The 144179-nt window shown below is 40.9% G+C and overlaps 3 protein-coding genes and 1 non-coding gene across 5 annotated transcripts; 2 read left to right on the plus strand and 2 right to left on the minus strand.

Annotated features, from left to right (window-relative positions):
- Positions 1–1203: 1203 nt before the first annotated feature.
- Positions 1204–10981, plus strand: TYMS (thymidylate synthetase). Its single transcript, NM_001252174.1, is given in 7 exon segments — positions 1204–1523; positions 3409–3482; positions 5907–6081; positions 7532–7633; positions 8426–8601; positions 9178–9249; positions 10387–10981. Coding segments are annotated over 7 exon segments (945 nt in total). The 5' UTR covers positions 1204–1315; the 3' UTR covers positions 10525–10981.
- Positions 10982–11659: 678 nt separating this feature from the next.
- Positions 11660–40959, minus strand: ENOSF1 (enolase superfamily member 1). 2 transcript variants are annotated; one of them, XM_038543701.1, is made up of 16 exons: positions 40820–40959; positions 35843–35951; positions 31043–31158; positions 29026–29112; positions 28647–28673; positions 26695–26767; positions 26540–26578; positions 26083–26165; positions 25033–25067; positions 21724–21811; positions 20109–20243; positions 16896–16937; positions 15745–15874; positions 15410–15509; positions 12617–12698; positions 11660–12051 (listed from the first exon to the last, which is right to left on the minus strand). In XM_038543701.1, the coding sequence occupies exons 1-16, from the start codon at positions 40901–40903 to the stop codon at positions 11950–11952; spliced, it is 1332 nt and encodes a 443-aa protein (XP_038399629.1). In that variant the 5' UTR covers positions 40904–40959; the 3' UTR covers positions 11660–11949. The 2 variants fall into 2 exon arrangements, with proteins under 2 accessions (XP_038399629.1, XP_038399630.1); XM_038543702.1 differs by lacking the exons at positions 31043–31158; positions 40820–40959 and having other exon boundaries at positions 35843–35905.
- Positions 40960–46237: 5278 nt separating this feature from the next.
- YES1 (YES proto-oncogene 1, Src family tyrosine kinase) lies at positions 46238–111972 on the minus strand. The gene is given in 12 exon segments (NM_001003239.2): positions 46238–49753; positions 50642–50773; positions 54296–54449; positions 55740–55816; positions 61691–61870; positions 62030–62185; positions 63621–63770; positions 63856–63959; positions 65233–65331; positions 68670–68769; positions 72048–72320; positions 111774–111972. Coding segments are annotated over 11 exon segments (1626 nt in total). The 5' UTR covers positions 72313–72320; positions 111774–111972; the 3' UTR covers positions 46238–49544.
- On the plus strand, positions 100234–100337 carry LOC119872722. Its single transcript, XR_005362753.1, has one exon. It is a non-coding gene; the product is annotated as a U6 spliceosomal RNA (small nuclear RNA).
- Positions 111973–144179: the final 32207 nt, after the last annotated feature.

Consider the following 144179-nt stretch of genomic DNA (forward strand, 5'->3'; position numbering starts at 1 on the left):
ACACCCCTGGGCCGGAGAGGGTGCTAAACCACTGAGCCACCTGGGCTGCCCTATATATACATTTTAAAAGGGGGTGTGGGAGGACTGGACAGAGGGAGAGCAGACAGAGAATCTCAAGCAGGCACCACACTCAGCTCTGAGCCTATGCAGGCAGGGAGATCATGACCTGAGCTGAGACCAAGAGTTAGAGGCTTAGCCAACCGAGCCACCCAGCCACCCCCCACCCCCTACCCTTAACTTTGTCTTTAAGTCATCTCTACACCCAACATAGGGCTGGAACCTGCAACTCCTACATCAAGAGTCCCATGGTCTACTGACTGAGGGAGCCAAGAACCCCTAGCACATTTTAAACTCATTATCAAATAGCTCTGATCAGTGTTTCCGCTATAAACATCTCACAGTAAGTGCATATCTTAGTATTAAAAACTTGAAACTGGCTGGGTGTCATCAATCCAATAAAAAAGCTGCCTATTGGGCAGCCCGGGTGGGTCGGCGGTTTAGCGCCGCCTGCAGACCAGGGCCTGATCCTGGAGACCCGGGATCGAGTCCCACGTCGGGCTCCCTGCATGGAGCCTGCTTCTCCCTCTGCCTGTCTCTGCCTCTCTCTGTGTCTCTCATGAATAAAAATCTTAAAAAAAAAAAAAAAAAAAAAAGCTGCCCATTTCACTTGCTCCAGCTACTGGCCTTCGGTGAAGATGGCGAAAACAAATGCACATTGCTTGGCAGCATGACCCCCTTAGTTGCAGGGAACGTACCTCAAAGAACAGAGTTTTGTTTTTAGGTTAATTAATTAATAATTATTTACTCAGACACAGAGAGAGGCAGACACAGGCAGAGGGAGCCCGGTGCGGGACTCGATCCCAGGACCCCGGCATCACCACCTGAGTGCGAGGCTGACCCTCAACCATCCAGCCACCCAGGTGCCCCTGTTTTTAGATTTTCCGAGCACGTGGGGGCGTCGCAGCTTCCGCTTAGTGCTGAAAGGCGCGGCGGACCCGGACGCTCCCTAACCAGCGCAGCCTTTTTCAGCCAAGGCACCGAGACCCAGGCTCCGGGCGGCAGCTTTCAAGTCCCGCGAACGGCCGCCGCGCGGGAGCTCGGAGCAGGAGCGCGCGCCCGGCCCACCTGGGGCTCCGCCTCCGCCCGGGTCGCGGGGGGCGGCGCGGGGCCGACGTCACCAGGCCGGAAGGGGCGGAGTCGCCGCCACGGCGGCGGGAAAAGAGGCGCGCAGGAAGGCACGGCCCCGCGGCAGCCCGCCGCCCGCCGCCCGCCCGCCGCCCGCTCTGCCGCCCGCTCTGCCGCCGCCGCCCGCGCCATGCCCGCCCCCGGCTCCGAGCTGCAGCGCCCGCCGTCGCCGCCCGCCGCGCAGAAGCCGCGCGCCCGGCCGCAGCCGCCTCCCCACGGGGAGCTGCAGTACCTGGGGCAGGTGGAGCACATCCTGAGCTGCGGGGCCCGGAAGCACGACCGCACGGGCACGGGCACGCTGTCGGTGTTCGGCATGCAGGCGCGCTACAGCCTGAGAGGTGACCGCGCGCGCGGCGGCGGGCCTCGGGGCGGGGGCGGGGGCGGGCCGGGCCGGGCCGGGCCGGGCTGGACCCCGGGACCTCCGTAGCCCCGCTTTGCGGACGCCAAACCCGAGGCTCGCGCCAGGGAGCCGAGCAGTGGGAGCTGAAACCGGGTCCTTTGGCTCCGAGGCCTGCGCCCCAGATCATGCGTGGACACAGCGGACCGCTCTGGCCCACGAGCGGACACGGTCTGGGGTTGTCTGCCTCCCAGTAGACACCGGGACGGGACCTGCCTGGGCTGGGCCACGGGCTTCGCTGCAGAGCCCCCTTCTTTTTTTTATTGCTCCTCCTCCTGTCTCCCCGACCTGGCCCCTCGGTTTTGCAACGTATTTAAAAATTGGAGCGAACGAATACGGTCGGGTCAGCGGCGCGCGGGAAGAGGGCGCGAACCCAGAGGGGCTGGGCCGGAACTTGCGGTTCCGTCAGTTTTTCCGTCTGGGCCTCGCGAACCAGCTCTCCTCTTAAACCCTGAAACAGGAACGCCAGAGTCCGAGAAGTTCTTCTTCGCCCTTTCCATGCATACAGATGGCTCCTGGAAGCTTCTCGAGGGTTGACACAGAGTGGGGGTGGGGCACAGGACAGGTACCCTTGACACAGGTGCGGGGGTGGTGTTGAGGGGGGAAACTTTACTAATATTATCTTTTAAAGATTTTATTTGTTTATTTGTTCATGAGAGGCACAGAGAAATAGAGCACCAGAGACACAGGCTCCACGCAGGAGGCCCGACGCGGGACTTGATCCCGGGACTCGGCCACCGGAGTGGGACGAAGGCCCTGGGACTAAGGCGGCGCTAAACCGCCGAGCCACCCGGGCTGCCCAGACTTTACTATTAGTAAAGCTGATTCCCTCCACCCCAGGCCCATCCTGCAGACCAGAAGCTGCCCAGGCCGCAGTGGCTGGTCGGCCTTAGATAGGGATCCACCTTCCTGCAGCTCCACACAGCCGCCTGGGAGGAGCCACAGAGCTCGTTTTTTCCTCCAGCCCATCTGCCTAGACCGTGGGCAGGTTACCTCTCCGGTCTTCAGCTTCCTCTTGTGCTTAAAATAGAGGAAATCCAGCTCCGTAGGCAGTACTGATAAAAGTAGGTGCTTGAAAAGCACCTGTTACACAGATATCAGCCATAAAACTGATGAGGTGAACTGAATAGGTGCCGAATTTAGAGAAAAGCTTTTACATTTTGATCTCTCTGTTGCTTGATGCAAATGTGTATCTTCCCCCCTGGTGCCTGGAAGATGGAGATCTTAAGGATGTCTCAAGGAAGCTGGTTTTCAGGATTCAGTAGGGTCATGCATACCAAGTATTTAAGCAGTTACTATTTTACACTTAAATAGTAGAGGTTAATTTGCCTTGCAAATAATGAAAACTGTTCTCTTTGGCTTTGGTTGGTGTGATATCTACGCTTCCCTGGACTTGAGCCAGTTTTCCTTGGCAGGATAATCATGGAATAGCCCTGGGAGCCTTCAGCCTTTGTCCTAGGGCACATTTTGTGTGTTGTCTAAACACCTCCACGAAGGAATCACAGGAACTGGGAAGTGGACGGTAGCTGTTTTCCTGTCCACATGGGCATGCCTGCCTGGCCAGCGCCCCATCTCACCGTGTGGAATTCTGTGGTGGTCAAGGATTGAGGAGGGCAGTCTCAGTCTGAATTGTGTCACTGACTTGCGCTGTAGCCTGGGAGCTCTACCCCATTCTGGGGCACCCATGTGATTGCAATCACACTTTTCTAGTTGGTCCTGTGGCAGCTCAACAGCCTTAGGTCCCAGGACAGTCTTCCTCCACAGAGAAAGTTGGATGATATGTTCTCTTTTCCCGTCTTGAAATTATCTTGCAAACTGTTTTTCAGATGAATTTCCTCTGCTGACAACCAAACGTGTATTTTGGAAGGGTGTTTTGGAGGAGTTGCTGTGGTTTATCAAGGTAAGGAAGCTGCTGCTATTGGAATCAGCAGTCTGTTCTCAACCCAGCTCCAGTGAAATCCTTCTACAAGCCCAACTATGTCACTCCTCACCTGTCGCCCTTAGTGGTTCCCATTTCACTCACTAAGAGCTGGGGCCCTCACCTGGGGCCTTTGGCCTAGCTCTGGCTTCAGCAAAGTGGCGCTCACTGTCCTCCACCCATCTGGCCTCCTTGCTAATCTTTGAGTATGTCAGGACATTCCCACCTAGGTTCTGATGCTTGCCAGTCTTGCTCCCTAGAACCTTCTTCCCCTAGATGTAGCATGACTCACTCCCCTACCTTCAAGTCCCCACTGAATGAGCCTTCCCTCACCTCCCAATCTAAGACTGTGATTACCCTACACACACACACACACACACCCTACTCTTTGTTTTCTCCATGGAGAAACATCATCAGCTGATCTATAATGTCTACCCTCTCCCTTTCCCCATACAAGGGAGAAGGTAGACAACAAATAAACAAGTAAAATGTATTAGAAGCTTCATAAAGGCAGAAAATTTTGTTTTTTTTCTTCATGTTTATATCCCCTGAGCCTAGAACACAGCCTACCATATAGTAGGTACTCAACATAGATTGATCACTGAGTATAGATCCCAGCTATGTTCTCATATTTGTATAAGCTAGAAGGATCTAGAGTTACAAGCTGTACTTCTTCCAAAGGGCCACGTGGGTACCTCAAGCAAAGGCTGGAGTGCTGTGACGATGGACAGCTTCCTCTCGCTCGGTCTCCTGGTCCAGATCAGTGATGTTCTGGCCAGTGCTGGTCAGAGGGTGCCTGAGGAAATGGGCTCAGTTGTGGGCCGTGTAGAAGCTGGGATCCCTCCTGCAGAGCATCAGTGTGGCTTGTATGGCCTTTGGCCAAACCAGACCCAAGACTTCTTACTGCATTTTAGAAAGGGTTTATTTAGGTTTGGATCTAGTGTTCCTTACTTCCATGTCCTTGAGGTATTTTCTTCTGTGTTATCTTACCTCAGCTGGCAGTGAGCATCTAGTTCAGGTGTGTCATCAGAAACCTCAGAAGAGGCCATTTGTAAACCAGCTAGAGCTCAGTCTAAATGGATGAAAGGGGAGGCATTAGAAGCAACATGGGAGGGGAGCACTTAGATGGCTCAGTCAGTTAAGCATCCGACTCATGATTTCAGCTCAGGTCTTGATCTCAGGGTTGTGAATTCAAGTCTTACATTGGGCTCCACACTGGCCATGGAGCCTACTTTAGAAATAAATAAATAAAAAGGAAGAAGGAGCAATATGAGAGAGATTGAAAAATTACTTATTGGAGGTGAAAAAAATAGTACAAACTCAGAAGGGTGGAAATGAGATGCTCAGAAATAAAATGCATTCACTGATTTTATCTTAATTTAGCTTGAATTCAGGATTCTAAGTACTCTTTACTCAGACTCACCTCTGGTAGAGTTGCTACCTGGGTAACTGGATGAAACACTGGGGTCAAGATGACCCCACACTGCATCTGGCATCTGTGGGCAAGATGGCAACGTGGGGCCTGTGCCGAGGTTCGGATCTGTTGAGCACTGAGCACTTTGCTTGTGTTCTCTAACCCTCACAGTAAGATGTGTGGGGATAAGGCTGTGCTCTTCCACGGGTGGGGTAGCGAGGCTAGGGGGTCAGGGAGCTGTCAGGGGAGAGGGATGATGGAGGGCAGGCACAGTGTGTGTGCTTGCTTGCTTGCTTATCACCATTACAGCACATCATACCCAGAGGCTGCTGTGAGTTCTGTCTTTGACCTGGATGCATGATCAGGACACAGGTTAGGATGATATCAACCGAATCTAAGGAGATGACATATAAGAAATAAACACAGGCTTATACTTGGGGAAAAACAAAAGCCCACCTTAACTGCAAATACAGGTTGGAGTAAACATAACTTCACAGTGGTACACGTGAGATAATATGACTGATAGATTTGTAAGAAAAGCCGATGCTGATTGGGCCAATTAAACATCCTATGTACCAGATCTAAGATACATTGAGCAGATTGTAGGTGAGGCATTAAATGCATTTTGGGGGAATCACGCTTAGACACAAAACACATTTGGTTGAAAAACAGCTGTTAGGTGAGGTGGGAATAATGAAAGGACTTGGAGGTGTTTGATCTAGAATGTTTGGTTGAGAGGAGGAGAAAGACGAATTGAAAGGGTATTTCCAAGAATCACCTGTCCTGGAAGTGATTCTGGGAGACTGTCCTAGCAGCCCTCAAAAAGTTGGGGCCTTGACTGGCCCTTAAAGATAGGACACGCTGTTCAGGACACATTGCCTGTCTCTGGTATGTTAGCACAAGCCTGAGGGTAAATTGGTGGAGGCTCTTAGGGTGTCAACTCCTTATGGCTCAGTTCACTTGGATATCTCCTCTGCTCTCCTGTCTTCCAGGGATCCACAAACGCTAAGGAACTGTCTTCCAGGGGAGTGAAAATCTGGGATGCCAATGGGTCTCGAGACTTTTTGGACAGCCTGGGATTCGCCAACCGAGAAGAAGGGGATTTAGGCCCAATTTATGGCTTTCAGTGGAGGCATTTTGGGGCAGAATACAAAGATAAGGATTCAGGTGAGAAAACAAAAACGAAGCCTCAGATTTCCTGAGTACCCATCACAGCGTGAGTTTGCCCCATCATTTTGAGTGAAGTTGCGGGTGGTAAGAAGCCTGTGTCTGGGGAGTTGATGTATAACTTTGACCTCGTGAGAGGCCGTTTCGGATTCAGGTAGAAGTCAGATCACACACTTGGTTGTTAGCATTTATGGGGTGCTTGGTACTTTCTGTACTGTTTTATTAGCAGATAGCAACATAGTTGGATGGTTGGATGCCATGCTGGAGGATAAGGTAGGGGAAGTTCATCTAGGGAACATAAAGCCTCGGGATTTCCTTATGGTGGCTTGATCTCCCTTTTTAAGACTGTGCCACCCAAAAAAAAAAAAAAAGACTGTACCACCCAGCACATTTTAGCTGGTGTCTGTGTGATAACGGTTTTTGGATCACCCTCTGCTCCCTGCCCTCCTGGGTTGGAAGAAGATGAAACATCTTATTCCTGGACGTCTACCTTCCTCAGTCACTTTGCTCTGGTTCTTTTCTGTCCTGCCTATCCATAGGTCAGGGGTTGCAAAAGCTAATGCTTAGCTTCCTCAGGGGGGGTGTGTCTATGTGTGTGTACACACATGCATAGGAAGTACTAGCTTGCTGGTTGGATAGTAACCATTGCTAATTTTAGCATCTGTAGATTTATGTAAGCACCACAACCAAAAGCCAGAACTGTACTATCACAGTGCATCTTTTTCTTAATCTTTATTACTTTTTCTGAAGCTGTGATCGTGACAGGACTTTCTACCCCCCCAAAGTTAAGAACTACTGGACAGAACATAGTCTGACACCAGTAAGGGGAGGTTTAACCTTCACATAAAGCTTCACATGAAGCTCTGCACTTCGCAGATGTTGCAGCTTTCCAGTTCCATTTCAGAAGGAAGGCGAGGAATTAAAGTCCAGAGACCAGAAATGGGAGAAAAGTACAAGGTGGTGTGAGAGTTACAGAGGTTTCTTGATGTTTATAAATCAGGTGTTTTGCTGCTAGATTGTAATTTTAGGTAGAAGTGTTGGGAGAAGAGGATCTGGAGCATAGAAAGGAGTTCACAGTAAGATCCAGTACTTTCTGCGGCAGCAGAGTGTGACAAGAATGGTTGCTGGGCATAGAGATCGTCCAGTGGTAACCCCTGGAAGAAACTGATTGCTGGGATTAGAGAAAGTTAGCAATGGGGGAGGGGTGGCACGATGACAGATTAAATATTTAAGGGACTCTTTCACAGAAAAGAAAATAGACTTTGTTATGGCTCTAGAGGATAACAGCCTTACCCTACAAGATCTGAGGAATTTGTAGAGTACATTAAATATCCTGTAGCATGGCTACAAAGGGCTGTGGTAGGACAGTGATAGATGGCCTCTAAAGCCATCTCACAAGATGCTGTGATTGACATATAGGTGTGTCTTCTCTTTTTTGACAATTCTACAGACTATTCAGGTCAAGGAGTCGACCAGCTGCAAAAAGTGATTGACACAATCAAAACCAACCCTGACGACAGAAGAATTATTCTGTGTGGTTGGAATCCAAAAGGTTGAAACCATTCCAGTTATTCTCTTGTGTCCTAACTGTACCATTAGCACAAAGGGAAGCCATGTTGCCTTGCATGGAGGCCACTGCTGAGAGGCTGGACCCTGGGATCCACTCCCAGCCACATGGCTGGTGTGACCCTGGGCAAGTCCCACTTGGGCCCATTTTCAACTTCAGATGATGGAGCTGGGTGAAGATGATCTTAATGTGTGTATTTATACTTGTTTTACTTCGGGGGGGGGGGGGAGGGCTTTAAATTACCTATAAAAATATACCTAGGATTTTAAATACAGTTTAAACTGGGGCAGGTGAAGTTTCATATCTCCTCCATCTGGCTCTTATCCTTTTAACAGTTATATTGTAAAATTAAACTCTACCAAGGTGTAATAAGTATTGGCCAGAGTGGAAGGTTTGCTTTAGGTTTGAATAGAGGAGGGTGTGCCAGTTTCCTGTGGCCCCTGGAAATGAATTCATTTCTCCCATACTGTAGTTTGGTGCCATGAAGGTGGCACAAATAATTTGAGCTTGGATGATTGTTGCTTCAATTGTAAACATTATCTGCAGGAGTCTTCTGTTGATGGATGGGTCACTGTAGGCATTATGCCATCCTCAGGATTGGAATGGGTGCTCTTGACACAGAGAGGGAGGTGTGGGTCATGGGGCAGTGGCCCAGGGGCTATTTCTCATGATCTCCCCCGTATGACTTCCCTTCTGTTTCTCTCCTGTTTTAATTTGTGGGTAGCTGCATTCCTTAAAACCACGCATGCCTCATTTTCCTTTGTGCTGGTTCCTCAGATCTTCCTCTGATGGCCCTACCTCCGTGCCATGCTCTCTGCCAGTTCTATGTGGTGAACGGTGAGCTGTCCTGCCAGCTATACCAGAGGTCAGGAGACATGGGGCTGGGCGTGCCCTTCAACATCGCCAGCTACGCCCTGCTCACCTACATGATCGCACACATCACAGGCCTGAAGGTGGGCTGCTCTCAGGAAAGAACGGCTGCTGCCAGCCGAAAGCACTGAGCGCTTAGATTATTTAATGTGGAAAGACTGACTGCAGAGAAGTCAGTGTCTGATTAGTTTTAAAATGTGACGTTAGAAATCTAGTTGGTCACCTGGCAAGCTTCCAGGAAGCTATCCTGTCTTTGTCGTTTGTATAACAAACAGGTTTAGATAGGTTATTTATAACACAAGACAACTTTTGTGAATATCAGCTTTTCTCAAAAGCTACACTGGTGAAATTATTTTCTGAAAAGCCTTGGAATGTCTGCAAAGTCTATATAATGTGCTTTTTCTTTTACATTAAAAGATTTTATTTCTTTATTCATGAGAGACACAGAAAGAGGCAGAGACATAGGCAGAGGGAGAAGCAGGCTCCATGCAGGGAGCCTGATGCGGGATTCCATCCTAGGACCCCAGGATCATGACCTGAGCCAAAGGCAGACGCTCAACCGCTGAGCCACCCAGGCGCCCCCATAATGTGCTTTTAAATGATCTGTCTTAAATTGAAACTAAAACATTTACCATTTTGCTTGTTCTGGTGGGATCTAGCCAGGTGACTTCATACATACTTTGGGAGATGCGCATATTTACCTGAATCACATTGAGCCGCTGAAAATACAGGTAAGACTGTTATTTGTCACTATGGAGTTTGGTACCTTCTCTTGATAAAAGGCTCCCTTATAGAACATCCCTTGTGTAACAGACTGTCTGCTCTGTGCTGGGGAAGAAATAAGATGCCCTGCTCTGGCTGCAGGGCTTCAGCTTAGGGGTTTGTGGTGGGCAGGTGGGCAGGGACAAGGCAGACACATCTCAGCAACCACAGGCACTTAATGTGACCGTGCCCTGAGATACAAGAGACTACTGTGAGAGAGAGAGAGAGAGAGAAAGAGCCCGTATTTAGACCAATGGGTGTGGGACCTTCCCAAGGTAGCATCTCGACTTATTTTTACTTGGAGAATTTAAATGGTGATGTTTTCCCTTTATTACGTTAAATGCCATACACAGCTATTAACTTTCAAAAGTTTGTCCAAATCCCAAGTTAACAGCAGCCAACAAATGATTTGAAGTGGCAATTAAAATGTGTCTAATGCTTAATGAGTCCCCAGAAAAAAAAACTGAACTGAACCCTTTGAGCCCCTTCCAGATGAGATCCAGGTTTTGAAAGTTCCTCCTTTGTGTGGAGCTTGGCTGCTTTTGTGTAGAGGGTTACTTCAGGGTTTACCCAGTTGCTTCTCTGGCTGTCTGCTCCAGAGATGCTGGACGGAGTAATGTGAGGTTGGAACCCATGTCCACATCCTCATTGCTGCCATCTGTTCACGCCAGGAACCCTGGCTTGCATCCCTCTCTGTTGTCAACAGATGTCATCTTCCCTCACCCTCTTTGCCAGGGACAGTTGAGATAGGGATTATGGGACTCAAATAACCATACTTGAGTGCCTAATAGGAGTCACAGATATGAAAGTAAAGACTGTTGTCCCATCCTTAATACGTTTACCAAGAGCAGTCAATTATAAGATGAGCCACTAGGCTCCTCAGCTGGTGTGCTACCACCCAGACATCCTTCATTCTCTACATGTGGGAAAGAAATCAGTTGGTTACATTCCAGAAGTGTTCCATAAGCAGGGGCAGGTGTCTGCACTATTACACTCCAGTGGAATAATATTTTGTTGATAAAATACTATGTACCTGTTTCACAAGGAACAGAGTTAAAGCAGGTTGTATGGATAATGGCAAAATAATGGTCTCCTATTGTTTTTAGCTGCAGCGAGAACCAAGGCCTTTCCCAAAGCTCAGAATCCTTCGAAGAGTTGAGAAAATTGATGACTTCAAGGCTGAAGACTTTCAGATCGAGGGGTACAATCCTCACCCAACTATTAAAATGGAAATGGCTGTGTAAAGTGCTTTTAAAAGAGGTGATATTCAGTCTGTAGGGGTTGACTGAATGCCCAGGCTTTCACTCCGTTTGCCCTAGAGGGAGGAGGAGGAACTAGGTCAAAAATCTCTCGTGACCAGCAGCTATTATTCATTAACTTATAAGATGTTGCCACTGGCAAACATAATCTTGTGGCTTCTCTTAGTAACCAAAAGCTTTGAGTTTGGTTGACTCACTAAGGTGTGAAAGTGCCGAGTTTGGGAATAAAGTCAGGAAAGTGAACACTGAAATACACTTAAAATATGTACATGCATTTCAATCCGTTTTTATGAAGGTCTGCGAATTTCAAGAATTACACATCAGCTGTTAACCCCAAATTTGAGCAAGCTGAGGAACACCAGCATTCTTAATGTACAATTGTGGCTATGAACATTTAAAGTTATTTGCTTTATATATTGTTATAATAAAGGTGTGTATTGCATTTGTGTTCTGCATTCATCTTTTTAAATTTTTTATTCTATATTGCTATTCTGCTCACTTCCTGCCCTAAATAGATTTAACTGAACCCTCCTAAATAAACCTATGCTCTACTCTCATTTGGATACTGCTCAGAAGTTTAGTATTTTTTTTTTAATTTTTAAAGGTATTTTTTTTATTTATTCATGAGAGATGCAGAGACCAAGGCAGAGGGAGAAGCAGGGAGCCCCGAAGTGGGTCTCGATCCTGAGACACTGAGACGGTAGCCGCTCAACTGCTGAGCCACCCAGGTGTCCCAAGGTTTAGTATGTTTTTTAAATGGTAACTAAGTATTTTGCCCTATATTTTTTCTGTGGTTCATCTAATTCTGGCTGCATTTATCATTAGCACATGATGATTATTTAGGATAAAGGTTTATTTAAAGATAATGGGAAAATAATGGATGAAATGCCATTTTCCTGCCTATTCCCGCTGCCATGGTTTCAGTATGGTATGAATCCTCTACTAACACACTTAGCCCTGGAGTAGTTTAGCCTTTCTCTTGCTCAGTCTAATCCTGTGAAATCCTTTTACCTTTGTTACACACCAGCTACCCCATGGTGCTGCAGAACTATTTTTACTATGCTAATTTTTGACAAGTGTTAGAATAAGGCATTGTTCCAATAATTGTGCAAGCTGCTGCTTATTTTCAAAGTACAGTTTAATGTCTAGGTACCAGCACTTGATATAAATTTTGTTAACATCTTTCTAGACTTTGAATTCAATCTAAATTTGTTCAAGGATTAATTAGGAGAATATGTGTTTATTTGCTAAAAGAATCAAGGAATGGCAACTGAGCTGATTTTTGAGGTTACAAGGACTTTTAGCTGAACTTGTTTTGATTGCTAGGATGATCCTTTCCCTTGTTTTTACAAAAGCATACCCAAAAAGTTTTTTAAGTTTTCACTTAGAAAAGAGTGTTAGGCTGAACATTTAATTCTCTTGAGCAGCAAGGAGTTTCTTCCAGACTTCACCATCTGGATATTGGTGTTTCTTCACAGACTCCTCCTTCATTTCTGTTGAATAACCAGCATCCTATCAAACAAAAAGTTGAGTCGTGTCAATAACCACCTGGAACAAAACTCCTATATGTATCTCTGCTGCTCGTAGAAAGTTTTCAGATTGTTTGAAATGGAGAAGGATACACTTTACTGGCTACATCTCAGTATTAAATTAATCATATTTCCTTTGACAATTCAACCTCTGTCAGTGAAAATGACATCATGTCTTGGACATGATGAAGATAAATGGTCCAGATAACATCTGCAGTTAAGTGTTTCAGTTCAGTAACATGCTAGATGGTGTCAAGTTTTGTTTTTGTTGTTTGGGTTTTTTTGGGGGCGGGGGGCTTGCACAAGAAGTATACATTTTAATGCCTCAGCTGGTGTTGGGGAGAAAGGCTGGCATTAGAGAAGCCTTTTCAAGGCAATTTCACCCTCGACCCTGACCTTCAGGCCTTGGTTATTTGATATTGCTGTAATTTCTGATATTGCTGATATTCTGTAATTTCTAGATACTGAAAATTAGGGAGATAGCTTTGCACTCTAGTGTCCAACCTACAAGAACAAGTATACAGGGGCTGGCCCCTGGCCAAACTCACCTTAGGAGGCATGTAGGATGCCTTCTTGATTATCACAGGATACCTGAAATGTTCATGCAGGTGATCGACATACTCACACATCCTAGGAGGAAGGACTTGGGTTAGGGCAATAATGTCCTGTTAGATCATTCGTGTGGCACTGTTAAAGCAAAGGGACGAGCAACACTAAAGAAAGGGCAGACTTCATCAGGCATGTGTTTCTATGCAAATCTTTCAACCTCTGCAGGTTCTTCCCCTCTGTAAAATAAAGCACTGTGAGGGGTCCAACGAAGTCTCATGGGGGTAGGGGACCAAAAAGTTCTCTTATAACCTACAGATCGTGCCGGACTTACCATGTTTTGACTTAAGATGTTTCGACTTCACGATGAAGCAAAAGCCATATGCATTCAGTAGAACCGTACTTCAAATTTGGAATTTGGATCTTTTCCCAGCTCGTCGTGATAGGCAAGCCGATCCTCCCTCTGATACTGGGCTGTGGCAGCAGTCCCATCAACCCACCAGCGTGAGGGTCGGCAGCCGATGCACTCGAGCGACTGTCTGAGCCGCAGCACAGTTCTGTCTCACACTCTCAGTATCCAGCAAATTACATGAGCTGTTCAACATTTTATTTACGTCAGATGATTCTTCCCAGACACAGGCTAATACAGGTGTTCTTTTTCCTCTTTTTAAATATTTTATTTATTCATGAGAGAGAGGCAGAAACAGGCAGAGGGAGAAACAGGCTCCATGCAGGGTGCCCGATGTGGGACTCGATCCCAGGACTCCAGGACGCCCTGGGCTGAAGGCAGGCGCTAAACCGTCAAGCCACCCAAGGATCCCCTAGTAACAGGTGTTCTGAGTATGTTTAAGGTGGGCTAGGACAAGCTATGATGTTTAATAGGTTAGGTGCATTAAACACATTTTAAGGGATGCCTGGGTGGCTCAGGGATTGAGCCAAAATAAACACATTTTAAAATATTTTCTCAATAGATTAGTATTTATCGATGTTGGTATCAATATGTTACTATTTTAATATATTATGGTGGGTTTATTGGGATGTTAAGCTATCTTAAGCCAAGGGAGATCTGTAAAGGTTTTGTGACCCCAAAGGCATCAATTTAGACTCTCAATATCTGGGATTCTTTGGGTGCCTTTAGCCAAAACTTAGGTGAACAGATTAAAATCACTAAGTGAGATCCCATCCAGCTACACACATGATTTAGAAAAAGCACAGGTTTTACTATCAGTCCAATCTGTTCAAATTTGGTGTCAGCTACTTTCTAGTTTTGTGAATTGGGGCAAGTGACCTAACTCCGATACCTCACTTTGTCATTGGTTCATGAACAGCGAGGACAGGCCACCAACGTGCCCGGTGCTGGTAACTCACAAAAGGAACTGGCAAGACTGGGCCATGTGGTTTCAGTGGACACAGATACTAAGTTACTGACTAGGATATGCGTTATGTATAATCTATAAAGGACAGGCTACAGAAGAGCCAACCCCATGGGAGAGGACATTCTGGCCCTAAAGAATGTGCAGGGACTGGGTGCTCCAGGCACAGAGCAGAGGTGCTCTGCTCACACGGTAGCATTCCCGAGCAGAGCAGTGGCATGAGGCACCCTCGCCCACTTGAGGGTGGTCACAGCACACCATGCTCTGGGTTTGCCCCTTTCTCAGCCCTCAAGACTTACAGGACCTTGCAAGGTTGGACTGAACCTCCCCTTGGTCCCACCTTCAGGACTGAAGTGAGAAGGGGCAACAGCAGAATAACCCTGGAATGTTCACTTTTTATCATACATAATATTTCCGAAATAAAAGGCAGCATCTACGTACTCAGCCTCCAACTTCAGAGAGAAACCATTACCTTATCACCGAGGCCCCCTACCAACCCTCACAGGTCCCACTTCTCTCCCATGGTCCCATACTTGGTATTTACTATTCCCATGCATGTATTAGTGCCTGCACCATATAAAGATCACGGCCAGTGATCTTTCTGTGATACCACATTTAATTCTAGGAGGAAAGAAATGTATAATTAAGCTGCATATGGGGGTGTCCGGGTGGCTGAGTTGGTTAAGCAGCCAGCTCTTGATTTCAGCTCACCTCATGATCTCAGGGTCCTGGGGCCAAGCCCCACGTCCAGCTGGCTCTAGCTCACTCTCTCTCAATCTCTCCCCCTCTGCCCCTCCCCCTGCTCGCTCTCTGTCTCTGAAATAAGTCAATCCTTAAAATAACAAGATAAAAATAAAGCCGTATGTGTGCAGATAACTGGAAGACTGTCTTAGAGTTCACCTGAGACACGCTGAGAAACAAGGTGGAACTAGATGCGGGCAGATTATAGAAGACTCCAGCGCTGGCACCAGGACATTGAACAGAAGCAGAGAATATATGTATGATGAAAGCAAGGCTTTAAAAAGGAAAGAGTTCTGGGGGCTCAGTCGGTTAAGAGGCTGACTCTTGATGTCAGCTCAGGTCTTGATCTCAGGATCGTGAGTTCAAACCCTGCACTGGGCTCCATGCTGGGTGTGGAGTCTACTTAAAAAAAGGAGTTCTAGTTTCCAAGGGTTCCTCCATCCCACCCACCCACCATGTACTTAGAAGACAAAGGTGGCTCCCAAAAACCCGCCCCTCAAAGTTCTATTCACTGCTGGGGCACCAGTGTAACTGCCCCATATGAGAAAGGGGAAGCAAAACCAGCTCGGCCTCTGAGTTCCAGGACGTGGCAAAGGACAGAGCTCTCCTCGGGTCTCGAGAGCAGAGATGCAGAAGGTCTGGGTGGACTGCAGGACACTCCTGAAGTTAACTCCACATTACCTGTTCTGAAGGCTTGCAGAAACTGATATGAAGTCAAATATAATCAGGTGCTGAACCAGCTCACACAGGCCAACGCCACCAGCATGGGGGCAAACAGGAACTACAAGAAAGACAGATTTGTACTTAACGCCAAGCAGGGTGGGGGTGGGCGGATGAAAAGAAACCTGAGGGTTTTCTCATTGCCTGCAGGTGATTAGATCATTCTTTATTATTCAGGGATGAAATTCCAGGACCAAGATCATCAAAGTTTCCCTGATTAGGCTGAAAAGAGGGTCCCCCCCAGCAGGCGTGGGGCGGGAGGGACGTGGAGCTTTGGTTTGGTGAGCAGCCCTTACTTTCAAATTTTTTGGCCATCAGCAACACTGAGAGGTTTTCATTGACACTTCCCAGCCTGCAGCTGTCAATCTGGAGAAACTGCAGGGCTTTCGCTTGTAGGAGTTGCTTAAATATCACTCTATTGTGGCACTGGAAACAGAAGTAAAATAAAACCAACAGAAGAGTCAGCTTTGGCTTTCAGGGCCTGCAAACCTGGCAGTGCACCAACCTGCAGTGCACCAAGGTGCTCAGCACGGGCCTTCAGGAAGCCGGGCGTCTATCTATGCTTTGTTCTCACCTGGCACGAAGCAAGCCCTGACAGTACAGACCTTACTGCTCCCTGCTTCATCAATCTGCTAGTGGCAGAGCGTGAGTCACACCAAAGTCACGCCGGCCTGACATCTATTAAGGAATAACCGTCAGAGCGGCTGGCAAGTGGGAGGCGAAGCGGAGCATCAGGAAGAAATACGGCGACGGCGATGAGCAGGTGGCTCGGATGCCAGAAAGCCACGGCTAAACAGCATTGCTCCTTTTGCTGGGAGAACCGAGAATCTGTTCCTTCACACTGCTCTGCTCGTGGGTGGACTGCCGCAGGTTTTGGCAGGCGTTGGGGCTTCGTTTATAAGCACCAAGAGTGAACGCAGTAATGTTTATTCAATTTGGAAGCTGGCTTTCCTAAAACCATTCAGTGCATCTTATGCCCTTGCAGGAGCAACTTTATTTATTAAAGATTATTTATTTGAGAGAGAGAGAGAGAGAATGCAGGGGGAGAGGCAGAGGGAGAGAATCTTCAAGCAGACTCCCTGCTGAGCGCAAAGCCCAATGTGGGGCTTGATCCAGGGACCCTGAGATCATGACCTGAGCCGAAGTCAGACACTCAACCAGCCCAACCACCCAGGCGCCCCTGCAGAAGCAGCTTTAAATTGCTGCCTTGTAAATTTTAATTAGATACCTTGACAAAGATTAATGGCCTTACATCATATAAATCGTAGCAAAAAAATATAAACTTTTGACTGTATCTGACTCCAGGCTCTAATGATGTGCGGTAAAACATCCCAAGTTTGGAGATGAAAACTTCCCAACCCAAAGTAGCCCCAGTGACAGGGCTTAATGTACACTGGTGTCCTCAGTGGGTGGCCACGTGCACGGACCCCAAGGAGATGGCACTTACCTGTTCTCCTGTGGCAACACCAATTCCTAACGGGGCCAATGCCTATAAAATATAAGGCAACCTGGTGTTATTTTCCTAAGTCTTTGAACTGAAGCTCTCAATGTTTAAAAATATTTACAGTTGCTTAACTACTGAGAGCTGAAGAAGGAAACGTCCCTGCTGCGGGGCTGTGGGGCGTGTAAGGAATGACAGAAGGTCGGCAAGGGGCTGGGTGTGTCTGCCCGTGAGAAGGCCAGGGCCTGTCCAGGCGCTGCCATTAGCTCCTTCCTGGCCGTCCTTCTGCAGATTCTCCCCACCGCCCCCCTTCGGTGGTCCTTCTAGAACAATCTCCCTTCAAGCTCAGTGAGTGGCCTTAGATTCACTTTACAGATCCGGCTGAGTTCACTCCTACAGGTGAAATCCTCACCTGGAGAATGCTGGAGTCTACCTGACACAGCACAGTTCTCTCTGTTTTCCCACCTCACCCCCTCCACCCAGGCTGGGGCTCTTCCCTTCCCGGCCCCACTGGGGATGCCACAGGCCCCTTCCTCAAGCACCTTCGGTTTCTGCCCAGCTTATCTCCCCATGTTTAGGGAGTAATAACAATGGCACCAACAGCTAACACCATCTGAGCTCTTACTGCCTGTCTGCTGGGGTTTGAAACCCTGACTGAATGACTCCCCGTCACAGCCCATGGGGATAGGGGTCACCATCGTCCCCATTTCACAGGGCAAGTAAGCAGAGCTACAAAGGGTACAAAGCTACAAAGGTGTAGAACTGGGGATAGAACCCAGGCCAACGCCATCGCCAGGGGAAGCATCTGAACCACTAGATAGGAAAACTTCCCTCTAGAAAAACCTTTCATTTGGGAGCCAGGTGTCCCCGCCCCTGCTACCTGTCCTGCCTCTATGTGTGGACGGAGGTGAGTCATGGATCACCCAGAGCTTTGGCCTCCTTGTCCCCAGGTCAGGAGTTAAAGTGGATGGTCCCTGGGGCACCTTTTAGCTTCCTGGTATATGCTTCTTAGAAACCTCTAATTTAAGTGAGTTCTCTATCTCAAAAAACAGAGTGGGGAATACCAGCCATTTGCCTTACTCACTCTACCATTTTAGAGCATATGTTTCTGACACTAAATAGATATCAACTTTTATTTCTTCCTTTTAAATATTTCCTGAGGGCAGCCCTGGGTGGCCCAGCGGTTTAGCGCCGCCTTCAGCCCAGAGTGTGATCCTGGAGGCCCGGGATCGAGTCCCATGTCGGGCTCCCTGCATGGAGCCTGCTTCTCCCTCTGCCTGTGTCTCTGCCTCTCTCTCTGTGTGTGTCTCTCATGAATAAATAAATAAAATATTTAAAAGAAATAAAAAATAAATATTTCCTGAACCTTCTATCGTCGGGCTGCCCTCTCCCTCACTGCCCACTCTCCGAGATCACTGGGAAAGCCTAGCTCTGCTTTCTGCCCGTACCACACTCCCCTGTTCTCCATCGCAATCCATCCAGCATGTTTTTTCCAGTCAAATCTTTAATCACATCCTCTCCTTCCGAACAGTACAGTGGCTCACAGTGTTGGGCTGCGTCTTCTGCACAGATGGACTCATCGTCAGACCCAGGGACCCGTGCTTCCCACAACCCCCCACGTGTACCTCAACTGTGCTGGGTATCCCCACGGCCCCGCCTGTGCCTGCTGTCTCTGCAGCTTCCCCCTCCCCCGCCCACTTCATGCAATGAGTGGATGGCCGTCTCCACGGGCACAAAACCTCAGAGGGCTGAAGCCTGGACAAGCTTCCAAGGAGACTCGTCAGGTGGGGGTGGAGGGCAGGTGCAGGTCCTTGCTGTGTGGGCAAGCGGCAGCACTAGGGCATGGCGACCCAGAAGAACCCCAAGGTGAAAGTCTTCATCAAACTATGGCCTCTCACCAGATTCTCATTTCAGAATGACTCCTCAGAAGCTTTCAGGTCTGTTTAAGCCAACAGTCACCCCGACCTTGGTGCAACTCTGCTCAGGACCAGCTGTTGCCTTACCTCCCGAGGGCGCTCCACCGTCCTGGCCCACACCTGTGTCTCCCTTCAGTAACCTTCCTTCTACTCTCTCAGGACTCAGGGCCCCAGCCAGCAATGCCACCTATCTAGGATTCACGTGTCTTCCTTTCTTTGCAGGGAGGCTGTAAGTGGGAGGAACGGAGGGCATCCCTCGAACACAGGCTTCTGCGCAGGGCCCGACATCAGGAGCTCCTATGTTCATGGACTGAGAGGAATGGAGCAGGATGGCCCCAGTAGGACCCACAGCTTCACACAGGGCACACCAAGGTGTCCCTCCCAGAACTTGGAACTGACTGTCCTCAGAGTGATCATTTTCAGAGTAGGGGAGAATATAGCAATGCAGAGTCAGCTCAGGGGGATCGTCTGCTCCCAGGCAGGCAGGAGTGGACTATAAGGCCAGCAAAGCTACGTAGGGGTATGTGCTTCCCCGGGGAGGGGTGAGGCTTAAGACTCAGCACGCCCAGTGCCAGGGGCAGGCACATCCGCGCTCTGTGGATGGATGCTTGGGGCCTCCTTGGACAACACGGTCGCATATTCACATCAACAACCTGCCCTGATTTCTCGCTTATCCAAAAGCCTTTGGTTTAATGTGGCTCCTCAGGGATCTTGCTCTGGTCAGAGGATACAAAAATCTAGTGCTCCCAGAAGTTGGGAGTTCTCTTTATAAATGTATTACCTGGCATTCTGGCTTTATATACATCAGCGCCAGATACCTGGCTAAAGGGAGACGCTTCCTGAGAAAGGATGTTCCTCAGATATTCTGATGTATCCGGGGCTCCCTAAACCCGACAGGTAGGGAACCTGGGTGGATCTGTGATCTGTGCGGGAAGTGCCCCGGTGTGAGGGCTCTAGGCAGCCTTCTCTTGGGACAGCCTGACCTTGGCCTTAGCTAAGCAAATCTCGTCTTTTGGGTCAACCAGAGGAATCTACACTTTTCATTCTGGGTGAATAAAATATTTTAATATCAGTCCGATTTCTATAGTTACAAAGTATGGAGCCATGTCTATTAATCTTTGGATTGCTGGCAGCCTTTCAACTCTTAGCAATATACTATCTCTAAAATAAATAGAAATGTTAAAAGAAATAAGCAAAAGAATTTTAGGATCTGTCATGGCCACTTCAGAAAACCAACTACCAACAACAAAAATTATCTACCTATCTATCTCAGTAGTGTCAGGGGCAAGAGCAGTTTTTCTACCTTGGAAATGGTGGCATGTCCCAGAATGTCATCCGGGGAGGTGGGCTCCTCAATCCACAGTGGCTTGAACTCAGCCAGCTTTGACATCCACTTTACTGCCTCGGGCACATCCCAGCGCTGGTTGGCATCCATCATCTGCAAGAAGACCGAGAGAGACCCTTCACTGTGCGGTCTGCCTGGTGCTGACTTGTGACTATGGCTCTAAGCGAGGAAATGCCGTCACTTGGTGCCACTGACTACTGATAAGACTTCTGGAGGGAGCCTGACATTTCCTCCATGGAGGACCAGCATGCAGCGAGCACAAAGGTGGCCAAAGAGCAGCCACCAAGACTGGAACTGTGGCTCTTGGAGTAGGTGCAAGTCACTCACAGAGCTACTGTGATGTCCTAAAGAGCCCTGGGCTAGACCCAGAAGTGCTCAATGGCCCTGGAGCTCTGGCCCAATCTTCACTTAGGTGGCGCCCAATTACATTTGTCTTGCAGTATTCATTATTCTGGAAACTATTTTATCACATTCTGAATTATGCATCACCAATTCTGAATTTGATCACTGGTCATTTATCGACTACTGCTAACTATGAGTTTGGCACAATAATAAATAACCCAAACTCTACTATTAATGAAGCACCTACTTAACTGGCCATTTTATGGATTTTGCCCCCTTTAGTGTTTACAACAACTCTATGAAGCAGTTCATATTAACTCAGTTTACAGAAAAGAAAATTGACATGGAGAGCAGTTAAGGAATTGGTCAAGAACAGTAAGTCACGTAAATGACCTTTGAACTCCTAGGTCCCGGCTCCCTGGAAGCCAGGTGCTGGGTGTGTAGACGCTAAGAAAGGGCCTCTTCATCCCTGACATTATCATGCTTACAGAAGACAGATATGGAGATGGACATGGTGGTGTGAGGTCCCTCAGGGGACATTATGAGGACCAGAGGACAATATATCTAGAATCAATCTGTATCACAAATTATTTGGATAACGATGGCCCCATAAGACAAAAGTTGCAGTAACTCGTGTATAAATAGTAGCAGTTCTGATCCTAACTCAATGACTTAACTTTTATTTTTGTTAACTTATGAAATACACCTCCAAAAACTTCACAAAAACATTTCATTGTAACTTCATAAAAATATTTTGCATGGAATAAGAAACATCTTATAAAAATATGTACTCAGGAATGTGTGATCCTTACATTTATCTCAGCAAAAGTTTGGCATTTCTTCAACCTTGGCTCCCCGAGAGCAGCCTACGTGATGAACCAGGCAGGACATATTTGTTAAGGGAAATTAAATAATGACATACCAGGACACCAAGGGGGGTCCTGTTTGCTCAGGTGTATCTGTGCTAGCAAGAAGGAACAGACCCTAACCCAGATCTTACTTAAGTTCTGCAGAATGGAAAAATTTAAAACTATCAGCTCCCTCAGTTGCTTTTTGTTGTTGTTGTTTAAAGAGCTGGCCCACTGCAAGACCACAAAGATATGCTTCCTCTCACATTCAGCTTAAAATTCCCAATGTGCTTTACTCCTTGCTTGAAATAAGCTCTATTCTGGCCCAGGACACAGGCTTCATGTGAAGCTGCTCTTTCTCCATGGGAGGGGAGGACATTTACCAACGTCTTTTCAGGTCCAATCATGTTCCGGATGAGGCGGCACCTACGGACGTCATCCTGGAGATCAGCACCCACTTTTACCTTAAACCTAGAAAATAAATGTGGTTTGGTAGTACGGTCTGTCCCCTGATGTGGCAAAGACATGCGGGTTCTCTGCAGAAGCGGCTGCCTCTGCTGGTAACTCACAGGTCATGTCTTTTTTTTTTTTTTTTTTTTTAAAGATTTTATTATTTATTTATGAGAGACAGAGAGGGCGAGCGAGGGAGGCACAGACAGGGAGAAGCAGGCTCCATGCAGGGAGCTGGATATGGGACTCGATCCCAGGACCTCAGGATCACGCCCTGGGCCAAAGGCAGCACTAAACCACTGAGCCACCCGGGCTGCCCAAGGTCATGTCTTCTAATAACCTCTTGCCCTCTTCCCACTGGTCTCAGACAAGCCACTGGAAAATGACCCTGTTGCTGCACGGGGGTAACAAGGCTAAATCACCGCTGACCCGAAGTCGAGGGACCAGGAGAGCAGCCAGATCTCTACCCACACTGAGTTTTCGCTGCGGGCGGCCCAGCGGTGAGGAACAAGAAGCCACGTCCAGAGCTAAGGCGAAGAGGGAGGCCGGGCAGAGGAGCCGGCCCGTCACATCCTGAATGTCTGTTTTTCTCTTTTTTTTAAGATTTTATTTATTTATCCATGAGAGACACAGAGAGAGGCAGAGACACAGGCAGAGGGAGACGCAGGCCCCACGCGGGGAGCCGGATGTGGGCCCCGAGTCCGGGCCCCAGGATCACGCCCCGGGCTGAAGGCGGCCGCCGACCCTGAGCCCCGGGCGCCACCACCTGCTGAAGGTCAAGAGTCCGCTAAACCCCCTCCCTCCACCCGTGCAGCTCCCGGCGGGGCTCCCTCCTTCCTCCACCCAGCGAGAGGTGGGCCTCGGTGCGGCCAGGGCCGGAGGCTGGGCACTCGCGTGACCTGGTCCCAGAATGAGACGCCGCAGAGGCCTCCTGTGCCTCATCAGAGCTGGCCACTTACAGGGAGCCCCCTTCATCTGTTTTGATGCCCAAATACTCTCCAGAGCCGGGCCTCTGCTCCCTAGGACCTCAGGCCTCGGGTCTGTCGTCAGGAGAGAGCGTGGCTCCACCGCAGGGGAGGCCAGCCTCCTGTCCCTCACTCAGGGATTGCTTTGCTCGATGCCCACAGAAACCGTGCTCATTGCACACACTCTGGCATCTGCTGCTTCTCTCCCCCACTCAGCGCTAACGCACTAAACACGCCGCGTCCCTCCCACATGGGAGCTTCGGTTTCCAGATGCCCGGCTTCTGTGCCAGGAGGCCTCCACCCTCACTCCTCAGCCTTCTGTGACTCACCGGCAACAGCTGTTCCCACCTTTCCTGGGCACATGGAGAGCAGGAAGGGACAGACTCTGACTGAGCACCTGTTATAAATCCCAGATATCGCAACTTTGAGGAGAATCATGAGTTAGCGTTATTCCCATTTTATGGAGAAAGAAAACGAGGTTTGCAGAGGTTGAGCACGTTGCCCATGATCATACAGCAACTACTTGCAGGGGAAGAAGGGAAAAGCCAAGAGGCTGATTCCAAATCCATCACATCCCAAGCCTCTTTCCACTGCTTCATGTTGCCCTCTTCAAATTCTCGCTCCCCAGCTCTTTATTTAGTGGAGAAGTCAACAAGAATTCAGTGCCTCCCAAACTTGAACATCCACACAAAACACCCTTTAACATGGGATCTTGTTAAAAATGCAAATTCCTGAGCAGCAGGTCTGAGAAGAGGCTGCAGGGTGTGCATTTCTGATCAGCTCCCAGGAAATGCTGATGCTCCTGTTTCACAGGCCACACTTGAAGCGGCAGCAGGAGGTTGGAGGCCAGGCCGAGGGTCCTGCAGAGAGCCCGGTGAACTACCACAGGCAGGACATAGACTTTTTTGTTTTTTTAATTTATGCCACTGAGAGGGATTTATTCTTCCATGAAATAAAACTATAGCACTCTGAACTATTTAGAGCTGCAATTCCAACCAACATTTATGTTAAGATTTTTCTCTTTACTCAAAAACAAGACTCCAAGAAAAAAAAACTCAGGGGAAAATATTGAAAGCCCTCCAAAATAATTAATTTTGTTTACTTCTGGAAATAAAGGCAGATGTTACCACTTTACACTGACAGGTGCCACACCATGGGCTCATCCACACAGGCTTCTCCTTATACAACTCATACTGCACTTAAAATGATTTGACACCAAGAGGCTCATGGGGACCACCACATCACGAGATGATGGTCCCTCTGTGTCCTGCACTGTGGTAGGTTTGGGGGCCAATGACAATCACCATTTATCTAGAGGAAGACCCTTGGATGTCCAGGGGTCCATATTCACACAGGAGAGAGACAGGAGAGAAGAGCCAACAGTTGGTCTAGAGAGAACAGCATGGGGAGGACAGCCACTCGAGGAGAAGAGGAGGCACCTGGAGACTCCACAGAAAACTGGAACCAGTGACTGGAAGTTCTATGGAAGGGAAAGGTTTTAACACACTGTGTTTTTTCTTTCTTCTTTCTTTCTTTCTTTCTTTCTTTCTTTCTTTCTTTCTTTCTTTCTTTCTTTCTTTCTTTCTTCTTTCTTTCTTTCTTTTTCTTTCTCTTCTTTCTTTCTTTCTTTCTTTCTTTCTTTCTTTCTTTCTTTCTTTCTTCTTTCTTTCTTTCTTTCTTTCTTTCTTTCTTTCTTTCTTTCTTTCAAGATTTTTTTAAAATTTATTTATTCATGAGAGACACAGAGAGAGAGGCAGAGACACAGGCAGAGGGAGAAGCAGGCTCCACGCAGGTAGCCTGATGTGGGACTCAATCTGGGGTCTCTAGGACCAGGCCCTGGGCTGAAGGCGGCGCTAAACCGCTGAGCCACCCAGGCTGCCCCACTGTGCTCTTTCTAATGCACGGAGCCCTCAGATGATGCAAAAGCACCTTACAAGTTAGGCTTGCTGCCTCTGCAGATTTTCAAGTGGAAGCTGAACCAATGCTTATTACTGACAGTAAAGAATGGATTTCTATGCTAGACTGATGCTTGAAAGTGACAATCTTCAAGGTCTGTTTCAGATCTGATGTTCTAGGATTCTAAATAGGATTCACATCTCATCTTTGGAGAAAGAGACTGGCCTACGCTGAAACCTTTGCCATGTGTCCCTACGTGTCAGCCTGTTCCTGGATGAATCCCTGGCCTCCTTGCTGCCTTTTGTTCCTGGCTCCTCTCCACTGCTAGCCTGTCATGTGGTCGATGGGAGAGTGAAATGCATCATCACACAAACAAGTTACCTGGTCCAGCCGGCCTTCAGTGCCTCTGTGCAGAGCTGTGGGGAAAGGAGCAGAGCCACCATCACACACCAGAAAGCTCTCTTTGGTCTTGTTTTTTTTTTTTTTAATGATTTTATTTATTTATTCATGAGCAACACAGAGATAGGCAGAGACATAGGCAGAGGGAGAAGGAGGCTCCCTGCGGGGAGCCCGATGTGGGACTCCATCCCAGGACCCTGGGATCATGACCTGAGCCAAAGGCAGACACTCAGCCACTGAGCCACCTGGGTGCCCCAACTCTCTTGGGTCTAATGAGTACCCCACTTGTCTCTGATCTGGTTTCACGAACACTATGGCTGCAGCATGAACCAGATGAGCAACCAGGCATTGGTGAATTAAGAACCCAAATAGCTTAGCCAACGGAGCATAACTCTTTGTACTTGTAGGATGACATTCTTTCCTCATCTCTATGGGAACAATTTCTTTAATTGTTTAATTAAAATTAATTTCTTTAATTTAATTTAATAGAAGAGAAATGGAGCATTTATATCCCCTTCCTTAAAGCTAGGATATTCTGCAGCATCCATAGAACTTACTGGATGTAAGAGAAACAAACAGAAACCAGTCTTTCTCTCAGCTGTGAGTACAGCATGATGGGAAAGAGTCATAAATCAATCACACGCTGACCGCAGTGTGTGTGCCAGCCACTGGGCTGCGAGTATCACAAAACTCACAGCATTATTCTGAATCCCCCAAACCACCCACAAGATACGTATTATTTCCCCATTTCAGTGAGGAGACCGAGGCTCAGCATGGCTCAGTGAACACTGCCCAATGTTACACTGCTGCCTCTGCCTGGAAATCAAATCCCAGGCTGTCACCTTCCAGAACCCGAGGTGGGACCTACTAGGTCACAGAGTCCCATACCCGCAATGTGAATGGCTTTACTTTGCTCCAGTATAAGTACTTTTGGAATAAGGCCTTGGATCCATAATGATTTACAAAGGCTAACAAGAAAATTTCAGAAAGTCAGGAATATCTTTGTCTCCAAAACCAGGTTTGAATGCCCACCTGCTTCAGCGTGTCATCCGAGTACCCCAGCCAGGCACACGATGTGGTGTAGGCAGGGTAGCCGTGCATCAGCATTTGCCCTTCTGTGGGAACACAGTGCTTGTCAACATTGTGTGCTTTCCAGGGACCTTCAGAATCACAACTGCCTTTAGGTAAGCTGCTGCCCCCAGAGAATCCAGCCTCCTTCTGATCCCACCTTTCCAGGGTACCCAGCCCCAAGCCCAGCCTCTGGCCACATTCACGACCATGCAAATACCAAGGATGTCAAACTAGCCCAGGTCTTCCTATTTTGTCACATCTGGGAAGCTTCTTCATCCAGACGCAACCCTTTGTCAGAAGACCTGGCTGCTGGGCCCGGGGCATTGGGGAAGACAGTGTGAACGAACCCCAAGTGGACATAGACGCTCAAAAGGACAATGAGAGCAGAAACAATGAAGGAAATTTCCTCACCACCCACCTCTCTCTTTTTTGCCAACCTGACCTTTCTGTAGTATTTCTGGAAAAAAATAAGAAGTGTCATCACTTTTTTAGAAAACAAAGTGTGCTACTATGTTGTTTGTACATTGGCGCGTACCAGATAACTTTCAGTTCCATCATTTGAGTATGACTCACCATAGGCTTCCTCCTCGGTCAGGACATCTGTGATGTATCTGAAATCGATGCAGGATAACAGCGTCCTGGGGTCCTGGCAGCGCGATGGCAGAGGGGAAAAGCCCAGAACAATTCACAAGCAGCTTATGATTTAAGGATGGGTTTACCTTTTCTAGGAAAGGGCCTTCACAATTTGCATTAAATTGTTTGGTTCTGTCATTCCTTGGTGTAGAGCCCTTCAGAAGGTCAGTGCCACCTTTCCAAGACGTCCTCAGGCCCTCGTGCTGTAACCCCCCCCACCCCCGCTGCCCCGTCCCTTCCCTCTCCTGACACCTAGGCTCTGGTCACCCTAACTAAGCTGACTGCTGGAGGACGGACCCGGCAGGAGGCAGGCACCCATGGCCCTCCGTGCATCACTGCTCCACACTCCGGGGCTGACCATGATCCGGGAGCAGCTCAGCAGGAGAGGCAAGAAGGCTGGCTGGTCTCAGAGCCAGGCCCTCCAGGGTCAACCCCGTGCCCACCGCTTATTAGCAGCCTGACTGTGGGCCATTTCCTCTGTTACATTGGGACAATTCACCGACAGGAACAGAATGGATTCAACATGAGCAGCTCAGCACACGGCCTGGCCCCGGCCCATCAACGGCTGGCTGTTCTCACCCCACCTCTTCTTGCCCCTCGTCCATCGGTCTGGCCAGGCTGGCAGGGCTGACGTCCTCAGCTGGCCTCTGGCTGAGACCTCTCCTCATCCCAACCTAATGGTTGGGAAGCAACCGGTCGCTTCACTCCCACTCAGGTTTTACTGTCACCAGTAATACTCCACTGGTCTATTAAAAATTGTGAAAGCTTTTTCAGTGCTGAGATTCTAACTCTTTCAAGACAACTGGCCCCTACTGAAACAGGAAATAGGATCCAAAAGAATGAAGGCACAGGCATCTCTCTAGAGGCCCGCAAATCATTCAGTTTTGGAAGCTGCCTCTTACACACCTCTGAAAGGCTGACCTTGAGCCTAAAGATAACTCACGTCCTTCCCCTTTGGATGGGGCCCCCATGCCACCTGCATCCACGTCAGATGTTGTGACATCCTCCTGTTTTTACTTGCTCCGAGAAAAGAAGCGATGTTTGTCTACCTACAGTCTGCAAGACCATGGTGGCCTTTTGTGTTTCCTTAGTAGGATGCCAGATAATAACAGGGTCTTCATCTGTTGACTACCAGAATTTTAGCAACCACACAAGACATCACCCTGAGGCAGCTGATGCTCAAAGAAGTTAAGTGACATACCCAAGGTCAACCTGCCAGCAAGTGGTGGAGCCCAGATTCAAAGCCAGGTCTGCCTAGGTCTGAACTTGCCTAGACTTTTTTCCTCTTCAGATGCCAGGTGCTCCACCAGGCCAGAAACATGCCAAGAATAAAGGAAACATTGAGGTGCATATCTTTAGCATTTGGCTCCTTCCCTTCCGGAATCAGACAGTGGAGACTACAACAGTCTGATCTGTCACTTTCTTTTAAATTCAAAGTGACCAGATGATATCTTAATATAACAATTACATTATGTTATATTATTACATGTTAATAATAACCTCTTGCTTTTCAGGAAGCACTTTTATCAGTCGGTCTTCAAACAAATTCTTTAAGGTTCTCGGAGAAGTAAGTAATGACTATCCCCTTTTCATAGTCAGGAAACAGAGGCTCAGGGAATTTGCACTATGCGTGAAAACTCCACAGAGTAGGAGGCAGGACCTAAACTCTGCTTCCCTTGGACCACTGTGGTGAGCACAGTCAGCTGTTACTTCAAATATCAGAAAACAAATATTAGAATTTACTGGGTTTTTGCTTGATTATCATGACAGTGATCTAAAGACAATCCTGAATATATTTACTGATTATCAAAAGGCAAGTAATCCATGAAATCCATCTCCTTTACAACATTATTATAATTATTTAACATTATAATGTTAAAGAATTTACTTACCATGTCAACAAGCAACTTCCACAGAGGCTTGGAAAAAAAGAAAAAGAATTTTAAAATGTGTGTAAAGTACTCATTTTTTTCCCGAAAGTAAATACAACCTCCTATTTCAAACACCTGCCCCTGGCCCACCTGCATGCCAGGGTCTCCAATGCTGCCTCCTAACCCATTTCTTTCTTAGCCCTTTATATATAACCTACTCCTATAGTTTCCTAACTACTGCCAAGGAGAAAAAGAATCAAACACTTCTCTATATTTCTTTTGGAGGCCTGCTGTGTATGTCCTTTGTCTTCAGACGGCTGCTCACAGAGGAAGTGTTTATCCCTCTGCCACGTGTTGGATTATTCCACAGAGCCCCACAAGTGCTCCTTTGATGAGTTACCTTTCCCTCCTGCTTGGCCCACAGGTCCCACACAGCGTTGAGAATGGCTGCGGTAGCCAGATGCACAACACCTTTCTCAGGACCGATCTGGTTAGGAAGCAAAACACACCAGAACTTCTTAGAAATGAAAGAGGTATTTAGGTCTCCCAGCCAGGGACACATTTCAAGAATTAGAAGGCATCAATAAAACCTCATGTAGAGGTTAAGCTTTTTTTTTTTTTTTTTTTTTTTAATAGTTTCTAACCTATAGAAAAGTTGCAAGAACAGCACAAAAAGCTCTTGTGGGGATCCCTGGGTGGCGCAGCGGTTTGGCGCCTGCCTTTGGCCCAGGGCGCGATCCTGGAGACCCGGGATCGAATCCCACATCGGGCTCCCGGTGCATGGAGCCTGCTTCTGTCTCTGCCTCTCTCTCTCTCTCTCTCTCTGTGACTATCATAAATAAATAAATAAATAAATAAATAAAAAAAAAAAAAAAGCTCTTGTGTATTCCCCCCATATGTGCATATGTATATACACATATACATACATATACATACACACATATATAAATAGAATATATATAATATAAAATAAAATTTATTTTACTGAACCATTTAATTTGCAGATATACATGCCTTTTGGACCCTAAATACTTCTGGGTGTAGGTCCTAAAAACCAAAACATCCTCTCACATAACCATAATAGTACAATGATCAAATCTGGGGAAGATAACAATGATAGAATACTGTTGCTTAAAAGACAGTTCATAATCAAATTCTGCCAAATGTCTCAATAATGTACTTTATTAACATATTGTGTTCGGTTGTCCTCTTTAGTCTCTTTTTATGTGGAACAATTTTTATTTTTTAAAAAATGCTGTTGACATTTTTAAAGCACACAGGCTGGTTGACTTTTAACAGTGTCTCAATTTGGGTTGATCTGGGGTTCCTTCATGATTGGGATTCGGGTCATACTTTTTGGCACAAATTCTCAGTAGGCAATAATATTTTGTTTTTTAGGGCTGTTATCTTTCAGCACTAAAATAAGTCAGTGTCCACTGGGCTGCTCTATTGGAGATTACCATTTTCCCTTTCTATGTAAGGAGATTAATACTGTCCCCAAATGTGGGCATCCACTGGTGATTCTTGCCTTGATCAATTATGGCTACAATATTTGCAATACAGTGATTGTCTAACATTATCCTTCCTTTTATAGTAAGTTTGTATTCTAAGGACAAGCTTTTCCTGGTTGCTTAAGACCTAAATGAACTCATGGATTCTTATGTTATTCAATGAGTTACAAGCCATTACTAACGTATTTATGTTGATTCTTGAATTGTCCCAGATTTGGCCTGTGGGAGCTTCTTCAAGGGAATGCCTTTATAAGCAAGTTCAACTTGCTTTGCAGAAAGTTCAAAATTAAATCCAAGGCAATATGGCAAGTGTCTTCCCTTGTGCCTCTCTCCATGCATGGACAAGAGACTGAGCAAAGGTAGCAAAAGATAGAGCTGATGTCAGGGGACAAAGGCAAGGTCCCAGGTATTGGACTGAGCTTACTGTGATACAATCCTTTCCTCTAGAGCCTCACTTTTTTCATGCCTTAAACTTAGGGCTCAAAATATAGACCTATACATGTAAAAGTGCCCTGGTCTCCATCTTCTTAACTTTATTCTTATGTTTCTGGATTTAATAACTTCCTCCCCCAACTCCAGGACTATCCACATTATCTCTCCTCTAGAAAGGATGCCCGATCAGTACTTTATCTTCTAGAGGGTCTAGAACACTTCTTCCATTCAAGCAGTAGAGTGGAGAGGAGGTCCGTAAGGCTCTCAGGATCCAAATATGTCCAGATTCAAGTCTTACAGAAAGGAATCAATTAGCTCAAAACACTGTCTAAATGGTTGAAGCCCTAATTTATCTCAATACCATAGTTTACCTTAAAATTGTAAGCCTGTTTCTGTTTTTACATTTGGTGCAAAGGACATCTTAGATCTTAGTAACATTACTTATAGAAGCATTTGATAAAATAGGCCCCTTACCCATCTGAGCTGCCCATCACTTGTGAGCTGCCTGTAGAAGCCTCTGAAGTCGCCAACAATGTCGCTGAGGTCCTTGTTAAGCACATGGTGGGCGAGGGCATTCACAGCACAGACAACTATTAAATAAAGATTCGATTCTTGTGTATGTTTTGGTATGAAGTCAAATTAAGACATGAAAACACCACAAACTAATGTGGGCATTTTATGAAAGAAACTTTAAACACAAAAGGTACGTGTTTTTAGAAACTGCCCCAGGGCACCCCCGTGGTTTAGCGGTTTAGCACCACCTTCAGCCCAGGGTGTGATCCTGGAGTCCCGGGATTGAGTCCTGCGTTGGGCTCCTTGTATGGAGCCTGCTTCTCCTTCTGCCTGTGTCTCTGCCTCTCTCTCTCTCTCTGTGGGTGTGTCTCTCATGAATAAATAAATAAAATCTTTTAAAAACTAAAAATTAAAAAAATAAAAACTGCCCCAAATACATCTTCTGTGTTTGTCATAAGTAATATCACATGTAGAAGAGCTATTAATCCATGTGCTGAGCTTCATTTCTGAGTAGAGCTAACACATTTTGTATGTTTGCCAGGTGAAAAACAGAGCCATAGATACTAAGGTTTAAATCATATTCCCAATCTATTTTCTTGTTCACTTTGTGAAGTGTCTGTACAGTCAGTTTCAAAACCGAACCTTGCTAGTTCATTGTTCCTAAGGAATAAAAAGATTCTGACTTACCACCAAAAAAGGAAGTACCTTCTAATTATTGTCAAGTATAGAAAATATCTTGAATTCATAATATAATACGCTATTTTTTAAAAGATTTTATTTATTTATTCATGAGAGACACAGAGAGAGAGAGGCAGACACAGGCAGAGGGAGAAACAGGCTCCATGCAGGAAGCTTGACTTGGGACTCCATCCTGGGTGTCCAGGGTCAGGCCCTGGGCCGAAGGCGACACTAAACCGCTGAGCCACCCGGGCTGCCCTATAACACACTATTAAAGATGAATTTGCAATAAGCATAATACATGTAAAATGTTAAAGTACATAAAAATACTTTTCTTAAATATTACATTTCTTCTTATTGACATGATATACTATGTTTTTATGAAGTAATTTGAAGGTTACATTTAATTTGGTTCAGCATGACAACTGATTTTTTTTTTTTTTTTGGTATTTTACTTAAAAAGGATTTATTGTGTTATTTTAGATGAAGAATAAGTAGCAAATTGAATGGGAAACAGCCTTCTACCATTTAGTCATTCTAGAAAACACTTAGTCTATGCATAAATGGCCAAAATAATCGAATCAAGTCATCTACTTAGCCCCAAAGCATTTAATCTGTTATAAATTTTTTGAATAAACTTGTTGCTTGGTGTTGCCATTTCTGTAATATAACTCAGATCATTTCATAGGACAGATGTAGAGGTGCAATTTTAACTATCTGCTGGATCCTAGGGAAAAGACTTTCGAACTATTAGAAACACGCTCTCAGGACATGTCTTGCCTCTATGTGGAACAGCACTCAGATGATTGCACACTTGATCTCAAAAGTAGCATTAGGGCTGGACCAACTATTCTGTGTTCTCTAGGGCTTTTGTTTTTTTCTTTTTCTTTCTTTTTTTTAAGATTTATTTATTTATTTATTCATGATAGACATAGAGAGAGAGAGAGAGAGAGAGAGAGGCAGAGACAGGCAGAGGGAAAAGCAGGCTCCATGCTGGGAGCCAGAGGAGGATTTGATCCCGGGACTCCAGGATCACGCCCTGGGCCAAAGGCAGGTGCCAAACCACTGAGCCACCCAGGGATTCCCCTCTAGGGCTTTTGTTAATGGGATATAGAATCATTCCAGTTCAGACATGCATTCCCTAGAACTGTGAGAGGAGAGAATCCTCCTCATGCCCAAATGGCTGGTGCTCTTGGATTAAAGACCTCTGAAGAGTCTGTCAGCCACTCACAGAGAGCTACACCACTATCGAGATAAAACCTCCATCTCATTGATGAGATGGCTGCTAGAAATCACTGATGAAACACCCCTCCAGTTGGCCCCACAAATGCAAATGCATTTAACACAAATTGAGGATGATGTCCTCTTTTACAGCTTCTAAGAGATGCAGCACTAATATATTCATCTCTAGTATGCAGATGGTACTTGCTCAAAAGGAGGGTACTGCAAGAAGTTAACTAGAATTTGGTGCATTCGACAGAAATTTGGGTTGGTCGTGGTCATCCAATGGACGGGACAGTCTACTTCAGGTGTGCTTTGCTGCCATGGGTGGGAAATTCATCTGGAAAAAACTAGGCATTGAAGGCAGTATCTTGCTGACCAACTCCTTGGGACCCGCTGGCACAGGAGGAACGAGTCAGTAAAGCCTGTGGATGACCATGGTGGTCTGAGCCCAAGGGCTGCTGTGAACCCTTATAGCTGCCTTTTTTTTTTTTTTTTAATCTCTTTAGAAATTCTTCTTTCTTCATCTTTTTTCCCTCTGTTTTAGAAGAACAGGGCAAAAAAACCAAAAAAACAAAAAAACAGGGCAGCTTGGGTGGCTCAGCAGTCTAGCGCCGCCTTCAGCCCAGGGTCTGATCCTGGAGACCCAGGATCGAGTCTCACGTTGGGCTCCCTGCATGGAGCCTGCTTCTCCCTCTGTCTCTCTCTGTCTCTCTCTGTTTCTCATGAATAAATAAATAAAATCTTAAAAAAACTATATTGTTTTATTCTATACATTAAAAAAATAACTGTAACCCTCCCTCCCTCTCACTCACACATACTAGAACTGCCTTCACAGTAATGAGGAAACCAGTCTTTTTTACTTTTCTTTTTTTCGATCATAAAAGAATAAACAGGTAAGTAAGCTTGATGGAGGCACAGAACTGTGATGAGCTAAGGGAATTTTTTTTCAACTTGAGTGCAAATGCCGTGTAACACATGCAGATGGTGAGAGACTGTGGTAAATCACCTGAAATATGTAGCAAGGTCAAGGTCAAAATGGGTTCTATCAGTTTGTGGTCTGCAAAAGGGGGAGGCCAACGACATCACCGCAAAAGAGCTGTGTGTTAAAGGCCCAGAGAGCTGGATATGCACTAATTCCTGGCCACGATGTCCATCAGGACAGCTGGGAGGGGACGGGGTCGGAGGAGGGAGAGGTCAGCGAAGACCCCAAAGCGCAGAGCTCAGCCAGCAGGGAGAGGAGCCCAGTCTCCCGTCTCAGTGACAGGTATGCAGGGTCCCTCCACTGTGTGCCCGAGTCAGCAAAGTCCAAAGTCTCGGCTATGAACAGAGTGGTTCTGATGGCCAGTCCCATAACATATTTCGTAAGCTTGCTGAGTTTACGTGACCTTTGGGGGCCGCCCAATATGGTCTGCAATATGGAGAGGGCAGCTTCGTAAGGCACTCAGCTGACACCAGAGACCATTAAAGTTGCAGCAGAAGCTAACACACAAACCTATCCTGGTCAGCGGTCACTGCCTTAGGGAAAACATTAACAGCAAACGGTTGACTTAATGGAGAGGGGGACAGGGAATCATTGTTGAGTCTCGGCCTGCTGCCGGGCAAATTCCTAGCTACCCTTCAAGACTAATCTCAAAGGCTCACCTCCGTTCTGAAGCTGCCCAACACCCTCCCGGACAAGGAACTAACCCTCTCTCTGGGTAACTTGTACCAGCTTTTTAAAAACTGTCCTTCTCACACTGCATGATCGTTTCTTTTATGTCTGTGTCCCTGAGAAGTTTATTCATTTCTTCTCTGTATATGAGGGACTCTGTCTCCTTTCTGTCTCTGTTATTAAAATTATTTCTCCAGTGCCTGACACATGGGAGCACTTGGGAGAAGTCTGCTATGGAACTGGCTGAGAGCACGACTGAAAGCCAGCCCTGTGAAGAATGGAACCGTGGCCATCCTGGTGGTCTCCACTTAAAATTCAAGAAACATTCCCTTGTTCTTATACACACATATATACACACACCTTTCCTCTCCTTGATAATATTAAAATCTTTCAGTGGGGCAAGATTCATATTTTACATCTAAGGGAGAGCCAACAATGCAGATATCCATGGGAGAGGTACTGCATCACTACCAAAGGTAATCTGTTTCCTTCCTTCTTCCAACTATCATCATTTGGCTTCAGACCCTAATGATCCATTGAAACTGATCTGGCAAAGGTCACCTTTTTGTATTTCTTGGATTTTGTACCTTGTGAATGGACTATGTACTTCAAAACAAAAATCAAACAAATAATCTGTGTTTAAATATTATGGGAAGAAAGCACTTCAGGCAGTGGCTAGCTGAGCAGCTATCTGGGCCTCATGTTCCTTATCTTTAAGAAATGAGGAGCTTCAAGACCACCACTGAGCTCTCACCAACTCTAAGAGGGCTTCACTCACAGCTCAATGTGCCTTCTGCACAACATGCTTTGCCCAGATGACAGCTCTGAAACTGGGCAGCCAGAGGCCCTTATGCCAAGAAGAGCAGTGAACCTGAAACTGCTGGGTGTGAAGTACTTTGAAGAGCTCACTGTGCACATCACAATAAGTCTTGCCACACATGTGCCCATCTATTCCTGTCATGTCCCTCATCTGCCTGCCTCTCTCAGGCAGAGAAACAGGCCCAGATTCCCAGATACTCTTGCAGTCTAACCACTGCAAGGATGCGGACAGAGTTCAGCCACCTTTTCATTTCTTCCAGTGAGACAAATAACCACAAAACATTGTTTTTACTCACCCTGAGCAGTGTAAATACAGAGAAAAGTATGGTCACAACGGAATCTAAGTGAAAATTAAGCATTCTGGAACCTTACAAGGATGCTCAACTCACCAACTTCTGTGCCTTTTCCCAGAGTGAAGGTAATTCCATACCCCTTGAGCCCATCTTCAGCATCGGTCTCTAAGACGACGTAGGCAGCCGAGTAGTCAGGGTCTGTGTGCTGCAGGAAAAATGTGCCCACCCCACCATGCAAACGTGAGAAATCCAAAGGTGCACCTCAGGACATCACATCCGATTAGAAAACACAACAGGGGATATACAAGAAGAGCTCCAGTCAGAAGGAAGCCTTGGTGTAACCCCAAAGGAAATGGAGGAGTTCTGAATAGACAAAGGGGAAAGTCTTCCTAAGGGATTCATTTTTTTTTTTTTTTTTAACCAGGGCAATGTGTACATTTTTAGTGACAGTTTGCAATTATGCCTCCTCTCATGATCAGCTAAGATTTTAATCCAGGAGTTTTTGCCCAAGCTACCTCTGCCAGGTCTCTGCACAGAGCTGTATTCACAAGCAGCCTCCAGTGGAGGCAGCCAAGGCTTCAGAAAGCCTCACTGAAAATTAGACTTATCTCCGCTGCAGCCTGTAGCAGGGCTGAAAGGATAATAGCGCTGGTTCAGAGGAGGTCAGTGGGGGAAAACAAAGTATTAAAACCTCAAGACAAAGTAGCCTACTTTTTATTTTGTTCTCTTTTTTAACTTTCCTTTAAAAAAATATTTTATTTATTTGAGAGAGTGAGCAAAAAGGAGCAGGGTGAGGGGCAGAGGGAGAAGCAGACTCCCTGCTGAGTAGGGAGCCCACTGCTGAGAGGCAGGATGTGGGGTAGGGCATGGGGCTCGATCCCAGGACTCTGACTGTGGGTTCACCACCTGAGCCGAAAGGCAGACACTTAACTGACTGAGCCACCCAGGTGCCCCTTCACTTTCTACTATCATATGGTATTTTGCGAAGTGTTTACTGAGCGACTACTATGAAACTCAACACTACCTGTTGATATGAGGGATGCAGAAGTGGAAAACCAATCTGTCTCTAGAGACTTCTCAGAGTGGGGAGAAGAATCCAACATGCAAGAACCAAGTGAGGACAATTGCTATGACAGTGCAAGGTCATGCATGGCTATGTGGTCAGTCAAGTACCATAGAAGAGCAAAGAGGAAGCAGGGGACTAAGCCACTTGGATGGGCAAAGGGACAAGGGAAGGCACGGGGCAAGGGAGAACAGGATCAAAATCCCGCGCCTTGTGAGACAGAAGTGAAAAGGCCCCCGGGGGGAACCAGGTGGCAAGAGAATGAAGACAAGACTGGATAGGTAGGTAGTGTGGGGCAGGTGATGGAGAGCGCCGAAGGCCAGGCACAAGGTCTGAATGCGTCAGTAAGGAATGGAGGATGCAACTTTGATGAATTTTGCATAGGGTGATGATAACCAATTACTGGTTTTATTGTTATTATTCTGATTACTACACAATATTTGTTGTTCTGGCACACTATTTGAAAAGTGACTCCATTGAATTTAATCCTCACAACAATATTATAATGTAGGTACTATTATCCCTATCTGACAGATAAGGAAACTGAGTTTAAAGAGGCAGAACTTAAACCCCTGTGTTCAGGGAAGGGGAGGCACACATGGTAGACAGGAGGCCTCTGTCTGGCATCAAAGCCTTGTGGAGGGCATTCGGTGTGAAGGGTTGCTGAGCACTAGCTGTGTATCAGAGACTGTACAGTTTGCTGAGGTGACACAGACACATCTGCCCTTCAGAAAATTATAGTGTAGAAGCCATGGTTACAGAAACTCTAATAACATGAGAACACAGTAAGTCTCTCGGAGAGATACAAACTGTGGGAGGCCGGCAGAGTGCTGGATGCACTTGAAGTTGCAGGAGGCTTTATGATGAAAATAGAATGTGAGCTGGTCGGTTGGTTGAGGATGGGGAACTTTCCAGCAGTGGGAGAGGGCATGAAGGACCTGGGACGGAAGGACAACTTAGGTGACCATGGCAGTGAAGAGACAGAAATGGGAAAGACTGGAGTGTATTAAGGGTTGGTGACACCCTGGTTTGGCCACTGGGTTCTTGAGAGGGAAGATCCAGAAATGAGATCTGGGAATCACTGGCATACAAGTGGGCACTGAAGCTGTGCACACAGAGGGGGTCTTACTGGGAGTGGACAATGAGACAGGAGGGCCCTTGAGGCCTTCACCGAGGAAAGAAGGGGGCCAGTATAGGAAGCATCGGCATCAGCCAGGATGCAGAGTGAGAGCAGAAAGAGGAGGCAGCCGACAATGTGACACCCAAACTAGGAGAAAGGACCCTGGGAGTAGAAATAACAAAGTCAATCCCAAGACAAAGAAGGAGACAGAAGGTGATTTCAGATGAAGGAGGAAGTAAGTGTAAAGGTCGGAGCCAACAGGGATGAACCAGTAATTTAGAGTTTGGTGGGGAAGGAGCAGACACAGAAGGAAGAAGAGAGGTTAGGGTCAAGGAAAGGTGATTCCAAAGTGGGAATCCTTGTCTAGATGGGATAGACACAGAATCACCAGGAAAAGAGATGGAGGAAGAAAACACTGGAGATGGAAGGGATGGGGACAGGGTGAGGGTGGGCTCGGCAGTCAGGAGGGTGGGACACAGCAGAAGAGATTTGACAGGACTCACAGAATAAAGGGGAAATAAAGAGGGCTGTTTTGGAGACCGATGAGTGGAGATGGGGCCCATGGTGCCTTTGTCTCCAGTCTTCTCGGTGATGCAGTGGGCACCCCCTCTAACTTCTGGGGGTGCAGGAATGGGAGCCGGAGGAGGGAGAGTGGTCCCGGAGCACAGCCACTCCCAGGAGCTCCGCAGACAATGAGGAAAGGAGAGGAAAAGTACAGCTGGCAAGTGGTGGGGGAGGTGGGGGAGGTTGGGGGGGAGGTAAGCTGGGCTGTGAGCCCACAGCCCTGGAGTTGTCTGGAACTTTGATGAGTGCCTCGACAAGCAAGCAAAGTTTAAGTACAATAAGGGTCTGAGAACTCCCATTTCCTAAAAGGCCGATAAAAAAAAAATCACAGCTGGAATCCTTTTACAGATTTAGGGACAGTTTCAGGACTCTTTCATGAAAATATCCTGCTTCTGATCAGGAAGGCTCACGCTGCTGCTAAGTGCTGAACAGAGCTGAACTGCTGAGTTCAGCACGCCAGGAGGGCTTGGGAAGCAATACGACCAAGAACTGCAAAGTCGCACCTTCTATTTAGAAAGCACATGAGAATCGGCACACAACAACCCCCGTATCTCTGGAAGATATAAATATAAGTATTTATGAGAGTGCGATACAGGTTATCAGATGACCTCTCCTGATCCTGAGGTCATAAATGACTCAAGGACCAGAAACAAGTTCCATTTCTTAAATTATCCTACTTAAAAGCCAGGCTACTTTAACACTTCACAAATTCAAAGCAGAGAAAAATGTAGACCAGAGCCTCTTCGACTTCCGTTTCCTCATATGTAATAAGTAATTATGGCCAATATTTTTTGATGGCTTCCTCTGTGTCAGGCACTTTACAGGCATCCCATTTAATCCTTGAAGCAGATATGATTATGCCCATGTTACTGATAAAACCAAAGCTGAAGAGAGATTAAGTGGCTTACCTATAGCTGCTACACGTCAGAAGGGCAAAGTGGTTGCATTAGGTCAGGTGTTTGAATTTTACAAGCCGGTGAAATCCCAAACATTTATTTGGAGATCCACAAAGGATTGCCAACTGGGAGTTTTTTCTAAGTCATTTAACATAATACAAGAAGGAACACGAAGATTTTAAAAATCGCGAATAATTTAATCTTAGGATAAAGGACAGACTTTCAAATGTAATAGCTTTGTTTAGTCAGCATTTTTTACGATACTTTTTTTTTTTTTTTTTTTTTTTTTTTTTAATATTTCAAGGGGCGCCTGGGTGGCTCAGTCCCTTGAGCGGCTGCCTTCTGCTCAGGTCCTGATCCCAAGGTCCTGGGAGGGAGCCCTGCATCAGGCTCCCTGCTCAGCGGGGAACCTGCTCCTCCCTCTCCCTCTGCCATTCACCCTGCTTGTGCTCTCTATCCCTCTCTCTCAAATAAATAAATAAAATCTTAAAAACATATATTTCAAGTACACAAAGAGTATAGGTAATGTAATGATATCTGTGTCCTCCACCCACTTAGCCAACCAAGAGAAGGCGAATTAGAGTCCTCTGGTATTCATTCCCCTCTCTCCACACAGGTACCCGTAACCATATCCTAACGTGGATGCTTTTCACTTCCCAGCATTTGTTCATACATTCATTACAGACCCATGTAATTCTGTCTCCCTGGTGGACTGAGAGGGGCAGTGAGGATCCAGTGGGTGAGGCCCTCGGGGAGACCCAGTACAGAACTCCTTCCTAGATTTGAGAGCCACTGCACTAGACCGTGGTAGGGATGGGGGGTGTCCCTCCACGGTCGATAAGCAAGCACACCCTTCAGTATTTAGAAGGCTCTGTGCCTTGACCGCATCTCCAACGGCTGGCCGGCATGTGCCTCTCTACAGTGACAAATCCTTTCTAGCAACGTTTTCAGGCAATTTCATGAGAGCTCCCCTCCCGTGCGCAACGGCAGGGTGACTCCATTTCACAGATGGGCCCAAATGCCCAGGGAGGTTGGCGTCTTCTCTAGGTCGGTCACTCAGCGAGTTGCGGAGGGGGCAGCCCACCGCCACGAACCCCACCAAGGAGTCAGTGCAGAAGCAGTCGGGATGTGCCCTGGGGTCGCGTGGCTGGGGGTCCAACAAGAGCATTTCGCTGTTGCTGCGTATTACTCATCCTGCCAATTACAGCAAAATGCATTTCGTAAATTTAACAACAGGAAATGTTAACGTCAACAAGGAGAAAGCTAAGAACAGAAAGAAAGCAAGCCCAGGAGGGTGGAGAGTTTCTGGTTCCTTGGATCCCCCTTCTCGGCCTCCCCCGCTGCAAGAGCAGCAGTCCAAAGCCGGGAACCTGCGCGACCCGCCGGGCTCCCCGCGCCGACCAGGGCGCCCGGGGCGGCTCAGCGCTTACCATGGCGTCGGAGCCGTGGCCGCCCAGCGACGTGGGGAAGCGCACGTCGCGCACCAACAAGCTGCAGATCCTGCCCCGCACCATGTCTCTGCGCGCCCGGGGCTGCCCGCGGGGCCCCGCGAGCGGCGGGAGGGGCGGAGCCCGCCTCCGCGGGCGCTGATTGGCTGCGCGGGCGCACCGAGGGGCGGGGCGGTCGGCTTCCCGCCCCGCCCCCCGGGCCCCGGGCCCGCCCCGCCCCGCCCCGCCCCGCCCCAGCGCGGACTCGCTCGGGGCCGCGGTGCACGGAGACCTGGGGGACGTTCCGCGCGGCCTCGGCGCCCCGGCGGGCCCCCGCTCCGCCCGGCCTGGAAACTCCTGGAAGTAACCGTCCGGGAGCGGCGCCCGAGAGGAAGGAGCGGGGTCTGACTACAGTTTGATCGCCTGGAGCCACAGTTGGGCCCCGAGCTCCAGGCTTGAGCTGAGGCAGCGGTGCAGCCCGGGGAGACGCTATAAAATCTTAGGTGTGGGACGCCCGGGTGGCTCAGTGGTTGAGCGTCTGCCTTTGGCTCAGGGTGTGATCCCGGGGCCCTGGGATCCAGACCCCCTCGGGCTCCCTGCAGGGAGCCTACTTCTCCCTCTGCCTGTGTCTCTGCCTCTCTCTCATGAATTTTTTTTTTTTTAAATCTTAGATGTCTTTCTTTAAGTGACCTCAGCCCCAGGTTGCTACCTGATAAATTAAGAAACAAGTCATCATGTATTACACCCCTTCTGATGCAGTTACCTGCAATTTAGTACGTTTAAATACGTTACCTCCTACCGTCCAACTCTGCAAGGTCATTTCCATTTTACTCGTTAAGAAATGGGACTCAAAGAAATTAGGTGGTTTAAGTGAGGCCACACAGCTAGTTAGGTTAAATGGTAGAGTGTTCTGGCTGCAAATCCTGGGCTCTGTCCTCTGGACTGGGACTCTAAGAGGGAACATGGTAAAAGCTAAGGAGGCACACTGATCCTTTGCTTTCAGGTGCAGCACACCCCCTTTTATATCTTGTGGGGAATGCTTTGAAGAATAAATGAAATGTTTGGGAAGCACTGCTGTAGCTGTTATTCTATCAATTTGTGTCTCTGTGGGTAGGGCAGGCATATCTTCAGGGATGCTCACATCACCTCTGCTCCCCAAGGATGCATATAACCCTGCTGGATGAATTCCTTTGGCTTAAGGCTGCAGATCTGGGTCAACTTAAATGCCTACTGAGGCTGGGTGGGCCCCCACGGCAAATAGGAGGGAGTGAAGCAACAGGGCACTATGACTGCAGCTAAGGGCCTTTGCTGTCTGAAAGAAGTAGCCAGTCAGCTCCAGTTTTCATTTTCCCACAGAAGTCTGAAATCCAAATGTTAAGTCTTTTTCCCTGTCCTGCTCTACCCACCTGTGTGTGTGTGGCTGGAATATATGCTCAATTTTTTTCAAAATGGGTCTATAGCTTGGTTAATAAATTCTAAGTACTTTGTATTCTAAAGATGTCTTTTTTCTTTTCTATTTGAATGTTGGTTTTACTATATAAAAGTCTTAGTTCAAACTAATACTTTAGTGTTAAAGTACCATTTTTTTTTTCTCCAGAAGACAGGGGTGTGGGAGGGACACAGAGGGAGAGAATCTTAAGCACACTCCATGCCCAGTGTGGAGTCTGACATGAAGCTCCATCTCACAATACTGAGATTATGACCTGAGCTGAAATCCAGAGTCCAATGCTTAACCAACAGCCTCCTAGGGGCCCCTGAGTCCCATTCTTTAAAAAATAAGGTTTTCCCCTCTCTAGGAAATGTTTGGGTTTTCTCTTTGTGGCTTTAAAATATCACTATTTGGGACTCCTGTGTGGCTCAGCAGTTGAGCATCTGTCTTCAGCTAAGGACGTGATCCTGGGATCTGGGATCAAGTCCAGCAACCGGCTCCCTGCGAGGAGCCTGCTTTTCTCTCTGCCTGTGTATTTGCCACTCTCTCTGTCTCTCATGAATAAATAAATAATAAAATCTTCATATATATATATATATATATATATATATATATATATATATATATATATATACACACTTACACATACACACACACCACTACTTATGTTGAGGATTAATTTGAAAATTATGTTCTGCAACTGAGGGACCCTTTCAACCAGAAGCAATATAGTTCTCTGGAAGAATTTTCTCTATTTTAATAGTTCTTCCTCTTTTCTAAAAAAGATTTTATTTATTCATTCATGAGACACACACAGACAGAAAGAGGCAGAGACATAAGCAGAGGGAGAAGCAGGCTCCCTATAGGGAGCCCAATCTTGATTCCAGGACCTGGGGATCACGACCTGAGCCAAAGGCAGACACTCAACCACTGAGCCAACCAGGTGTCCCCAATCTTTTTTTCTTCATCTGGAATTTAATTGGCCTGATACTGAACTTCTGAATCTATTATCCATACTTAAAAAAAAAAAAAAAAACAACTTTTGGACTCTATTCTTTTGTACTGAATTCTGGATATATTCCTTAGCTTAATATTCCATCTCAGATTTGATCTCCAACTGTGTTCTTTTACTCACCCCAACTTTTGTCCTTTGGTGTTGGATTATTTTTCTTCCCTTTTAAAGTTCCAAATTTTCTTTCTCATAGTACAGTTGTCCCCTCTTACCATCAGGGAACACATTCCAAGATCCCCCCTGCAAATGGATGACTGAAACCACACCAAACCTTATATATACTATGTTTTTTTCTATACATACATACCTATGATAAAGTTTAACTTACAAATTAGGCACAGTAAGAGATTAATAACTAATACTAGAATTATATCAATACATTAAAGTTATGTGAACATGGTCTCTCAAAATATCTTTACTGTACTCACCCTTCTTGTGATGCTGTGAGAGAAAATGTCTACATGATGGTGTGAAATGATTTGGATGACTAGGCATTTTCGCAGTATGTTAGGCTATTGACCTTCTGAGGATTCACCGGGAAGAATGCTTCTGGTCAGCAGGCTGACCACAGGTGACTGAAATCAGGGAAAGCAAAACCAAAACCACAAATGAGGAGATCAGTGTACCTTCACCCTTTTTGAAAAAAATGGGATGCCATAGCTTCTCAAAACAAAGTTTTCATTTGTTTCCTCCATTAAGTTTGATTCCTCAAGTGTTAGTTCTTGGTTAATTTCTTTTATGGTGCTAATATTCTTCACATTAGTGTTCATATGCCCACTATTCTTTATATGCCTGTTAATACTTATTTTTTTAAAAAAATATTTTATTTATGAGAGACAGAGAGGCACAGACACAGGCAGAGGGAGGAACAGGCTCCATGCAGGGAGCCTGATGTGGGACTAGATCCCAGGTCTCCAGGATCGTGCCCTGGGCCAAAGGCAGGCGCCAAACCGCTGAGCCACCCAGGGATCCCCTGCCTGTTAGTATTTATTATTGAGAATCACATTTTGCCTTTCTGTGAAGCTAGTACTTGAAGACCTGTCTCTGGTGATTGTGGAAGAGGGGGGCATGTGGCAGCACAGGTATAGAAGTAGTTTTTCTTCTAGGTGAGGTGGCTCGTGTTCCTTCTGAGCTTTCAGAGTCATGTTCAGGGCTGGATCCCAGAGGTAAATATCAGAATAAACTAATCCATTTTCTGTTTTCCTTGTGGTAATCTGGGTTTACTTTAGGATTTGCTTGCTTTCTTCACTAGCCCCTGGATTCCATCCAGGACTCACCCAGGGCAAACTGTGAACTTTGTTTGGAAAACTGTTAGTACTGTTATCAGCTTACTATACCAGGACAGGTCTACCCTGCTATTCCAAATGTTGCCCTCTAATTTAATGACCCTAAAAACAAAAACCAACAAACCCACTATAATAGCCATGCTCTTTCTAGTGAAAATAAGATAACAAGGACAGGATTTATACTACCATCTTAGATGGCTAGAAAACCAGCTCAAATATTTGGAAGAAAGGACTTCAGGCAATGGACCATAGGGAGACCATACTCATCATCTCCAAGACTAGGGAAACAATGCACCCTACAATTGTACCAAATCACGGTCTACAGGCTATAGTGCAAAGGCAGTGAAGGGGAAAGGGGAGGAGGCAGGCCCCCAAAAGAGCGCTGCAGTGTTACTGAGCTGAAGACGAAAATTAGTGTTTATTTTTATTAGCCCAGGGCCAATGTGGAGGTAGAGAACAGAAGAACCCCTTCTAATCTTTGGCTGAACACTAACAGGCACATGAATGAGAAAAATTTGAGAAAGAGACACAAGGAAAAACAGGGAAGAAAATTATTGGCGGTTACACAGGATTAGGAATAGCACCTGTTCCTGATAAAAAAAAAAAGATCTGGTAGTAATACATGGAGCATTAGGTAGATTCCTCAATAGGGCAGAGGAAAAATCTTCCAAGATTAAAGACTGCTTTGGACTGAGCTTTAATGAAAGGACTTAGCTTGAAAGGATTCAATGATTCCAACTAAATAATAGACAAAACAATCCCTAAGGTTGCACAGGGCTTCAAATAATTCCTGTCCCCACCAGCCAGAGTAGAAAATGGCATGAAATCAAAATTCAATATTATTTAAAAGAATATTTTAAAAATTTCAGCAACCTAAAACTGTAATTTATAGTGATTAGTACCCAGTCAAATTACTGGGAATATATAAAAGTAGGAACAGACAATCCAGGTGAAAGTACAACAGAAACAGACCCAATAGTCCCAATATCAAGTTAAAAACCTTCAGGATGGTAGAGAACATTGTAACCATAGTGAAAAAAGGAATGAAAGATATAAAGAAAAAAAATGAAAGCTAGTATTTCTGAGATTTAAAAAAAATACTGTAATACTGTATGGGATTGAAAGCAGAATAGACACTACAAAAAAAAAAGACAATGCTCCAGGAACCCCTAGGTGGCTCAGCAGTTGAGTATCTGCTTTTGGCTCATGGTGTGATCCCAGGGTCCGGGATCGAGTCTTTTCAATACAAAAATATGTCATAAACAGGCTAGGAAGACTGATTTGAAAGATGTTAATTCTTAGCAAATTATAAGCACAACCTAATCCTAACCAAAATGTCACTTGAATTTTTTGGGAATATGAAAAATAGACTCTAAACTTCATCAAGAATTTGCCAGAATACCAATTTAAAAAAAGAAGAAAAGGAATAGCATAGAGAACTTGTTCAATTATTAAAATGCATTATCAAGTGATTAACAATTACAAGTGTTGAGGGAAGAATGGCAAGTTAATTGAAAACAGATGTGTGTAAATATGTGCATAGTAAGATCTCAAAGTAATGGGATGGGAATGAATTAACCAATAAATGGTGCAGGAAAAATTAACTACACAGGACAAAATCATGCTAGACCCTTAAAAGTCACATTTATACCCAGATAATTTAAGAGACATATAAAAAAGAAAAGCATAAAATATTAATAGATAAGATGAATATTTAATCTTGGGATGCAAAAGACTTTTTAAGTAATAATAAAGGAGATTTTACAACATACAAATGTACAACTTAAATGTGAAAAAATTACATGCAAACTTAAAAGGCAAACAGCAAACTAGAAAAACATTCTTAAACCGAGGAACTATACTACACCATATAAAAACATTTAATATACGTCTACTAAATGATGTGTTTGTTCATTAAATGTACTATTCTGAAATCATTAGGGAAAAACAAAGCTAATTATTTTAGATAATTGTAAAAGACAATAATATTACCTTATTGAAAATAAATGCTTTAGATTGGCCATTCATAATTTAGTATAACTTTATTTTCATTATACCTATAATAGAAGAGTAAAACACACACAGAAGTAAGGCTCACATATTTTTCATTTTTAGAAAATTAAGTCCCTTGTGGCCAAAAGTGGTCTTTTATATTATATCCTTCACTGTGAATAGCTTCACTCAAATAACCTAGGTTTTGCTGTATGATTGATACATTAACTGTAGTTGCTGGTATAATTAAAAAAAAAAAAAAGAACTTGTAAAAATGTCACTCACCTGACATGGATTATTAAACACATAAAATCAGATCATTACTGAACTCATTCTAATAAAGAATTGAAAAAAAAAAGAACTGATTTAACTCTGCTCAAGAGTTATAACTGAACACTTTTTTCCTAATGGAAGAACAAATTCAGAATATGCTATAAATACCAATTTAAAAAACAAAAACTGATGAGAAAATATGAATAGTGGCTGAAAAGATAAATGGGTACATTCAATAAGAATCTTTATTTCAATTATCCACAAAACAATATTATAATACCTTATAAAAATATTAAGTTTTAGGCTACCATTATCCATTAAAAAAAGAGTTTGTGTTAAAAGGTTGTTTTTGCCAACTTTCTTTTCTGGTGACGGTTAAGTTCCACATTAAGACACTGAAGACGAAAAGCTGCTGGGGAAAAAAAATCTTCAAATGTAGAAAGTTGTTTATTTTTCTTGGCAATTTAAAAATACATAACCATTTTAACTGAATACACATTAAGTTAGTGTTTTATTTCCTTACTATACAATTGATATAAGGAACTGCTCCATTTAGTTAAAACCTAATGAATACCATCAACTTTTCCTGACTTATTTTTCTGAACATAATTAGTACATAATTTTGCTATCCTTTTCAAATGCTTAAAAAATTATAGTATCATAGTTCACATAAAGCCCTTTAAAAATCAGATGGCCCAGGTTGTAGATGTCAGCATGTCATTTTTTTACATTTAAAAATGATGACAGCAGTCTTCTTTGGAAGACCCTCTTGGAAGAGAGATTCAATACTAAACAGGTTACGTAAACATTAGAAATCTCCACAACTTTTAGTACCAGAACAATTACCAACTTGCATGAAGCTCATTTGTCACATTTTAAAATTGCCTGAATTTCAACACAGTTACCATGGCACAGAATTTTAAACTTAATGAGGAAAATGGATAAGTGATGGTAGTTAAAAAATTATAATTCTAGGGGTTGTTGGTTTTCAAGATCACAGTGGAACTACAGTAGGGTTAGGGGTTGTGAACAGGGCAAGTACATGATAAAGCTCACTGATAAGATTCAACCATTTTTCTTGAATAAATGTTGATGGGGGAAAAAAGGAATCATAATTCTAAAATATGGGAACCTGACGCATTGCTTTAAAAGTGTGACTATAAAAAATATTTTAAGACATAAATACCAAACTTTTGTCAGATTCACCTTTGCTACACTTAAACTAGTAATGATGCCATTCACATTCATATTTTGGAATTTCTTTTTGAGTCAGTCATAAAATTTTTGGAGTTTTACTTCTATGCTCTGAATGGGCAAAGCCTGTCCCTCCTTCCCACCACTATTGTTATTCTCAATAAAGTATTCCTCCTCAAATCAACTAAATTCTGAAAAGGGAAAAAATGATCAGCATTAAGTACATTTAAAAAGTTAATGCAGATTTAAACACAGATTTGAAAACTGGAGTTCTAAAACTTTTGCATAAAAGCTGTATCACTGGAATTAGTGGGAAGCCCTAACTTAGCTATTTGAGGCAGTAACACTCATTTAGTGTTTATGTTAAGTAAGATTAGTTTTAGTCATACCTGTAACTCTTAAAATCTCACAAAACAGGAGCTTTGAGTGCCAGCAAAGCCATTTTGTCACTCCTTAACACTAAGCATAGCATTCCATTCCTCTACCTGTAGAATTTTCACATTTTCTTTCCTCATATTTCTTTTAAATATTTTCCTCTTTGTCAGTCTATATTCAGGAAGAGCAAAAGTGCATTCAAGTCCCTGATCTAGTGATACTTTATATTTGTGGCACCCATCACCATAAGTACATACTAGAAATATCTCACAGTACCAGTCTATTTTTTAAAAAGGACTGTTTAAATGCCAGGTCTTATTTTTTCATGCTATCTATAGATAAGATGATTTCCCCTTGGATTGGACAGTACACAACTTCAATTATATACTGCCTTAAAAAAAAATCAATGCAATCTTATAAAAGATTAACTCACTTCCTAGTTACCTTCATTATTCTAAACTGAGCTAATCAGAAAATGATTAAAGTGAAAAATTTCTTCTACTTTCCAGTTCCATGAGTGTATTAACATAGTGCATTATACTTTCAAATGTCACTACTGGAGTCTAACATTTAATCAAGTTTTAGATGCTGTTTATATTCCTTTTTGCTTCTAAAAACCTGGTGCATTTCCATGCAAAAGAAAGCAAATATTAATAAGATTGCATATTAACTGTTCAACTTAGAAAAAACTTGTGAGAACAATGAATGGAAGAATCTTTCAAAACTGGAATGGACTTGTTTGGTCCCATGAAGTTAACTTTAGGTTTTATTATCGTATAAGTATTTTTATCTCCCAAGTTTTGTCAATAATGATAGACAATTTTCTCTTATAAACTCTGAGTTTGGGGAATAAAAGAAAGGAAGTGATTCATAAAGAAGTAGCCTTGGTGCTCTTCACTGTCATGCTATCACTCACACTGTCATCAATATCATAACTATACTTTCTTTGGACCCTGAAAAAGTTGGAAAATTCATCATTGGTATTTTAGAGTTTAACACTTGGAAAAAAAAAGTGGTTTGTGCAACCATGTCTGGAATTCCAGTTTACCATTAAAAACATGCAGAGTGAAGAAGACTTTCTTCTTTTGATTCCCGTATGTAAAGTAAGGAAGTCTACACAAGTTCTTTGCATTTTGGCAGATTTGTGCATATAAAAGGCTACTTGTATTATAAATTTTCTCCTGGCTGGTACTGTGGCTCTGTAGCAGTGAAGTAGTCTTCCAAGAAGGACTGAATATATTCAAATGTTGGTCTTTCATCAGGGTCCTTCTTCCAACAAAGATTCATCAATTCATGTAGGGATTCTGGACAGCCCTGAGGGCAAGGCATCCTGTATCCTCGTTCCACCTGTTCTAGTACTTCACGGTTTACCATACCTAACACACAAGATTCAAACATTAAGAAGAGTGATCCCAAACACCACTAGCAAAACAGAACAAATCCCCTAGCCACTAACTGATTCAAAGTATAGTAAGTTTATTTAAAGAAAGGATTCTTTCAACAAAAAAATAAATTTTAAATGTCAAGTATATCAAGAGCTTAGAAAATGCTAATCTGTTTTTCAACATGTTTATTTTTTTCATTCCACCTACAAAAAAGCCAACCCAATTTGGTTAATGAGAATTTAGAGTACTACTTTAAAGTACTGATACTTTGATATTAACCATTTACAAGGACCAAATTTGGGTGAGGGACAGTGGCAAGACAATGTCTGAAAGAATTCCAAACAAATTCAGAAGAAAGTTCTGGTCCTGTTTTGCTTAATGTATGAATTATGTAACTATATGGATGCACTTCCCTGAAACAGTTTCCTTATCTACTATCACCTGTTTGCCTTTCTTGAAGTTATTATACACAATTCCTTTCTTGTATTCCTTTATAATCCTGCCCCCATCAGTAGCTCACCCTGTGTTATGATAGGCTAAGTATACCCCCCAATTATTGGGGGGTGGGAGGTGCTGGGGAGATGACTCAAAATATTATTTAAGACATACTTATTATCTGAGAGAATAGTAGAGATAAAAAGTCCTTTTGGAAATGGTACTGAGAAAGCTGAGGTTAATGTGGGGCATACCTCCTGTGTTTGCCCTATTCAAGGATTGTGATTCTCAAAGGCTGCTGTCCATCCAATGCCAAAATAATGAGAGAGAGGGAGGAAAGAGAGAAGAAATATAGGCCTTTCTCCCCCTTACATTTTTTGCTCTTAATAAACTCCAGTTAAGGCTCTTTGGATAACCAAGAGCTAAAATGAAATGCAAGCTTACCTGGGTATGGTACTCTGCCCTTTGTTACCAGTTCTGTCTGTAGAATTCCAAATGACCATACATCAGACTTGATCGTAAATCGACCATATAGTGCAGCCTCAGGAGCTGTCCATTTGATTGGAAACTTTGCACCTAAAACAATGACCATCTTGCTTAAGTAAATTGCTTTTAGGAATCTATTTTTGTAAATATGGCATAAACGGGCTAATCTTCTATTAATATCTTAATTGTATGTGTCATCAACAACAAATTCTTCAAAGGTACCAGATACGTGGGAAAAATTCTTTAAAATGTGTATTAAAATAAATTATTTCTCCCTGATAAATCAAAGACATAAAAAAAAAAACAAATAAATATTGTGAGGACAGGAAAATGTTCAAAAAATAGAGGAACAGAGGGGTGCCTGGGTGACTCAGGTGATTGAGCATCCAACTCTTGCTCTGCTCAGATTTTGATCTCGGGATCATGATTTCAGGCCCTGTACTGGGCTCCACGCTGGGCATGAAGCCTCTTTAAGAAAAAGGAAAAAACAGACGTATAAACTCTAATAAGCAACTAAAAACATGATTATAGGATCTATAACTTTTAATGAAGTCTAGCACCTAGTAGCTATAGCAAACTATAGCAAACTATTGGTTGATGAGGGCAGTCTGTTGGATTCTAACTTTAAAAGCCTATATTTACTCAAATACGTAGTGTATGCTTTTTATACAGCAGACATTTGCCAATCATTATGAGAGACATAAAAACACAGCCTTTGTGAAGCTCAGACATTTAGAGTGAAAATAACATTATAGATGCCTTACATTCTTATTATATATATGTTGTGAAATAGTTCTTTAGATGTTCAGAAAAACAGATCAATTTTCACTTACAGTTACAAACAGTTTCATTTAAAGAGCAGCAGCTAGGGGCACCTGGTAGCTTCAGTCTGTTCAGTCAGTTAAGCATCTGACTCTTGATTTCAGCTCAGATCAATTCTCAGGGTTGTGAGATTGAGCCTCAAGTCAGGCTCCATTCCTAGTAGGAGGCCTACTTAAGATTCTCACTCTGCCTCTCCCTCTGTCCCTCCTCCTGTCTCTCTCCCTCAAAAATAAACAAATAAAATCAAAAGTAGCAGTTAACTTAAACTTTAAAGAATGGTTAAAATTTTTAGTTAAGGATCACAGAAGAATAGGAAGATATTTTAACTGGAAGGAATTGCACACAGGTACAGAGGCTGAAAAGAAAGCCTTGTGTGGAAGGCAGGGCTTCTTAACCTGGCACGACTGGCATTTGGGGATGGATAATTCTTTGTTTGGTGGGGGCTGGTTTGTACACCATACGATGTTTAGCAGTATACCTGGCTTCTACCCACTAGATTTCAGCAGCGGTCTCTCAGCTATAACAACCAAAACTGTCTCAAGACCCTGCCAAATGTCCCCTGGGGGAACAATGTCACCCCTGGTTGAGAACACAGCTTAAGGCAATAGTTCCCAGTGGCCTGTGAACTAATGTGGTCACTGAAAAAAAAAGTCACAGTCACATATCAATTCACATAGCTAAAATTTTTAATTTATAGGTAGGTCCTTTATCCTGATTATGTTCTTTCTACTTGGATAGTATTAAAATGCTCTTTCTTTTATGAAAAGGTGGTAACAGTTGATAGCTGAGAAAAAAATTTTTGGTGTGTCTACTAAATAAATCTTTACTAATCTTTATGTTGGGCTTACTAGGATCCTATTGAAATAGTTTGTTTATAATTCAGTCTTAGACATTAGTCAGTGAGTTCGTCAATAGCAGAAACCATACTCTCCTATTGGCCACGCCCTCATGCCTAGCACAAACATGTTAAAGGTAAGCCAGCACTGGGGCACCTGCGTGGCTCAGTGGTTGAGCATCTGCCCTTGGCTCAGGTCATGATCCTGGGGTCCTGGGATGGAGTCCCGCATCGGGCTCACTGCAGGAAGCCTGCTTCTCCCTCTGCCTGTGTCTCTGCCTCTCTTTCTGTGTCTCTCATGAATAAATAAAGAAAATCTTAAAAAAAAAAAAAAAAAAAAGGTAAGCCAGCATGGAGACGTGGCATGCCAAGGCATCTCTCTCTTTTTTTGTTTTGGTAAGTTCTCTTTCTTTGTAGGTGTGGAGGGTGACTGAAGGTTTTCAAGCAAGATCGACAACCTATGTAGTGATTTGTTTTTGGACCTTACTCCATCTCTTCCTGTCAAAGTTACTCTCTTTTAGGGTTACCCGGGTGACTGTCAGTTAAGACCTGACTCTTGATTTTGGCTTGAGTCATGATCTCAGGGCCCTGAGATTAAGATCTGTATCAGGCTCTGCACTCAGCAGAGGGTCTGCTTGGGATTCTCTCTCCCCCTCTTCCCTTGTCCCTCGCCTCATGCTCTCTCTCAGATAAATCTTTAAAAAAAAGTTTATTTTGTCAAAGCCCTGCTCTCGAGCCATCACTCACATCTCTGAAGTCCTTCCTGTTCTTTCCTCTTTCCCACAGTAATTTTCATATACTCTTTTAACATCGATTACACAGTAACTTTATAGTTATACACACACACACACACACACACACATCACCTATTAAATAAACAAATAAATACACACACACACACCTTGCCTATTGAAATATAAGCTCTAATATTTACTGAGCATCTACTGTGTTAGGTAATGTCAGGCACAATACTTTATTTCACTAAAGTTCCACAACAATCTTTTTTTTAATAATAAATTTATTTTTTATTGGTGTTCAATTTGCCAACATACAGAAGAATAACACCCAGTGCTCATCCCGTCAAGCACCCCCTCCAGTGCCCATCACCCATTCACCCTCACCCCCCACCCTCCTCCCCTTCCACCACCCCCAGTTCGTTTCCCAGAGTTAGGAGTCTTTATGTTCTGTCTCCCCCACAACAATCTTGAAGAGTAGATATTACCATCTAGTCTTTGTAAGTATGGAGACAGAGAACAGTCAAAAAAATGAGTTGGTTTCAACCAATTCAGTTGGTTGAAATTTCTGGGGTAATAAGAAATGGAACTGGTATTCAAAAACCCATACTCTTTCCAAGGGCATATATTGTATGTATGTTCAGGAAATATGTACTGAATGAAAGTTTGGAGAAACAGACAACAAAGAAAAGAATGACCTTATATTAATTTTCACAATTCCCTTCCCTCTGTACAGAGTCAATCTTCCAAACGTCTTTATTACAATTTTATATATAATATAAAGAATAACTGTAAATTTGATGTAAAGATGGTTTCCAAGGCCTTTATAAAATTGTATGCTATTTCTCAATTTATTAACTTTAAAAATACCTTTTCTGATACTTTGTGTAGTAAAATCTAGATGGTTCTGAAGTTTGTCACAAAAGGAATTTAAAAACGTTTATTTGTTGGCATGACAAAAGTAGTAAAAAGAGGAATGTACTACACGTTAAATTTATAATGCAAAAAACAGCAAGTCAAGTTCCTCCTTGAGGGAAATAACTATCAGAAAGTCATGGTAACATATATTATATATAATTTTATGAATTAAATCAATGTTTCTATGACTCTTCTAAATAGACCTAGAGATATTCTTATTGTGTAAAACTTAAATATTCAAAAGGATGGTAAGAAAATTCATTGAACATCAAGTTATAAGCATTTATTAAAAAGTAATTTTACCTTGTCTTGCTGTATATTCATTGTCTTCAATTAACCTTGCTAAACCAAAATCTGCTATTTTGCAGACAAGATTTTCTCCTACAAGAATGTTAGCAGCCCGAAGATCTCGGTGAATATAATTCATTCTTTCAATATATGCCATACCATCAGCAATCTTGAAAAGGAAAAAAAGAAAAAAAGATGTATGATACAAAGGGAAGGAGGAAGAGGGGGTGTCAGAAAAGGGAGAGCAGAAGAAACAAGAAATACCTATGGCCCACAAAGCCTAAAACATTCATATGGCCCTTTACAAAAAGGCTTTGCTGAACCCTACTGTGTTTAAAAGCTCTGAACACAGGGACACCTGGATGACTCAGTGGTTGAGCGTCTGCCTCCGGCTCAGGTCATGATCCTGGGACCCCGGGATCGAGTCCTGCATCAGGATTCCTGCAGGGAGCCTGCTTCTCCTTCTGCCTATGTCTCTGCCTCTCACTCTATGTCTCCCATGAATAAAATCCTTAAGAAAAAAAAACAACAACCCTTGAACACAGGACCATGGACTAGGTCTGGCATATGCTAGAGCCTCACATGGACAGTTTCTTGGTGTAAAGTTTCTCTAAACTGTCAGATTCCATGGACATCTGGATGCTCACCAAGAAAGAGGTCTTAGGACCAATATGTTGACTAAAGCCAATCAAAGGTCCCTTGAACATCTACCATATTTTTTAATAGAAACTTTTAATAGTTTTCACTCATATTTAAAAACAAAGATTTAGAGGAATAAAAGGCACAGCAAAGGGAATGTAGTCAGTGATATTGTAATAGCATCATATGGAAACAGATGGTAGCTATACTTATAAACACAATATAGACTTATTTAATCACTATGCCATATACCTAAAACTAATGTAACATTGTGGTGACTATACTTAAATAAAAAAAAAATTTTAATATATAAAATTGCTAGTATATGATAATAACAATTTAAAAATAAATTTAAAAAATTCAGGAGATTAAAAATATCCCATTTTTAAGTATAATTGCCATCTTCATTCTTGTTTTGGACTACATTAAATAAAAAAGTTCAGCATACACTTTAGATTTCCAATATTTTCTTTAGCAATCCCTCATTATCTTAAATTTATCTGCTGATATATAAATACATATAGATTTCATATTTGTTAGTTCATAGGTTTCTGAAAGGCCATATTATACAGGACAGCACTATACTGGGAATTACATACTTCGTTCTAATATTAGTAAGTTATATGAATTAGATACCACAGGTCTTCAGATACTACATTATCTGTAACATAAGGAAATCAGACTCGATTATCTCTAATGTTCCTTCCAACTCTAAAATTCCATGATTTCACTATATAAACAACAGTCTTCCACTAAGATTATTTTACATTTTTATGTATACTTTCAAAGCAAATTGATGTATGTACAGATACACAAATACCTGAGCAGCCATATCAACCAGTTGTGGGAGCTTCAAATACTTTCCATCTCCTTCCTTCAGGAAATCCAATAAACTCCCTGTGAGAGAGAGAAAAATGTTCATGGAACATAAGCAAATCTTAAATTAGGATTGAAATAAACATGCCAACTCCATACAAGTCACCACATTACAATATAAAACTTAAAACTGTCATTCTTCAATATTTATTGCAGCTTTGGAATTTCTGAATAATTATCTTTAATATTCTAGAAGAGGTCCATGAACTGAAATTTTAAGAACTTTTCTGATAACAAATGGAAAACTCAATAATCTCACTAGATTATAGACATTCTTTCCTTGTTGATCAAGATCAGTAATCCCAATTTTGATCCAAAAGCAGATACCTGTATATTTCTGTATATATATATATATATATATTTTAAATATATTTCTGTATATTTTTAAATCAATCTGAATCAAGAATGTAGACAACTGGGAATATTTTGGGGTTCTTAAAAATTGAGCTAGGTGGCTGAGTTGACATTGAAGTGTTAGTCTAAATGAATTTCTCTCAATTTTAGCAGAAAATACCAGGAAACAGCAAAGTACTATGAATAACAGTTGCAAAGTACTATGCATAACAGATAACAGAAAGGTTAGAAAAGTCTAGCTGCTATTCTTGTATTGTTGGTTAAAAGCTTACCATGCGGATGAAGTTTATCAAGAAAAAATAGATAAACGAAATTAAGATACATTTTTAAAAAGATTTTATTTATTTATTCATGAGAGATACACAGAGAGGCAGAGACATAGGCAGAGGGAGAAGAGGCATACTCCCTGCAGAGAGCCTGATGTGGAACTCACTCCCAAGACTCTAGGATAATGACGTGAGCCAATGGCAGATGCTCAACCACTGAGCCACTCAGGCATCCCTAAGGTACATTTTTAAAACTATACAGATCTTGTCAAAAATAACAATGTCATGAAAGCCAAAAAAAGAAGCTAAGAGAGGGACTGCTCCAGATTAAATGACATCAAAGAAAAATGGTAACTAAAAGAAATCCAGGACCATGGACTGGATTCTGGATTGGGGAGGGGGAAGGGTGCTGTTAATTAAGGACATCACCAGGACAACTAATAAATGTGAAATATGAACTGATATCAGATAATGGAATTGTATCCATGTTACAGTCCCCCAATTTGATCACTGTAGGGTGGTTAGGTAAGACAATGATTTTGTCATTAGAAGACAAACACTGAAGTATTTAGAGATAAAAGGAACATACTATTTACAATGTGCTCCTCAGTTCAGGTAAAAATCCTTTTATGTATTAAGAGATACATACATAGTTGTTGGCAAATCTGGCTGAGGTATGTATGAGGATTTCTGTGTCTTATTTTTGTAACTTAAAAAAAAATATTTTATTTATTTATTCATGAGAGACACACAGAGAGAGAGAGAGAGAGAGAGAGAAACAGGCAAAGGGAGAAGCAGGCTCCTCACAGGGAGCCTGATGCAGGACTTGATCCCCAGATCCCAGGATTACGCCTTGAGCCGAAGGCAGATGCTCAACTGCTGAGCCACCAGGTGTCCCAACTTTAGTCTTTTTATATGAAGTTTTATGCTGAGAAGCAATACGATCAGATTTATATTTAAAAAGCAATCATTCCAATAGTAATATGGAAAATGAAATGGGGGCAAAACTGCATAAAAGGATTAAGTTTAAATGTTCCTGCAAGGGACACCTGGGTGGCTTAGTGGTTGAGCGTCTGCCTTCGGCTCAGGGCATGATCCCAGGATCGAGTCCCGCATCGGGCTCCCCATGGGGAGCCTGCTTCTCCTCTGCCTGTGTGTGTCTGCCACTCTGTCTCTCATGAATAAATAAAATCTTTAAAAAAAAAATTAAAAGTTCCTGCAATAGTCTAAGAAAGAGAGACTATTATGCTAAAATCTAGCAATGACAGTGGGAATGGAGAGGAGATATTTTCCAGAGAGATGTGATAAATGGAATCAACGGCACTGAATGGACCATTAATACAAGGTGGTGGGTAAGTGAAGACTGCTGGGCCCTATCACCAGAGTTTGCATCTTGAAGTTTCAAGGTGATGCTAATGTTGTTGCTATCCAGTGCACTACAGATTCTGGTATATAGGCCAGAAGAGGGGAGCACAAGGACATTCACTGCAGCACTATCTGTTACAGTGACAAACTAGAAGCAATCTAAATGCTCACTGGGAAAGGAATGAATAAACAATAGTATACTCATACAGAATCTCATTCAACAATTAACAAATATACAAATTATATCTTCCTTGTCCATATGAAAAAATCTCAAGAACATAACGTTGCATGAAAATAAAGCTAGATTTACCTAAATTAAAAACATACACATACTGTTAATAGGTAAATATATATCAATAGAAGTATGTTAATAGGAAGACAGATGGAAAAGTAAGCACCAGCTTCAAAATTAAGGTTACCTCTGGAAGGGAAATGGGCCTGAAAGAGCCTGAAGGGAGGGCTCAAATGAGAATGGGCTCAAGGAGGGGTAAAAACAAAGATGCAATTAGATCTGTAATGTTTTGTTTACTTAGTAGAGAGATCAGAAGCAAATACGGCAAAGTGTAAACATTAGTTAAATTTGGATGGCAGGGACATGGTTGTTATGGTATTCTATGTCTGAAATATTCCACAAAAAAAAAATCTATGAAAAGTGTTGACACTAAATAAATTTAAATAGTTTTTAAAAAGAGTAAATGGCTGGTTAGGAAGTGAAGACAAGAGTATTTCTTAAAAAAATCTTGGGTATGAAGGGAAACAACACAGAGCAGTAGGTGAAAAGCAGATGTTGATACCAAGGAAGGGTTTTCTTTTTAGACCTAAGGAAGGATCAAAAACACAGGTAAAGAAATTGTTCTTAAACAGGGGAAGGGATATTTCTTTTCTTCACTTCCTTTTCTGTAAGATAAACAGACACCACATAAATACTTCTACATGACAACGCAGAGTATATAGAAATAAACAGAAGATACAGTTCTTTGTTTCAGGATAACGAAACTAAATAAGGTACTATGATCTATACATTAAGTAGAACATTATTCAGTGTAACAACAGATAATTGCTAAAATAGTGCAAAACTGCAACATACAGAAATCTAATATTGGAATTGGAATCATCTCTGTCTGATCTTTAATCAAAGACAACAAATCCTATTCCCACTCAAATGTGGCTTATATCCATTTATCATCGAACATTAAACAGTGGTCTTTAACCCTTTTTTGTTCATGAGTTACTTTGAAACTCTGACAAAAACTATAGAATCTCTTTGCAGGAAAACATGTAAGTATGTAAAAGCTTGACACAGAACTTCAGGGGAAGTTCATGGACTCTTTGAAGCTCATTCATAACCCTGGCAGAGGGTAGGTACTCAATAAGTAATAGTGAAATGAATTCCCAAAAGCCTTAAATTTGTCTCACATACCTTTTTTTTTTTTTTTTTAAGAATTTATTTATTTATTCATGAGAGACAGAGAGAGAGAGAGACACAGGCAGAGGGAGAAGCAGGCTCCACACAGGGAGCCCGATGTGGGGACTCCATCCTGGGTCTCCAGGATCACACCCTGGGCTGAAGGTGGCACCGAACCGCTGAGCCACCCAGGTTGCCCCCCCCACATACCTTTCTAGCCTATTTCCAACTAGTTGCCTTCTGTACTTTCCACTTCCCATGGTTCTGTTTCTCATTTCCTCATATCCTCTTAGCTCTGCAGAAATACCCATACCTTTCTCTTTACCCATTCATAGCATTTGTAACTTTAAAGGTCAGTTTAAGACTTGACTTTTCTACTAATTTTTCTCAACTTATTCCAGCCTACGTGACCTCTTCCTCATTTCTATTCTTATTGAATGTGGTGAACACCTGGAAATTCATTATGCTTTGATCTGTAGCTTATTTGTTTAGTCAGAGTGAGCTATTATTTACTCTTATACTGAAAATTAACTCATTAGAAGGTTGAGTCTTTTCTCCGCAAATTCAACGTAGATTATTTGGGTGGCTTTCTTTGATACCTCATAATGACTAGCAGAGTCTCCTATAAATTAGAGGTATTCAATACATTTTGGTTGTTAATTTATAGGATAGTCTGATTAAAAACACTTCAAAGAATATAATGATCACGACCAATATGGATATTAATAGTAGGGCTTCAAACACTTGACTTAAGTACAATCTGAAGGAAGTATGGTTGATGGACTGGTTAAGTGATAGGGAAACCAAATTCCAGATGAAGGTTTTGAAAAGAATCATGGAAACCAGAAGTAGTAAGAAGACTTGTCTAGCCGGGAAATTGGGTTTATTTGGGAGCACATGAGGCAATGAGTTTGAATGGATTGTTGAGGGTAAACTATTGTGTACCTGAAATAAGATGGGAAATTGTGGAGTTTTAAAACCAGAAGGGTCATTTGTGATCTTGCATTCTAAATCTCCCATCTAGAAATAATCCTAACCCAGCAATCTGACAACAGAGATGTCTATCATGTTCCCCCATTTAAATAATTCTTGAAATCAATATACAAAACTAAATGCACCATTAGCTTTACCTCCAATATATTCTTGTGCTATCAATACCTTGATTTAAACTTCCTCCTTGTCCCTTTTCTCCCCTCCCTACAGAGTTCATCCAATGCACTCTGAAAGGGGTTATTTGGCAGTTGTCTGCAGAAGAGATTCCTTCCTGAAAGTGCCATGTGCCTTGGGGCTTTATGCATGTTTTGGCTATCAACTAGGCAGGCCACCTCAATTCTTCACTTTTGGTTTTTCTACTCCTTTGGGAGGAAGGGGGTAGATTTCCTACAGTAAATATGTAGCTTGCAGTTGGTCCTGTCACCACTAGATGGAACTACATTGTTGGCTAAAATGGACTACTGGAGGGGGATGACACAATCAGAAACTTTAATTATGAGTGATTAAGATGGGGGGGGGAGAGATAAAATTCAAGAGGGCAAAAACAGGACTGTCAACATACTTAGAGCTTAGGTTCCTCTTCTAGAGCATCATCTGTCCCTTCTCTTTATTTTGGTTCTAACAACCAATTCTGTTACTAAAGATGCCACCTTAGGGTCTAGAGTTTGGAATAATGGAGAAATTTTAACCAATGATAGTGCAAAAAAGTTTCTCGAACTCTAACTATGGAGACTATGATTACACTAAAATAAGATAAATATTAATTTCCTTTACTTGATGTCTTTGCTTTAGGAATAAAGATATAAATATCTTTCTAATTGCATTATTTTAATTTATAGAAATACTTTTCCCATTTTCTTAGCTATTCCATTTTCTTTAGTCAAATGGAATAAAAAACTACTTACTTTCTTTTTTTTTATTTAAAGATTTTATTTATTTATTCATGAGAGACACAGAGAGGCAGAGACACAGACAGAGGGAGAAGCAGGCTCCATGCAGAGAGCCCGACGTGGGACTCGATCCCAGGTCTCCAGGATCACACCCTGGGCTGAATGCGGCGCTAAACCGCTGAGCCACCCAGGCTGCCCAAAACTACTTACTTTCAACATAAATTGAGCTGCCCTAATTTTCCTTTTAAACTTTGTACCATCCTCTGGAATAACTGGAACTAATTGCTATTCCATTACATGAAATGTCAGATTTTCTCTTTTCAATGTCTACATAAAAATCTTAAATTAGAGAACACTACACAATAAAAATTTGTAGGCATAAAAACAGAAATGCAGACTTATTTTTTTTTTAATTTGGTTTAAATTTAGCACCATCTTTGGCCCAGGGCCTGATCCTGGAGACCTGGGATCAAGTCTCACGTCAGGCTCCCTGCATGGAGCCTGCTTCTCCCTCTGCCTGTGTCTCTGCCTCTCTCTCTCTGTGTCTCTCATGAATAAATAAAATCTTAAAAAAAAAAAAAAATTTGTCAACATGAATACACTAAAAGAAATATACACATACCTTTTGACATAAATTCAGTGACAATGTAGATTGGCTCTTCAGAAACAACAGCATATAGTGGAACAAGTTTATCGTGTCTTAATTTTTTCATTATCTGAGCCTCTTGAAGAAAAGCTTCTGGCATCATTGTACCTGGCTTTAGTGTTTTGATTGCTACTTTTGTGGTTCCATTCCATGTTCCTAGAGAAACAACAGACTACTATTTTAATCTAAATATTAAGAGATTTTAAGTCGAACCTTAATGACCACCTTAAATACTTCAATAGACCTTATCGTAAGTTATGCTGTTTTAATCTATAGTAAAGAAATGACAAAGAAACAAAAGTTCAGGCTTCTTACCCATCCATACTTCACCAAAACATCCTTGTCCTAATTTAACCTCTAGTCGCAAAGATTCTCGAGGGATTTCCCAAGCATCTTTTGCTAGACCTTGAGTCTGGGGTTTCACAGTTGGACACACGGTTGTTAACTTATGGCATAAACCATCAGCATGTTCTAGATAAATGAATAAACTATACTGTAAAATGAATTACTTATAAAAATTTAGGTACTCTATAGTACATTACTGTTTTTGAAAGTTTAAATTGAAGAAAAAAACATAATGTTTTCTCAGCTTTACTCTAAAAAAGAAAAAAGGTAACTGTATGTGTATAAGAAGCAAAACATACAAGAGGTGAAACATTAAAAAAATAGAGGTGAAACATTTTTTGTTAAATACATTTCTGAAGTTATAATTTATTGAATACTTACTATGTCTCAGCTATTGTGCTAATTCAGTACCTTAAAAATATCTCATATAAATAAATCTCAAAAAACTTAAGTGACTTTCTTAATGTCACCCAGTAAGTAAGGGATGGAAAAGGAATTCAAACCATAGTTCTGGTTGCCCCCAAAGTTCTATTTTTGACCACTGTGTTTTATTTCTTCCCAAAGAGAATGCTACCATTAATTGCTATTTCTAATAACTAACCACTAATATAAGCAGCACACCAAAAATTAAGGAAAAAATCTCATCTAAGAAACTGATTTTCAAATAAGGGAGACACAAAAACAGGGACTCCCAAATTCACAATGGCTTGACTTGTGAATCCTGCTTATACAATCTTTCTTGTTATAAATAAGACACATCCCGTCACGTGTCCAAGTAACCACACAAATCCACATTCTAGAAAGTGCAATTATAACTGATATCACTGCTTGGCAATATGTGTGATCAATGTCAAGACTGATGGTTGCCTTGGCAGACTGTAGCTAGCTTCACTGAAGAAGAGACTGCCATGCAAACTTCCCCTCCCCTTGTATCAATAATTTTAAAACTTTCAGATGCATTCACATATCAAACTGGCAATGCAAAATTTTGAGACAAAAGAATATAATACTGAGTACCTTTCAAAGGTCCTTGAAAGACTAGAAGAATGTCTACAGTTGCTATAAGTTAATTTTCCAGGAAAAAAAAATGCATCTTCAGATTAAATTTCATTAGATTTATACTTTAAGAAGTTTTATGTGGTCCAGCTCATGCAGAGGAAGGTAACCCAAAAGGACGTCTGATAGAGCTTTTTACATTAAGTATTCAGTTTTACCTACTTAACAAACGTCCTTAAAAAATATTTGCTTTTATGTTTTTTATTTATTGTCATAATCTATCTTGGCATTTAATTACCATGAAATGAAACTCCAATGTAAACACTATGCCAGTAAGATATAGGGACTCAAATAATGGTAGTAAGATTTTAGCCCATTTAAGAGCCTAATTCAGGTAATAATACTACCTGTTCCTCATTTTAAAACTAGAATACAATAGACATCTATCAAGCACACTCTTGGTATAAAGTACCAAACTAAACCATAAGAGACATGAAGACAGAGATTCTATCCTCATAAAACAGAACATCAAGAAATAATTTTCACCTGTGAAATATTCACATACCTGTGTAGTGTTTTACCAACTTTTGCAGTGTATCAAATTGTGCTCTGGTTGTGATATAGTATCCACCATTGTCCAGTTTCCTAATTTTGTAGTGTTTCACATTGTCACCTCTTACCTCATCCCAATCACGAATAGAGAGAGAATAAGCACCTAGTTGGGGAAACAAATACTTTTTCTGTATCTTTCTCAAGATACTGTTCAAGAAAATTTTATAGTTGCATTACATTATAATTACCTTTAGTAGTTTCACTCTCTCTTACTAAGAAAATACCTCGTTGATTCCCAGGATTCAGAAGTAATCTTTCAGCATCTTTTCTCCCCATTTTGCCAAAATACCATCTGGAAAAAATAGTGCTCTGAGTTAGAAATATGGAAGGATCAGAAAGATTAAAAATAAGGATTAGTAAGAAGGGAGCAGGAGGATGACAATAAAGAACTACACAGCTTAAAAACACAGCAAAACACAACAAAGTATCTTTATTAAATAGAATTATTACAGATACTACTGTCAGAATATACTGTCCTAGTATTTCCACGTATTAGCTACTCAACCAGTAGTTAATACACAGAAACTCCATGTATTAATTCAACTCCATCTGCAAGTCACAGGACTGGTAAATGGAGAAGGAAAGGCAATAACAGAGAATCCCTCAATCACTGATAGATGGAAACATTAAGACTGTAGCAGGAAGAACAGACATGGTCCTCTGGTAAGAGTGTGATCATCTATTTTCATAAGGTGCAAGTGAACTATATTCAAATTATTAGCAACTCTAAATTAGCACAGCTTTGATTTAATATAGCTTTTGTGAATAAAAGGGAGTATCTCCTTTGGAGAAAATCACAGAATAAAACAGGAAGTAACAAGTGTGAAGCAGAACAGAGTTATGGAGACAAATTACATATGGTAAAAGCAAATAAATATTGATAGAGCACCTACTATGTGCAAGGCACTGTGTTAACTATTGTGATATGAAAACAAGTATTTGTGAATCCCAGATATTCTTGATTTGACCTAAAAAAATGTCACTGAAGATGAAATTTTTAAAAAGTTGTGAGAATAGCACATAGAACTTTCATATACCCTCCACCCAGATTTCTCAACTGTTATAATTTTACTTTGTCATATTCTTTCTTTCTGTGTGCATTTTTTTTCTGAGCTGATTGAGAGTAAGTTGCAAATATTCTGAATCATGACCCCTAAATACTTCAGTGTGCTTCCTGAAGACAAGGATACTCTCCTACATAACCACAGACCAAGCACCTAAGTCAAGAAATTAACTTATAAAATACTATCAACTGGGGGTAAATTTTTGAAGTGAAAGATCTGTAGAATATAAAAAGGGTTAATATAATTTTTTAAGTGAAAATATAAAGGATACAGACTAGGCATAATAGTATTATTAATGCAGATTCATTTATGATCCTACTGTAAGCAAATAGTATGGCATTAATTATTAATTTTCAAGTAACATCTCTTATTAATGTGATGTATTAGCTGTATTAAGACTGGTATGTAATTGTGTGTGTGTAAAATTGTGGCTAAGTAGAATGTGCATTAAAACATTTTTAAAAATCAAAGTAATTAATAAAATATGAAGTAGTATCATACTCTTCTGCCTGAATGGAATCTGCAGGGGCTACATAATTGCTAGGGATATAGCCATTCTTTCCTGTAGCAATTGATCTTGCTTCCCACCAGTCTCCTTCCCTGTAACACATAAAACAACAATTACCACAAGGTAGATGACTGCTCAAAACACAATTTATTGCAGTGTTGCCTGGTATCTATGTAGAGAAGAGGTTTAACTTCCAATTTTTTATGCACTTATTTGATAAAAAATTAAACTCAAAAGAATAATGTTTAAATATGTATTACATGAATTAAAGGAATAAGGCTAAGCAAAAGCATAAATGCATACATATTTCAGCTCCAAACAAAAAAGTAAAAAGTTAGTTTAATTTTAGTTATAAGATCCTTTTTTACGTAACTCCTTCAACCTAAAACAATAAACTATATTGAACAAAACAATTTCAGAGATAAACCTTTTAAATTACTCAGTTTCAACTGAATGTTTTCTTTTTTAAAAGCTTTACTGATAAATAATTTGCATACCATAAGTTTCCCCCTTTAAGATATATAATTTAATGGATTTTATTCACACAGTTGTGCAACAACCATTACCACAATCAATTTTAGAACATTTCATCACTCCCCCACCCCTGGGCAAAGAAACCCTGTACCCATTAAAAGTCACTCTCTACTCCTCTATTCACTTCCCCCCATATTGCCAAACACTAAATCTGCTTTCTGTTCCTATGGATATGACTATTGTGGGTATTTCATATAAATAGAATCATATAATATGTGGTATGGTCTTTTGGACTGGTTTCTTTCACTTAGCATAATTTTTTCACAGTTCACCTATGTTGTAGCATGTTGTTAGTAGTTCATTCTTTATTGTCAAATGCTTTTAATCATACATAAAATCATAATGTTCTTTTTTAGTAATTTTAGTATCAGGATGTCCTAAAACTCCTGTAGACAAAATATTTGCAACAGGCAAAGATAATAAAAAATTTAATTCCTACAATAAAGTTTATAAAAATGTTATCATAAATATTTAAATAAGACTAAAATCAATTCAGAACAGGAGTACTATATATAGTTTGCAATATCTAAGCCTTGACTTTTCCAAAATTAATGTGAAAAAAAGCAAAAATTATCAGTCTCTAATGAGGAAGACATACAAAATGTGGGTTCTGCCACTAAAAATTAAATGCACATTATGGCCCTTTCACAAAGATGGCACCGAAGGTGAAAAAGGAAGCCCCTGCCCCTCCCAAAGCTGAAGCCAAAGCAAAGGCTTTGAAAGCTAAGAAAGCGGTGCTGAAAGGTGTGCACAGTCACAAAAAAAAGAAGATCCGTATGTCACCTACATTCTGACGACCCAAGACCCTGCGTCTCCCCGAAGGCAGTCCAAATATCCTCGAAAGAGCGCCCCCAGGAGAAACAAGCTTGATCACTATGCCATCAAGTTCCCCCTAACTACTGAGTCAGCCATGAAGAAAATAGAAGACAACAACACACTTGTGTCATTGTGGATGTCAAGGCCAATAAGCACCAGATCAAACAGGCTGTGAAGAAGCTCTATGACATTGATGTGGCCAAGGTCAACACCTTGATCAGGCCTGATGGAGAGAAGAAAGCATATGTTCGACTGGCTCCTGACTATGATGTTGCCAACAAAATTGGGATCATCTAAACTGAGTCCAGCAGGCTATAAAACTAAATACAAATTTTTTCACCATAAAAAAATGCACATTATGCTTTGCCAGAGAAAAGTACTGAAAATATTTTATCTAAATTGAAATTTTATAAATGATTGAGGGGAATCTGTTCTCCAGAAAAACGATGAAAAATCCTTTGGCAATTTAAATATTGACAAACACACACTTGGTTTGTAGGTTCCTGGTATGTATTAAGCACTTTCAGATATACAAACTGAAAACTCTGCATTTGTGCTACCCATTCGTGACTCATTCAAGCATTTATTGAATACCATTTAAGTGATAAAGAGAGGGTATGCTAGAACAGAGGTAAAAAGTCTGTACCTTCAAGAAACTCAGCCTAGAGCAGAATTTCTCAACCTTAGCACTACTGACTCTTGGAGCTGGATGATTCTTTGTTATTGGGGGCTGTCCTGTGCACTGAAGGATGTTCAGCAATATCCCTACCTTTATTGACTAGAAAACAGTGGAGACACCCTAACTGTAACAACCAAAAATGTCTCCAGACATTGCCAAATGTCTTCTGGGCAATTTTTCCCTGGATTGAGAGCCACTGGTCTGAAAGAATGAAAAGCACATGATCAACTATAATTCAAAGTAGTGATGGTAGCTACAACTGACATTTGCACAGGGTGTTACAAGAACATGCAAGATAGATACCTAATCCAGTCGGAGATGAGGTGTGGGCCAGGTGGGAGAGAAAGAATGTCAAGAAAGGGTTCCTTGAGAAATCACATAGGAATATACATTTTGAAGGATAAATGGGGTTGGCCAGATAAAAGAAAAAAAAAATGGAGAGACAGGAAGTCACATTCCAGAAAAAAGAAACTGTATGTGTGAAGGCATGGGAAGGTGAGAAACCCCAATGTATTCATGAAATTACAAGCAATTTAGTACAGCTAGGCAGTTTAATGAGGAACGGAAAGCAACTGGTGACTGATGTCCGCCATTGTTATTGCTTTTCTTTTATCTCGATAGCAAGGCAAATGGTAGCTACTGAAAAACGACTTTAAAGCAGAGAGACATGACCATATTTTATGTTCTGGAATAATGGATAGCAAATGGAACAAGAATGTTAGGAAATATGACAGGAAGTAAAGAGACCATAATATATATTTTGAGAAGTTACGAAGTGGTTGCTATGCCTCCTAATGAAATTATGAGATCTATTTTTCATAACAAGCACTGAGTTTTCAATTCAAACATTGATTTTTTTAGTGGGCCACTAAATAACGAAAGCCATTTAGTGGCCCACTAAAAGTCTAGAAGTCATCCCAGACTAAAAGTCTTACACAAAAAGTCTGAGTCACCTAAGGAAAAAGCAACTTAATGTGGTCAGGTTGGGACTGCAGGGGTTCCCTACCTGGCCTTTTTCCTTTTTTTTTTTTTTTTTTTAAGAGAAAGAAATAAGATCCTTAAATCATCTTATGCTTGAATAGGAACAAAGAATTCTCTTTATAAAGATTTTTTTTTTTAAGTAATGTACTTACTTGCATATATTCCCTCTAAATTCACTCTTATATGTCTACTGTTTATGGCAGAACCACACACTGCAGCACAATTTGTAGAAGTCATAATTTCTGGCTACAGAAGTAGTTATTATGCTATGTGTCTAAAGAAACCAAATACATCATCCAAACCAGTGGGCAGAGACCTATGCCTCACCACTCTCAGCAATGAATCAACCAGCTAAGTGGCTTCAGCATGAAGAGTAGGTTTCTGTCAGTATTTTTCCCTCACAAAACATTCCCAACTTACGTGTTGTTAATAATTTGAAACCGTTCACCCTTCTTGAATGAAAGGTCTTCTGTAGTTCTAGCTTCATAATCATATAAGGCCACAAATATAGTAACACCACCTATTGGAGCAAAAAAAAGACCAATGTAAATTACCTAATTAATAAAAGAAAAATGTCAGCAAAAAAGCTTAAGCATAATTTTCTTCCTAGTCTCCAGAATCTATTTTTTTTTTTTTTTTTATGATAGGCACACAGTGAGAGAGAGAGAGAGGCAGAGACACAGGCAGAGGGAGAAGCAGGCTCCATGCACCGGGAGCCCGACGTGGGATTCGATCCCGGGTCTCCAGGATCGCGCCCTGGGCTAAAGGCAGGCGCCAAACCGCTGCGCCACCCAGGGATCCCCAGAATCTATTTTTAAATGAAGACTTGGGCAGCTAGAGTTTAAGCTAATGAGATGCTCTACAGAAGGCCTTCCATGAAACTACTGGATGCTACAAATTCTAAGATTCTATATACCTACAGAAACAAATTTAATTTTGATTCATAGTAACAATATCTGTGACTTGGAAATACAGTAGAGATTCAAATCAATTCTTTGGCAGAAAAAGTATTAACAAGTACTATAAACTACTGGCACTGATCATCCCAATTTCTTATGAACAAGGAGGAAACATTTCCACCCTTAAGACTGATCCTCAGTAGCAATAACTAGGATTTAGTAAGATTAGTTATTACAATGAACTCTTAAAATGGCTTGTTTTTCTTAAAAATTTAATAATATGGCTGATACGAATTATAAATTCCAAGAATAACTGTCATACACAGAATTGTACAGAGCTGCTTAAGAGATTACAACACTAAACTATTACCTGCAAGCTGAAGAATAGAATGGATTATTTATTTACCATTCTCCACTGAGTTCCAGTCATGTATTAACCGCCTATTTGACATTTCTACTTGAATGTCTAAGCAAATGGTACTACTATCTAATCAGGTACTCGAGTTAAGTCCCTTTATTAGCACAGGTAGTTCTACCTCTAAAAAATAAAAAAATAAAAAAAAAATAAAATAAAATACTTTGTATCTACTTTCTTTTCCACTTCCATTGCTGCCACCCTAATCTAAATCCTTGTTATCTCTCACTGAGTCTGCTGAGACTGTTGAGAGGAGGACTAGTCTCCTAACCCACTTGTTTACCTGCTTTCCTACAATTCTCCACAAGGCTAGTTGCCAGAGTGAAGTTTTAAAAAAGGAAATTCAATTATGCAAATCCTTTATTTAAAACTCTTCAATTGCTTCTTCTTGGTCTTGAATAAAATCCAAACTTCTTACCAGAGTTTACAAGGTCCTGAGTAATCCTTACTCTTCAGTCTCATATACAATTCTACCTCTGGTGTCCTCATAACCACCAGGTTTGTCTGTATCTCCTAAATTCTGCATTTGTTGTTCTCTCTTCCCAGAAAAGCTCTCTTCCCAGTTCTGCACATATAAATATCATTCTCATCAATCAAACCTCAGCTCAAATGATTGTTCCTCAAGATGACTTTCCCTGATCATCTAAAGGGCTTTTACCAATCACTCTGGTCAGTTCTTCATAGCATCTTATACCATTAATAATCCTGTTTAGTTGTTTATTCACTAATTATTGCCCAACCTTCATTATAATATAAACAAAAGACAGAAACCTTGTTTCTCTTGCTTTCAATTCTCTATTGGTGGCACACAGACACTCCATATGAGCTAACAGATGTATATCCACGGATAGACTTTTCACATAAGTAAACTGTTTAGGTAAGTAAGTATATCTTTAAGTACCAACATTTACTTGAATTGTTTTGGATTACTGTCTTTCCCAAACATATAATCCTGAAAACTTGGCCGATGACTGAGAACACTATCATGGCTATTTTTACTGAGGTATTTAGAGTTAGGCAGTTAGAATTCAGACTATAATTGACCCTTTGATGTCCATAACTTCTCAAATGAACAGTCTCATAGAATTTACTTATGGCATTTCTTTAGCACTTTTATTGTTCAGGAGGTTAAGCCAACTGAAAGGACAAATTTATAGTCCAAGCCTGTAGAATAGATTCCTTTTTTGACCCTTCTGGTTGTTAGTAAGGATACATGTTGCTCAATTTGATGCTGGTAGCTGTTTTGCCAAGCCTAAGGTTAAAGCTGATTTACTCTAGGGGCTACCGGAAAGAGATCAAGGACTTGGGTCCTTGATGACATCAAGAAACTTCTACTGTATCAAGGAATCCTAGAGCTCACCTTACCTTTTTTTTTTTTTTTTAAAGATTTATTTATTTATTCATTCAGAGAGAGAGAGGCAGAGACACAGGCAGAGGGAGAAGCAGGCTCCATGTAGGGAGCCTGATGTGGGATTCGATCCCGGGTCTCCAGGATCACACCCTTGGCTGCAGGCGGTGCTAAACCGCTGTGCCACCGGGGCTGCCCTCATCCTACCTTTTTTAAGGCAATTATATTTTGTTACTCAAGGGACAAAGTACCCTGATTTGGAAACCCCACAAAAGACCTCTTCTTTTCAAAGTTTGACTACTTTTTAAAATGCTTTTCTGACTCCATGAAAGGTTGTCCATTGTCACTTCTCACTTGTTCTCAGAAAGGATATCATAATGTAAGAAAGGGATTTCTGGCACAGGACATTAAATCTGGGCTCTCCTGCTTATTATCTGTGACTCTGAAAAAAAAAAAAAAACCCCACCATTTAACTCTAAGCCTTAGGACTTTTTTTTTTTTTTTTTAAAGATGCTTATTTATTTATTCATGAGACACACAGAGAGAGAGAGAGGCAGAGACACAGGCAGAGGGAGAAGTAGGCTCCATGCAGGGAGCCTGATGTGGGACTCGATCCCAGGTCTCCAGGATCACACCCCGAGCTGAAGGTGGCGCTAAACCGCTGAGCCACCGGGGCTGCCCAAGGACTTTCATTTTTTAAATCAATATCTGATAGTAAAACTGTATTATCGTCGTAGTATTGCCATTTAATTATTATGTAACTACTAGAATACTTTAATATTGGATAGTACTTTATAAACCTGAAAAATCGTAACATTCTTGAGGGAGGGGTGTATGTTTTTAATCTTTATATCCCCAGTGCCTGCCACATAGTAGGCACTTAATAATTACTTGAAAAATGAATTAATGAAATAATGGTATAACCGGTAGATAATAACCAAATTATTCCCAAATTTTCCAGAACAATATCCATGTATAACATATAGCTTTAATTTTTAGGTTAGAAGCTTTAATTCATATAAACTTCTATAAATCCCCAGTAAGTTATTTTTCTTACATCAGGCCAAAACTTTGTGTACTGCCTGCCTAAGGTCACATTCTCAAACTGACAACAGAATTGTACATTTAAATCTCACCTGTTAAACCAGCAGGATATGAACTTGGCACCACTGAGAATGAAGAAGATGCTCCTCCAAAAGGTGTCACTCCTGAGGATCCTCCAAATGGCGTCATGGAAAGACTGCTAAAATTAACAGATGCTCCCTTTGTCGAAGATGATGGTGCCACTGCAGTGTGTTCTGTTCCATAATGGCTGACACTTGTACTTACAGGTTCTGCAGTATTTTCAGTTCTATATTTAATGGTTGGACTTTTGTTTTCTTTACTTTTAATGCAGCCCATTATCAAATCTATAAGGTGACAGGCAAATATTTTGAGAAGTGGTTAATATAAAGTATACTTCAAAAAAATACAATTCAAAACTTCACTTTAAACAAGGAATTTTTCTCCTGCAACAAAAGTAACATTAATAAAATAAAGCAAACAAAAGACTAAACAGCTAAAAATGAAGTTCCTTCTCCTCACTTATCTTTTTTTTTTTAATATTATTTATTTATTTATTTATTTATGATAGTCACAGAGAGAGAGAGAGAGAGAGAGAGAGAGAGAGAGAGAGAGGCAGAGACACAGGCAGAGGGAGAAGCAGGCTCCATGCACCGGGAGCCCGACGTGGGATTCGATCCCGGGTCTCCAGGATCGCGCCCTGGGCCAAAGGCAGGCGCCAAACCGCTGCGCCACCCAGGGATCCCTCCTCACTTATCTTTATTACCATTCTGCTGAAGCATCATTCCAACCATGTCATTCTCCAGCTCAAGCATCTTAAATGGTTCAATGACAACATTAAATAATGTGCTGGGAAAGCCCCTGGATCTGAAGCCAAGAGGCCCAGTGGGAATCCTGGCTTCCTACTCAGTAGTGGAGTGATTTCAGGTATGTTGCTCGACCTCTCTGTACCCCAGTTACTTGAAAAAGAATAATAATAATAATAATAACACCTACTTCATAAGACTTTCTATGAGGATTAACTTAAACTTATTACAAGTTCTAGGCAATATGTAGCATGAAGTAAGCACTAGCAAATACTGGTTGTACTCCTTCTATCTGTACCAGCCCTCTGTGATAGAAATATAATCTGAGCCACATATGTAATTCTCAATCTTCTAGCAGCCACATTTTTTAAAAAAAGGAATAGGTAAAATGGATTTTAACAATATATTTTATTTAATCTAGTACATCTAAAATATAATTTCAACATGTCATCAATATAAAAAAAATTTAATGAGTTTTTTGTACTAAGTCTCAGAAATCCATTATGTATTTTAAACTTACAGTATATCTCAATTTTGGACTAAGTATACTTCAAGTGTTCAATATGTATTTGTAGCTAGCAGTTACCATTTATAGGACCAGGTAGCTCTGTAACTTTTCCTTATCTACAGTCATACTCCCAATGCTTACCAAATTTGATCCCAATCTATCTTTCCAACTTTATCTCCTATTATTTCCTCATGCTTATCTATATACACACACTTTCCTGTTTTCCCAATACATATGCCCTATGCTTTCCCAAGTGTGTAGGGATTTTACATCTAAAACTTCTCTACCAAAAAAATAAAAAAAACAAAAAAACAAAAAAACTTCTCTACCTGCTAATGTTCTATCCAATCACTGAAGATCATCACAAATGCTATTTTCCATTCAAGTCTTCCCCCTCATTATCCTTAAAACCTCCAATGTACTTTTGGGGAGGTTTTTTTTTTTTAATGGGACTCTCTCATCTTATTCCATTTGGTATCTTGTTTTTTGCTTCCTGGCCTAATTCCCACCTTTTCCTCAAATTACTGGCAATACATTTCTTAAAAATCAAGAGTTACTCATCTCTTACAAACTGTCTGGCTTACCAAGGTTACCAATATTGCAAAATCTGAATTATTATATTCACTTCCTGTGGGAGCACTGAATGGAACTTTCATTAATTTACTTACTTTTAAAGGTCATTCTTGTTTTACAGCTTTTCCTTTCTTATGTGGCATTCAAAAAGAAATAGGTCAGTGATAAGATGACTGACTCTTAAATTCTCAAAGAAGGAGTGAACATTTATAACCCTGGCTATAAAACATTTAAGAGGTAGCTATACTGCAGTAATCGGACAAGAATTAAGGGCATCCAAATTGGTAAGGAAGAAGCGAAAATGTCACTACTTGCAGATGACATGATACAATATATAGAAACTCTAAGGGCTCCAACAAAAAACTATTAGAACTAATAAATGAATTTGGTTAAGCTGCAGGATACAAAACTAAGTTACAGAAATCTGTTGCATTTCTACACAGTAATAATTAAATAGCAGAAAGAGAATGAAGAAAACAATCCCATTTGTAATTGTACCAAAAAGAATAAAACACCTCAGAATAAATTTAACCAGAGGTGAAAGACTGATATACTGGAAGTTATAAGACATTAATGAAAAAAACTGAAGACAATGCAAACAAATGTCAAGGTATACCATGTTCATGGATTGTAAGAATTAATATTGGTAAAATGTCTATAACACCCAAAGCAATCTATGGATTCAATGAAATCCCAATCAAAATACCAATAGCATTTTCCACAGAATTAGAATAATTCTAATATTTGTTGGATGGAACTACGAAAGACCTGAATAGCCAAAGCAAACTTGAGAAAGAACAACAATGCTGAGGATATCATACTCACAGACTTCAAGGTATACTACAGAGTTATAGTAATCAAAACAGTATGGTACTGGCACAAAACCAGACCCATAGGTCAATGGAATGAATAGAACAGGGAGCCCAAATAAAATCCCATGCTTATATGGTCAATTCATCTATGACAAAGGAGGAAAGAATATACAATGGAGAAAAGACAGTCTTTTCAATAAATGGTGCTAGGAAAACTGGACAGCTACATGCAAAAAAATGGAACTGGGCCACTTATACTATACACAACAATAAATTCAAAATGGATTAAAAAACCTAAATGTGAGACCTGAAGCCATAAAATTCCTAATATAAAAACAACATAAGGGCAACCCCGGTGGCACAGCGGTTTAGCGCCGCCTGCAGCCCAGGGCATGATCCTGGAGACCCTGGATCGAGTCCCACATCAGGCTCTCTGCATGGAACCTGCTTCTCCCTCTGCCTGTGTCTCTGCCTCTCTCTCTCTTTCTCTCTGTGTCTCTATGAATAAATGAAATCTTAAAAAAATAAAAAACATAAGCAGTAATCTCTTTGACATCAGCCTTAGCAACATATTTTTGGATATATCCCCTCAGGTAAGGGAAACAAAAGCAAACATAAACTATATCAAAATAAAAAGCTTTTGCACAGCAAAGGAAACCATCAACAAAACAAAAAGGTAACTCAGTGAATGAAAGATATGTGCAAGTTATATTCCTGATAAGGGGTTAGTATGCAAAATATATAAAGAACTCATACAACCTAACAGCAAAATAACAAATAATGTCGTTGACAAATGGGCAGAAGAACCAAACATTTTTCCAAAGAAGACACACATGTGAAAAGACATAAGACGCATGAAAAGATGCTCAACATCACCAGTCATCAGGGAAAGGCAAATCAAAACCAAAATGAGAAATCACCTCCTCGCAGTCAGAATGATTAATATAAAAAAGAAATAAGAAGTGTTGATGAAGATATAGAGGAAAGGAACCCTCCTGTGCCATTAGTGTAACGTAAATTGGTGTAGCCACTGTGGAAAACAGTATGGAAGTTTCTCTAAAACTTAAAAATAGTACTATGTGATCTACTATGTACACTAATGGGTATTTACCCAAAGAAAACAAAAACACTAATTTAGAAAGCTATATGCCATTATTTACAATAGCCAAGATCCAGAAGCAACCTAAGTGTCCATTAATAGATAAATGGATAGGGGTGCCTACATGGCTCAGTCAGTTAAGCACCCAACTCCTGATCTCAGCTCATGTCTTTTTTTTTTTTTTTAATTTTTATTTATTTATGATAGTCACACACAGAGAGAGAGAGAGAGAGGCAGAGACACAGGCAGAGGGAGAAGCAGGCTCCATGCACCGGGAGCCCGACGTGGGACTCAATCCCGGGTCTCCAGGATCGCGCCCTGGGCCAAAGGCAGGCACCAAACTGCTGTGCCACCCAGGGATCCCTCAGCTCATGTCTTGATCTCAAGGTCATGAACTTCAGCCCCATGTTGGGCTCCACGCTGGATGAGGCCTACTTAAAGAATTTTTTAAATAGATAAATGGGGCATCTGGGTGGTTCAATCAGTTAAGTATCTACCTTTGGCTCAGGTCACGATCCCAGGGTTCTGGGACAGGGTCCTGCTCCGCAGGGAGTCTGCTCTCCCCCTCTCTACCCCTCCCCACTGCTCATGTTCTCTCTCTCAAATAAATAACATCTTCAAAAAAATAAAATTAAATAGATAAATGGATAAAGATAGGATATGTACATACACACACACACACGCGCACACACACACACACACACAGGAATATAACTCAGCAACAAAAAAGAATGAGATTTTGACATCTGCAACAACATGGATGGACCTAGTAGGTATTATGCTAGGTGACATAAATGACCGATTCTCGATTTTTCTTGTTACACTTCAGTAAGTTAAAGCATTTGAGATTTGTCTAATTATCCAAATTATTAAATTTATATTAGCATAAAGTTGTTTGTAATGTTTCTTTATTAATTACACAATCTTTGGGGGTTTCTATTATGAGTTCTGAATGATCAACAAAGATTTTTTCCTCTAGCTAGAAAAAATTCAAATGCCCCCCGCCCCCCCCGCTCCGCCCCATGACCTCAAAGGGCTATTAGCTCATATCAACCTGGTCAACTTTACTAGTTTCACTCTACATACATACATTCCAGAATTCAGAGAAAAATAAAATATTAGACTCCTATAGAAGCTTTTAGAATTATTTTTCTACACAGTGTCCTTTTGGAATTTTGCACTGCAACTTTCAGCTGCCTCGGCCTCCATGAATTCTGATCTCTGTCTTCTCAACTTGTTGAGACCACTGTCCTTTGCTCAAGAGTCCTCTCGCTGCTCTGTAATTCAGACTATGCCTGTAGGCAGGAAGTTGGAGTGATTAGGTGATCATACAACTCACTTGTTTGTTTCCCTCATTTCAGGGATCACAGTCCTGCACTGCTGTTGTCTTAACATCTGAAAACAGTGGTTTTATATATTTCATCCAGATTTTCAGTTTTTAGGTTTTTTTTGGGGGGGGGGAGCTGGGACGGTAAATCCATCATGGCCACTTAAAATGTTCTTAAAAATTAATCCCTAGAAAAAACATTTCATTCTCTGGTTTTAATGTCATTAAAGTGCAAAGGGTATTAATTTCCAAATAAATTTGTACTTCAGTTTATATAACAGATTCTTTAATAATGATCACTTTCAAACAAATGAACATTTTAAGTGTTTTACTATAATTGCTTAAAGTACTCTGTGGGATTTTCCTTTTAATTTCAAGAAAAGAAAATAATTTTTAAAGTATCATTTCCATATGTGCCCACACAGTAAGTCTAAAATTTATACTTAGGGGGCAGCCCCGGTGGCACAGCGGTTTAGCGCCACCTGCAGCCCAGGGTGTGATCCTGGAGACCCTGGATCAAGTGCCACGACAGGCTCTCTGATGCCTGCTTATTCCTCTGCCTGTGTCTCTGCCTCTCTCTCTCTCTGTCTCTATGAATAAATAAAATCTTTAAAAAATAAAAATAAAATAAAATTTATACTTAATGCTCGGAAAGCTGTTCTGAACTCAAGAAGGGGTTTTAATCTAAAAATAAAAATGGTAATGGGCAGAAGGTAAAAATCTCATAAGTCAGAAACTACAGAACAATGTGATCATACAGATTAATCCCCAAAGGCTGGTGTTTCAGTTTGAATGCGTATCTTGGCAGTACGTTATCATTGCTTTATTGCTAGGAGCTTATTACTTCCTGGATTCAGCATCTCTATTTCAGTGCTCCTGATGCTTTAACCAGCTCTTTTGCTCTACTGGGATAGCTGTTCCCTACCTCATAACTTCTACTTACTTATAATTTTGATTCATTTGTGGTCTATCCAGGTTCCCGCAATTTCCCACAGCCACTGCTTGATTTGTCCAAGTTTGCAACGATATGAAGGCGAATAAAAGCAAAAGCCCTAACTTGCTGACCAATTATGGTTTAGCCATCAGGTGCTTACTCCATGGTTCTCCTTTAATGACTGTGAGTCTAGAAGGTACCATCATGACTATTCTGTTTAGCATAAATTCTTGCTTTTAGCTATACCAGATGCACATTTTAGCAAAATGTAGAGTGAAAACCTTTCAAACTGAAATAAATTTTTGTGCTAAAATCAGGTTAATACAAATTGACTCCAACCACACAGGTTTGATTGCACAGGTCTACTTATACACAGGTTTTTTACAGTACTATAAATATTTTCTCTTCCTTATGATATTAACATTTTCTCTTTATTGTAAAAATACAGTGTTTAATACATGTAGCATACAAAACATGTGTTAACTATTTATGTTATTGTTAAGGCTCCTGGTTAACTGTAGACTATCAGTCGTTAAGTTTTAGGGGATTCAAAAGTTATACATGAATTTGTGTGGGGGCTCAGCACTCCAAACCCCTAAATTGTTCAAGAGTCAAATGTATATGCAAAGTTTTACCTTGATTCCTCAACACACCTGAACTACTTTCTAATTTTCCCTGGATAATGGGCAAGAAAAAGTGTGGAACTAAAAATATCAACAGTTTTGCTGGAGAGGCAAGTTTTCAGGAGCAGAGAAGTAAAATGGCCCCTTACTATTTCTCATATGACTGTCCACCACTTAGCTGTGTGAGCTTTGGCAAGCTACTCAACCTTTCTGTGTCTCAGTTTCCTCAACTATAAAATGAGGATAATAAAAGTAAGCCTCCTGGAATTGTTGAGGAGTTATCTGTAATGCACCTAAAACAGTACCTGGCATATATAACTCATTAATGTTTGCTATCATGGTGATGATTTTGATAATGATGGCTCCCCTCTCCAGAATATAAGAATGGGAAAATTGAAAGAAAGTATTAAGTATAACACATACAAATGTACACCCCAATGAATTAGCAGAAACGGAATACCAATGTAACTCATCACTCAGATCAGGAAACATACTGACAGCAACCATTGTACTGGACATATACCTTGCAGTAGATAGATTACTGGGTCACAGGGTATATACTGCTGGACAGTTTTCCAGGGTGGCTGTACCAGCTTATACTCCCAACAGCAGAGTGTGAGAGTTACCATTTTCACATCTTCACAAGTACTTAGCATTTTCAATCTGTCTGGTGGATGTATGGTGGTCTCTTGTGATTTTAACTTTACATTCACAATTACTAATGATATGAGTGCCTTTGCATGTTTACTTGGCCATTCTCCTTTGTGAGAGGTCTGTTCAAGACTTGTTCACTTTTCTATAGGGTTTCCTTTTTCTTATAATCTATAGGCATTCTTTGTATTTTCTAAATATTAGAGGAGTGGAATTTTTATCACCTTCACTCCTCTATTCCCTTAGAATAAAGCTAAGAACATAATAAGCATCAATAAATATTTTTTCAATAAATGCTTATTTTGTCTGTCTTCAGATCACCTCCATTTCTACAATTCTGCTTCACATTTTGGCAATTTATGGTGATTCTCAGCCTCTAATTCTACCAAAAGCGTTTCTAACATATTGACTACCTAATAATCTTAAAAGTAAAGATTTATAAAGACTTTTATAAATATTTATAGAGGTATTCCAGATTAATTTCCCCAATTTACTTTCCTAACCTGCTTTCCCCAACACTGTTCAAATTCCAAAATACAGACTTAGGGCTAGGGAAGACAAAAAAGCCAATTAGAAGTTAACTACAAAAATCAAAGACTGTGTTTTAGGCGGAAATAGCAGGATGTTCAAAAGCCCACAGACAAGAGAGAACAAAGTGGATTTTGAAACCATAGAGTTCAGTGCTGAAGTACAATGTAAAAGAAGAAGAAGAAGAAGAAAGAAGAGGCCAGAATAAATAGCAACAGGGAACAGAGCATATGTCACAAGGGTTTTTTCTTTTTTTAAAAAGACTTTATTGGGATCCCTGGGTGGCACAGTGGTTTAGCGCCTGCCTTTGGCCCAGAGCATGATCCTGGAATCCTGGGATCGAATCCCACATCAGGCTACCTGCACGGAGCCTGCTTCTCTCTCTGCTTGTGTCTCTGCCTCTCTCTATCTCTCATGAATAAATAAAATAAAATCTTTAAAAAAGACTTTATTTATTGAAAGTGCCCGTGAATGCAGGAGGGGTAGAGGGAGAGAGAGGAAGAGAACCTCAAATAGACTCCATACTGACTGTGTAGCTTGACAAGGAGCTTTCTCTCACGACTCCAAGAATAACCAGAGCCAAAATCAAGAGTTAAGCGCTTAACCAACTGAGCTACCAAGGAGTCTCGCAAGTATCTTATATTTCCTTCTAATTAACTCAAACTACTTTAGATATATGAACATTAATTTCATTTTTGTTGAAAGAATAAATTACTGAATTGAAATGTGGCCCTGAATAATTCTATCCAACAACCCAACAAGTTGTTTCCCTCCAAAGGGCCAACCATAGCAAAAATTCTATAAATACTTGCAGGTTTTCCAACCATTTCCTAACATCAATTCCAAAGGTCAGAAAAAAATGTTTTTCAACTTTATACATATGCACGTGGTCATATAGCAGAACTGCCTATATTGAACCTGCTTTGTTACAGTGTGACTGGTAGAGCTGGAGCAAATTTGATATATTTTTTAATGCATCTGGCTCAATCATTAGCAGGTAACACACTGTGCAGTGTGTTGAGGTATTTCATTTTAAAAATATTTTATATATGGGACACCTGGGTGCTCAGCGGTTGAGTGTCTGCCTTTGACTCGGAGTGTGATCCCAGAGTCCCCGGATCAAGTCCCACATTGGGCTCCTTGCAGGGAGCCTGCTTCTCCTCCCTCTGCCTATGTCTCTGCCTCTCTAGGTCTCTCAAGAATAAATAAATAAATAAAATCTTTTTAAAAAATTTTATACTTTGACGATGCTTTGTTTCCAAAGTACTTTATTACTTAATTTGATCCCACAATAATCCTAGTATGTTACCAGCAAAAGAATAAGGATAATCTCTACATCATATAAGGAACCTGAGGCCTGGGGAAATTGACTTACTCTAGGAGTTGAGGCTAAGTCTTCTGAGTTACCTTCTCTCCACTACCCATATAGAGCCTCTAGGAAAGCTTTGTGTGTTCTTTGATTAAATTACTAAACATTAGCCTTTAGAAAATGTTACAAACATGATACACTATTGGCAGTCAGCTTCACTGCCCCACCTACAATACAAGTCTAACTGAAAACAGTACCCCACCCCTCTGCACCATGACCATGTTGCCTTATTAACAGTGATTAATATTTCTCAGATAACTTAACATACCTTTGAACTGTTAAAAAAAAAAACACATCTACATTGTATCTGTAAACTACCTCTAGCAAGCTAAGCAATTATTATATGCTGTATCCAGGGGAAGAGGGAGCCCTAGTTTGTCATTTTGCCCAAATAGCTCCAGTTTACAACTAAGTTTTAAATCTGTAAGAAATCCCAAAGAAATAAATTTATAGAATTAATCATAAGATTTGAAATGATCAGTTCTTCACAGGTCATAATGCTCTATAGACCATAAACATAAAGGAGGATTTTTCTTCGACTTTCATTTTTAAATCTCTTCCCTTTAGCATAAAGCACAAAGGGCAAGCAGGACTAGGAAAGAATAGAAAACATAGATGGAAAGGAGGAAACAGCAGACTACTAAAGGGCGTGCACTTTGTCTTATAAAAGCAAACAAAGAACTTAATTTTCCAAGAGTCAAAGGAGAACAGAACAGAAAATGTGAGCAATGGAAAACTGAGCTTGCAGGGCACACTGATAGCAATTTTCTCCTTTTTTTTTTTTTTTTTTTTCATTTTAGATATACCAACAATTCACCTCAAAGAAAAAGTAAGTCCAATCGTTCTAAATTCCTTGTGATTCCTTATGGTTTCTTTAATGAAATCTGGCATCAGATCAGCCATAAGACCTAATGTAAGATACATGTAAAGAATATCTAAAATGTATATTAGGAATTGTAATAAAAAAATCACTTACGAATTAATGTAAAGTCCCAAGATTTTTAAAAACCTATTATATTAAACATGGAATAGACCTGAGTTATGAAGCCTCCAGGTAAAAGTTAGCTACTTCTGGCCACTTTAGGCAATCATTAAAAACAGTTTGTTCGTAGAACACTTGTAAATACTTATCAGGCATCATTCCCTCTACAAATTCAGTCAACTTTTGAAAAAAGCCGATTTTATACCTATCTTAAAAATTTTATCCTCTGATTTTCACACTTTATCTACTACGTCTTTACCAAGACTTTATACCTGCTATTAGAGTAAATAATTAGATACTATTTTCAAGTCGTTAAGTCAATTAAATGCTCCTCAGGCACTGTTTGGATTATTCTTTAGTTGAGAATTTTAAAACTTAACATATCATGCAACTATTTAATAATGTATATACCCCTCCCGTTTTATCTCCTTAAGACTAAAGAGCAAGAGAAACTGGATACACACTCATTTTTAGAAAGGTTATAAAATTGACCTGAAAGTCTTTAATTTTCCTCAAAATTGCATATTTACTTTATTCCCATCATGCTTTTGCTGTAATAATACCTTGAGTTTCAATGTATGCTTTGGCTAATAGACTTAAAACTTAAAAGTTTAATTGGTATATAAATGGAATATACAACTGTACACATGAAATTAACACAGAAAATTTGGGGAGAAGGAGCTTTCAGCAATAGAAGTAAAAAGCAAGGAGTAGTCAGATGTGCTTCAAAAACCAAAGTAAGTTACATCAATCAAGTGAAGGGGAGCATAGCTGGACATGAGCTGGGAAATAAGGCAAGAAGTAATCAGTTTAATCTGTTATAGTTCTCAGAGACTAGGAATCTTTCTGATCTTTGATACCTTTTTGGTCTTGTATTCTGTTCAACCACTAGCCTTTTCTCAGGAATTAGCAGAAGGTATGACCTTGCCTCTCATACTCAAGCTACTATTTCTAGTAATAGGAGCAAAAAAGTTTTTTTTTTTTTAAGTTTTAACTGATATCCAAGAATGTAATTTGTTCATATTATATTATCTAAAACCACTTTTTTTCCAGTTATAAAAAACTTTATTTTGAAATTTTAGATGTACAGAAGTTATAAACACATTTTGAGTATATGTGCTGCCAAAGCAAGCACAACAAATGTTTCTTTTTTTTAAAGATTTTATTCATTCATTCATTCATTCATTCAGGAGAGAGAGAGAGAGGCAGAGACACAGGCAGAGGGAGAAGCAGGGTCCATGCAGGGAGCCCGATGTGGGACTCGATCCTGGAACCCCAGGATCATGCACTGAGCCAAAGGCAGACGCTTAACCGCTGAGCCACCCAGGCGTCCCATGTTCCTTTAAAATATTGTACTTTTTAGCTTATTTTCCTACCTAATACCCTTTTCACAAGCAAAATGATATATATATATTTTAAGATTGTAATTATTTATTCATGAGACACACACACACAGGCAGAGGGAGAAGCAGGCTCCATGCAGGGAGCCCGATGTGGAACTCGATCCGGAATGCCAGGATCATGCCCCAAGCCAAAGGCAGATGCTCAACCTGCTGAGCCACCCAGGCATCCCAAGATGATATATTATTATATGTAGTTTATTTTGCTAGAATTTGATACAAATTAAATATCTGCTTCAAAATTTTAATTGCCAAATGTTAAAAGGTTTTTTAATTTTTTTAACTCTAAGAAAATTCTATCCTGTCATCAATAAATAAAAAAGTATGGTTTTGGTGTACACTAGGTATTTAAATGTTTGTTGTTCAATTTTAGCCTGTTTCAGTCAAAATCAATGCCAATATAACTGTCTGGATATCTACTAGGTAAATGGCTATGTTAAATACCAATTTTTCCTTTAAATAGGCTTCTTTCTGGGCACCTGGTTAAGTGTCTGCCTTTGGCTCAGGTCATGATCCCAGGGTCTTGAGATCGAGTCCCACATTGGGCTCCCTGCTCAGTGGGAAGCCTGCTTCACCTCTCCCTTTGCCCCTCCCCTCTGCTGTTGCTCTTTCTCTCACTCTCCATCCCAAATAAACAGTATCTTTAAAAAATAAATTAAAAAAAATAGGCCTCTTTTTTCCTCTACAGTCTACAGAATAGTAGTAATTGTAAAGTAGAAGGGCAAAGGCAAGCAATGACTTTCTAGCAATTTGTTGCAAGAGAACATGGTTTTACTTTTTTAAATTAACAGAAGTAGTTTCAGATCTTCTAAAATATCAAAACTTATTATATATATACCTACAGGCATTCTCTCCCAGAAACATAGTGAAGATGAAAAATTAGTTCTAGTTTTGCCGAAATACCCACTCACTATGAGTATCTTTTAACTGGCTTTTAGCTGGGCAGCCACTGTTAACACCTTCCAAGAATCTCAAATTTACTGTCTCCAAAATGGGATCTGTCATCTTTCCCATCAACACCCACTCTTCTTTCTCTATTACCCATGTTTCAATGAATGGTAAGTAGACACTACCTTAGACTCCTGAGAGTCATTCTTAACTCATACTCCATATATCTAATCAGTCACCAGGAGCTGACCACACTACCCTGTAATCTCCAAAATTCTTCTACTTCTCCAATTAAATTACTACTTCACTTCGCTACTAATCATTTGTATTAATGCAAAAGCTTCCTTAACTGACCTCCATACCTCTTGTGTTACAGTCTTTCCATCTTTATTTTATTTTATTTTATTTTTTTATTTATCCATGAGAGACAAGACAGATGCAAAGAGAGAGGCAGAGACACAGGCAGAGGGAGAAGCAGGCTTTATGCAGGGAGCCCGAAGTGGGACTCGATCCAGGGTCTCCAGGATCACACCCTGGGCTGAAGGCAATGCTAAACTGCTGAGCCACCCAGGATGCCCTCTTTCCGTCTTTTCTGGTTGTAGTGTGAAGATGTGTCTTCTATAAAGAAAATCTGATTAGGAATGTGAAAATGAATAAAGGAAACCTCATTTCAAATGGAGTTGGGAGGCCAGAAGGGGGAGTTCTCATGCCCTACAGCTTTTCCCCCATTGTGGGCCCCAATAGGAAAAGACATACCTCTCACTTCCAACAGGAAGCCTACTTCTCCAACAGGAGGAAAGAAGAATTTCTCCTTGGCCAGCAACAAGCTCAGCCAATAAGAAAATACCACAACTCAGCCAATGAGAAATCTCACCATTCTGAAGTCTCAATTTTCCCTAAAGGACTTTTGTTCAACTTCCAACTTTCTCCTTTTCTCTACAAAGTAATACTCTTCTCTTTTGATCTCAACTTGCCCATGGTGTCTCAAATTGCAATGCTCTGCTATACCCGAATAAATCCATTTTCCTGGTCAAAATAACTGACAGTTATAAAGGTTAACAGGAGCCTTCAATGGCCCTAATTCCCTCTTGCTCCTAAAACACCTTAACATGAAATAGAAGGCTCTGCATGATTTTTTTTAACCTCTTCTAATATCTCTTTCCATTCATCTCCTGCATTCTATGTTTCTCATTAAACACACCATGTTCTTTTCATACATACTTGGCAAAACCTACTTTTTCAAAAAAAAAAACAAAAAACAAAAAACAAAAACAAAAAACCTACCTTTTCTTATGCTTGACTTAAGACTACCCAACCTTCAGGTGTTAGCTTAAAGATTCAAGGAATCTTTCCTGAATTCTCAAGTACTCTTACAGCATATTTTATTCCCTCCCCCAACCATTTACTACCCTGAATTGTCATTGCTTGTTTGTCTCTATCTTCCTCTGAACTGTAAACTCTGGGACAGCAAATTTTTGGTCTCTATTGTAGCTTGGCCTACTATCTACCCCACAGCTAACATCCAGTATTTTTAGAGTGAATGAGTTAAGAACTAGCTTTGGAGTAAGACCTAAATTTCAATCCTGGTTCTGTCATTTATTAGCTACTGTGCTCCTTTATCAAATTACTTAAATTGCTCTGAAACCCAAAGCTCCTTTTTTTTTTCAGGATTAATAATATGTATCTTGCAAGGTTGTGACAATTAACTGACATTATATGGAGAGTAGCTAACACATACTCGAACAAAGCCACGTATCTGCATTGGTTAAGACTCTTCTAGCTACAAGGACAGAATTTTTTTTTTTTTTTTAGGATTTTATTTATTCATGAGAGACCTACAAAGAGGCAGAGACATAGGCAGAGGGAGAAGCCAGCTCCCTGCAGGGAGCCTGATGTGGGACTCAATTCCAGGACTCCAGGATCACAACCTGAGCCAAAGGCAGCCCTCAACCGCTGAGCCACCCAGGTGCCCCACAAGGACAGAATTTGACTAATGGTAGCTGCAGCAAAAAGGAAAATTTTTACAAAGCATACAGGAATTTCTCACTGAATTCAGTCATAGGGAAAGACTAGAACCAAGAACTTAAATAACAGAAAGCATATTTATTTGTATTTCCTGGTCCTTCTGTCTGTCCCACTTCCAGACCTGTCTTCCCCATCTCCTCCTCCCCTTTCTACTTACTGATCTCTCTCCTCCTTCCCCTTTGTCTGTTTGTCTCAGTCTCTCTCCACCTTTCACCTCTGCTACCCTGTTCATCTGCGTCCTTTTTCTCTCCAATGGCAAAATGGCTTTTTCGACTCTTTACATGGCTGCCAATAGTTCCAGAGCTACAGATCTTCATTTTAGAGTGATTCTAAGTATGAACTCCATAAATTCCTACAGGACTTCTAGCCCGGACCCCTCCAGCCAGTGGCATCACCATCGAAACATGGCAGATGGGGAAGATCTTAGAAAATAAGGGAGTCTAGGCAATTAAAACACTAGGGTCTTACTACTTCACCCATTAAGTAAATGCTACTAATGTTTCACAAGAATTATTTTACTTAAGTGAATTAGCCATGGTAAGACTATATTAGTAATTCGTCAAGTTTTAAGTTAAACTTCTCTGATTTTTATATGAATGGAAAATGTGACATCAACACACATGTAAAAAGGATTATCCTCTTTAACTCCCTGAACTTGTGATCTGAACAGCTAATGATGCAAGACAGACTACAAATATATACTTTTTTATATACATGTATTAAAAAAAGACTTAAGGACATTCTAAGAAAGTTTCAAATTATACAGCACACCTTTAGCTAGAAACCCAAAGAGAGCTGGGAAAATATCTCAAAAACATCTTTTAAAATTTGAATTAGCACACTCTAAATGCCTTCCTCATATCTTGTTCCAAATTGAACAGAAAACTTTATATAAAGCAGAAAAACCAGGGCAGCCCTGGTGGCTCAGCAGTTTAGCACCGCCTTCAGCCCAGGGTTTGATCCTGGGGACTGGGGATCAAGTCCCACGTCAGGCTCCCTGCATGGAGCCTGCTTCTCCCTCTGCCTGTGTCTCTGCCTCTCTGCCTCTCTCTCTCTCTCTCTCTCTGTGTCTCATGAGTAAATAAATAAAATATTTTTAAAAAATAAAGTAGAAAAAACATCTGGGAAAAAATCATCATATAACCTTTTACAGATCTCTCTATATAATAAGTATAAATCCAATGTTATAATAAAACTAAATCTGAGAGCTCAACTTAGTTGAATTGGAAAAAACAGCATAAAACCGTAAGAAGTGAGTTAATTTATCTACTTCTCTGCCTCTATACAAATTTATCTAAGTTTCTACACATACCACTTACTGGTTAATTTTTCACCTGATATTAATATTTGTAATATACAATTAAAAAGTTTTTTAGTGGCATCCCTGGGAGGTTCAGCGGTTTAGCGCCTGCCTCCGGCCCGTGATCCTGCAGTCCCGGGGTCAAGTCCCACACTGGGCTCCCTACATGGAGTCTGCTTCTCCCTCTGCCTGTGTCTCTGCCTCTCTCTCTCTCTCTCTCTCTCTCGCTCTCTCTCACTTGCTCTCTGTGTCTGTCATGAACAAATAAAACCTTTAAAAAAAAAGTTTTTTAGCTGTTTCCTTTAATAATAAACAAATTTCATTAAAGAAAGCAGGGGATCCCTGGGTGGTGCAGCGGTTTGGCGCCTGCCTTTGGCCCAGGGCGCGATCCTGGAGACCTGGGATCGAGTCCCACATCGGGCTCCCGGTGCATGGAGCCTGCTTCTCCCTCTGCCTATGTCTCTGCCTCTGCCTCTCTCTCTCTCTATCATAAATAAATAAAATTTAAAAAAAATTTAAAAGGAAGAGACCTCAGTAGGATGGGGTAAATAAAATTTCTGCCTCCAAGTCTGTAAGCTTCTTATAAATAAATAAATAAATAAATAAATAAATAAATAAATAAATAAATAAATAAGACAAAATTTAGATAACAGATACAAAGTAAAAAGGTGTTGGATTGGGACGCCTGGGTGGCTCAGCAGTTGAGCGTCTGCCTTTGGCTCAGGACGTGATCCTGGAGTCCCGGATCAAGTCCCACATTGGGCTTCCTACATGGAGCCTGCTTCTCCCTCTATGTCTCTGTCTCTCACGAAAAAAAAAAGGTGTTGGATGTTGGATGCACTAATTCAGACAGCAACTACTGAACATACGTGCATTACTCCTGTTTTATAAATGAGGAAATTAAAACCTGAGATTAAGTAACTTGGTTCTATGTCACAAAGCTAGTAATAGAGACAGAGCCAGAGGTAGAATGAACTCAGATTTTGTCTGGTTTTTGTTTTTTTTTTTTTGGTCTGTTTTCTGCTTCAACTTCAGCCAAAACAAATTACCTATTTCTATTGCTACCATAACAAACTGTCACAAACTTGGTAGATTTAGGGATGCCTGGGTAGCTCAGTGGTTGTCTGCCTTGGGCTCAGGTCATAATCCCGGGGTCCTGGGTTCAAGTTCCACATCAGTCTCCCTGTAGAGAGCCTGCTTCTCCCTCTGCCTGTGTCTCTGCCTCTATTTCTCATGAATAAATAAAATCTTAAAAAAAAAAAAAAAGAAAAACACTTGGGGAGCCCGGGTGGCTCAGTGGTTTAGTGCCACCTTCAGCCCAGGGCATGATCTTGGAGACTTAGAATCGAGTCCTAGGTCGGGCTCCCTGCATGGAGCCTGCTTCTCCCTCTGCCTGTGATCTGCCTCTCTCTGTCTCTCTGTCTCTCTGTCTCTCATGAATAAATAAAATCTTAAAAAAAAAAAAAAAAAACCTTAGTAGATTTAAACAACACAAATTTATTATCTTACCATTCAGAAGCCTGAAGCCTGACCTTGGTATCACTAGGCTAAAATCAAGGTGTCAGCAGGGTGGCATTCTTTCCTAGAGAATCTGTAAGAATTAGTTTTCTTGCCTTTTCCAACTTCTGAGAGCTGCCTGCATTCCTTGGCTCATGGAATAGTCTTTTCATCTTCAAAGCCAGCAATGCTGCATGGCTAAGCTTCTGTCTGTTTCTTTGACTCTTCTGCTTTCCTCTTCCACTCTTAAAAACCCTTGTTACTAAACTGGACCCACCTAGATTATACAGGCTAATTCTCCGTACTTTAAAATCAGTTACTTAGCCACCTTAATTCCATCAGCAACTGTAATTTCCCTTAGCTATGTAACCTAATACATTCACAGGTCCTGTGAATTAGATGTGGATTTTTTTGGGAAGCCATAATTCTGCCTATCACAGTGCCTATATTTGTAATAAATAGGCGACCAAAATTATAATGATATGGTTTAGACAGTGAGCATGTTTTGGCTCAAAATGTATCATATGTTAGTTAATTAGGTACTAAGGAACATAATTTTTCTAAATTAGGAGAATGGTTTAATTTATTTAGCTCTCAAATTAAAACAAAGTGGTTGAGTCAACTGAATGAACTCACTCATCTAACTAGGTCTTAGAGGGAAATAAGCCAATAAGAGATACCATCTTCCTCTTCCCTTATCAAGCCTCTGAAGCACTAGCCTTGGGGGGGCAGAAAGAAAAGAGTAAAGCTGGCCTTGTTCTAAGTGTCTGGAAGGAGACAAAGCATTGTAAAAGGCCTGAATTCTGGTAATAGGTCTGTGGTTGGCATAAACCTGTTTGGAAGGCACTGGACCCAACTGTTCTTCAAACACACCCTAATGAGAATTTGACAGGAAACTGGTCTCAGGAGCAGTTACCAAAATTATCAGGGATTTAAAGATGGGAGACTTTGGGTGAGTACATGGGTGACTTCCTTCTTTGTTACACCACCAAACATGGAGGGATTTTCTTTTTTTCCTTCCCTGAAGAAAGGTGCTGAATTGCTACGAATACTTAATTTGAGTGAATAATTTGTGAGTTAGCCTACTCTATTAAGATTTATCAGTAAACCCCCAAATCAACGCTCATGTCGTTTTTTGTGGTCATTTGCACATATGCGCAGAGCTGTGAAAATTTAAGTTGACAGATCCACATGTCCCCAGCTCATGTCAAATGAGGCTCTCATACCATAAACAGGTGTCCTTTCAGCAGTCTATCTAGTGTCACTTTGTGTTTTATTGGTGATGTTACTGTTTAAAATGGCTCCCAGGTGTCAATTCCCAAGTGCTGTCTAGGGTACCGTAAACCAAGAAGGCTATGGTGTGCCTCACAGAAAATACATTATATAAGCTTCACTTGGACATCAGTTATAGTGCTGTGAGTTCAATATTAATGAATCAACAGTATACATTAAATATCACATATGGAACAGAAGCACAAATGGGACAAGATAAATTGATCAGTTGACAAAAATGTTGTAACCAGAGGCTCACTGGAACCTAACCTTGAAACTCCTCTACGAGCAAGGAGTCAGTATTCACTAATTCAGTGTTCACAGTGACTTTCTAAAACATAACTATTGCAAAAAATGACATGACTGTATATAAACACTTCAATAGGGAAGATTTCTAGGCGTCAAAAGTTGATGCTTTTCTAAAGTTGTGATACAGAGGCACCTGGGTAGCTCAGTGGTTGAGTATCTGCCTTTGGCTCAGGGCGTGATCCCAGGGTCTGGTCCCGCTTCTCCCTCTGCCTGTGTCTCTGCCTCTCTCTGTGTGTCTCTCATGAATAAATAAAATCTTTTTTTTTTTAAGTTTTTATTTATTTATTCATGAGACACACACATAGAGAGAGAGAGAGGCATAGACACAGGCAGAGGGAGAAGCAGGCTCCATGCAGGGATCCCAGGACTCCAGGATCACGCCCTGGGCTGAAGGCAGGTGCTAAACCACTGAGGCACCCAGGGATCCCAAATAAATAAAATCTTAAAAAAAAAAAAAAATAAAGTTGTGATATGTACAGTCAAATTTCCCTCTAAAAAAAATTTCACTCCAATAACAAATATTTAAAAGAAAAATCTAAGATGCTGTACTTTTAAAAGTATATCTTATTTGTTCTATTTTTAGTTTTTTAAAGATTTTATTTATTAGAGAGCGAGAGCACAGGCAAAGTGAGGGGCAGAGGGAGAAGCAGACTCCCCACTGAAAAGGAAGCCCATTGTGGGGTTTACCCAGGGTACCTATTCTATTGTTAAATTATATCTTTAAATGACTTGAAACCCCCAACAATATTCATACCACTTTTGCATTTTTAAGTGAATTAAAATTCATTCAAATGAATTGTTCTATTGCTTTGCCTCAAGTAGGAAAAGTACTGAATTTGCTAACCATGTATTTCATTACCAAATACTAAAATAAAAAGCAATGTGAGCAAATTGAGAACAAGTACGAGGGGATCCCTGGGTGGCGCAGCGGTTTGGCGCCTGCCTTTGGCCCAGGGCGCAATCCTGGAGACCTGGGATCGAGTCCCACATCGGGCTCCTGGTGCATGGAGCCTGCTTCTCCCTCTGCCTGTGTCTCTGCCTCTCTCTCTCTCTCTCTATCATAAATAAATAAAAATTAAAAAAAAAAGAACAAGTACGACATTCATATTTTATATGTATATTTAATAATGTACGTATTCACTACATTTCAAAGCGTTTTGATGAATAAACAGGTAAAGGACGGAAGTAAACAGAAGGTAGTATACCAAGTAGTCTAATTAAGCATGTAGGGTAGAATAAACTAATGAACTGACTTATAATCTAGTAAAAAAAAAAATATTTTTCTTAGATGACAATAGCTACAAAACAGATGACTTTTACTGAGCAATTTCTACGCTATAGCCACTGTACTTAATACTTAAAATGGCTTATCCCATTTAAGTCTCAAAATATCCTAAAAATAATTACTGTTACTCTTCATATTTACAGATGCAGAACCTGATACACGGAGTTACTTGTCCAAGGTCACATAGCAAATGAGGCAGAAAGACTCCAGAACTCCAGTAGTTTTTTACTAGTGTCAAAAAGAACACGTTAAAAGCTTCAAGTTGTACAAATGTGTCCCTACAATAATCTCAGGTACTTATTTAACAAACGGATTCCTGGCTCTCAGTCTTGGTTTACTGAATTTGAATTTCTAGAGGTAGAATATAGGAGTCTACATTTCAACAGACATCCCAGGTGATGAGTAGCAACAGTGAAATTTGAAAGCCACCACTTTTAAGTCTGTGACTGATCCCCTTAGTCCTATGCTAGACGCACATATATTCCTGTGCTAGAAGCACACCATAACCAAAAAGAATCTTGCCAAAAAAAAATAAAAAAAGAATCTTGCCTTTGCCATCTTCTTTGTGTCTTTGTTCATATTACTAGTTCCTCTGCAATGTACATTTTATTTATCCTTCAAAACATACTCAAATCCCACCTCTGCCATGCTTTCCCTGAATGTTTCTCTTTTCTTGAAATGCCATTGAACTTTAAGCCTCCAATACAAAATTCCTTACAGGTCTGTAGTAGCATATTTAGCTAATAAAAAGAGTAGAGTTTCTTTTTTATCTCCTAAAAAGTTCAATTAATTAACACGGTGCCTTGCCGGAAGCAGATGTAATTTTTTTCTTTTGAAGTTCGTTGAAATGAATTACAAATCTTTTCCTAATCAATGTTTACAACTTAACCCAAAAGATAAATATTAGCCAAAAGATTAATGTTTGAATCTGGCTCCTTTAACTGAAGGGAGTATAGATAAAAATACTGTACTTAGGATTTAAAAAATTAATTCAACCCACAGTAAATTAACATATCAGATTAATTTAATAATTACCTGCATCCCCTTTAAGCTCTAAGACTTGACAATGCTATGACTTCAAAAACTGCTCTAACCTCAAATGTCAGTATAAAATGGGTGACAAGAAAACAGCAGCTACATTAGAAAGGCAAAATGCACAGTGACCATTTCCAGATACCTCTGACATCATCTTATCAATTCAAGGTGGCAAAAGCAATTGATAATATTAGTTTTTGCACTGCTTATTACTTAGCAACAGCTATTATTTCCATGTAGAAATATTATAGATTAAAAAAAGAAATATTATAGATACTTGAATGAATTAAATTTTATGGGGAAAAAAATAATTTGATACATATCAAATTTTTAAATAATTGAGCTCCATGGACTGTATCTGTATCATAAAAACAAATATATCTGCTTGACATATGTTCTGAAGAACTTCATTCCATCTATAATTTGAATCTCCAAAGAATATGAAGTTGCCTACTTTTACTTTCTGAAGTAAAAAATTACTGTGGAAATAGTGTGAAGTAAAAAATTACTGTGGAAATTGTGTGAATGTTCTAGTCTGATAAAGCTGTTGCATTAAAAGATCAAGTTCTCAATTAAAGAAAACCTGATGTTTTCATTCCTTCTACCTTCATATTGTATGATAAGCCTTTTACCCTGAGCTAAGAATGATCACTTATTCTCAATTTTGAGTTCCTTAGCATAACTTTAAGAATTAAAGCCAAAATCTTGGTACAATATTTCTGAACTATTCCTTACCTCTGTACTATTGGATCCTGATAGCATTTTTTAAAGACATGTAAAACTATGTGAATATAAAACATTTTCTAAAGTCTTATTAAAAAAACATGTTTGGGACGCCTGGGTGGCTCAGCAGTTGAGCATCTGCCTTTGGCTCAGGTTGTGATCCCGGGGTCTGGGGATCCAGTCCTGCATCCGGCTCTCTGCAAAGTGCCTGCTTCTCCCTCTGTCTATGTCTGTGTCTCTGCCTCTCTCTTGTGTGTCTCTCATGAATAAACAAAATCTTAACAAAAATAAATAAAAATAAAAAATAAAACATGTTTGATTTTCAAAGTTTCTCAGAAGAGTGGAAGTTTCCAACTAAGAATTTTTTTTACTCTCCAATAACTACTTTATGCTATTACCAGAATCTTAACATATTAGCAGTATTTGCTTGCTCAGAGCAAGTATGTAAAAAAGTTTGCTTAACTTAATAATTATATCAACATTTGTCATATAATTATGGCCCACATTTTATAGTATTTCTGGTTTGGAGAATAGATACTTAAATCTATTTAAATCATCCATATATACATGAATACATTACTTCTGACTGGAACAATTTTTTGATGTTTTTATCATTTATTGCGTATTGACAACAGAATACATGCTATAAAACTTAAGGAAATGATAACACAAGAATGTTCTGTTTGGGGCACCTGACTAGTTCAGTTGATAGAGCATGCAATTCTTGGTCTTAGGGTCATGAGTTCCAGCTCCACATTAGGTGTAAACATTAAAAAAAAAAAAAGTCCCCAAGTTTTCCTAAATGAGTATAAAAGTTTTTTCATGATCCAACACTTGTGTCAAAGAAGAAACAGGGGATCCCTGGGTGGCGCAGCGGTTTGGCGCCTGCCTTTGGCCCAGGGCGTGATCCTGGAGACCCAGGATCGAATCCCACGTCGGGGTCCTGGTGCATGGAGCCTGCTTCTCCCTCTGCCTATGTCTCTGCCTCTCTCTCTCTCTATTATAAAAAAAGAAGAAGAAGAAGAAGAAGAAGAAGAAACAGACTAAGTTATAAAATAAAAAGAATAACAACTTTCTACCTCATAAGTGAGCTGCAGTAAAGGCTATATTCAGAGCAAAATTCATAGCCTTACACATTTGCTACCAAAAAGGAATTAAAAAACAAAAGCCAGAAAAAAAAAACCCAAAAAGGAGTATTTGTAAATCATAATGAAATTTCCTGTTGTTTCTAATTCATTAACTTTTCTTTTTTCTGTTCTTTCACTATTATAATAAAAAATTCAAATACATATGGTTTACAAATAAAAATCAGTGAAATACATTGCTAGATTTAATCTTATCAAAAAACAAAACAAAAAACATAGTATTAGGTCTAAGAAGAGTGCTAAAGCCTTTGAGGATTTGAAGACTACAAAAGGGAACTTTGTATAACACCCTGCTAATAAAATTTTAACTAGATGAAAAGGATGACTATCTAGACATATAGAAATTAATAAAATTAGCTCAAAGACAGAGAACCTAAAGAAATCAACAAGTATGAAAATACTTCAAACCTTTTCCAAAAAACATTAAAACAGTATTTCATGGGTAAATTAAATTTTCTGACACATGAATAAATTAATCCTATGCTCTTTAATCTCTTCCAAAGCATTCAAGAAAAAGCTTCCGTATCTTTTTGCTGATAGCCAAATACTGATAGAGCCAAAAAATTGGGGGAACAAGGGCAAGATCTAGTGAAGAGGTTCTCAGTGAGGTAGATCTCTCTCTTCCTATGCTCAGGAATCCTTTCTTGCATAGCTAGCAAATATAAGTACTACTTAGTCACTAGCTAATTAGTCTTCCCGAGAAGTAACTGCACTGAAAATCCCTTGTATTCTATAACCACCAAGGACCAGCAGCAGCATTCTCTCCTCTCCCACCATATTTGATCACTGATGTTTTTGGTCAACAATGTTTTGTTTTTCAGATTTAGAGTCTAGGACAGCCCTGAAAATGCAGCGCAAATAATAAAATAATGTAGCTTTTCTACTCTCTCATCTTAAAACATATCTAACTGGTCCTTCAATTTTTCTAACCTTTTGATATAAAGGTTTAACCTAACAGATAAGTAGAGGCCATTTGTCTTTTAGTGAATGCAATTTTCTTGGTTGTAGTACTGTTTCAACAGATATTCTGGGTTATCAAAATACCTGCTTCCCAACCACTCATAACCCAGAAAAATAGGTGCCAGAAGAATGCTAGAGCCAAGGAGCTGACATAGAACTCCTAAAAACCCTTGGCATTTCCTAAGTGGTAAAAGGAACACCTTTTGATCCTCATAATAAGTCTCTTTCAACCACATCTGAGTTTATGTTAATATGGTGATTTCTGGAAAGCCCCTAAGGGTAGGGGGCTGGTCACCAGAGGACCAACCATGCATGATTAGGTGGTTAGGACTTTCAGCCCACCGTACACTCTCATTTCATGGAAGGGAAAAGAAGCTGGAGGTTAAGCTAATAACCAACAGTCAGTAATTTAACCAGCTATTTCTATGTAAAGAAGAGTCCATAAAAATCCTAACTGAAAGGGCTCAAAGACCTTCCAGGTTGGTGAACATGGGGAGGTGCTAGAAGGGTGGCTTTCCTGGAAATTCATGCCCTTTCCCACATGCTTTGCCTTATGCATCTCCTCCACCTGGTGGTTCCTGAGTTGTATTCTTTTGTAATAAACCATTAATCTCGTAAATCAACTGTTTTCCAGAGATCTGTTAGCCATTCTAGCAAATTATCAAACCTGAGGAGGGAGTTGCCGGAACTCCCAATTCATAACCTTGTTGGATAGAAGCTGTGGGCAATCTGAGAATCCATTATTTGCAACTGGCACTTGAGATTGAGGGTAAGGGAGCAGTCTTGAAAAACTGAGCTTTTAATCTGTGGGATCTAATGCTAACTCCAGGTAAATAGTGTCAGAATTGAACTAAAGAACACCCAGCTGGTGTTGGTTAAATTAGCTGGTATGGGAAAAAACCCATATGTCTGTTAACCAGAGTATTCTGTGGGTACTGTACAGGGGAAACAGAGTTCTCCTTCAGCTTGTTTTTTTTCCCCCTTTCACTACTATACTGGACAGTGCTCATAACCACTGTTGTATGCTTCTCTACTAAAAAAATATGTAGTTTATTCTCAGAATCTAAGAATAGGTTTTTTTTTTAAGATTTTATTTATTTATTCATGAGAGACACAGAGAGAGAGAGAGAGGCAGAGACACAGGCAGAGAGAGAAGCAGGCTCCACGCACAGAGCCTGAAGTGGGACTCGATCGTGGGACCCCAAGATCACGCCCTAGGCTGAAGGCAGGCACCAAACCACTGAGCCACCCAAGGATCCCCATAAGGACAGTTTTGTATTAGGATGTCTATTCATAATTCATAGTATTAAAAAATAAGAAAAGTTATCTATTTCAAAATAAATTAAAAAATTAAGTCAGTATCCACTCCTACTTAGTAAGATAAAACATAACATAACACTGAAATAGAAAAATCCTAGAATGGGTAGCTCAGTCAGTTAAGCATCTGCCTTCAGCTCGGGTCACGATCCCTGAAGCTCCTTGCTTCTGCCCCTCCCCCTGCTCCTTCTTTCTCTCTCTCTCTCTCTCTCTCTCTCTCTCTCTCTCTCTCTCTTCTCAATGAATAAATAAAATCTTTAAAATATATATATATAAGAATCCTTCTATTATATATCTAGAGCTAAAGCTCAAAAAACTCTGGCATCATGGCTTAATGGCAAACCCTAGAAACAGTCTTACTAAATTTATAATAATACTTTGACCTGTTCTGAAAGTACTAAACAATGCAATTAGATAACATACCAAATAAGATGGATATTAGAAATGAGTTGGGTCAGAATAATTATTTATGCATAATGATTATTTATATGGAAAAAAAACTAGAAAAATTAAATGAAGTACCATCAAAAACATATTTTTTTTTTTTTAAGATTTTATTTGACAGAGAGAGCACAAGCAAGGGGAGTAGTAAGCAGAGAAAAGGGAGAAGCAGGCCCCTTGCAGGGCAGGGAGCCGGATGTGGAGCTTGATCCCAGGATCATGATCTAAGCCGAAGGCAGATGCTTAACCAACTAAGCTATCCAGGTGCCCCATAAACAAGAGATTTATATAAACCAATTACAAAATACTTACAGCAATTACAAAATTTCTATACAAAATTCTATATACAATTACAAAATATATATATATAAATAGCTTTTATATACTAAAAACAGCCAATTATAAAAATACACTTTAAAAACAAACCATTCAAAACCACAGATACCTGCTAAAAGGAATCAATGCTTCTTGAGTAAACAGTCAGAGCAAGGTAAGTACAAGATGAGCCTGAGACATCTCACACCAAAAAAATAAAGTAGTACTCAGAAAATGATGGGAATATATCAAAAGTACATGCAGCCATCTTGAAGATCTTGCTGACCAAAAACAATAAATTTGAGCATCAAAATGAATAAGCACAGGGGTGCCTGGGTGGCTCAGTTGGATAATCAACCTTAAGTTGGTTAAGGTTGATTTCGGCTTAGGTCATCATCTCGGGGTCCTGGGATTGAGTCCCATGGGCTCCCCCACTCAGTGGGGAGTCTGCTTCTCTCTCTCCCTCTGCCCCTCCCCTCTCTCACATGTGGTCTCTCTTTTTCAAATAAAATCTCTTTAAAAAAATGAATAAGGACAGGGACGCCTCGGTGGCTCAGTAGCTGAGCATCTGCAGGTGTGATCCCGAGGTCCGAGATCGAGTCCCACATCAGGCTCCCTGCCTGGAGCCTACTTCTCCCTCTGCCTGTATCTCTGCTTCTTTGTGTCCCTCATGAATAAGCTTAATCTTAAAAAAAAAAGTTTTGTTTTCTTTTTTAAGATTTTATTTATTTATTCATGAGGGACACAAAGAGAGAGAGAGAGGCAGAGACACTGGCAGAGGGAGAAGCAGGCTCCAGGCAGGAAGCCTGATGTGGGACTCGATCCTGGGACTTCAGAATCACACCCTGGGCCGAAGGTAGGCACTAAACTGCTGAGCCACCCAGGGATCCCCAAAACAAAACTATTTTTGGGAGAACACAATTCAACCTACAACTGTATATTGGATAATTATAAAATAGCTTTGTTAAAATCTCTAAATTTAATCATTGTATTGCAGTTAAGAAAACATCCCTGCATTTAGGAAATAAAGGCTAAAGGGTATTACTTAAGGGTAATAATAAAACGTGATATTCACAACTGTTTTTCAAGTGGAGGGGGTGGGAATGCCTAGCTTGTACAGGAGTAAATGTAACTTCTTGGGTGCCTGGGGTTGCTTAGTTAAGCTATGGACTCTTCACCTCAACTCTTTTTTTTTAAAGATTTCATTTATTTATTCATAGAGACACACGGGGGGGGGGGGGGGGGGGGGCAGGGAGGCGGAGACGCAGAGGGAGAAGCAGGCCCCATGCAGAGAGCCCAACGTGGGACTCGACCCGGGTCTCCAGGATCACACCCCAGGCTGCAGGTGGCACTAAACTACTGCGCCACGGGGGCTGCCCTTCACCTCAACTCTTGATCTCAGGCTTGTGAGTTCAAGCACCACATTGAACTCCATGCTGAATGAGGAGCTTACTTAAAAAAAAAAAAAAAAAGTAACTTCTCACAGCTTTATATCTTCATCTGTAAAAATACAGATATTAAGAACACTAACTCAGGGCACCTGGATGGCTCAGTCAGTATGCACCTGACTTGATTTTGACTCAGGTCGTGATCTCAGGATCCTGAGTTTGAGTCTCATGACTGGTTCCATACTCAGCAGGGAGTCTGCTCAAGATTTTCTCTCTCTGGGACGCCTGGATGGCTCAGCGGTTGAGCATCTGCCTTTGGCTCAGGGCCTGATCCCACAGTCCCAGGATGAAGTCCCACGTCGGGCTCCCTGCATGAAGCCTGCTTCTCCCTCTGCCTATGTCTCTGCCTGCCTCTCTCTCTGTCTCTCATGAATAGATAAAATCTTTAAAAAATTTTTTTTTTTTTTTTTTTTTTTTTTAAATTTTATTTATTTATGATAGTCACATAGAGAGAGAGAGAGAGAGGCAGAGACATAGGCAGAGGGAGAAGCAGGCTCCATGCACCCGGAGCCTGACGTGGGATTCGATCCGGGGTCTCCAGGATCGCACCCTGGGCCAAAGGCAGGCGCCAAACCGCTGCGCCACCCAGGGATCCCTCTTTAAAAAATTTTTTTCTCTCTCCCTCTGCACATGTGTGCATGCTCTCTTTCTCTCAAATAAATAAATGTCTCTAAAAAAAAGAAACTCAGTGCTCACTTTGGGAGCATATATACTAAAACTGGAAAGATGCAAAGAATAGCACAGCCTGTGGACAATGATGAAACACAAATTTGTGCAGGATTATGTATTTTTTAAAATCCTTTCATTAAATAAAATTACTAAATGTCAGAATACTTAAGTCAGATTTTCAAAAGAAAAATACTTAACTCAGAGTTTTGTCAGAAGTGAATTACTTAAAATATCCAGTATTTATCACTGTGACTGGCATGCAGGCAATACTCAATGAACATTAACTGCTCTTCTTGATGCTGTTTTCATGGTCCTCATCATTCATGTATGTGGTATTGGCACAAGAATAAACAATATTTGGGAAAGAATGAAAGCCCAGAAACAGACCTGAAAGTAAACAAACCTCATTTAAGGTATTGTTTAATGTGTTTTTTGTTTTTGTTTTTTTTTTTTTTTTGAAACATCTACCTGTCTCCGTGATTTCTCTATTATGGAGGCCTCAGAATATCAGAAATGTCTTTCAGGACACTCACACAGAATTCTTCTGGACCTAGAAGCTAGATGCCCCTTAGCCATTATCTACTTTCTTATTCTCTTTTCTAATTTTTTTTAAAGATTTTATTTACTTATTCATGAGAGACACAGAGAGAGGGGCAGAAACACAGGCAGAGGCAGAAGTAGGCTTCATGCAGGAAGCTTGATGTGGGACTTGATCCTGAGACTCCAAGATCACGCCCTGAGCCAAAGGCAGATGCTCAACCACTGAGCTACCCAGGTGTTCCTAGCTTTTCTACTTTAAAGGGCATCCTCTTGTTACAGAAGTCAGGAGATAAAAAGAAGACATGCTAGGCATTTCCTGTTATCTATTATGTCACCTTCCCTAAGTTGTGCATCTGTGGCTTCCTTCTAGCTTTGAATTTATCTCTAAGAATCATCTACATTGTCATTTTTTTTCTTCTACGTATCAATCATTCTAAAAATCCTATTCATCTTCTGACAATATCCTAAGAGGTTCTTGACCTTCTTCTCTATTTGACCTTTATCATGAGTTCCTCCTTCTGACTTAAGTTCTGGTTATTTAAAAAAAAAAAAAAAAAAAAAAAAATCCCAGCAGGAAAAAAAAAAAAAAAAATCCCAGCAGGAGAAGCTAAGGGAGTGAGGAGTAATGAGGTGAGATGGGGGTAGGGCTTTAGCTCCATCATAACCTGCCACTATTCCTACCAAATTCTTCGATATTGCTAATTACTATCATTTCTCAATCACTAAAAGGACTGACTACATAAATGCAGATACAATCCACAATTCTTTTCTGACCCGCTCCCACATAGAGTGCTTCTCAAGCTCTTCATATAAAAAGTTTGGGGCATTTTTAGACTTTTCATCCTTTTAGGTGGTATACCGTGTGTCAGAATCTGAAATCACAGACTCTTACTGGTTTTCATACATTTCCTAAAGCCCAGGGCATACATCTTCTTGAAGTCCAGAACTACTTTTCCTGTTACTTTTAATATAAACCCAGGACAAAATGGTCTCTACTCCAAGAGTTCTTTCTATAATTTTCATATAACTTTTTTCTACTGGCCATAATTAAGTTCAAAACAGCAAATACTTTTATAGCTTCTTTTACCACCTAAAACATGAAATTTTATTTTTACATGATCTGCTTGCAAAAAAGCAAACTTCCAGAAGGTGCTGGGATATTTGACATTTTCCATCATAATTAGTTTGCTTCTGTACTAACATGTTAAATAAGAAGATACCATCTCAGGGGGCACCTAGCTGGCTGGCTCAGTCAGTAAATCATGCAACTCTTGATCTTGGAGTCATGAGGGTGTTCACCACAGCGCTTACTTTAAAAACAAAAAAAGGTATCATCTTCATCCACAACTTTCAAATATTCTACCCGTTTCTACAACCAAATAGCATATTTCCATATAGATGTCTAACTTTTTTAACTGATAGGTTACTTTCTCTCCCCTTCTGTGGCAAAAACAACTACTCTTCCACGGAGAATTCATTTTTCCCTTCGAAGGTTGTCACTGGAAGGTAGCCCTGCCAAAAGACTATTTTTCTTAGCTCTACCTGCAACCAGATATATGCATGTAACTCACTCACCTCAACATAATCCAAACATTGTCTCTTTGTTAATCTGGCCTGAACATCTTATTATTAAAAGATAAAGAATGCTTTGGAATTAGTATAACAATTTTTCATGACAAAGCCAAATCTACAAAAAGAAAGCATTTACTACAGTTTAGTGTAATAATACATCTTTTTCAGTTCATATAATATCTGACCTTGATGCCATTATGAAATATGTATCACAAAGCTACTTCAACTAAAAAGAAAACTGTAAGTGGTTGAAAATTCTCAGCCCCAACAAAAATGTACAGTTTAAGGAAGAAGGAAAAAGAAATCCTCCTTTCCATCATTCTCTTTATCCCTAAGGAAGTTGTCTTATAGGGAACAGGCTTATTGTCAGATAAATTCAGTTCCACTAGTCATCACTAGTCATGTGACCTTAGCAAACTACATATACTTTCTTTTTTTTTTTTTTAAGATTTTATTTATTTATTAGAGACACAGGGGGTGGGGGTGCAGAGATACAGGCAGGGGGAGAAGCAGGCTCCGTGTGGGGAGCCTGACATGGGATTCAATCCCGGGTCTCCAGGATCATGTCCTGGGCTGAAGGCGGCACTAAACCTCTAAGCCACCGGGGCTGCCCTACATATATTTTCTGATCCTTAGTTTCTTCACATGTAATAAATAACTATCTCATTCACAATTTTTTTTTTGAAAAGGTATTTCAAATACCTAACCGTGATAATACATATGAACTACAAGTGGAGCATACCATCTGCTATAAAACAGGTTTTCTTCCTTCTTAATGCCTATGACAAGTAAACGGGTGGGAAACAGAAAAAAGAAAAAGGGACAAACTTCCACATTAGATTCATTCCTCATTTTCCCAAGTCTTTTTCTACTTTCTTCATTTCTATTTCTCATTTCCAATCTTTTGAAGCTTTCCCATTTTTCACATGTCCTACAGGTATAGAGTAGGAGATAGGCTTAAAGTGCCTAGAGCAAGCAGGTGAGAGAACTAAGGCAGATCTCCCCCCCCCCCCCCCCCTTCTTAAATTCAGCTTAACAGCAAGGCCTCACTGGGAGGGTCCTGGCATCCTAATAAGAAACTCATAACAATGATTTTTAAATGGTGAAGAGCAGGGAAGGTGAGAAGGTAACTGGCAAGGCAATGGGATCACCTCCCGTTAATCAGAACATTTAGTAGACCAAACATTTCAGATGTTAAGAGCTCTGGTTTAAAAAAAAAAAACAAAAACCTGAAAATCAATCAGAACACATTTACCAATGAAACACTATTAAATGTCAAATTCTTATAAACTCGAATGGTCTGCCTGGAAATCTAACCAAAAAGGCTAACCTCCCCGAAAAGACCTTCTGGGAAAAGATTTTGATTTTCAAAGACCCAACTGACAAACTTTGAGAACACATCTACTTAGAATTTTAGTGGCTTTTTCCTTTTCCTTTTTTTAAAAATCTTTTTTGCAAACCTTAAAACAGCTAACCATTTTCTAATGTCTATGCTTATTTTGTTCTAACTAGTAACTAAATGTGTTAAAGAAAAAATTACAGAACAATTACTCTTTTTTATCAATTAAAAATTTTTAATATTTTAATGATAGTGGCTATTTTCCTGATATAATGCAGCAAAGCTATCATCCAAATAATAATTATTTGTTAACTGACATCGCATCTACCTCAATGAATATAAAGCCCTTATCTTTATAATTTTGCTGCAAAATAAATCTGAAATGTTTTTTAAAGGCCTTATTTTCCAATGCACCTTACAGTAAAACTTCTATATAAGAATTGTGAACCTGCATTTATGTCATACCTATCTGTAATGAAATGTCTAGAAAATTAAATCAAGTCTTCCTGTCTAGAGAATTGAGTCTGTTTACTTGAGGCTACACGTATCTAGTGCAAAAGGATTCATTAAAGTTTCAGAGGTATCACACACTAATACCATCAAAAACCAGAGAAGTGTTGTACTGGATTACCACACTAAAAAGATCTACCAATCTATGAAATTTATAACAGTTTCATAATCTCAGCCAGTCCCACCCAATGTAGTCATGCTGCAAACATTTTTGTAACATCAAAACTAGCACAGTATTTTTTACACCACTGGTTTAATAAATATCCACTTAGGGCAGCCTGGGTGGCTCAACGGTTTAAGCGCCCAGGGCGTGATCTTGGAGTCCCTGGATTGAGTCCCATGTCAGGGAGCCTGCTTCTCCCTCTGCCTGTGTTTCTGCCTCCCTCCCTCTCTCTCTCTATCATGAATAAATAAATAAAATCTTTAAAATAATAATAATAATAATAATAAATATCCACTTAATGAAATAACACTACCTTTGCTAGAGAAAAGTCCCCTGCCAAGTCTATGGATCAGTTCTTTTACGACAACCCTTATTTACCTATTATTTAATTTTATTCCAAATTCTAGATTCTGAAATGTTTCCTTAAAATGTTATCAATATAAAAACTTCAACTGTGGGGATCCCTGGGTGGCTCAGCAGTTTAGCACCTGCCTTTGGCCCAGGACACGATCCTGGATCCCGGGATCAAGTCCCACATCGGGCTCCCGGCATGGAGCCTGCTTCTCCCTCCTCCTGTGTCTCTGCCTCTCTCTCTCTCTATGTCTATCATAAATAAATAAATAAATAAATAAATAAATAAATAAATAAATAAATAAATAAATCTTAAAAAAAAAGAATTTGCTTTAAAAAACTTAAACTGTAATAGAATCACACATTTATATTTATATAAGGCTGAAAGGATATTAAAAACCATCTGGCCCAACTACCTCCTGTTTCAAATGGTGAAACTGAGGTGCAGGGAATTTACTGAACTAACCAAGGCCACACAGCTTTTTATTGTTCCTAGTGGCATTAAAATCCAGATGGCCTTCTACCTTGTAGTCCTTTCCTTATATCCTGTTGCCTCCTCTGCTCCTTTCAAAAATGCCCTTATCTGTAAAATACTAATTGCATAAGAACAAATGTAAGAAATAAACTTGCCAAAGAACAATTATAAGTATTAAATTATGCAGCAAAAGCTACCAACTTTCTCCACTTCACTTCACTCCCATTTCTACTTAATGCTAACAAACTGCTACATTATAAAAAAAAATTAGGGGATCCCTGGGTGGCTCAGTGGTTTAGCGCCTGCCTTCAGCCCAGGGCGTGATCCTGGAGACCTGGGATCGGGTCCCACATCGGGCTTCCTGCCTGGAGCCTGCTTCTCCCTCTGCCTGTATCTCTGCCTTTCTCTCTCTCTCTGTGTCTCTCATGAATAAGTAAATAAACTCTTAAAAAATAAATAAATAAATAAATAAATAAATAAATAAATAAATAAATAAATAAAATTAGAGACATTACTAGCCTTCATAATTAGTTTAAGAAAATCTAGTTTATGGGCAACCCAGGAGGCTCAGCGGTTTAGTGCCACTTTCAGTCCAGGGCCTGATCCTGGAGACCTGGAATCGAGTCCACGTCGGGCTCCCTGCATGGAGCCTGCTTCTCCCTCTCCCTGTGTCTCTGCCTCTCTCTCTCTCTCTCTCATGAATGAATAAATAAAATCTTTAAAAAAAAAAAAGAAAAGAAAATCTAGAGTTTACACACTACTAAGAACATAAGCTGCAACCAGACAATCTTTAAGTTTCAGTGGTCAGTCCTTTCCTTCCAGTACTTCCTGATTTTACCCACATCCACAGTAACAGCAGACATATCCTATAAACTCTGCATTCTTTTACACGCATTACATCAAGAAAATAAGGACTTTTTTCTTTTTGTCCTTGATTATAATATTGATTGCTATTAGTAACACGATAGGATAACAAATGTATTTTAGAAAAAAAACTAGGTTTTCTTTTCCTTTCTTTCCTTTTTTTTTTTTTTTTTTGTGGTGGATAGCTTGGGCTTTCTATATTCATTAAAACAGTAAAAAACATTTCTTTGAAATAAATCTTTAAAGACTAGTTTAACTTCAACTACAGTTTCCAGTTTATTAGGAATAGCAAAATGACCTTTAAATTCACATTTGCAAGTGTGTACAGTTTTATAAAATCATTTTCTAAAACAAAACTTTGAGTGTAAAAATCTAAAGAATTTAATAATAGCTTATGAAAAAGCACTAAGTTTTATAAAAGTTTAGTAGAGAGGGTTTTTTTTTTGTTTGTTTTTGTTTTTTTATTCTTGAGAGACACAGAGAGAGAGGTAGAGACAGACAGAGGGAGAAGCAGGCTCCTCACAGGGAGCCCGATGCAGGACTTGATCCCTGGACTAGGGATCACGCCCTGAGCCCAAGGCAGATGCTCAACCGCTGAGCCACCCAGGTGCCCCGAGATAGATCTTCAAAATATGTGTATTTATAAAGTCATAAATACACACAGAACTACATCTCTGTATAGAACTCAAAATTTATTAAGCATTTATTCTACTAGAGACTGTTCTCAACTATTCATATAAAACAGTTCCTTGCCACGTATATCACAGTCATAGAAAGAAATCATCATAATGTAAGGAGAATGTGCTTTCATACTGGAGGAGTTTTGTAGGAGCACAAAGATAAGAGCCAATATGCCAGTGTTTTACTAAGTATGCAACACAATGACAATGTGTGCTTGTTAATATTCAGAAGTTCAGTCTTCCGTACCTCTTCCTTCCTTCTGGCTATACAGGTTCAAGCACGGATTCTCCCAATGCTCCCGATTACCCATCCCAAATTAGCCAACCCCAAAAGAAGTTCCAAAGCCTGGAATCAGCAAAAGGATTGTCTCTGTAGATTTTCTGACAGTCATGGTAAAAGAGAGGACAAGATGCTGCTGCTCTTTGTTTAGCATGTTTATAAAATGAGTAACATTTCAGGAGCAGCACAATTTGACTATGGCACCTTCCAGTCTGGGGCTTGCCATATACAGCTGATAATGTATCTGCGTTTGTTGATGTCCATCTTCTCATACTTCAGGAATACAGAACAACAACAACAACAACAAAAAAGAATCTAGGGCTCCTATTTGCAAAATTCAGGCAGACACGGGGGATATACTGTGTGCCACTAGTTCTAGAAATAGTTCCCCTTTGAGGGTCTTCCACTTCCTGGGAGAAAGTAGGATGTCCAAAGAACCTGCATATAAGCTCTCCTGCCACCCCACAAAAAGTAATTGCAGCAGCACTTCTATGTGATACAGCTTAAAGCAGCATGGAGTATACGGTATAAACTTCAGGGAGCCCCATATATGCCCTCAAACCAGGGAAACTGAAGGGTGCTCCTATCCTGGGCACTGAGGCTGGTAATTCAGGCCATCAGTAACATCCTGTACTTTGAAATTATAGGATTCTCTCTCTTTCCTGTAGTGAGCTTCAAGATTTTAAAGAGAAACATCAGGTAAACTCAATCCAGACCAGGATATGTTGCCATCAAGTCTGCTAGTTCCAAGACAACAGTAGTGCTGCTGCAGCCAACAATTCCTTGGCACAGAAACATGCTAAAATGATATTGGCAGCAGCACCGGCTCTTCTCTTTCACCCTGTGCTGTTACTATAGCTCCTTTTGCTAAATCTGCCTCTGAGTTTAGACAGGAGCTGGATGGTTCATAATCACCCAGCAGCTGCAGCTGAGCAATACTCAGCCTAATTGTGGCACTGGAGCAGCTGAGAGGAAGAAAAGCGATAATACATACCCTACAAACTGCCGCACACAAACTGCCATACACACTACATCCAATAAGATTACCAAGATAATTTAATAGGCACAGATTATTACCTTTAAAGAAAAGCAGTTATACTTCTCTGGAAGAACTCTGGATTTGTATAATAGACCGGTTTAAATCTGAACTGAAGGTGACCTAAACCATGTAGAGGTCTGAACAATGGAAGATCTTAACTAAAACTTCCTGTAAATATTCATATAACAAAGCCAGTGCCACAAACATCACCTTTATAACATGACTGAAAGTTCCTATAAGAATCTGGCAGAGATGTGATCTCTTCTTTAACTCTACATTGCAACAACGCAAAGCAATAAAATCAACATCTAAAACAGCAAGCAATCCATTACATAAAGCAAGTAGCATAATACAATGATTCCCAGAATTTTTGAAACTCCAACACCATACTGTCAATTCGCTTTCTTGAAACAAAACATACTCTTCTGTTAGGTGCCATATGGCACATCTTCACAAAGCTTAAGTAAACGAAAACTTATTATGCTGAGAATTTCATGACATCCTTAAGAATATCAAAACTCAGGCCAAAATTACTCATCCAAAGAATTACTGTTAGAGAAAACAGAAAATGGGGAGTGCTTGGGTGGCTCAGTTGGTTAAGTGTCTGCCTTCGGTTCAGGTCATGATCAGGTTCTGGGATGGAGCTGGAACTCAACTGGATTCCGACTCCACTCCTCCACTCCGACTCCCACTCCTGACTCCCTGCTCAGTGGGGAGTCTGCTTCTCCCTCTCCCTTTGCCCCTCCCCACAGCTTGTGCTCCAGTGTGCCCATGCTCTCTCTCAAATATATAAAATCTTTTAAAAAAAGAAAACAAAAATGGTTAAAAGACTTATTACCTTGATGCGATTTTGTCGCATTTACATAATTTTGTCACTTATATAATTTTATGAAAAATAAGCTGTATTTTACTGACAAAATAGTATCCATTAGTTTAATACACATTTTGACTACTTAATATTTATCATTCACAATTAAACTAAAGAGGATTTAAAGTTAGTAATATCTGGTTTGTCTTCCCTCAAAACATTAACATAATGTATTATTTATATGTCAAAGTAGCGATAAACACTAGCTAAAATATGACGATTATGATTTAATAAGGCTAATCCTGTTTGCAAAGGACAGCCCAGTGTTCTAAAGGCAGTCACTAAATGTTAAGTTCTTTACCCAAGCACCTTATATAGTACATTACACAGTCTTCTTAAAAAAAAAAAAAAAAAAAAAAAAAACCATTGGAACCACCAGCAGGTTAAAACTTTGTAACCACTACAGAATCTGGGTCCCAATCACAACTTCCTCCCACCTCCCATATCTTTACTTGTACAGAAATCACTTCCTTGCAGGTTTTTTTTTTTTAATTATACTTTTATTTCCCAAGTTTGTATTCCCAGATACCAGAGCTTAGTAGTGCTTTTTGATATTAGGTGCTTTTTAAAATTGAAGTACAAATGACATACAACATCCTACGAGCTTCAACTGTACATCATAGTGATTTGATATTTTCTATATTATGAAACAATTCCCTCCTAAGTCTAATTACCACCTGTCACCATACAAAGTTATTACAAGAATATTGACTATATTCCCTATGCTGTACCTTACATTCTTCTGACCTATTTTGTAACTAAGTTTGTACCTCTTTTTAATATAATGCTAAAAGGATAAATGACAACTACACTGAACACTACATCGAGTTAAACACGTTTATAAAGAAAAATTACTCACGTTAACAAATTTACTGCCTAAAAAGATGCAAATTTGGACTTTGTATAAATAAACCTTATACCACAGGTTGGTAATATTTCACTTAATACTGCATTGTTGCTATTAGCCTGTAACATTTATTCTTTCAACATTACATATCATGAAGGAGATCTATTTGCATGGACATTGATTTTTTTTAGCTTGAGATTTTCCTGAATTAAAAAAAAAGAAAACTCCACCCATATATTAATATTATACTTCAGTCATAAGACAAATTCCACCTATCGCAGGAAGACGGGTCAAAGTCATAATTTCGCTTTCAGTAGACTAGAAAGGAGTCAATTTTGTGGTTTATGAAGTCAGCAAAAACATACTGCAAAATTAAAAGCTATTATAACGTTATGGTGGTTATACGAGAGTACATATTTTAAAAGCTTTTTTTTCTTTTATTCTGGAAACATGGATACGAATGGTCTTGTATTTAGATTCGAATCAAAGGCAAGTGTTTCGTTTTATTTTTCAATCTTAAGACCCTATGAATTGGTCAACCAGCATTCAAAATCGCCACTGAGGTTTGGGTAATGTCCAAAATTTACAATAATTAGACTTCCTTTTCTTAAATGTCAACGATGACAGTGGTCTCACATATCAGTAAAACAAAGCAGATGTATGACTGAAGTGAAATAAAACTTTCTTACAGAATGTACGAAATATATATATATATACGTGTGACGCACACAAAATCCTCGTTCTCCTACATGACACTCCTTCGTTACCTGCCCATTCAAAATGTTTTCTGTCCACCGTGAGCCACTGCCCTAGTTATTAGATTCACCAGGTACTATGCTTTAAGTACACAGTCACATGTACCCATTTAGTAGTATCTTCCTTAGTCCGTAACTTTAGACATTTACCAGGATGTTTCACAAATACTCAGAATTATCGAGATACCGTTGGCACCGCAATCCTAGAGTTATGAAGACACACGTATACCACAATCTTATGCATGTACATGTCAAATCATGTATGTGAAAGCACACCATGAAACACACGTACCTAATGGCATGAACATCAAGTTGCGATTCCACTAGAGACGTCTCGTTTCCTTAACGATTTATAGATTGCTAGACCGTGGGTTATTCCACGCCTGTTTCAACTAATCACGCAGAAAGTAATTCAACCAAATCCGAACTATGCTGTGTCCCACCCACCACAAAACAAAAATTAAAGCAGTCCCTGCCCTGGACTTATTTGCCACTCATCAGAAGGCAAAAATCAAAGCCATCCATCCCTACACCGGACTTGGTTTCCAAAGGGCTTCCGAAAACGACGCTAACCCCATGCCCAATGAAGCAAAAGCTGGAAGCGATTACCAAGAAGGAAAACACACTTTAAACCAAAATTTCCTGCACCATGTGGACAGAGAAGCGAACCCAATGGGAGGTGGAGCGGCAGAACACTGTAAGAGCGGACGCTGAATGGCATCCTTCCCAACCCCCAACCCAAAACAAAGGAAAACTTTAAACATGTTGCGGTTTTCAATCAAACCAAGCAAAGCGAGAGGCTCCCCCCCTCGCCCCCACACACGCCCACGTCCGCTCTCCCAGCACAGTTGCCACCCGGCGTCTTACCACGGGGACCCTCCGGCTCCGGGACAGAACCGGGCTGCGGCTCCCGGCCCCGCCGGCGGCCGCGGGAGCCACCAGCGACCTCGCCCCCGGGCACCGCCGGGAGGTAGCGCACCGCTCCCAGGACCTGCGGTCGGACCTGGGCGGGCCCGGGAACGACGGGACGGGGCGGAGACCGAGTCAGGGGGGCGAGCAGGTAGCGCCGGGAAGGAGACACGCCCGCCGGGCCGGCCGGGACGGGGGAGGGGAGAACTTTCTCCCCAACTTCCCGACTCCGAGCCTGCCGGGGCGGGGAGCGCCGGCGCCTCGGGGCGCGGGCGCGGGGGCGCGCGGGCGGGCGGGCGCCGGGGCCTAGCGCTGCCCGGGCCGGGGTCGGCCGCCTCCGCCCGGGGGGGCCCAGCCGGGTCCTTACCTGCCCTCCAGCCGCGCTCTCATGAGTCGCCGCTACCGCGGCCCGGGGCGGCGAGGAGGGGGCGGTGGGCGGAGGCGAGGCCCGCGGGGCCCTCTCCCTCCTCCACCTCCTCGTCCCGAGCGCCCGGCCGCAGCGACGACGGCACAGCCGCCCCGCACTCGCCGCTTCAGGAGGAGGGAATTCCCGGGCTCCCCCACCCTTCGGCCTCACTCTCCACCTCCACTCCGCGCGGCGCCCGCCCTCACTCCCGGCTCCGCCCCTCCGCGGCGGGGGCGGGGCGGGGGCGGGGGCGGGGGCGGGGGCGGGGGCGGGGGGGCGGCTACCTGCGCGCGCGGCCGGCCCGCTCACCGGAACTCACGCCGCGCCCCCCGCCTTCCGGCGCCGGCGCGCTCGGCGGCTGTGGGCCGCGGGCCGTCCCCCTCCCCCCCCCCCCGCACGCCGTCCCGGTCGGCCGCGAGTCCGGGTCACTTATCCGGACCCAACATGGCGGCGGGGTCCGGGGCGGATTCCCGAGGCGGCGCGGGCTGAGGGGGCGTGAGGAGGCGGAGCGCGGCCGCTGCGGCCGCGGACTACCGGCCCCGGGAGGTGGAGTGAGGGAGGCTCCCGCCCCCTCTTTCTGGGTTCCCTTTGCCCCGCGCCGTCGTGCCGAGGGCTTCGGGCTTTGTGTGCGTGGGGAGGACGGGCTTGAGTGCGTGCCTTCTGGGACGAGGCTTCCGCACCCCTCGTCGCTGGTGGGGAGACCTCAGCCCCGCCGCGTGAGCCCGGGGGCGCGTCACTAGGCGCTCTTCGCCGGCCTGGTCGCCGTCCAGAGACGCTCGCGTCTGGCCTCCTTCCGAGCCGGGGATCCTGTCCCAGCGCGGGAGCTTCCTGTTGACTGTTGGTCGAGCCAGCCTTGCCGGGAGGGGAACCGGAGCCGGGTTCTCCTGGCGAGCTCCGGGGAGCGGTGGCCTCGGCTGATGCCCCGGCAGCCTCCCCCGGGGGGACAGGTGTGCATACCCTGCCGGACGGCTGCGCCCCCGAAAGTGCGGCAGCCCCGGCGAGAACTCGGCTCGGGGAATCCGGGCACCTTTCCCGTGTGCTCGGCGGCCGGAGGCTGGAGGACAGGGAGAGGGTCCGGAAGGAACAGACCGAGCCCGCAGGCTCTTCTGCCGAAGCCACTGCCGCGCTGTGCGACCCGAAGCCTGACTCCCCCCTGCACTTCCTCCTCGGTGGGGCTGTCGGGACCATTCGTGTGGGTCTGTTGGTTTCCTTTGCGGTTTTCAGTGAGATTCGGAGTCCTCTTTGACAAATAAATAATACAATCGTATGTGTCAGAATTCTGGCATTCTAGGAACTTAGGAAATGAATATAAAGGTTTGGATTTTTTTCTTCTTCAGCTCACTAAAATGAAGCAAAGGGGAGCCTAGGCGTTCCCGTTGCCAAAAAGGTACCCATAGTGTGGCATGGTGCTTTAATTTGATTTAGCTACTAGAATTTCACTTCCCCTTAACTGTATTGGGGATTAAACATTTTCATGCAGGTTTATAGTCCGCTTTTTTTTGTTTGTTTGTTTTTAATAGAAAATAAGATGGGCAGCCCGGGTGGCCCAGCAGTTTAGCGCCACCTTCAGCCCGGGGTGTGATCCCAGGGACCCGGGATCGAGTCCCGCGTCGGACTCCCTGCATGGAGCCTGCTTCTCCCTCTGCCTGTGTCTCTGCCTCTCTCTCTCTCTCACTCTCTCTCTATCATAAATAAATAAATAAATAAATAAATATTTAAAAAAAGAAAAGAAAAGCTTTTGAGCTGTTACTTTTCTAGTCTTCCAGATGAAATACAGATAACATTTGTTGTCCTAAACTCACACCCTCAAAACAGTGAACTCTAACATACTGATTTACCCCAGTTTAAGGGATGAGTTGGCTTTGAAGATGTTCTGTATAGAGGTTGTCTTTTTTTTTTTTTTTAAGATTTTGTTTTTAAGGATCCCTGGGTGGCGCAGTGGTTTAGCGCCTGCCTTTGGCCCAGGGCGCGATCCTGGAGACCCGGGATCGAATCCCACGTCGGGCTCCCGGTGCATGGAGCCTGCTTCTCCCTCTGCCTGTGTCTCTGCCTCTCTCTCTCTCACTGTGTGCCTATCATAAATAAAAAAATTTTTTAAAAAAAGATTTTGTTTTTATTTTTATTTAAGAAGTAGGCTCCATGCAGGGAGCCGGATGTGGGACTCGATCCCAGGTCCCCAGTATCGTGCCCTGGGCTGAAGGCGGCGCCAAACCGCTGGGCCATCGCGGCCGCCCACCCTCATATTCTTTTTGTTTGTTATCTCACTCCTTGTTTTATATTTTGGAATATTCATCTCACAATATCAAGTTTTACTCTGTAAATAACCTGGAGACTCCAATTTTTAGACTCAATGGCTCACTTATTTCCAAGGGTATTTAAAATGACAAAGCAAACCACCAACAACAAAACAACCAAAAACCCACACTAACACCACCAACAGCAACAAAAGAGAGGAAGAGAATCCCTAAAGTCTTGCTGAGTTTGTTACGATAGAAATTGCTTTTAAGTGAAAATCTGTTCATCCAGGAAGACAAATGAAGGGTACCCGTGTCCCTCCCACACAGTATGGAGGTCTGGTATGTATGTGTTAAGGAGTGATAAGGGATCTAAGTCTTGGAATCCCCGGGAGAGTCTGCTGGGTGAAGAAGCTAGGGGAACGCTTGAAACAAAAGTAATGAAATATGTTAAGTCCCTACAGAAGTGACGGCATCATTTATTCAAGTTTGTTAATGCTTCCTGAATGCTTTGAGTAACTGAAAGTTTAAAAGATTCAAAGCTTAGCTGGGGCATATTCAGTCTCACTCTAGAACATGTGATTTTTGCCAGGAAATGTTTGTAGGATAAATCTACCTGCTGCTGCTGCTTCCATTACTGAGGCTGTGATGGTGATTTTCTTTTCCAGGTAACTAGAAAGCCTGCAGTCCTACATGGGCGCATGCACTGGTCTCTGCTCTCTAATTACCATCCCACTACAACCCCCCTCAAAATGCCTTCCACTGGACTTGTGGACCTTCTCATGTCCACTCAGTGCCTGAAGTTACCTACAGCACGTTAGCTCTGCCTCCTCCACCTGGTCAAAACTGCTCGTAGGCCCAAACAGGAAGAATATAAGGACCACTCTTAACAAAGATCTGGAAAATCAGGCAAATGGAAAGTATTCAGCGTTGAATATTAGGCTCGTTGTGCCAAGCTTAGGGAGAGGTGCTATATAACCCATCAATTTCTGAACACTCCTGATGCCTTTCTTTGTTGCCTCCAGGACTGCTGCTGGTGTATTCTACTTTTTACTTCCCCTCAACTGGGCAAGGCCTAAGAGAACCAATTCGTTGGATGTGTACGGATACATCCTGCAATCAATAGATGTTACAAATGCCAACCTTATATATATAAGCTTCAGCAAATCCAGCCCATCTTTCTGCTCTGTTTTGTTCTCTCCAGCTTCTAAACGTGGCTACCTGGTCTAAAATAGAATTCCACCCTGCGCCCTATGTGCCTCTCGAGCTCCAGGATTATTTTTTGGAAGTGTAATCTTTGGGTTAGAATCTACTTTGGGGTCATCTCTTGGTTGGTTTCTCTAACTTATGCTCTTTCTAGTTCTCCCGCAGTTTGGTCCCAGACCTGTTATACCTAGGAAAATCCCTAGTTTCTGCTTCAGCTCCTCCTGATACCCACTCTGCCTGTTCCTAGATAGCCTTACCTATAACTTTAAACTTTCACACTCTCAACTTAGGTCTGTGTCAGCAGTTTCTTTCTTTCTTTCTTTCTTTCTTTCTTTCTTTCTTTCTTTCTTTCTTTCTTTCTTTCTTTCTTTCTTTCTTTCTTAGATTTTATTTATTTATTCATGAGAGATAGAGGGGGATAGAGAGAGAGAGAGAGGCAAAGACACAGGCAGAGGGAGAAGCAGGCCCCACGCAAGGAGCCCGATGCAGGACTCGATCCCAGGACTCCAGGATCACACCCTGGACTGAAGGCAGGCGCTAAACCGCTGAGCTACCCAGGGATCCCTGTGTCAGCAGTTTCTAAGCTGGAGGATGCATGGCATCTTCTCATACGCCTTCCACCTAGCAGAATATAGCATGAGGTAGATACCTTTTTGAGGGTACTGTTGAACTCAAGATCCTTTTCTCTGAGAATGAATCCTCTACTGATAGCAGGAATGTAGCCCTATGATCTGAATACCACTATTCCCAGGCTTCAGGTTGGAATTTTGAATTTTGAGGGAGTGACACAAAGGTGACTCTGATTATTCATGGTGGCTCTGGTATTGAGAATCCAGTGGCAGAAGACTGATGTCTAGGGGTAGGGGAGTCTAGTAGCTGTAGGCAAGTGTCCAGCCCTGATGATGGTGCCTGCATCCTAAGCAGACCATCACTACGGCAAGACCTGGACTCTGCCCCGCCCTCCTTGGCTCCTGCCTGAGTGTGCTCCACCAATCTTCTTGTGCCTTCTCAACTTCCAAAGAAAATTATTTCTCTGATTAAGTATAGACCTCTGTTCTTTGCAAATGAAAACCACTACTCAGTCTCTGTTACTCATCTGTACCACTCACAGGAAACTCAAACGGTGTAAGGGAAGCATCTCCTGTCTCATGCACATAGACAGGTGGGTATGGGATGGGGGAACTGGTTTTTTAGAGAGAGGATGAAGTAGATGCATAGCAAAAAAGCAGGCATAAGATATTGTAGGACCCCAATGCTGGATCTAATTGCCTTGAGCCACATGTAAGACCCCAAACCTAGAATAGAGCTGGCATATCCTGCCTGCACAGGGCAGGCATTGCTCTTAGATCACAGTATACTACACACCCTTCTCCCAGAGCACTCTAACTCCCATCCTCAAAATCCTCAATGCAACAATTTAAGCAAATTGGTTTTAGATGTTGAAACTCATTTGATATCTCTGCCCTGTAAGGCTTGTAACTTCCTCCCAAGATCTATATTTGCAATTCCTGTAGCCATTACCAAGCATTTGGCCTTTACTTTTCTCCTACATTAAGCCGGTGTGTGGTCATAATTATGTCAGTGTCTCTGACATTGAGTTTAAGAATGAGTAAAATTGCTACCAGATTGCTATTTCCTGGAAATCTTTACAAGTGGGTTATGAAAAGTAGAACATAACTTTGCTTGAAGGCAAGAAGTTAGAATGTTTACCTACACCAAAGTTTTGGAAAAGAAACTATAAATCAGGCATGCTCTTATCTCTTAAGTTAACTGACATCAGATTATGAAACACAAAGTGTTGGTATTAGGAAATTTGTTAATTGTTAGATATTTTACAAGCTAACATTGTGGTTGGCTTTTTTTTTTAATGTGTTGAAAATAAATCTATGCTTTTGAAAACCTTTCATATCTTTTTTTTAGCTAAATCTTTTTGTATTTTCAGTGGTAGAATTATTTTTCACATTTGTGAAAATTAAATTAAATCTGAGCAAATTAAAATCTGACCAGATCTTACTATGTGATGTAAGCCATAATGCATTTAATCCTTTAGTAAAGTGTATTTACACTCCTTTTGATTTGTATATAAATAGGGCTTTTGGGCACTTAAAATAGCTACTTAGTTTTTCTTCTTTCTGAGGGAATACATAGGCAACAAATAAGATATTTGCTTTGGTGAAATGTTTTAGGTTATGTGAATGAATTGATGAGATTGGCAACACAGATCCTTGGACTGGTAACAAGAGTAACAATGGCCATCTTTTATTAAGCCCTCACTGTACTTAACCAATGCCAAGTGCTTTACCTACATCATTCACTGAATCCTCATAATCACTCTGAGGTTGATAGTATTATCCCTGATTACAGTTTGGATTCCTCCGAGCCAGAGAGGTTAAGCAGCACACAATAAGAGGAAAGTTTCCAAAACCTATTCTACTGAAGGTCTTTGTGATTGCAAAAAGGAAATTAGTTTTTAATGTTAGTTCAATGGCCCTGAAAACAGCCTTTATTTCTCCAAGTTCTGGAATAGTTAAATTGCTGGTAAATTGCTTGTATAAATGGGAATCTATAAATAAGAAATGTGGAATTCTATAGATTTGTAGGAAATTCTTTATCATCTTATATCCCTAAGAAAGGCTTAGGGGCAAACTGAAAAAGATATACGAGACTAAGCCTAAAAAGAATAATTCAAAAAAAAAAAAAAACATGTATTAAGTATAACTTTCTGGAGATTAGCATTTGGCATCTATTGTCTATCTTCCAATGACATCTCCCCCATAGTTATGGTCTTCAGACAGAGAACCAAATGTCTCTAAGAAATGACTACATGTACAACATAATTACCTTGCCAAATACAAAATATCTAGGGTTAAGTCAATATTAAGATTTACATTTAATCTGCCCAAGGCTAGGTAACTGTAATTAAGTTCTTCCCTAGTAACCATAATTCAGTGGTTAAAGTCAGTAAACAGTTAATAATCCAACACTAGGAGAGGTTGCTTAATACTTTTTAAATCAACTTTTTCATCCATTCATAAAGCACCCTAACAATATCTCCTGATAAATTCTGTATATTTTAGTATATATTGTATTTAAAGGGTCTTAGGACTTAACTTGGAGAACTAGAAATTAATGGTAGGATATTTTCTTTGTGTTAAAATCCAAGGAATATAAATATTAATAGACGTTCAGAGCTTTTACTGGGATTTTTTTTTCCAGAGAAAAAGGAATTAATATCCTGCCAAATTTAATTTAAAATACATGGTTTTGACCGGGTGTTGGGCACTGAGGGGGGCACTTGACGGGATGAGCACTGGGTGTCATGCTATATGTTGGCAAATTGAACTCCAATAAAAAATTAATAAAAAAATGAAAAAATACATGGTTTTCAAAAAATACATGGTTTTCTTTTGGAAATTTTCATTAGAGATGAAAAATCAGTTTTTACAGTTTATACCTAATTGATTAATTATTTTCATTTTGCTTATGAGAACTAGCTACCATATTTTTTAAATCATTTTTTTGCTTGATTGTCATTATTATCATTTTAATTTCTTTATAGTGGACTAATCTACAACCATTTCAAATTTTTTAAGGCCTGAGATCTTTTTCTTTTTTTTTTTTAGCCCTGAGTTCTGAATCATTAATTTGCATGGGCCTATGTCCTTATGATACTTGAAACTGTGTTTACTAAAGAATCAACAATCCTGCACTGAAGAACCAAAAAAATATACAATGACTCACACTTTAGAGAATACTATTTAAATAATCCAAATGTGACAGAGAATTTTCTTTTAGAGGCCTGGTGATTTTGGCATAAAATTAAAAATTGGCACTCATGTTCATTTTATGTGAAATTAATTCCAACATGTTAGAAGCAAAGCTAGAGACCAAGGGATATGGGATATTTTAAAAAACCAAAGTGAAAATTTTGGTTTATATTAATGAGGCACTTTTAAAATTTATTTGAATTCCTATTCAAGAAAATATTTTGATTCTCCTTAGACCTCTTAAGGACCTATTGTCTAGTGAATTTTATTTGAAAACCTTGAAAGAGAAAAAAAAATTCCTCCTTTTGTGAAAGGCTCCAAGTCTCACATACTCTCTCTAAAAGTCACTAGTCTCATTTCCTTTGAGATGATGAGCTATACCTCCAAAAACCAAAACATTTCCTGAGTCTGTTTAGAATACATAGTGTTTGTCATATATCCTTAAGAATATGGTAGATACTAAAATATATATTTATGTATGTATACAGAAATTTATATAAAATCTTGAAATGGTTAATACCACAGAATTATGCAAAGTCCTAGCAAGTATTTGATAAATTTGGTCATTTAGACATGTCAACACTTATTAAACTTTATTTACCTTAGGATAATCAGTTTGGGAATTCATATAAAGCTTTGACAGTGGAAAGATCTTTGGTCTGCGAGTAAATATTAATTCTGGTTCCACTGCTACTGGATGTGGGGTTTCTTTTGTTGTTATGAAAATATTCTGAAATTGGATAGTGGTAACGATTGCACAACTATGTGAATATACTAAAAATCACTGAATTGTACACTTAAGGCTGAATTTTATGGTATATAAATTATATCTCTAATTCTGGCCCCAGAATTTTATGCCCTTATGTAGCTATGTAATCTTCATCCTCAGCTTTATTGAGATATAATTGACATATAACTTTATATAAGTTTAAAGTAGAGAACATGATTTGATACATGTGTCTATTGTGGAAAGATTATCACAACAAGGTCAGTTAGCATATCAATCACCATTAATACTATAATACTATTATACTATATAGACTTGATCAAAGGTACAAAGTACATAAATATAATGTAATTTCCAATGGAAGGAATAGGACACTGGGACATCTGACTGAGGAAAAATTTGCCTACAAAATTTGTGCACATTTATTGCCCTTTAATATTTCTAATTTTGTGAATTGTCCTTTATCAACTTTGCAATTGGGTGTGATTGTTCTTTCTTTATGAATCTGTAAGTGTTCTTTATTTTTTTTTAAGATTTTGTTTTTTTTTAATTCATGAGAGACACAGAGAGAGAGGCAGAGACATAGGCAGGAGGAGAAGCTGGCTCGCTACTGGGAGCCCAATGGAGAATTCACCGGGATCACGCCCTGAGCCTAAGGCAGACTCTCAACCACTGAGCCATCTAGATGTCCCTGTTCTTTATATTTTAATGTTTTGAATTCTTTAATTTTCATAATTAAAATAATTTCATAATTTTCATAAACAATGGCAATATTTCCCCCACATTTTCATGTGCCATTTAACTTTATTTGTGGATTTTCTTTTAATACAGAGAAATTGAAAAATAATTTTTTATCAATATCCTTCATTTTGGTTTCTTTTAAATTGGCAGTCTCAAAATTTCATTTCTATCCTAAAATTATTTATACATTTTCTACTATTTTTGTGATTTCCTTTTACATTAAAATATTCAGTGCATTTGAATATGTTTGATATTGTTGTAGAATAGGAAATAGTGCTCTAACTTTTCTCTTTTTCCAAATGGATGGCCAGTTGTCCCCATATTCTATTCTTTCCACTGGAAATTACATTTGTTTATTTTTCTTGACTAATTGCTCTGACTAGGACTTCCAGTATTATGTTGAAAAGGAGCTGTGAGAGTGGGCACTTTTGTCTTATTCCGGATTTGAGAGGAAAAGCTTTCAGCTTTTCACCTTTGAGTATGATGTTAGCTGTGGGTTTGTCACATAGAGCCTTTATTATGTTGAAGTATGTTCCTTCTATACTTGATTTGTTCAGAGCTTTTATCATGAAATGGTTGAATTTTGTTAAATGCTTTTTTCTATATCTATGGAGAGGATTATATAATTTTTATCCTTTATTCCATTAATGTGGTGAATTGTGATTTCTAGCTATGTAATCTTAAATAAGTTTCCCAATTTCTTAAGACTCCAGTTTTCTCCATTGTAAAGTGAAGGCATCTTATTGGATCAACTTTTTCACACTGTGGGTTGTAATTCCTCAGTAAGTAGCAAACTAATTTAGTAGATGGCAACCATCATCTTTTAGAAAATGAAACAAAGAAATATGAAAGTGAACTACATAAATATTATTTTGCCTAACTCATTTCCTTACAAATGTGTACATACTGAGATACTGAGTCATGATGTAAGATTTTTTTTCACTATGTGTTACAATTTAAAAGTTGGCGATCCAAATCAGTGTTAGCTGATTTTTTTTAAAGATTTTATTTATTTATTCATGGGAGATACAGAAAGACATAGGCAGAGGGAGAAGTAGGCTCCTCACAAGGAGCCCTTTGCGGGACTCGATCCCTGGACTTGGATCATGCTCTGAGCCAAAGGCAAATGTTCAACGACTGAGCCACCCAAGCATCTCTGTGTTAACTGATTTGTAATGTCTCTCCTTCTATAAAATTCTTTCAACTTACACTATTTGATTTGACAGTAGCAAAATTTCTATGTGATCTTGTAAAATGTACAGGCAACATTCTTTGAACACTTATGGTATAGGAGTAGCTGTTCTGAACTCTTTTATGTATTAACAAATCCTCACTGTGAACTATAAAGCAGTGCAATTATTATAACCCTTCCTATCTTAGATGCAAAGAAAATGAAGGGAAAAGAAGGTCCTAACTAAGACAAAAACATAGAGCTGGAAATTAGACTCAAATAGTTTAATTCTAGAGCCAACATGTTTAACCACTATGTCATTCTATTACAACAAATGCTAGATTCTCTGTCTTCTTTTTTTCCCTTTTTGATGATAGCTATGTTCTGTCGCCCACATACATACTTACTCTTCTACTAATTCAGCAAACACAAAAATTATTTTAACATGGTCCCTACTTCTCAAGGAGCTTCCTATCTCTTGGCAATAAAAATTGGAAACTATCATTTGTTGAGTGTTTGTTCCTTATTTACCAGGTACTTGCCCTGATTTATATGCTAACTCATTAAATTCGTCTTCTCCACCATCTGTGAAGTTACTCCTTTTTTTTTTTTTAAGATTTTATTTATTTATTCAGGAGAGAAACAGAGAGAGAGGCAGAGACACAGGCAGAGGGAGAAACAGGCATCATACAGAGAGCCTGATGTGGGACTCGATCCAGGGTCTCCAGGATCACGCCCTGGGCTGCAGGCGGCGCTAAACCGCTGCGCCACAGGGGCTGCGCACTCCCCTCCTTTTAAACTGAAACTTAATTAAGATAATTTGGTATTAAAAAAATAATAATTTGGTATTAAAAGATTCCTCTCAGTTAAGCCCCAGATTCTCAGAGCCACACCTGATAGTTTGTCCCACTATGCACCTTTGAAGTATTGCTCTTCCCCCCTGTATATAGTATACATGCATTTAGTATGTTTTCTGTTGTTGCAATTATTTGAAATAAATATTAATACTCTCATTCTTTGGTTTCCATCTGCTTGGGATCTGTATTTTACTATAATCAGCTATTTAGAATATTTACTCTAAGTACAAGGGACTATTATTCTTTTTTTACCTTTGGTTCAGCTCAAATCATGAATATTTCCTTTATATTTACAATTACATGTACATTTTTCACATTTCCTTTTTAATGCTTCACTGTGAATTATTAAATTTAAAACCTGCTGCTAATGCCTAATAGGCCAGCAAATTCATCATGGAACCTAAAGAGGAAGGGAGACCCCTGGTTAAGTTTCTTTTAATAAAAACCTCTATAATCACACCCTTGGAGCAATGCTTGAGATAATGATCCCCACAAAGAACACTAAATAATGTAAAGTAAAAGCATATGTATAAAGCATAACAGAGATAAACTTCTAACCTATAAAACCAATTTTGGTAATATCAGATTATGAACTTCTTCAAGGTAGAGGAAGAACACATTTAACAGAAATTTCAGCATTGTAGGGAAAATGCAGAACTGGTATGAAGAACTTAGTTCTTCAGCCAGCCACGTATAAGCTTTCTGGCCATTTACTTTCTAAACCAATGTTAAAAAAAAGTCAACAGGGTAAACTTAAAGATCAAACAGATTTTATTCAATGATTCCTGAATCAAGCAGTAGCCCTTTGAGCAAAGAGGAGTTCTGAAGAGCTGAACAAAATGGGGGAATTTTATTTATTTTTATTTTTTAAGATTTTTAAAAAAGGTTTATTTTTAAGTAATCTTTACCTCCAATGTGTGGCTTGAACTCACAACCCTGAGATCAAGAGTCACATGCTCTACCAAATGATACAGTCAGGTGCCCCATGGGGAGAATTTTATAAACAGATGGGACAGAGACAAGGAAAGGGTGGATTACTTCTTCTTTCTTTGGAGGATGGAAAGGATCTGTGGGATGGATTACCTCACTACTGCTGACCGGGAAATTCCATATTGACTAGTTTAAAATGACATTTTTAAGAGTGGTTGAAATTGCAAATAGGTTGGGTATCAAGTCTTGGTGTGCTGAGGTAGGCTTAGCACAAGGGACTCTATTTTGGGATGTTCTCTCTTCTTAATAACAGGTACCATTTATTTCACAATCACTAAGTACCAGGTGAATTACTAGTACTTCACATCATCATAGCTCATTTAATCCCTCATAACATTTCTAACAAATTTGGATATTATTCAACTGTCCTGAGAGTTAGAAATATTCTCCTGTGATGCATATCCTTTTCAATTTATACCAAATAAAAATAGAATAAAATTCGAATTTATGAATTTTCATTATGAAACTTAGTAAGGCTAATTTGTCCAACTTTGTGCAGTTATATCAGGTAGTGTCATTATTATAATCTGAATCTGATTCATAATCACTTTTCTCCACTGCTTCCACAAATTAAAAGGTGCTCCAAGTCCTGCCTGTTTTCTTAGCTCAGTTCCTTAATCACATATCGATAAATTGAACTGCAAATTGTATCTGGCTTAGGCATTTTTCAAACATTAGAATTTAACTACTGAATATAAATTAGAATCTTTACATAAGTGGATACTTTTGGATATTTGTCATGGACAGAAAGTATCTAATCTCAGTAACAGAAGTTGATTAATTTCCTTATTGTCATAATGACATTATGAACAATTATTATATATATAACCTACTTAAATTTTTCCCTCTTGGTAACAAAAAATACTTTACATAGAATTCCCATTATCAGGGATCCCTGGGTGGCGCAGCGGTTTGGCGCCTGCCTTTGGCCCAGGGCGCGATCCTGGAGACCCGGGATCGAATCCCACGTCGGGCTCCCGGTGCATGGAGCCTGCTTCTCCCTCTGCCTGTGTCTCTGCCTCTCTCTCTCTCTCTCTGACTATCATAAATAAATAAAAATAAATTAAAAAAAAAAAAAAAAGAATTCCCATTATCAGTATTTTCTTCACTATATAGATTATGAAAAGTCAGGACATTGAAAGAAGGTGATTCCCCAGTTTCTCTTTGCTAATCAATAGAAATCATTATTGTTTCTCAAGAAATGTTCACTGTACTGAATGAAACAAAGAAATAAAAATATTCTGCTTTTAGAAGTTTAACACCTAGAATATTATACATGACGATGAATAATAGCTCATATCTGATACATGCTAATGAAGAGCATAAAAAATAAAAACGTTGGGAAATTAGAGTAGAGGGAGATCTGGTTAGGTAGTCGAAAGAACTTTGAAAAGGCAGTGGACATAATGGAGAGATCTATTTCATAAAGACATTCCTCAAATGAAAGAAGATGACGTAGGCAGAGTTTCAGAGCCCAAAATGTGTGTGGAAATAGAGTGCAAACAATGACAGAAGTAGGGAGTTTACATGAGGGATAGAGTATGAGATAAAGGAGTCTGGTGATTCAACATTACAACTGTTGACTTTGGACATGAATTTTTCTATCAAATGCCTCCAGCTCTCGGTTTACTGAATTTTTAATTTTTTTAAAATTTTTTATTTTTTAAAAGATTTTATTTATTTATTCATGAGAGACAGAGAGAGGCAGAGACACAGGCAGAGGGAGAAGCAGGCCTCATGCAGGGAGCCTGATGTGGGACTTGATCCTGGGACTCCAAGATCATGCCCTGGGCCAAAGGCAGGCGTTAAACCACTGAGCCACCCAGGGATCCCATACTGAATTTTTTAAAGGTGGGGCTTTATCTTATCTACTCTGATATCTTTAGTGCCTAACACAGTGTACTCAGTGCCTGGCACAAAAAAGGCTTTCTGAAAGTATTTGGTGAATGAATGAATGAATGAATGAATGAGTCTCAGGTAGATTAAGTGAATTATTCAAGGTCAAACAACTAGAAAGTTATAGAGTTAGTACTGGAATAGACCATTTGTTTTTATCCTATTCAAACATGAACTGTAAAATGTTACAGAATCATTATTTTTCCATTCTTGACTTTTTGGACATTTTCTTGGGTGGGCCTTAAGTTTTTATTAGTCAAGGTTCTCCAGAGAAACTGAGACATAGAACTAACAGGATATGTATGTGTGTATGTGTGTGTGCACATGCATATATGTATATGTATTGAGACAGAGAGAGAGAGAGAGACAGAAATTATGAGGAATTGGCTCATGGAATTATGGAGGTTGACAAGTTCCAAAATCTGCAGGATAAGTCAGTAAGCTGGAGACCTGGAAGAGCCAATGCTATAGTTTCAATATGATTCTCAAGGCCTGAGAACCATGACAAGCTGATGTTTCAGTTCCAGTTTGAAGACAGGGAAAAGTCTCAGTTCGAAGTCAATCATGCAGGAGCAATTCTCTCTTACTTGAGGGATGGTCAGTCCTTTTGTTCTAGATAAGCCTTCAACTGATTGGGTGAGGCCCACTCACACTAGGCAGGACAATCTGCTTTACTCACTCTACCAATTTAAATGTTAATCTCATTTAGAAGCACTCACACGGACACACCCAGGATAATATTTAACCAAATATCTTGGGATCACATGGTCCAGCAAGTTGACATGTAAAATTAACCATCACAATGCTTCACTATTCACTAGTAACATTATCAGTTGAATATCCCAAATCTATTCCATTAAATGCCATGTTCTAGAAATTTAATTCTATCTTTATTATTTTTTTTAAAGATTTTATTTATTTATTCATGAAGGACCCATAGAGAGAGGCAGAGACATAGGCAGAGGGAGAAGCAGGCTCCTTCTGGGGAGCTCCATGTGGGACTCAATCCCAGGACCCCAGGATCATGACCTGAGCCAAAGGCAGATGCTTAACTGCTGAACCACCCAGGTGTCTCTATAAATTTAAGTTCCTTTTGCTAAAAAAAAAAAAAAAAAAAAAAAAAAGTTCCTTTTACTGAAGTAGTACAATATGGTGGTGAAGGACACCTCACCTCTGCTTGGGGTCAAATTCCAGTTACTATAGATGTGTGACCTTGATAAGCTACTTCTGTTTTGTCACTTTCTTTATCTACATTGGGAATAATAATTTTCCCTTCATCATACAGTTGTTGTTTTGAGGATGAAATAAAATAAGTGCATAAAGCACTTAGTACAGGGCATGGCTCATAGTAGGCACTGAATAAGTGATGGTTACTAATTTTTAAAAAAATATTAATAAAAACTTAATGAATGGGGCATACCACTACTACACCTTTGATTCTATCACATAAATATTCTTTTAAAATGCCAAATTGTTTTTAATTTAATTTTATTATTTTTTATTTTTTATTTTTAAAGATTTATTTATTTATGAGAGAGAGAGAGAGAGAGAGAGAGGCACAGAGACACAGGAGGAGGGAGAAGCAGGCTTCATCAGGAGCCTGATGTGGGACTCGATCCAGGGTCTCCAGGATCGTGCCCTGGGCCAAAGGCAGGCACTAAACCGCTGAGCCACCCAGGGATCCCTGTTTTTAATTTTAAACACTCAAGTAAAATAATAATACTCTCCTTGGCAGGTACCATATACATATTTCTGTTTTTAATTTCTAGTATCATGCCTAACACATAGTAAGTCCATGATACAAATTTTAGGGATAATTAATACTGTTATGTTGAAAAACATGATTTAGGGTACTTGGATTCTGTAACTCTAAAAGTACACATTTTGAGAATAACTAGTATTTTCTTATTAACAAATGCTAATTTGATTAGAAATGAAACATTTGAAGAAGTTGTATGAGCAGAAGGCAGGTATTTTCATTTACTTTGTATCTGTTAATTCTGTTGCCTTAGAAACCTGTATGTCTAAAACAGTTTCTATAAACAACATGAACTTTTAGTTGACTTAATCAATAAAATATATGATTTGTATGATGACACCTTTAAATTTCAGTGGCATAAATGTAATAATACTTTACACTGAATAACACTTTACAGTTTTCAAATTATTTGACTATATGATCACATTTGTTTCTTATAACAATCTCGAAGAGTGGGTAGGTGGATGTCACCATCCCTGTTTTACAGGTGAGGAAACTGAGAAATGAGAGATCCAAAAATTAAGATGCAAACTATCACACCAAATTAATGACTGAGCTTGAAAATTTAACTTGGCATGCTTTCTTTTCTTTTCTTTTCTTTTTTTTAAAGATTTATTTATATATATTTATTTATTTATTATTTATGATAGACACAGAAAGGGGGGAGCAGAGACACAGGAGGAGGGAGAAGCAGGGTCCATGCCATAGCCCGACGTGGGACTCGATCCTGAGACTCCAGGATCGTGCCCTGGGCCAAAGGCAGGCGCCAAACCGCTGAGCCACCCAGGGATCCTCAGCTTGGTATGCTTTCTAATAACCAAACTTCATTAGACTAAATTCCAAATTCCTAAGTATAAAATATCAGCACAGGGATGGCTGGGTGGCTCAGTGATGGAACGTCTGTCTGCCTTCATGCTCAGGGCATGATCCCAGGATTTGGGATCCAGTCCCACATCGGGCTCCCTGTGAGGAGACTGCTTTTCCCTCTGCCTGTGTCTCTGCCTCTGTGTGTGTGTGTGTGTGTGTCTCTTATGAATAAATAAATAAAATCTTAAAAAGAAAACTTTTTAAAAAATAGGAGCTTGGTATGCAGTGGAAATAAGAACAGTTTTTGTAATCTGGTGTCATATGCTTAACACCAATTTAAGACTCAAATTTTTTAAAGTGAAGTTATGGTCATTTTGTGTGTGTGTGTGTGTGTGTGTGTGTGTGTGTGTTTTAAAGTAATCTCTATGTCCAACGTGGGGCTTGAACTCACAACCCCCATATCAGGAGTCACAGGCTCTATTGACTGAGCCAGCCACAACCCCTGAAGTTATAGTCCTGACAAGATGATAAAGTAATTAGAATTACCCCCAAATCTGCCACTCTGATGGTATAGTTATTTGGCAACCTTACATAATTTTCTTCTGCAATTCTGTCTCTAAAGGAGAGTGAATTCCAGTTGGATTCACAAAGCCCCAACTTGAATGGGTTCCTGGTAGTTTTGAGGGTAATGTTCATGTCTTTTACTATGTTTATACTCCTTCTTATGGTGCCCAGAACACTGGCTGGCAGGCAAAGGTGAGTAATCTGTTATATGTATACATATAAATGGAATTGGCTTGGAAGAGAAATGGGGAAGTCTGGGATAGAGGAACGGGAAGACTGTCCCTGTTAGAAGTAAAGTTGAGTAGGGATGGCTGGGTTTCTCAGTGGTAGGCGTCTGCCTTTGGCTCAGGGTGTGATCCTGGGGTCTTGGGATCAAGTCCCACATCGAGCTCCCTGTGAGGAGCCTGCTTCTCCCTCTGTCTCTGTCTCTGCCTCTCTGTGTGTGTCTCTCAAGAATAAATACCTAAAATCTTTATTAAAAAAAAGAAGAAGAAGTAGAGTAGATACCTCAACACTGGGACATCAGAAATGACAATCCTGTGTGGTCACTGATGAAGAGAAGCTGAAAATAAGGGGGAAATGCAGTAGAGGCAGGCATGGAGGCAGTCGAGGAAGTGAAGGCGAGCTTTGACCATGAGACTAAAGACAAGGGGGTGTTTGGAAAGGGAGTGATGTCATCAGAACAACAATAGAGGAAGACAGTTTTGGCAGCAGCTTTTGAATAGACTTTGAAGAAAAAAAATTAGAGAGAGGGGAAAAAGGAAACGGGAAAGGGAAGTGTGCTCAGAACTCAGCATGACATTTAGAGTGGGTGGGGAGCTTCCTGTCACAGCTTGATGTTTGGAACATCTGGTCACCTCTTATAATAACTAACTGAGCCTTAGAAACTTCGGTTCTCTCTTAGAAATGTATGGATTCCGTGGCCTAATGGTCATCACTGGTGGACAGGCCAATCTGAAGAAAAAATAAATACAGATGGGAAACAAACTCTTCTCTTACCCTGAGAATGCTCCCAGTAGTCTTCCAAGGCAAGTATTCATGTTTGTAAATGTATATGCTTTGCGTGTTGGGGGAATTTATTGGTTTTGTATTAAAATTAAAGTGTTGCAAATTCACTTTTAATTAAATGATCTTAGATGGTGACATGTAGATAACGGATTTACAAAGAAAACAACGGTTTCAAAAGCTAATGATTTTCACCACTCATTTTTCTGTTGGATTGTTTAATTTTTAGAAGATCCTATACCTTGCTTCATTTACAAGAGTGGCCCAAAATTTCCACGACTCAATTGTGCCCTCTAGTGTTTCATAGTATTTAATGCAGGCTGCTTTGGAATTTTTAAAAGTGGTCCCAGGTAAAACCAACTCTTGCAAAGAGAAGGGAAGCTAATAATGATTCTGGCTTTATCGGGTGTAGTCATCCTGCTGTATTAGCCGTTCAAATACAAGGTAGCTACGCTATGGTAACAAACCCCCAAATCCCAGGGGCTTTTCTCACAGAAGGTCTTGTGCAGGCTGGCCTGGCCTGTCTGCATGCAGTACTTTGGGGATGCAGAATCCTTCATCCTTTCTGTCACTTTCTTACCTGCTAATGTCACCAGGACAGAAGAAGGTGAGGCCCACTGGCTTTTAACTGCCCAACCTGGAAGTGACACTGTTATGCTGCTACTTTCCACTGGCCAGAACTAACCTGCTCCAGCCCAACGGGCAAGGGCGCTTGGAGGTCATGGAGAAGCACCTTAATGTTCTGGGGCCAGTCTCTAGAAGAACAGCTGGGAATGATCACACTGGATAGTCTAAGCTTTATTATTTTGGGAAATATATTTTTTAAAGATTTTATTTATTTATTCATGAGAGACACAGAGAGAGAGGCAGAGACACAGGCAGAGGGAGAAGCAGGCTCCATGCAGGAAGCCCGACATGGGACTAGAGCTCCCGGAGTTCCGAGATCACACCTTGAGCAGAAGGCAGACGCTCAACCACTGAGCCACCTAGGCACGCCCCGATTTAGGGAAATATTTTTGATTTGAAGTTTTCCAGTGGAGAGAATTCAATCAAAAAGAGAATAATAGGGGCCTCTGAGTGGCTCAGTGGGTTAAGTGTCTGCCTTTGACTCAGGTCATGATCTCAGGGTCCTGGGATTGAGCCCCACATCAGGCTCCCTGCTCAGCAGGGAGTCTGTTTCTCCCTGTCCCTCTGCCCCTCAACCGTGCTTGGGCTCTCTCTTTCTCTCTCAAATAAGTAAATAAATTCTTTTAAAAAAGAGAGAATAATGATAGCAATTTTAACATTCAAAATTCTTCATCCTTCAATATGACACTCAAAATTAAATATTTCATTTATATAATGGTAGAAGTGTAAGGATAGATTTTTATATTACAATTTCTGTTCTAATTGACTTTTGTATAAAATAAAATGTCTCTTATTTCCTTATTCTTTGAAAGAACGATCATCTTCCTCTTGCATCTATTCCTTCCATGTAAGTTATAATTTTGTTTTTAATTATTTCTTTCCAACTTTAACTCGGATGTATTTAAAAGCTGTTCCCTCACAGCTATCCCTCCCTACTGATATTCCATCTTGGAGTAAATTACATTTATTAATGAAAATTTGCAAGTTTTACCTATTACTAGGGAAAATGTATTTAAGGAAATTTTATAATTATTAAGTATAGAACTTAATGGCTTTTTTTTATGGTAAAATATACATAGTATAAAATTTACCTCTCTATTTAAAAATGTACTGTTCTGAAGCACAAAGTACAGTCACATTGTTGTGCAACCATCACACTATCTATCTCTGGAAATTTTTCATCTTCCTGAACTAAAACTGTATCCTTTAAACACTAACCCTCATTTCCTGCTCCCTTTTATCCCTGGAAACCACCATTCTACTCTGTTTCTATGAATTTGACTACTTTGCATACTTTAAGTACCTTAGTATGTTTTCTTTTTTTAAATTTTTATTTATTTATGATAGTCACACACACAGAGAGAGAGAGAGAGAGAGAGAGGCAGAGACATAGGCAGAGGGAGAAGCAGGCTCCATGCACCGGGAGCCCAACGTGGGACTCGATCCCGGGTTTCCAGGATAGTGCCCTGGGCCAAAGGCAGGCGCCAAACCGCTGCGCCACCCAGAGATCCCCTTAGTATGTTTTCAAGCTTCATCCACATTGATAGCATGTGTCAGAATTTCATTCCTTTTTAAGGCTGAATAATATTCCATTGGATGTTTATACCACATTTTGTTTATCCATTCATAACGACTCATTTTGACAATGTCACGTTAATTTTGTTTAGTTAGTAAATCCTCAATACGTATTTTGAGAGTCTTCTATAATCTATAGCACATCTCAATTAGAGAGACAAAATTGCTCAACCCTTAGTTCATCCTCTTACTCTATATATTTGATATATCTTGCTATTTCTTTTTTAAAGATTTTATTTTATTTATTTGAGAGAGAAAGCATGAGGAGGGGGGAAGGGAGAAGCAGGCTCCCTGCTGAGCGGAGAGCTCAACGTGAGGTTTAGTCCCAAGACCTTGGGATCATGACCTAAGTGGAAGGCAGACACTTAACCAACTGAGCCACCCAGGTGCCCCATATCCTGCAATTTCTGCCTTTCATTAGTTCTTCTGATAAATCTCCACTTTTATTTTTCTAAGTTTTATTTATTTATGTAATCTCTACACCCCATGTGGAGCTCGAACTCACGATCCCAAGATTAGGAGTCACATGGTCTTCCAGCTGAGCCAGCCAGGCACCCCAAATCTCCACTTTTCAAAGGAAGTTTTACACACTGTGACTAATGGTGCTCTGGGGATCATCAAACATAATACTTGGCCTCCAGTATAAGCACATTACATCATTAAACTTTTCCTTTTCTCTCTTGATAATTAAGAAACTGATTTTTTAAAAAATTCACCATGTTTCTAAAGTCTTTGTCATAATTCTATTGCTAATAATATTAACCCTCAATTAATAATTAATAATAATAATAATTAATAATAAACTAGCTACTGAGTACAGTTTTAAGTATTTGATATGCACAGTACGTACTGACGCTAGTTTTTGAAATAGAAAACACAGGAGGAAAAGCAAGGTAGAAAGGAGGAAAATGACAACTTGAGTTTTGGACATGTAGGATTAGAGGTGCCTGAGGAAAGCAGTATCTTGCGGAAGACAGCCCATGAGAAGTGTGAATGTGAATTTGCAAATGTGAATTTGCATCAAAACTCAGGAGCACTGCCAAGGCTGGAGGTGGATTTGGGAATGAATAATATGTAGGTAAGAGCTGCAGCTGTAAAACAAATGACATTTCTAAGGGAGAGAAAGAATGCAGTTTCCACTTAGCCCAACGCCAGCCCTCCAGCTGAGCCTGAGGCATGAGTAGGAATTAGTCAGGCAGGAAAGGACGTTTCAGGTGGAGAAATGGCTTATTGGGAGCAGTGTTTCTTAACCTGGTCATTCAGCCAAGTCACCTGAGATGCTTTGAAAAACTGCAAATACCTGAACCTCTGAGCCAGGAATTCTGAGTTGTGTGGTCTGAGGTAGGAGTTCAATATCTACATTTAAAAAAAAAGTGAGAACATGTCATGTAGACGTTGAAGACCAAAGGACAGTGTCATGTAAACGAAAAGGCAAGGCTGCAGGTGAGGTGAATGGTGACAGTGAAAAAGTGCCTCCCCAGGAGGTTTAGCAGGGAGAGAGGACTCTGGAGCAGCCACTGGGTTTGTCAAACAAGGTTTTATCAGAAGCTTATGTGGAGTATTTTAAGTAGAGGGATAAGGGAAAAGCAATTGGAAGAGCAAGTCTTCTGGGACATCGAGAGAAATTGGGATCAACCTTGTGGGTAGAAATAGAAGGATTTAGGGGCACCTCGGTGGCTCAGTGGTTTAGCACCTGCCTTCAGCCCAGGGCGTGACCCTGGAGACCCGGAATGGAGTCCCACGTCAGGCTGCCTGCATGGAGCCTGCTTCTCCCTCTGCCTGTGTCTCTGCCTCTCTGTGTCTCTCATGAATAAATAAACAAATAAATAAAATCTTAAAAAAAAAAAAAGGGATCGGGAACCCTGGGTGGCACAGGGGTTTAGTGCCTGCCTTTGGCCCAGGGCGCGATCCTGGAGACCCTGGATCGAATCCCACGTCGGGCTCCCGGTGCATGGAGCCTGCTTCTCTCTCTGCCTATGTCTCTGTCTCTGTCTCTCTCTCTCTCTCTCTGTGACTATCATAAATAAATAAAAATAAAAAAAAAAGGGATGGATTCAAGGACAGGTGGAGATTCAGGTAAGTGAAGAGATGGGAGGTTGGGGGGTGGCATGGAGGGACTTGTGTCCATAGTGTATGTTTTCTTTTAAAAAAAAAAAGATTTATTTATTTTTATTTGTGATAGAGAGAGAGAGACAGTGAGAGAGAGAGGGGCAGAGACACAGGAGGAGGGAGAAGCAGGCTTCATCCCGGGAGCCCGACGCGGGACTCTATCCCGGGCCTCCAGGATCACACCCTGAGCCAAAGGCAGGCGCCAAACCGCTGAGCCACCCAGGGATCCCCCATAGTGTATGTTTTCTAAGTGGAGGCTACACCACTGATAAGAACACACTCAAGTTCTGGCCCTGCCATTTCCTGGGTCTGTGATCTCTGTGCCTCAGATTTCTCATCTGCAGAAGGCGCATTTTCAAAACGATTTTCTGCCCGGTAGAACTGTTGAGAATGTTCTTAGGACGGAGCCTGGCACACAGTGAGGACAAAGGTTCATTAACAGACAGGGCAGTGAAGGTCGGGCGAATGGGAAGGAAACCGACCGGGGCAGTGCGGCTGGCCCAGGCCGAGCTGGAGGCCACTGATTTGCAGCAAGAGCTGCTCAGCTCTGGTTGGACTTCCTCGGCCCCATCCGGCCGCTGGAAGCAGGAAGGCGGGCATTGGCGAGGGAGGTGGGGTTCGCCCCCTGCCAGGAGGGGCTCCACCCCGTGCCCCCCTCAGGGACGACTTCCCGCGCCAGCACCCTACGGAGGTCCCAAGGAGGCTTCGTGCCTGGGAAGCAGGTGGAGATGCGGCATGGGACAAAGTCAGGGTTTGAGGGAGAAATTCTACATGGGAAGCTCGTTTTAGGACTTCTAGGTTCATTCCACCCCATCAATCGTCTTCAAACTCCTCTGGAGATAAGGAAACTCAAGGGACCGCATAGACGACTACTTTTTTCGGCTCCTTTTCCTGCTTCTGTTCTTGCTAGGACCTGCACCCGTGCGGTTCGCATGCCTCAGACACAAATAATGTATGTCCTCCTTGTAAGAGATAAGGAGTTAAGGATTTCTTTGGAGTGTTCTAGCATGATAGATAACATCTAGAAGCCACTGGCGGGGTTGTTATGTACGTTTTCCAAGACCCCTGACTCCAGGCACCTTGGCGCCAAGCCCCTGGCTCTAGGGCATAAGTGAGTAATGGAGGACACCTGAGCCCTTGACCTTGTTTCCACCAGTTCCTGGATGCATGAGAGGATGCACACACCGGGCCACAAGCAAAGATGAGACTCTGTCCTTTTCCTGTCGGAGTCTCCCAGATTCTCTGTGGGTATCTGCTCTCTCTCCATCCTCAATAAACTGCTCTCACTTCCTCTCTGCTTGTGTTTGATTTCCATCCTGCACAAAGCCAAGGACCATTTGGCTGGTCCTGAGGGACCCCTGGGGGTCGCCAGAACCCCACTAGTCTACATTAGGCTAATGAGGCTGGTAATTCTTCAAAGATATCTCAGGGAACACTTCTTTCAGTCAGAGAAACTCCATTTTCATTTGTTTTGACAAGTTAAGCCGGAAGGGTGTGAAGGGCTCTTTGGGGTGCCTGAGTGGCTTAGTCTGTTAAGTGTCTGCCTTGGGCTCAGGTCATCATCCCAAGGTCGTGGGATCAAGCTCAGGCAGGGTTCCCCGCTCAGTAGGGAGCCTGCTTCTCCCTCTACCTCTGCTGTGCTTGCTTTCTCTCTGCCAAAGAAACAAATAAAATATCTTTAAAAAAGAATTTTTCTTCGTAAAATTTCCTTAGGAAAAAAAGTGTTTTTGTTGTTTGCTTGCTTGTTTGTTTTGATTTGAAAATCATGGGCCCTTTGGTGGAATGAATTTGGGATTGACAGCGCAGAGACATGGACCTTGATCATGTCCTCGCTAAAGTAGTCGTGTGGTTTGGCCTGGGTCATTTACCTTCTTTGGGTCTCAGTTTTGTCATTTGCAAAATGAGAGGGCAGCACTAGGTGATCCTTTTTGTTCCAACCTCTGATTCCGGCTGGAAAGGGCTGGGATTCAGCCGCACGGCGCCTACGGAGGTTGTGGGCACCACCTGGTGGTAGAAAGGGATCGTGCTGTCCACTGGCTTTGGTCAGACTCCAGACCCAGGGACCATGCTACCTACTCCGTGGGCTTTTATTATACACAGAAAAATCTCTCCAGGAACAGGGGGCCCTATCCAGGGTGGGAGTACTCCCTTGTTGGGATAAATTGAGGATGAGCTGGACACGGCACAGTGGTCAGAATCTCATCACAGCGACCAGAATAACTCATCAACACATGTGAATAATTTATGGCATGCTCAGTCTGTTGGAGAGGGAACGCCAATAACGTTAGCCAAAACTTGCTCAGAATCTGCTTACTTCGATTAAATTTTTCTTTAGCGAAACAGTGACCTTGAAAATAACTCCATCATCAAATTCAGGCCTGTCTCACAAGTTTCCCCATAGAGTTGCAAAACTGCCCTGTGTGTTTGCTGTTTATGTCACCACACTTGTTGAGCTGAGATCAAATCAGGGTCACTCTGCAATGAGCCACAATAGCCTCTTTTGTCTCTGAAGGATTTTTAAAATGACTGATGAGTAATATCGGAAAGCCAGGTATTGATTCAGAAGGGTTGTTGGGACAAAAGCTTCTGGGAATGGACTTGGATTATGAATTTCCTACCCATGGGCAGAAAGGGTATCTGCCATGAAGGTTGTCAGGAAACAAATACAATAAAATGGTAATAGAGCAGAGGAAATTTTTCTGTCATTGTGCTCATCCTTGAACCCTCAAGGAATGAGATCCGTGCCTCTAGTTTTGGATTGCATGTATGCTAGGTTTAAACTCACTTTTTTTTAAAACAGCAAAGCTAAAATTCTCCCCTCCAAAATATATTGGAAGGGTTTGTGTTCTTTTATATTTAGGGTTATTTTATTTCCTCTATGAAGAAATTTGTGGATTAAAAATTATAGTATCCAAAATTTATTTTAGGCTGATATCGAACCAGTCACCTAATTCTATAATTCTACCGGTCAATCCTATAATCCTACCCTTCAAATCCTTGCCTCTCAGTCTCAGATATAACTTCCAGCACACCGTGAGAGATCTAAACTCTCGACTCCGATCTCCAACAGTCTAGAACATCATACTCATTCATATCTGCTTCTCATTTCACAACAAAAGTGAGTGCCCTCCACTCGTGTTCTGGATCCTAGGACCTCTTGCCTCCTCCCTCTACATCAACTATCATTGTCTTCTGTAGATCCAGTTTCTTCTCCTGAGCATATCATCATGTGTATGTAAGTGATTTGCACCTTTAGACAAAGAATCAAACTTGATCTTATTCTGCGCTTTGGTGACTGCCTTGAGTCTCCTCTTCTGGTCTGAGGAGAGCATGTTCTCTCTCTCCAGTCGCACATCTCATGATAATTCCTCAACCAAGCTATTGAAACTACCCTGCCAGAGTTACCACATCCACATTTCATGGACACTTTCCCTCTTGACCTCTCTGTGGCATTTAACTCCTCTGACACCTTCATTTTTTAGCTCAACCCCCTTAAGTGACACCACTCTCCCAGATGCTCCTCCTCTTTAGAAACTCCTCAGTTTCCTTTTCAGGCTTATGCTCTGTGTGTGTGTGTGTCTCTGTGTGTGTGGGTGAGAGAGAGAGAGAGACAGAGACAGAGACAGAGATGCTTGTCATTTATTGAGCCCTATAATAATTTGCATACATTATCTCATTGAATATTCAAAACAATCTTATAAGGCAAGGGTTTTTAATCCCCATTTTATGTGAAGATCACAAGACTCATAAAGAGGGTGTCTGGATGGCTCAGTGGTTGAGCATCTGCCTTTGGCTCAGGTCACGATCCCAGGGTCCTGGGATCCAGTCCCACATCAGGCTCCCTGCCAGAAGCCTGCTTCTCCTTCTGCCTGTATCTCTGCCTCTCTTTCTGTGTCTCTCATGAATAAATAAATAAAATCTTAAAAAAAAAAAAAAGACTCATAGAAAGTTAAATAACTCCCTGAGTAACAGACAGAAAGCCAGTGTCCTCTGCCTTCCGGGGCTAAGCTCTTCCCCCCTGATGTTAGAGCCTTCTTTTTCATCTGGCCTCTTAAAGTTTGACCTACTTGAAGGCTCTGTTCACAGTTCCCTTGCCTTCCTCAGGGAGTATCATTCCCACACTGGGGTTCAATGACTGTTTCTATACTGATATATGTGAAGTCACTATGTGCACTGTCTCTCCCTGTAAATAAAAAATCTGTGTCCCACAGGCCCCTCAATTTTAATTTTTCAGTCTTTGTTTTTTAATCGTGGAAAGAACCCTTAGTATGAGATTTAGCCTCTTAACAAAAGTTTGAATGTACAGTATGTTATTGGCCGCAGTCAAAGCCCAGAGTCCCATAGGCAGGGACCTTACCCCTTGCAACCTCATTACTTCCTGCTCTGCTACTCGCCTGTGGTACTCCAGCCACACCAACCTACTTACTATTCTTCTGGTATGGCTAACCCAGTTCTGCCTCAAGGCCGTTGTCTATGCTGTTCTCTTTTACTGCAATGTTCTTACCATGGCTTAATTCACAGTTGGCTCCTTCTTATACTTGATGTCTCAGCTTAATTACTATCTCCTTCGAGAAACCCTCCTGATTGTCCTATCTATAGAAGTCTTTCTTCAGTTTTTCTTGATCATATCATCCTCTATAACTATCTGTGTTTACTCGGTCATTGTCTGTTTGCTCTCACTATGACAGAAGCCCTCTGAAGTCAAGTGACTTGTCCAGGACCACCGTGAACATTTACACAGGTTGTGCACTCTATGAGGGTGCCTAGCTGAGGTGAGTGAGTGTGCTAAAATCTAGTCTGTCTCTACTTATGTTCCAGAAGAGCTACCTTTAAAAAAATTGTCCAAAGATACCATCCAGGCTGGCAGTAGACATGGTTTTGTTGGTCTTTTGTTTTGTTTTGTTTTGTTGGTCTTGTTCAAGTTTATTTCTAGTGCCTAGAACAGTGACCTGTACATATTGGACTTTCATAAAATATTCATTGAATGAATGGAAAGGAGTAATATAGCTGCAGAACAGGTTTATACTAGAAAATAACCTAATCTTTAATATTTAAAAATCTTCCGAGGGGGTTCCATGACACATAGATTAAGTTTAAAAATTCTTTACGGTATCCCATTGGGTTGGGCATGCTCTGCCTCCAGCCTATGTCTACAGCTTCATTGCATGCACCTTCCTTGTGAATTGGTATGATAGATGGCTATCATTCTGACCTACCTCACAACCAACAAACCCCCAGAAAGCTTTTGCTAATCAAAATCTGATTACAAGTCCAGAGCCCACAAAACATAGGGAGTGCTGTTTCTTGCTACATTTCAACGTGTATGAAGGCATAGACTGTATTCCAGTACTCAGCTGGAGATGTCATGAACGCTTGCATTTTTGCCCTATCTTAGGAACGCTTTTGATGAGATCCCTCATCAAAAAACTGCCTGGTAACATCACCTCAGGTGATGGGAGTGCAAACAAATTTACCCATGAATGCTTCCTTGTTAACTTTTACTTGAATACCCTCACAAGCACAAATTCTGTACCAATTCTGGAAGTTCTTTGACACTCTCTTTATTTTTTTTATTTTATTTTAAAGATTTATTTATTTATTTATTTATTCATGAAAGACACAGAGAGAGAGGCAGAGACACAGGCAGAGGGAGAAGCAGGCTCCATGCAGGGAGCCCAACGTGGGACCGGATCCCAGGACTCCAGGATCACACCCTGAGCCAAAGGCAGAGGCTCAACCGCTAAGCCACCCAGGCACCCCTGACACTCTCTTTGTAACCACTTGGTTCCTTAAAGTAATTCTTGCCTTGACTTCTTCTATTCCACTAAATTCTTGTCTTTACTGAATTCCATTCCATCCATCATCTGCTCCTGGCTGATTTCTTATTGTGTCCTTTTTCTTCTCCATTTTCACAAGTGTTGTGCACCTGTCCAGGGGAGACCTCCGATCCTGGCAGTAATAGTGACGAAGCAACTGTGATGAGTTTGTTTGTCGCTTGTTTGTTTTTCCTAGTCCTGAAGGTGACTGGAAATTCATTTCCTAATGACTAACTTCCTTTTTTTGTAACATGATAGGAAGGAAAGCAAGGCAAAGACCCCAACCTCTAAACTCCCTCTTGGGCTTTAGGGAAATGTATTTACAAAGGAACAATTTTAGAACACCAAATCAAGCCAAACAAAATCCCAGGGCCAACGTTTTAGATTTTTCCTTACTCACTATGTGGGAAAGTAAGTGGTGGTAGTGGTGGTGGTGGAGATGGCCAGGATGTCCTTAGTTAACATCAAAAACATATGATTTCTCTTAGTCCGTATTTCTGCTTAGGCTTGCTTTAATATGCTATGCATTTAGAAATTTTGTGTCTCTAGAACAAATGTGACAGCCTCCTAAGCCCTCATTAGAAGCTTAATAATTTTAGGAAATTGTGGCACTGGAGTGCTTCATGCTCTAACCACAAGAAGCTTGGTGTGGAGAGACTGCTTTTCCAGGGGTCGTTTTTCTGGGAATGTTTGCCTGAACCAAATGGAAACCATCTGGACAAGTGAATTTATTATCATGAACTAATAATACTGTATATTTTCATTTCGATTTAAAGGGCTAGGTTTTTTTGGGAAAAAATTGGCACTTTAATAGTCAGCCATTCCTATTCCTAGCCATTCCTAGTTGAGGTAAATATTTGAAAATTTAATTCTTTTTAAAATATTTTATTTTATTTATTTATTCATGAGAGACACACACACAGAGAGAGAGAGAGAGAGAGAGGCAGAGACATAGGCAGAGGGAGAAGCAGGCTCCATTCAGGAAGCCCGATGTGGGACTTGATCCTGGGACTCCAGGATCACGCCCTGAGCCAAAGGCAGACACCCAGCTGCTGAGCCATCCAGGTGTCCCTGAAAATTTAATTTTTAAAAAAGATTTTATTTATTTATTTTAAATATATATATATATATATATATATATATATATAGAGAGAGAGAGAGAGAGAGAGAGAGAGAGAGAGAGAGAGAGAGATCAAGCACGAGCAGAGGTTAGGGGCAGAGGGAGAAGGAGAAGCAGACTCCTTGCTGAACGCAGGCTGGATCCCAGGACCCTGAGATCATGGCCTGAGCCAACACTTACCTGACTGAACCACTCAGGCACCTGAAAATTAAACATTAAATTTAATCAGTGATCGGGGTACCTGTCTGGCTCAGCCAGTAGACTGTGGGACTCTTGATCTGTGGGTTGTGGGTTCAAGCCTCATGTTGAATGTAGAGATTACTTAAAAATAAAATCTTTTAAAAAATTAATTAGCGATCAATTAAAAAGTAAAAATAAATTAAAAGTGATTATGTTCCTTTTAAAATATATTCTGCCCCTATCTATGGTTGCTTTTCAAAAGTGCATCTGACCATCCTTAACTCACATGGTAAGATAACTATGACAAAATGTTAAGAAACAGTAGGCTTCTTTCCAATCTCATGAGAAACTCCATCAAGTGGGTTTTTGACAGAGGATTCCATTGTATACTGTAACACATTTTAGATAGTCTGGAAACATCCTAGATGACTTGATGTAATAATAATAATAACTAACAGTTATAAAGCATAAAATATAGGCCATACTAAATATACGTACTAAGTATTTTATATGTACAGTGTAGTTACCCATTTTATTTTATTTATTTATTTATTTCCCCATTTTATTTTATAAAGAAAGTAAAGCTCAGAGGAACAAGAAACTTGCCCCAGGCATGACAAGTGTACACAACAAAGTGGGATCTCAACTAAGGTCTGTCTGAAGCCAAATACACGTTCATGCTATGTGTGGAAGTATAGGTAACTGCTCATTTTCTCTTGACTTAAAACTGTCATGGTGTTAAAATAAATCCTAAATTTATGAAATCATTACTCAAGTGGAACTTAAGGTTAAAACCAATTTTGTTAAGTTCTAGTCCTTTTATTTTATTTTTTATTTTTTTAAAGATTTATTCATTCATGATACACACACACACACACACACACACACAGAACGGCAGAGACACAGGCAGAGGAAGAGACAGGCTCTGACTCGATCCCAGGACTCCAGGATTGCGCCCTGGGCCAAAGGCAGGCACTAAACCGCTGAGCCACCCAGGGATCCCCAAGTTCTAGTCCTTTTAAAAACAACTTATTATTCTGGAAAATTTAGCTCATAGTGTAGACAATTAGGGCTTGTCATGGCTAACACTATCTGCATATTGAGATGACTATAAGTCATGCCAGGCCAACCCAGGAGGAATTGTAGAAATACAAATCTTTCTGTTCACTTTGCAATCCTTCTATTTCTTTGGCTATCTCTCTGTCTTTTGTAGATTCCAGGGTTCCTTTCAACTAGAATTCAGAATTCATCAAGTTAAAAATACCAGTCAGTTAAAATAAAATTTAAAAGTCCACCATCAGAGTTCTTTTATAGCCAGAATTGTTTCAGTTAGAGTTTCTATTCATCTGGATTCTTTCAGTTATGATGACAGATACCCAACTCAAATCACCTTCAGGGGATGATTTTAAGGCTTATGCAGCTGAGAAGGATTCTGTGCTGGCTCCTGGAATGGAAGGCAGAGCTGCAGGAACCAGGGCTTAGAGCCTGGAACTGGGGCACTGTACCACAAGATCTCTCCTAGTGGAAGTCTGTCTTCCATCTCTGTTGCCCCTGCTCAGCTTCCGTCTGCAGACAGGCTCTCTCCACAGAGTGAGAAAGGGGCTCACCATAAGCTTCAGTGACACTCCCATCTTAGGTACCCCAGGGAAAGATCCTGATCTGCGCCCTGTGATGCCTTCCCATCACTCTGTGCGGGCATGAAGATTAGCCAGGCTGGTGGAACTTGCCCATGCCTGGGTCTAGGGATGGGGCCAGGCACAGTTAACTGACAAAGGGGAATGGGGAAAATGTGCTGGGCCCCCAAAACCAAGAGGCACCACAGCACATTGTACTCTCTATGTAGTATGCTACATCCCTCACCAGACTAACCAATTTAGTTAATGAGATGTAATTCCTTCAGAATGGCATCCAAGTACTGTCTACATTTGTACCAGTCAGATTAGATTACATAGTGTTCCAAAATAAACAACTCCAAGATCTCAGTGGCTCACAAAATTGAAGTTTTATTCCTCCCTTATGGTATATGTTGGTGAGATTCAGCAACTTCTAGTTTGCCCTCAACTGGGTGCACTGCCATATGTGTCTGATGTGTACCACCTGGAGATAGGGCCGTCCCTTAGTTCTCTACAAATTAAGGCTCAGTTCTCTATAAGACTCTCCTTATTTGACACTTTCAGGGTTCCTAAGGCCACCCTCACTTCTGACTGACTGGGTATAGATTAGGGGTTTCTACAACTCTCTCCAGTTTGGTAATTTGTTGGAATGACTCACAGAACTCAAGAAAATGCTATGCTTATTTTATTTTATATTTCTTTTAGTAATTTCTACACCCACCATGCGGCTCAAGTTCACAACTCTGAGATCAAGAGTCATATGCTCTTCCAACTGAACCAGCCAGGTGCCCTGAAAGTACAATACTTGTCATTACAGTTATATTATAAATGGTGCTCCATAGGGTGAGGTCTGGAAGGGGATGCAGAGCTCCAAACCCTCTTCTTGGGGAGCCAGAGTGAATCATACTCCCAGGAGTTCACCCTTTCACTAGGAAGCTCCACTAGGCTTCAGTGTCCAGAGTCTCATATGATTCAACTCAGTCTCGAGATCCCTCTGCTTCCCAGATGTCAGGCTAACCCAGAGTTCCAACCCTGTAGTGGTCCCATGGTGGATCTTTCTGTATCCTGAAAGCAATCTGGGTGCCCACCACGTCGTGAGGTAACAAAGACACTCCTGTCACTCAGGAAATTCCAAGTGTTTTAGAAGCTCTGTGCCAGGAACCTAGGGGAAAACACACACGCACACACACACACACACACACACACACACACACACAAATTCTTATTATCCCACATTTTCACTCTAGGATCGAGGCTGAAGGAGCAGCTCCTTTCTGGGACAGTGAGAGAAGGAAAGAATGACATCTTCTCACCCTTACCTTCTAAGGTTGGCTCTTGAAGCTTCCGCTTGCAGATGGAGCAATTTACTTCTATTCCTGTCACCTTGGCTTAAGTCAGGTGACTGGGTCAGACATCACTGTGATGAGAAGATACAATCTTCCCCCAGTGAGGGACAGCAAATATTTTGAACAGACAACATGTAAGTGTACCACAACCTCCTTTATAGAAAGGTAAAGTTGTATCACTGAAATGTTTTGTTAGTTTGATAAATCTTTTCAAAACTCTCTACAAGTTTTCTTCTGAGTAGGAAAGCAGAATTTAT

This window comes from Canis lupus, chromosome 7 (assembly GCF_011100685.1).
Source record: "Canis lupus familiaris isolate Mischka breed German Shepherd chromosome 7, alternate assembly UU_Cfam_GSD_1.0, whole genome shotgun sequence".
NCBI classification, from domain to species: domain Eukaryota; kingdom Metazoa; phylum Chordata; class Mammalia; order Carnivora; family Canidae; genus Canis; species Canis lupus.

Bases quoted from the DNA above. Each gene is read 5' to 3' on its own strand.
- ENOSF1 (XM_038543701.1), bottom strand. From the start codon at position 40,903: ATGGTGCGGGGCAGGATCTGCAGCTTGTTGGTGCGCGACGTGCGCTTC. The intron at 31,159-35,842 runs GTGAGTTGAGCA...TTTATTTAATAG, and splicing joins GGGAAAAGGCACAGAAGTTG to TTGTCTGTGCTGTGAATGCC. The intron at 16,938-20,108 runs GTAGAAAAACTG...TATATTTTATAG, and splicing joins GACATGCCACCATTTCCAAG to GCATTGGCCCCGTTAGGAAT.